This window comes from Hetaerina americana, unplaced genomic scaffold (genome assembly GCF_022747635.1).
Source record: "Hetaerina americana unplaced genomic scaffold, ioHetAmer1.1.p SCAF_6, whole genome shotgun sequence".
Lineage (NCBI taxonomy): Eukaryota > Metazoa > Arthropoda > Insecta > Odonata > Calopterygidae > Hetaerina > Hetaerina americana.
The window spans coordinates 27,672,435-27,816,613 of record NW_027287205.1 but is presented as its reverse complement, the minus strand read 5'-3'; positions in this window follow the sequence as shown (position 1 = coordinate 27,816,613).

Genomic DNA, 144,179 nt, shown 5'->3' with positions numbered 1-144,179 from the left:
TTTCCCCACGTATCTAAGGCCTCCAATCTAGGTTTATCCTCTTACCTGAAAGACCAGGAGTTCTAACCATAGAAAACTTCGCTCAATTTTGAAGTTTTCACTAGTCTTCATGTGCACGGCTTTAAAGAAGGTGTCCGTCATCAACTCTCACCTTTCCGTGAAATTTTCATAACTGATCGCAATATCCTCACTAATTTTCTCATCCTCTAAAGAATTCCCTAAATAGATGGGCTATAGTGCATACACTCATTTTTTTTACTTAACTTTAATGTTTATCTTAATCTTTTTATTTCTTGTGAAACATCATCATCTACGTTTTTTTATTAATTCTCTTCCCAAATCAAGACACAGTATTTAAAATTAAATTTCTAATTTTCAAAGAAATACAGACAAAATACATGACACATGCACACGAATACATGGACACAGACAAAAACACAGAAACACACAAAAAAGAAAAGAAACTGACTAAATTTCGAATTTTCGGTGGTCGCAGGCACCTTCCTCAAAGAAGAGAGGGATAGAACTGTCAGTTCATCATTAATAACTTTCTAATCGAACCATGGAAATAATAAGAATATCAATAAAATCATGAATTTGAAAAAAAATGGAAGGAATCAAATGAGACGATGGGAGAAAGCTGAGAACGTAATCAACAAAAAAATATGAATTCATTTCTCAGAGAGAAGCGTGATGGATGAATATATTAAGCTACATGATTCAATTCCTACGCTTATATAATCAGATGAAATAAATTTTTGTAAATATAAACTAAGCATTTATAAGCTCTTGGATAAACATAAATAGGTGCTTGAGGTACATAATGTTTTGTTTGAATGTTATCTATGGACTCAACTCAAGATGCAACTCACATTATTTAATGCCATTCGAAATGAGACGACGTAAACTCTCAACTTTGATTTTCTCATGGAAAAAGCTGGAAAAATTATTTCAGGGGAGCTTTACCTAAACAAAGGAGCGCTATCCAGACAGCAACGTACTCGAACAAAGCCGTAACGATCCCTTTCAGCACGGGGATTCTTCACAGGGAAGTTATCATCCACAGGCGTTGGAAAACCAGAACACAGATGAGATGAGGGTGCAGGCCTATTGCAGTGCTTCCATCCCTTTATAGCATTCGTCCCAGTTCAGTGAGGGGTCAAAGACCGCATGGATTTGTTAAAGTATAAAATTTCTCCCTTCAATCACACCCCGGAAGTTTGGACGAGAGGAAATAAAAGTTTTCATTTAGAAAGACGACACAAATATTTAGGTGACGTAAATACTTTTTACGGCGGAAATCAAAACAATGCAACATGATACAAAAATGATATAGCTGACCTGTATATACATACATTTAATTCGTCATAAGTACAGTATTTATTTTGATAACATTGCTTTGTTCTGCCCCACTCAACCACCACCTAGAAGTGAAATACGTGGTTCGCCATCTGAGATTCAGCTTTAACATTTAAAAAAGAGCAGTAAAATGAATGCGTTATCAGTATAAATGGAACGTTTATCCCACAAGACGCTCTTTTTGAGACCGTCACCATCTCTGCGTTCAATGAAGAGCAAAAGAACGGCATAATACGAAAGTTTTACGCCTCGAGTTACTTTTTCTCAATTTAATTGTGCAATTTTAAATGACTATTTTTCTATCATCAGAGATAAAGTAAACTTTTCCCTGATCTTGGGATTTGACGGTTTTTTAAGAACCATTCCTCTGTCTGTTAATCCACTAGACGAATTTATCCATTTCTTAACGGATCTTTCAATTAAATTCTCAATTTTCAAAACTCAATAGGCTTCGAATTAGCACTTTTGTGCGTCCACACACCGCTGATAGCGTGTTTCCCATTTCTCGTACGCCTTCTAGAAGGCGGTGCCTGGAATGCTGCTAAGCTCCATCGTCATGGCCTGTTGTAACGTTTCCACCGAGCCGCGGTGACATCCTTTCTACACGAATATGAAGCGGGAGAAGAGGAAAAAATCTAGTTGGGCATTTTCTAAAAAATTTGGATCATCACTCACATGTTTGAGAAGCTCTTGGCAGATCCGCTTGTGAGCTTCCTTTTGTTTGTTCGAGAGAACTCGCGACATAAACTTCGCACTCACCTTTATTATACCCATGTTTTCGCGCACAAATTGATACACTTCAAAAACTTATGGTTTCTAAGTTCATCAAAAACTATGCGAACACTTAACCTGCGATCTCTGCCCAACAAAACCTTCACTCTATCAATATATTTGCCCTTTTTGAGGCCCAAGGGCCTCCGGAAAGTTCGGCGTCTTCAAAATCTCCTCTACCCTCCTGAAACAACTGGTGTCACTCAAAAAAACCCGATCTACCCATAGTGTCCACCATAAGCTACCCCATACCATAATCACCATAAGCTGCATTGAGCATGTCATGATTCTCTTTCCCGGTTTTGACCAGTTTCATGCATAATTAAGTGGCGTAACCGCTATTCAAATATCTGATTTATGACGTAGCGTAATGAGGTCACTTTATAGAGGTTTCGCAAACAAAGATCTGCACTCCAAAAAGGCTGTTAGCCAACTATCCCCGCCCTCCAATCTTTGCTGAGACTTCACTCTCTCGAATCCAGCCAAAGTAACCCCCGTCCGTCCGGTTTATCCGGGAAAAAATAAGTCACACTACTTTTGGGGCAGATTTTTTGTTTTTTTGTACAATGTTGCAAATTCACATGTGCAGTAAAGAGAAATAATTTAATATACATGAAATTACTAGAACTTACGTTTATCAAAACTATTATTTCCTTGAAAAAATACTTAATATTTTAATAATACTATATTTTTCTCAACATTTCATTACTTCGTTAAAGTTAATTTCCTCTTGAGTAAGGCTCTGCGATATAAGTTATGAGTGTTGTGGCATGTCATCAGGAGAATGTCAACCCCTCATCGACATGTCAAATTCGGCGGCATCAAACACAGTTTCAATGTTGAAAATGCCGAGATAGCCAAACATGTCGATGTCGAGTAAAAATATCGCGTCCAAACTGATGGAATTCTGTCTGTTTTCTCGTCTTTTAAATGGCCCCCACTAGGTTTATAGCCATCACAGAAGAATATAACTTCGAATAATAAACTTGTTGGAGCTCATTCCCGCAGCGAAAGACTGGATAGAGAGAGATGCACTTAAAAACATATTAAATTCTATTATATTTTGATATTTCCTTTACCATAGTTGGACTATATTAAAAGCCATTATTGAAGCACGTGGACAGCTTCTATTCTCAAGTAAAATACATAAATGTGTAAAAAATCTGCCTTAGGCCTTCAAAAAGCGCAGAGCCGCTTATTTCTCTCTCGCATTCATAACATGTTTCGTAACAAAATTTTCTTCCTCAAAATAAAATTGTCGTGAGTGTCCTTATTTATGTGCTTTTCTATTATTTTGGCTGACGGCATCTCACTCATGCGTTCGAATTGTTATTCAAATCCGTGTATTCAAAACTGTGAGTAAAAATCATTGATACTTTTTTCTTGATATAGCCATGATACATGATTATAGCTAGAGTTACTTAATTTATAATGCCATACGTAATTGCTCTTTTCAATATCAGGCAAAACAATTTCCTCCTTGATATATATATATATATATATATATATATATATATATATACTATCATTTTTACTCATAGTATATATATATATATACTATGAGTAAAAATGATAGTATTTTTCTTGATATAAAGTTTATTTCCGACATTAAAATGGAGAAAATGTCCTTTGCGCTAGAATTCACTTTTTATGACAAATAAATTAGCAACGGGTGCTTTCTAAATAACAGTTTTTACACATTTTAACTAAATTTATATCATCTACTTTGCACGAAAATGAAATTCTATTACCAAATAATTCGGGGATTTTAGGAAAGAAAATGAATAACTACCCTTGAATATATTTACTTTTATGAGACATTCTAAAATGTATAGGTACGTATATATTTAAAACCTTGGGCTCACTGCTTCCACCAGCTAAGTTCAAACATCAATTACTAGTAAAAATATTCATTCCATCTTGAGAAAATTTGACTGTAATATATTTCTGCCAAAATTCACGAAATGATATTTTCTCAGACATCTCTTTGAGGTTTTCTCATTAAAGAAGAATCCTCTAGAATGACATAGATTTGAATTTCGCGAGGAAAGCAGAGAACACTCGGAAAGCGGTTTTGCTTTGACTTCAAATCCTTTCAGCGACAAATCGAAATATATTTGTCACAGGATTTCATGGCATGTAGTGTTCACTCTGGAAATGTTCAATGGTGATCAAAGTTATTATGTGGAGTCTGTGAATGCATTTATTAAAAAATCAATTTATTTAAACGAAATCTAATGCTATTTTCCTCTTCCTAGATATTGCCTAGTTCTTTTATTGTCCTACTAATGTGGTGTAATGTATATATTTGCCTGCTCGTGATTACAACGTATTTTATTTAATGCTATGCTTACTCTAGTAAACATTTGGGGATGTGAAAATTAAGCACTTTTAATAAGTACCATTAGTAAGATATAATAGTATCTCATGCAGATTAAATAATCTTTTATACTATTTTCCGTTGTTTAAGAGCTAGTAAATTAAAAAATAACGAAAAATTACAAATTATTAATACATAAACTGCTTAAAAAATAAGAAATCATCAAAAACCTCAAAAAACTTATTAGATAGAGGAAATGAAATATAGTGATGAGGATACTAAAATTTTGTACCATAAAAACGGGCAAATGAATGAAAGGTATCAAAAATAATAATTTAACAAACGATTGAATCATAAAATACTTACACTAAAGCAACCAACCAGATGTACCTAGAGTAATTAATTTCGCAAAAATTTTAAAGTTTAATTTGGAGTAATTACCCATAAATAATCAAGTCAATAAAAAATTGAGTGCGTCTGGCAGATAATACCCAAGGATTGAAATACTTTTTAATTTACAAAAATATTAGTTAAAGAAACAAGGAATACTAGTACTCCAATTCTAGATCGCCAATCTATAATATAATTTAAAATTAATATGCGGAGCATTGAGGATCTCATTTCTAAAATTATTTTGAGAACGGGGACAGGTAGATTAACGGGTAGGTAGTACAGGTTGCTTTTTAAACAAATTAGAAAAAATATATGCATAAAAATTCTGAGCTGAAGGCGCAAATAAATATACCAATTAGACCTTCAGCTGTCAAATTTTAACAGTTAAGTTAATGTAATTCGATGATAAAACCTGCTTGTGGCCTATTTGAATAATTAAGCTATTGAATTACTTCATCATTACATTTTACAAAACATTTTAGCAAAAGATCTTGGACAAATATATCAACAATTACTCTATGCATAACAGAAAGTGTGGTATTTCTTTGCGTTTTAGTTATTCTTTTTTTCCCTAAATTAGTCTTACGATGGTGCCAATTTAGGTCATCCATGAATTGAGTTACACGCTTTTTGAATTGCAAGGTTAAAATCGCTTTTCTCAAAGAAAATGGACAATTTTGTTTACTTCTAAATGGATGCCTAAAAACATCAAAAATAGGAAAAGAAGGCATATGATAAAATCTAAGTTAATAAAAATGATTCGAAATGAATTATTACAGCGAAGAAAATTTAATGAATTTAGCAAAACATTAATGGGAAAAAGTAGGGTGAATTTTCCTTTATATTGTTTCTTAAAATAGTATAAATTTATAACCTCTCCATAAACATAAAATACACAATCTCACGTGTATCAGATATGTTTCCTTTGTCCGCATTGCCAAAGCATTCCCTAACTAGCTGAAAATACAGGCGGACAGACATAATAGAGAAATATGCATTTAAACCTACTCCGGGGTGACCTGAACTTCTATTTAAGTAGGACAAAATTTTCATTCATTTTGTTGGATACAATTCTTTTTTCAATACTACATTTGGAGAATGTGTAATAATTATTTACAACCTGATTAGCAACTGATTTAATTAAAATTATGAACTTGTTAATTTATTTCTCCATGCTACGAATTTTGTCTATATATTTTCAAAACTACTCGTAATTGGGGGTATAATGAAAATAAAATAAAATTCCCTTGGATAATTAAAATCACCATAAATCATTTACTTCGGTGAGTATGATCTATATGCCTAACCGTCTGTAATAATACGCACTTATATTATTCAATGGTTTCCAAATACCAGGAACTCCTTATTTATCCTTAATTAACGAGCTTACTTAGTCGTTAACTTTAAATAGACCGAAGCTAATTGTGCGAATAGAATAGATGGTTAGAAATGAAGAATACAAATGGGCAAAAAAGAATAATTCAAAATAAGTTCAGAACTTAAAGTTGAATGGAAATTATTGAGGAGGGAATGTTGTAGGCCTTCGAGGATATTCTGAGCCCCTCCAAAGGAGTCTAAACTAACAAAAGAATCTGAAAGCATGCATCCTTCCTCCACCACAGTAAGACGCGACCTTTCAATTCATATCACCTACTTCCCTGGCGTAGACTCTCTGAGATCTATATTAAAAAACCTTTACCCTATCCTCAAGAGCCATAATTCCACCACCAACCTTTTCCCAAATGTTATTTTCAAAATCCCCGCTAACTTATCGGATCTCTTCGAATCAACAAATCCACTCATTAAATCTCCATCTTACCCAAAGTCACTCCCATGCCCAGTAATAAACGAAGATGTAAAACATGTCCCAAATCTCATCCCTCTCCAACTTACTTTTTAACTCTCCCTCACCGATCCCATACTCCTCTTGCACCTTAAGCAATCTATTTTAGCTCATCAAATGCCTCCATATTTGACAGTGTACTACACCCCAACTATTAGGATTAATGATGACCGTGCCTCTTGAAAGAATTCTTCCCTAATGAAAACTTCATTGCAATTTTCCACAGTTAAAACTTTTAAAGTTTTAAAGTTTTAACTGTGGAAAATTGCAACGAAGTTTTCATTATGTCTCGATTCCACAATATCACGCCTGACTCTTCACTTTTCGAATTCTTCCCTGATTGGGATGCTACAAATTCCAAAGCACGCCTCCCAACATATTACTCCCTTTGATAAATTCTATAGCGTCTCTATTCTAGTATCCCTCCCGCCCTCTGTCCCTTCACTCAAACTCAAGACAATAGAGCAGGCACGCGTCTGCCCTTTCAACTCCTGGAATGAGCCAGTGGTTAATATTAGACATAAATCCCCCCTTCTCTCCCAAAACCTTCCATATTAACCTTACAATTCCAAATTTATTCACCCAAATCATCCACTCTCAAACCTTTCCCCGCCTTCCTCTTCCATCAAGCGCCGTCTTCTCTTTAACACTTCTTCTAATTTCCTTCTTTTCGAAAGGAAGGTATCAGAAGGAAATAAATACCTATCAGTGTCCTTTTTTATTTATTTCTCTATATATCTGTTGACTAATACCATCTTGCTCCTTCGTTGGAATTATTAATCACTTCCGAGTGACTTTCGTGCAAATATGTATAAGCATACAGTATACATTGTAATCAACCCGAAGTTCGGTTTGGTAGTTGTCGGTAGAGTATTCTCACTCACGCATACATGCAGCTTGTAATTCACACGTCAGGGTAGGGGACCAGAGTTTTTCCCTGATATAAACATAAGAGTAATAATTAAATATAACTATGCAAAAGCATAAATATCCGAACTCTCCGTTTTAGGAATAGTTCCTCTTCGGGATTGGCATAAGGACGTAGATTGTATAGCGTGTGGCGTTGGCGAAATTTTAAGGGTTCAATATTACTTCATTTTCTTAAACTTTTTCACGATTGAGACCATCATAATGTGGGCTCAAATCCTCTTCGTGCAGCGAATCTCCTTGGCCATAAGAGAAAGGAAAAATGAAATTAATCCAGGTGTGAATAAAATGAAAATTTTTACGACTTCCGGCTATGCCCATCACACCACCATTATTGTCTAAATCGCTACCGCGTCGTGGTAAATTCTACTTTGATACCACGGGGTGTAAGGCATAGTCTTTTCAGTGTGTGAGAACATTGTACTAAGATCTCAGCTTCCATGGTCTCCCATAAACCAAATCATGCCATGTAAATCATATTTCAATCAACAACGATGTCACGCCACATTGTAGGGATTAGTCAAGAAATAAAAAGAGAGTGGATTACAAAGATACTGAAAAAAGAGTTTTCCACGAAACATTGAGCCTGAAGAAATATTTTATCAGCTAATATATTGTCAGCGGTAAATTAGTTCGAATTAAAATGAATGAGAAATGATTATGAATTCAATAAAGTTCACCACTAATTATATTATAAATTAATTGGGCCTTTCATACAACAAGGGTTACATTCAATTCCTGATATTGACTCATTACAGGTTACCCTAGTTGTATCTTGCTACAGAGTAAATGAATCTGTAACTAGATGTCGAACAAATTTCTCTGCAACGCATAGGTATATTTACACCGATAAAATTCTAAAAGTGAATGTTTCAGGTAGATTACACTTGCGGGGCTTTAGTTTTCGTGAAGACTTGAGAGGTGATTGAGACAGGTCGTATCCTTCCAAAACTGTTGGTTTTACCCCTTTGTGAGCGTTTTGAAGTCGTGACTCTGATTAACCAGCAGAGATGCGGCAACTCTTCATTCCCGGTATGGCCGCGGACAGAACGCACACAGTTTTAAACATATTAGACATCCCATCAGCTCCCTGTGTCATCCAAACTACTAGAGACGGAACTGGCTTTGCCTCCTCTAGTCTCAAAGGTCACTTCTTCTATGGGAATTGAACTGGCTTTGCCTCTCCTGGTCTCAAAGGTCACTTCGCCTATGGGCATTGAAAAGACATGTGCCTTAAAATACTCATACACTCCAGGATACTATCCAGAGTGTAACTTCCCAAAGTTTAATTCGACTATTGCCATGGTAAATTTTACCATAAACGTTTCAATTCCTCAAACACATTTTAATGATTTTGCCATAACAATTACAACTGAATTAAGTTATTGAAGGAGTTAGTTATCTCCTTTATCATGCAGAAATACTTTCATGCCATTAAAAAAAGCAGAATAAAACCAACGACAACATTGGACGAATGCTGCAGAAAAACTATTTTCTTCTTGTCAAAAAAACTGAAATGGGGAATTTCTAGAAGCGAAATTAAAATTTAGCATTATTTTCTTGTCTGATCCGATCTATTTGCACTGAATTTGCGCATCAAAGAAGGCAAATAAATATTTATGCAAACGATTTCTCCGATCTATTGATCCCATAAAAGCACTACTTGAACGTCAACGAGATTCTCAGAACGGAAAAAGCATCAGCGCGAAGCCGAAGTGACAGTATCTCAAGGGGATTGGGTTGAATTGAACCGAGTAACGCAATTGATGGTCGGCTTTAGAACAGGGAATAATGGAAAGAGCTACGTACTCAATTGCTCGATTAACATGCGTGGAATTTCCTGATTGGGTGCCATTCGATACAACCAATTTAAGCTGCGGAGGCTGTGAGGTGTTTACAGTCTGATAAATATAGTATTCGCCTCTTTCCCTATATCTTCGCCTCGTCGCCGTTTGAACATTTCTTCTCCCGTCTCATTCGAAACTCCAACCTATCTCTCGCCCAGGGACGATGTAGGGTACTCCCGTTGAAGGGACGTGTAATGTGGTGGATGATGTAATCCAAACCCCTAAACACATTATACCTAACACTTAGGTTTGACACGCATTTGCGTTACGATCACGGTACTATTACGATACGGTCTCGCTACAGTCGTAATCCACGCCAATTCACACTGACCGTTTAATTTCATGCAAATCACAGTGTGCTAACCGAGTGCTCTTGACTGTACATTACATTGTGCATGTGATATATTTTGTTTTAATTTCACATTTTAATAAAAATCTCTCTGATGGAGAGCGAGGTCCTTTCGCATATCTTTTTTGTGATTCCAGCCGCCTTCAATTTACATTCTCTTCTGATTCATAGCTATCCTTCACTGCAGCACACATAAAACCACCTCCCTGAGCATGGTGAGTCCGAAAGCGTGAACGTTCAACTTATTTGTTCAGCGCTTTAGTTCATATTCATCAAATTTGAACATTAACTTCAACGCACCTCACCCTCTACAAAACTATGATACTTTCTATGGGGTTAAATATACTTCAGGAGGAAAGCTGTTCGACCGTAAAGGTAACGATATCGGACTATACCGCATCATGCTAGGTGGGGTGCTTCGGATCATCTGAATAGCACTAAAGTATACGTATTTTATCGGAACAAAACCGTATCGAGGTCGTAATACAAGAGTATACCAAGCCTTACTGAACTGAATGTCAAATGTACCATAATATCAATTCTTAAATGTTCCTTATCTAACACTTACATATGATCCCGTGTCTTCCTGTACGGGTACAGATAAAGTTTTTACATACCAAAACATGTTTCAGTACATTATTTACCAGAAAAAATTTAAGGTTTTTAAAAGGCCAGTTTTATTAGCATGTACAAGTAATATCTACAGGTATTACTTGTACCTGCATGAATAGAGGAACATTTTATATATTGTTTGTTGTAGTCGACGAAATATTTTCAAATTAAATCCCTCGGAAAATGAAATATCTAGTTCTGCATGATAGTAAAACCGCTTTTTCGTGACTCATCAAATTATGGTACGTACGGTTTGTGGAGTGAAAGGATGTTCCCGGCGAAATATGTATAAACTGACCTCTTCTGGAGGAAGGAGCTGTGGGTTGATAGTGCATTGAATGGCAAGTGGAAGAAGGGCAAGATATGTGGGAGGGATTGCATCTACCAAAAGCTTTCAGTCTATGCGTTAAACGGCGACGGTAAAGAGATATTGGGATCATCCTCTGCACCCTGTCTGGGAAAACATCTCACTCCCACTGATTTAAATAATGTCCAAAGTCCAACGACTCTTGATTATGTACTCGTACTTGGGACGGGCTCTGGAAGACGGGGGATTAGCTGCTCTCTCGTTAAACATCCTCACCTATGCTATTGCTCCCGTCCCTCATACGATACCTAAGCCCTACCCTCTACGCCTCTGCCAATTGACTCTTGGGACCTTCAGGGGTTCTGGGAGGGGGAGTGGGTGCCTGCGTAAACAAAGTTTCCAATGATCTCCTCTCCTGCGGATGATGCTTAACAGGGTTTGACTGTTCCATCATCCGCGACGGCTGACACGCGACCCGCGGCCTCTGCACTTCGGAATCGACGGGGTCGAGACCCGGAGTATTGGGGATGAGTAGGGGGAGGGATTGACGTCATTATATGGCGCATAGGTGACATATTATCCACTGAATAAACAGCCTTTGTAGGATAATTTCCTCCTCTCTTTTATGTGGAATCACTTGTCCTGCCCCTCTCATTTCCTCCCCTCTTTGTGAAGAGGAAAGAGCGGAAAATCAACGGAAAAAGCGTTAAAATGTAACAGTTGCACATATCATAGGCATTTTCAATTTCAATTTTCTCTTAAACTTTTCATATACCAATACCTTAAATGATTCAGTTTCCACAGCTAAGAGCCGTGGCGATATTTTTCAATAATTTAAACAAATTAAAATTTATTTTAGTATTTTTTTAATGCATACATATTATCTACCGGCGGAGACATTGATAACTATCACGACAACGATCACTGATATCCTCAAGACAATCTACCGATTAAAGGTAGGCTGTAAACCTATCAACTATTATTTATCACATGAAGCGAGAACTACCTCTTTTTTGTCTTAAAATATTTATATCTTCAGAGCATCATACTTAACTTTCTACGCTACTTTAGATTATAAAAAGCATAAGTGTCCATTACCTTCTCCGCTTAAACAACATTATCCCTTCTGTTACCAGATGTAACACGCACCCACAGATTACGAGTTCGAAGTAAAGGAAGAGCTTGCCTGTTTCGATTACTCTTATAACTATACTGTAATGGGCAATGATAATCGCTCCTAGTAGTATCACCTATTCCCGGGAGGTTAAAGGGCCAAAAACAGTAGAAAGGTAGTCCATTGAGTATCTCTTTCTCATTGAGGCTAGGGCAAAGGCGCCTGGCCCCAGTGGGATGGCCGTTTAAGCGATGGCGTAGCATTAAAACCATTATTGAGGAGGGCAATGTGAAATAAAATCCGCTATAGCTGTGGGACTCGGTCCAATGGATAGCCGTCAGTCGTGTCCAGTAGCGATGTGGGCGAGGATTCAATAATTGTCTTCACAAATTTCCTGCACACTCAAGCTAAGAGAAGTGGAGAGGAAATTGCGTAAGAGGTTAGGATGTGAGAAGACTTAGAATATTAGAGCGATGAAAAGAAATGGGAAGCCACCAAATATCATAAGATAAACGGAGAAAGAAGGTACAGATGAGTTAGAGTTACGGGAGGTGAAATGGAGAGACTGCAGTGACATCTGGAGGGATGGAGTAATTTATAGCAGGGTTGGGAAAGATTGCCATCCTAGAGCGGCCGCAGTACTGAATAGGAAACTGGGGATATGTGTAGTGGCTATAGAGCAGGTCATTAATAGAAATGTGTTGATAGAAATAGAAGCACACCCGACCAATCTAGTGGTCGTGTCCACTTTCTCGTAGTACGTGCCGATAATTAGCCACAGGAAGGGATGGCTACGTTGTATGAGTGAATAATTATGACGGACAATTGGGAATACGTATGCATGAAAGTAAACATAGAGCGATGAAGGATTGACTCGCGGTGGCAGACAAAAACTAATGGGAGAGAGATAGGAGAGTGCGCTTTAGGAATTATTAATGATCGGGTAGAGAAATCAATCTTTTTTACATGAGAAATCGTTTGATAATAAAAAAAACCTGAAACACGTGCCATCATCTAAGAATACTCGTTATTATGATAAAAAATATCTAAGGGAAATGAATTGCAACATGTGTATGGAAGGGGGAAAAAATAATATCCTCGTAGAATTTCCCAAAATCAGAGAAAAAATTAAAAGATTTTTTTCTAATAAGCAGTATTTATAAGGAAAGAGCTGGCGATAAGTCGTAAGCAATTAAATTTTATTTGCTATCTGGAGCGACATTAAAGGCCAAGTATTTGACAGTTAAGTGTGTGACAATAATTTTAATTTTTTATACAGCAACGGTAGTAATAAGGTTATATAATAGTGCTAACAGCTTGAAGAATTTTGCTACTTTTGAAAGGGGAGAGCAGTAAGTGCAGATGAGAGCAATAATAGAAATGAAAATATAATAAGGATATTTTTGTGAGCATTACTGATTTTGAGTTACTTAGTAGAGAAGAGTGGAAAAGAATGGAAGGAATGTGAAAAACTTTCGTAGACGAATTCCCAACTTTCATATTTAATTGAAGTTATAAGCAAGGGAAGTAGATAAATAAATGAGATGCCAGTAACAGGCAGGATATCAAAATCCTCTGTTAATTACTGCGCGCCCGTTCCTTTCAACTCATATGCGAGAGAATTACTGAAGGTGAATTGGGAAGGTGCTCAGTACTCCATTTCAGAGATCTAAGGACAGATATTTCTTATCCCAAATTTACATAGAGATTGGAATTAAAGATATGTACGCTAATCATAATCGTAAATGAGATATTACTAAATACTAATATGGAGACAAGAGTTGTGCTGTAAGAATTCCAAATCAACTTGTAATACCCGGGAAAAATAAATGCCCCTTTCTTTCAAACGTCAGTTTTAGTGTTAAATTCAGCTTTTTAGGAAAAGGACCCCGAGATAGTATTGAAATTAAAGCATTAAAAAGATAATTAAAATATATTAACCCATTATTATATATTATCTCATTTATAAGAAGGAAATAATTTCTCTTCCTTGCCCAGCATTGAACCATAAGCAGAAACCTGTCTAGCGGCAATAGCTTGGGCAACTTGTACCATCGTATTTCAAAAGAAGACAAAAACTCAAGTAATGCAATTGTCGCTTTGGACTTTCCTAGAATAGCACATTTCAATTCCATGTGAAAAAATTGCTAGCTTGGTCATTATGAAAAAAATCTGGTTACATCAACTTCAACAGCCTTTTTAGTTATAAATGATATTAAATTATTTCAATTATCCCCGATGAAAACTTTGCAAGCTGGGTTTTTTGTTGTTTCAGAATTAGTTTCCATTAGATTTTTAAAAGTTTGAATTCCTTACATGAAATCAGTACGGACATAATGATCTAAACTGACAGTTGACTTTTCTAAATAAAAACTACAGCGGAGTAATCACTCAAAAGTTGCTTCAATATGAATGCATTTAATTGAATCCCTGGTTATAACGAAGTTTTATCACAACAATGCAATTTCCTGCAGAGTAACTTCTACGCTCACATAAAGAGTCCCACAAGAAAGATGACTTCATACACGACATTTAACTTGGAGTTACTGTCCCATATTAAGAGCTTCATTGTTCAAACATTCCATATATATTCACGGTAAGTAGTTTTCCATGGATCCTTAAATATGTTATTGCCCATGAAATCCATTATGCAACGTAATAAACCTAGTAGGTACTGAAAACCACAAACATCTTGCCTGCATTATTTTCTTCTCCGGTATAGTATCAACGCCGACTCCATGCCATCCAAAATGCACTCACAGCCCAACATTCCCTTTCTTCCTTTCTCCCTAGCTAACATTCTCCCTTTATTACGGCCTTAATATCTCAATGCATTTAATATCTTCTTAGTTCACTGCTTTGTATTCCCCCAATTCAACAAATTTCTCTGTCCATTAGTCATACCGAACGCCTCTATATTACCTGCGTTTTTATTCTTTATTTTATATTTATTTATAATCCGGAAACAAATTTTTTGGCCTTTAAATTGGAGTTTTAACAATGATATAATATTTAAGGCAATTGTGAACACCCAAGCCGTAGATGGCGGAAAATCCACCCAGGCCGGAATGGGACCTTTAACCTCTGGGCAGGATGGCGAGAACATTTCCCCGAGCCACCACCACCGGCAAAATAGCCCAACCTACACTGTACTTCTTGTTCCTTTTACCCTACTATTGTCTATCCATAATGGCCAAGCTTCTGAATCAAACGGCGTAGTAATTCACATTAAAGATATTTTCTGATTCCACTGCTGATACAGTGTATATTGTGTAAAGGCTTCTCCACTTCGTCCAGTTATACCTATACCTAGTGTATCTACAAATATCTATCTATAATAATCTAAGCAACAGAGAGTAAGAAGCAGTGCGATTTTGTACGTTATGAGGGAAAGTTTATTTGGATATGAAGAAAAAGTAAAGTGATGGAAATAATATTTGTTGAAAGTTCACTACGCAAGAGATCTCAGCAAAAAAAATAAGCGAAGAGAGAAAAGACCTCGATGAAAGTAACATAGGAGAAACTATACTCATATCGGAATTCGATGCTCCAGTTAAGACCCAAGCAAAGTTTCCAGAAACGATGTTCATTTTCTGTGCACATAAAAACTCTGAAAAAAGAGAGAGAGAGTGAGAGGGGGCCTGGATGACGCAGTAAAAAATCAACTGAAAAATGAAATTAACAGGAAAAAATGTCATTGGACTTCCAGAAGAATGTAACCGTCCCTATTTTAAAAAAAGAACAAGATAGATGGACGCCAAAACTCCGAACTACGAGACTGACTGCACATGCATATGAGACCTTGGGGAAATTCGGATATAGAAGTACGTGGAGCATAATTCAACGTGAATCTGTAGTCTCATTCGCAGACTAACTTGGATTGGAGGACAGTGGAAAAAAAGCGTGGCCATTTTGGCCAATCGGATACTATGAGAGAGGAGAGTGGGAAACAACCAGTTTCATTTCATTTCTGAATCTGGGAAAAAATCTATAATGTCGTCAGAAATACAATGCCTCTCATTCTGAAAGATATTGGTGGTAGATCATAGGAAAATTATTCAAAGACTGAATAAGACCCAGCGTCAGTAATTGAATCTAAACCCAGTAGTGAAGAAGTAAAAATATAGAAAGTTAAACGCATGAAATTAATTTCTCCAACTTTGCGTTCGACATATAAATCGTAACAGCAACACTTGCGCTAAAAATAAATGACTTTAGTGTGATTATTCAAAGATTAAAAAAATAAATTTTATTTTTTCTCACCTCTCAGATGCTGCAGTACAATACACACAGTATGGTGAATAAGTGTGCTATTTAAGGTGATAGAAATATACCACCTGATGGTACACTAAAATTATATTGAGATAATGGATTGAAGGAGAAATTATAAGGCTAAACAGATATTCCAAGAGAAAAGAATCCAAATGATATGAGAAGCCAAAAGGAAATATGCTATGGAATAGTACAGGCAAAGAAGATTGCAAAACAGAAAAAAACCACTCTGACAGGTGGAAAAACAATCTTGGAAGTAAGAAGGCACTTCATTAAACTATATCTGGAGTTTATATATCTATGGAAAAGAACCATGGCCAATAAAAGGCAGATTAAAGTGAATATTGGAATATGTAAGATCTCTGCTTTCTGGGGGTGATATCTGCATTTCTCGCGGGCTTCCGTTGATACCAGGTTTCAAAAACGTCCATGTTAGACTAGGAGAGTCAAACGTTCCGCAGAATTGAAGTCGGCTCCTTGGTTCTCTCAGCTGGACACAGTGGAAAAGATGAGATGAATTTACATAAAAGATTGAAATAACTTGAATTTTGTTCAGGATACAGCTGCTTTGTTCAGATAACTTCCGAAGAGTGTCAAGGGAGAGTTAGAAATAAATGACAGAAGTCTCATCAACAAACTGTAAAGGAGAAGGGACATACTTATCGAGTAATATATCAAGACACGTTCGCTTCATTAAGACAGAGAAAGAGAAGTAACTCAACAGGAACAACTGCAGAGGAAATCCCCGGACGAGCTACATGGCGCAAATAATGACATTATGTTTAAGAGAAGAAATATATAAACATAAAAATGCTAGCCGAGAGAAATGTAGAGCGGAAATCCTTGTCGAAGAAATTAAGGGTTGATGACCCAGGATGGTGATAAAAGAAGTTTTCAGAACATTGACGAATTTACAATTGTTAAATAAAGAAGGTATGGTTCAAAGGATCAAATAGATCCAGCATTCTAACGTTGAATGCGGCTTTACAGCGCAATATATAAGGAGGATATTACATTAATGGTGGCTTTAGGGAGGTAAGTTTGGAGAAGGAAGAAAATATAAGTATGACAGAGAGGAAAACGAAGCGATGAAAACCACTTTAAAAATAGATATTACGGTTCTATGACTTGTAAAGGAGCGATGGACAAATTTAAATAAAATTATCCAAGAAAATATTTAGGCAGTGAAAGTGGAACGATAAACATATACGTGTATCATCGATCGATATTGCACATGTTTGGTATAGTTGTATGAGGAGAAAAAAGAATACGATACAAAATGTCACACTGGGTCACATAAATGCGGTACAGACTCAAAACCTCCTAAATGTCTTCGCCTGTCCTAACAAAATACAACCTGGAAACTTGCACTAAAATAAACTCTTCTTTTCTTCCTTCCTTCCTATAATCCGTCCAACATTCCTATCATATTACTACCCCTTCCTCGCTCGTCATACATTCCCCCTCTATCACAGTCTTCAATCCCTTTTGTTGCCAATAAAAATGCTCCGGATCCCTGTTTCTTGCCTCCTTTGAATGTCTCCTAATAATCCCCTCCCTTTTGCACAATACCTAGCTCTTCCTTATTTGTTTTTATCTCTGTCCATTTTACCTTTTGAATCCTTCCTCACCTCCACACTTCAAAAGCCTCCAATCTACCATTGACTATAGTCTATTGTCTTACTTTACCCACCAAGTTTCCACGCCGCATAAAACCACGCTCAATACCAAAGACTTAATGAACTTTTTCTTAACATACTTACTCAACGTCCCTGTCATCAATTCTCTTCTTTTTGTTAAAGTTTCTTTCCCTCAAACGTAAACTACCAAAAAATAACAATACTTTTTCATTACAGATCATAAAATCATGCCGGCTGCAGGATACTATCACGCGAATCCTATACTGCATACATGGAGGGATACGTTGGAATTCACTGAGCCCTGCTGGTTTTACTGGTATGCAAAAAATACAATACAAATCACGGCTGTAATTGATTATATACATCTTCTAATTTTTATATTTCATGAGAGTAAATCGATCATAGAGAAAACAAAAAATTTCATAACTTTACCGGAGAAACACACGGCCAACGCTTATTTTCTCCATCCACAATCCTCATCCTATATTCCAGTTCATCCCGCATTAACCAAGTTATCTCAATGGCCACAATGATCTATCAGTCATAAGCATTATCCTATGCGAATTATGTATGGAGAAACGCGTAGCATTTATAATCAACGCGTTTTTAATCACACGATTCCCCTATCAGTGAAGTCGTGAGGTATGAGATTCGCAGTATAATAAAATTTGGATTATCATTCATTATTTGTTCTCCGTCGACTTTGGTCCTGAAGAGAATACTTCAACGACGTTGCAAAAGGCGACTCGTCGTGCAAGTTGTGAGTTAAGGTGGAAATACGATTTCCTCCAAAGGACCGCAAAGCTCTCATTCTCAAAAGACACTGAAATTTCGACCTTTCACATCCAGTCAACGGTGGTCCCGGAAACTTCCCAAGAATGAGGTTCGAAATCGAAGGCTTACACTCGCATGGAGGGGTACGAGGACGCCCGCGACGTGGGGGAAGGGATCCAAAGGATCACGGCAGCTGACTCGGACAAAGACAAGACCCCCTTCGTCTCTAACCGTCCTTTTTTTTACGAAACTCTGTGAAGCAGGCCATCTTCCTTCGTGCTGCTGCGGCGGTCCACAGCGGACGAACTCGCAAAACCAGCAGCGTAGTCCCAAACCAGAACCAGTAAATTCCAGAACATGTACGATGAACATCGTTTTATAACAAATTACTGTTGAACTCAAAGAATTCCGAGAACCCAGCACGTTTTCGTTGCGGAATTAATGGAGTATTACCTAAGTTATAATTAGGAGATATTGACCTAGAAATATCTATTACCCCTCGATGCTTAGTTGTAAAGCAAAAACTTTGTTCATCATTCCAGGGAAACTTTATAAGGTAGAGCAAAATTAATTAATTAGATGTCATAATGAGAAGGATTTTTTCTTGAGGAATTGAAGGTGTGTATGTCAAAATCATCTTTATGATATGGTTAACCTGGTTGCATGTTTTATATACTGTTGTGAACATTTTTCGTGAAAATAAGTAAATACATATATATATATATATATATATATATATATATATATATATATATATTCATTTATTGTTATATACGTGTATATATATATACATATATATATATATATATTTACTTGTATTTCTTCCGTTCTTCCAATGAAGACTGAGTTGAATTCGTCGAAATGATCAAGAAATAACGTTTGAGTGGTGTTTTTATGTGTTCTTATATTTTTTGTTGCTGTCAAAGTTTGTTACACACACACATATATATATATATATATATATATATATATATATATATATATATATATATATATATATATATATATATATATATATATATATACGCACACACATGCATGTGTATTCCTTCGGTGTGTCAATGTCCGAAAAGAAGTAGCCATGTCATTTAAAAAAATATAATGTTTTAAAAGCTAACCTACAGTAGCACCCAAGGGACGCCCTCTTCAATTTTTCGTGAATCTGCATAGATATTTACTCAAAATATAACGAGATTAGGCCTAAAGCCACTGACTGGGAAGTTAAAAAAACACAGTAAGATCTGGTGCTTTCCCGGCGTATTTGCTTAATGAAGTTTTCTCGGGTCTTCCACAGGGTCAGGGGTTCCATTTTGGCCGATGTTTCGATGCCCGGCTCGTGCATCGCCCTCAGGGATGATAAAAAAACACAGTCAGTCAGCGGTGGTGGGTTTGGTAACCTGAAGTAGTTGTTTTTGAACTCTTATACTATCTCCAACACCCCATTCCTCAATAATTCTAGCAGGAAAAATAAACAGCATGCAATTTACATAGTACTGTGGAAGATTTATTGAAGGTATGATAGCCCGAAGCTGAAACTGGCTTCTAATATAAATAATAATTTTATTATATAATGAAAGTCTCTAATAATAATTTCCCTTGGATAAGAAAGTCACCCGCATGCTCAAATTGTTTTTTCAATTAATATTTTCGATTCGCGAGAAATAATGACTTGAATGAAAATCTGCCATCCATATATCTTTATACTTAATCTCTGCGATGGATTTTATCAAAGGAAGGAAAAGATACCAAGGGAGAGCTTGGATACAAGGAAACAATAAATTATTGGAGCGTTGCAGTTCTTCGTACTTGTTATTACTCGCGGTGGGAAGTCATATGTTGACGGAGAACTTGATATATTTCAGACGAAATAGAATCGCGACAACGAGGATGCCTGCCACACGGAACGATCAGTCGAAATGAAGCCGTGGCTTGGCCACTTCGGAGAGAACGAGTAAGGCCGTTGGCTCCGAAACTCTAATTGCGGTTAGCGGAAGAGGGAAATGGGAACATCTTAGACCGTGGATTACAAATATTAAGGGCGACATTACTGTTTTTCCCGGCGTGAATATAATTGAAAAATCGAGAGGTACAGAAACAATTGCAAACAATTTCATCTGTATGTGGAACCACAAGACCCAGTGAAATCCAATAGCAACTGGCCGGACGACTACCGTTACTATTTGTTTACAGATATACAACAATTTTACAGATAGACTCGATGTTGAATTGAGGCTATTGCTTTTAATTCCGCACTCTTAGGTGTATTCAGTTTAATTGGTTCCGTTCTACCTCTGCCTTAAAGTTTCTTCTGGCCTCGCGACTTATATACTTAGGCGCTTAATCTATACTTTTTATGCATAACAGAGAGATTTCTTGGAAGAAATCCAATGTGACAAAATAGTAGACGCCAAAGATTTTCATTATCGTTGTGAAGGCTGTGGCAGAGGGGAGAATGTTAGTCAAGTATTGTAAAGGGAGATAGATGTTCGGAATTACTGAAGGTGAACATAATGCGGGAGTATGAAAAAGTAATTGACGGCAGTGGGGGGGGGGGTGTTACTTTGTGTCGTGTAGTGTGAGGATTAGGTCTGTTTTGTCCATTGTAAACATAGCTTATGTGGTAAAATACCCTTAGTAAAAGCAATAGTCTAAAACTTTGCTGGTTCTGGAATTTCGATAAAGAAGAAAATTTTTAAATTCGAATTTTTCATAAATTAGACTGTCGCGATTTTGAACCTAACTAATTTAAGTAGCGTGTACCTCAACTATCACCGTAGCAGGCGTGCATATATTTGGTCTTTGTATTGAGCATGCGCTCACTATTTTATAATTCATAATGAACGACAGACGTTTGGACTAATATTAAGTTTCAATAAATACATGTTCAACATATTTCATAACAACATTTGTCAAGTGCTTAATTGCTCCCATTTCCATTCGATAAGTTTAAAGATGATTAAGTTTCAAGAGAAGGGGTCCATCCAGTTTGAAATAAAAAGACATTACTGGGTTCATTATTATGCATATGATCGTGACAGGAGAGCTGTGTCTGAAGGGTAATCATTACGTAAAGGGAAAGAACCTAGTGACAAAATGATACAACACTCCCATCAAACTTTTTCGACACCAATAGTTTCGCGTTTCATATAAGATGACGTAATAACCTTAAATTAAGACATCCCCCACCACTTAAGGTCCAGAATCACCAAAACTGATAATTGGTAGGAATGGATTGGTATACGTAAATCAGCACTGAGTTACGAGCGCTAAAATATTTACTTACCAGCTATTGATCGGCATACATCCTGGGGACTATTTCAGTGGGACGAATTTTCGAGCTTATAGGATACAGTTATTGCATTAGGGGGGCTTATCACCGATGGAACCTAGTTATTTTAACTGGCTTGAAAAGCGAAAACAGTTACCTATCGCGTGAGCTCTACTCCAGCTCTCATCAGATTTAGCATTTTTTTGCAGGGCCTCGATATAACTGATGGATACGAGAGATCTCCAAATCGTCAACACCCAACGTCAATTGACCCAATGCAATAAAGATGGCGAGAGAAAAACAAAAAAAAAGGATTAGTGAATTTTAGACTTTTATTTAGCACTTGTGACCTGGACGGCGTATAAAATCAATATTAAATAAGAATATAAATACATTCCATATTACTCTGTTCTTTAGTGTGCACCATTGGTTACAACCATTGAACATTGGAAACAATCATTGAACAATTCTGTACGGCATCATAATTAGATAAAATGATTGAAAAATTCGATGGGGTTGGAGAATATCTATAGTGAGAAATACTAGGCACTTTACCCTGCAGACAACTATATGGAGAAGTTCATCATAACTCCTTACCTGAAACCGGAGACTAAAGCCTCCATACTTTAAGGCCTTACTAAATCACGAGAATATCTCTTATGGGGATATTATCTCTTGCTTGCTTGAGCTCCAGAAATGTTGTCCGAAGGAAAACTTCACGAGTCTTTTCCACGGGCAATGACTCGCTATGGGTATTTGCATAAAATGTGAGGTATTTCCTTCCATCCGCCTATACATACTATCTACATTTGCTCAGAGTAAATGTTAGTTTTCTAAGGGTGCGTCAGCATAGAGGTCATTGTGCACCCTACGAAATCATTCCATTACCCATTACCAGTGAGTTACTAAAAATGTCAAATGAATAATTACTTTAAAATAATACTATAAGTAATAAGTATGTACAATTCATAAACTAAGTATTCGTGTTTGAGGCACCCAGAGGATGAAAATCATATTAATTTGATGAGTACCAGTCAGTATTTTTATATAAACTAGCGTCTTAGGTCAATAATAGCAGACATATTGTACGGGCAGCTTCAACATTTTAGAACACAAAATGAAACTCTACCATCTTATAAATTTTTCACTCAGGGAAAGAAGAGATATTATTAGATGCTTAGATTATTCACCGATCACCTATATTCCGCTTACAGGCGCTAAACAGAGAAACTAAACAAGTTTTCAGAAAGCGATATTTCAGATACATAAAATACGTAAAAAGAATGACTGCTTGAATTGAAGGAAATTTCAGAAAGGAATATTTTAAGAGGGGCAGTCAGTAACGCTATTTCCCATTAGAATACATACATATTAAATTCATTATTTAAGTTTCAAGGACTGAGGACGACGTAAGAACAACTGCCAACACCTAAGTACCTTAACTGTATTTAACATACAAAAGGATTCTTCGCTGCTTAACGAAATCATTTGATGAAGCTCTCTCTGAATTTAAACTCACTTCCATGAAATTTCCAAGCTCGTGTCGGCAATAGGAATCGTCTCATTTTTCTAAAAGTAATCCGAATTGCATTGAAAACAAATGTTTCTATTTAATCAGCTCCGTTTAAGCAAAGGAGGTATGGGAGAATAATAGCGTGGTCAATTAAGTACTTGGCCCTACCCTATTACAGAAGAGCGTGTGAAATGACCATTTATTGAAATTTATAATCCCTGTTCGAGCTGATACTGTTGATTCAGAGGGAAATTAAAAGTAAATGACGTACATCATAATATACAAAGAGAAGAGCAGCTAGGGAATTAAATTAATCGTAAACTTCCGAAAATGTTAAGGAAATATTATGCCTTAAGGCAAAATATCGATCATTATGAACCTAAAACTTTCATTAATGTCAAAGGAAACGTATAGCAATGAGTTATCAGTGAGAAGTCGCGAAAATTATTATTTTTAGGGATCTAAAGAAGTATGGAACCACATACGTTAGAGCTGAATGCTATATATTAGAGCTGCGTAAAAGTATGGTATATATTTCATTGATTCTGTTATTCTCTACATACATCCGATAGCAGCCATGGATGCCAGAGAGATCACATAGAACAATAAATCCAAAAAATACAATAGAATACGACTAATGAATGGTGAATACAGAATAAATTTTTCAATATGATGTGTTGGAACCTTTTCATAATAATATCTGCAGTTTTCCACTTAGGAAAATCTAAATGATTGCGAAGACTTCAGGCATGTTTGTTCATGATATGACGATAAGTAATATTCGAGCATGGTTTACCGTAGGTCAATACTCATGGGGATTACACTAAACCAATGCATAGACACGTTACCCCTTGCTTCGATTATGCAGGAATATTACGCGGGACAAACTCAAATTATAGAATTATAAAGCGAGATTATCCAGGGCGCTGGGGCATTGTCGGCGAGTGTTTGTCCTTTCACTAGCGCGACTCCCTGGTCTTTGAATACTCTCCCTTCTCACTCTCTCCTTCTATCTCCCCTCCTGCATGCTCTTCCCGCCAGAAATTTCCCCCCCGCGCCCTCTCGCCCTTTGAATTCCCCTCTTACCCACAATCCCCTTCGTCTTCCGCCACTCTCCCCGATTCATAATGCCTCACGTGCGGTGCCTTTCGAGTCTCGTACGTCGAAGACCGTTATTCTTCATCTCCTAATATACGGCGCGCACACCTTCCCAATGTCCCAACCTCCACCATAACCCCCCTCCTCCATTCCTCGTGCTCTCGCCTACTCACTCACAGCTCGACTACCTTCCCCATCCCCCCTCCTACACCGTAACTTCCTACACACGCTCCCTCCCTCCTCCGCTTCCGTCCAACACCCAGCCATTCAACCACCCCTCTGCTTTCCACAACAATGGACCGAATTCCGTTATATGAGGGGGTCCGAGGCGTTTTATATATATATATATATACATGCACATATAGGTATATAAGGAAGGACAGGAGAGGTTAGGGGGGGGGAGAAGTTGAAAAGATATGGGGGAATGGTGAGGGAAGTTTAGAGGGCTTGTGGGAACTGGAGATTTTGCATTGGCGGAAGAGAGGGGGACGAGTGAGAGAGGAGACCCTCACGGGGAGGAGGGGTGGGGAGAAAGGGGTATCGAACCACCACCACGTTTCCCTATCCGTCTCAGCACCCTTCTCCTCTTTCAGGGTGTGGTACCCATGCCAAATCCGACCCGGCCTCCCCAGGATCCTCCCGGAGCAGGTCTGGTTATATAAGTGTCGCTCCAGAGGAATCACGCACGAGGGGCGGAAGGGGGTAGTAGGAGTGGGGAGGGGAGGAAGATCCCTGAGCCCTTCCCCGTGACATTCCCTCCCGGTTACCCCGTGCGGTTGGGAGCGCGCTTTTAGCACCATCACAAGGGTCGGGGTGACGCGAGTCGGGCCGGGGCGACGGGATGAAAGAAGCAACTTGGTGACGAAAAAGTCCGTTCCCAGACACTCTCACGCACGTAAAAGGTTTTATAAGTTCCCTTTATTTGACTCCTTCGGCGTTTCCTAGTAACGTTCACTTTTTCTATTTTAATCCATAGGAATCCTGACGCGACCCCCAAACTGTCCCTTGGTGTGTGCTTTCGGGGTGGCTGAGTCGATTCGATTGCTTCATCCCTCGTTGATGCTAATTACCCTTCCCTCGGTGTTCACCGTTACCATTAATCGGGGCGGGGTGATGCTCTCGAAATCTTCTTCCCCTTCCGATACATGCGTTCCCCTGAGTACGGCGAGGACGGTTTGAGGGATTCGATGGAGTTGCACCTGGCGAGGAACCCTTAAGCATTACGTAGGAACTCGGAAAAAGGTCATCTTCAGGCTCTTTTCTGACTCTATCTCAACCACCTCTCACCTGTTCGAACTCAAAAGTGGTCGGCATGAGAAAGATTTTTTTATACCTTCTTTAGACCCGCTGAACGATTGGCTCGGCATTACATTCTAGGTGTTGATTGACAAATACATTAGGATCACTCATAATACGTTCCTCTCCACGTATTCCCGGTAATTACTGTGTAAGTACCTCTCCACGTTGTTTTTTTTCCTTGACTACCTAATGAAGGTTCATCGATGTTGTGAGCCGAACGTTAAAAGCAAAATCCCGCATGTATCCTTGACGGATGAATTTATCTTTTCTGATTTGGTGTTTTCACGAAAGTTGGAGGGCAAAATGTAAAAGTTCCTCTCCCGTCAAAATATTGGCAGGTAATTATTTATTTACTGAGGAATTTCCGATTAGGGACTTCTGGTGGTTGAAAAGAAATAAAAATATGGCCGTGATATATTGTCTTACTACGCTAATCCTGAAGTAACTCACAGTTCGAATATCAGTCCATAACGACATTTGATAATTCGCCTCCTGAGATCTGCGGTCAATTTTACTACGACATGGATATTGTAATCTCTTGTTTTTTAATTCAAACACCAGGTTTTTCTTAGTTTAAAAACTTAAGTTAAAAAATATAACAAATTCCTCACGAACGACTTACTTATCACAGATATTAAACATTACTCTCACGATTTGTATCTCACGCATATTAGTACACTGTGAAATAAATGAGTATTAAATTTTGATGAACTACGGGGGATTTGAGGGTTTTGAGTGACTTTTCCTGAACAGAGAAAAGGATTAACTCAAACCTCACGCTATGCAGGAAAAAATCACTTACAGGACGCAACTCGCCCAGTCTATAGGTTTTACTGATCCAAAATAATGTCTGATAAATCACGGATTTACTATAAGCATTGATTACCTTCGCAAGTTCATACATTATCACGGCTTTTTGAAAATAAAAATACTCTGAAATTTCGATTTAAAAGTTATGAAAACCTCTCACCACGTTTTATAGCCAAACGAGGCAGTTCATTTCATCATGAAATAAAAAATGAACAGATACTCACTCCACTATCATTGGATTAACGTCCTATCTAAAACTTCCTATGGGGATTGGGATATAAGAAACGTTTTCCCTATACTAAAATTCAATTGCAGAAATAATAAATTTAGGCAAAAAGTACCCAAATATTTCCATCGGTGTGGAATGTTTTGATAACGACCCCAAATCATTAAAATATTTTAAATTTCCATTTTTTCAAGCAGTCAACCAAATAAACTGTTTTCATTCCACGGTAAAGTTTATGCTAGCCGCGGCTCGGTAAGCCCATATATTTAACTCAAATCCGTGAAGAAATCTCCTGTCATTTGGGGAGCTTTGAGCGCATCCCAGATTAAAATTATGAATGAGTTTCCAAATGCCAAATATTTCGACAGAAGAGTCTCTCTGAGTTTATACTTTTTACATCCAAAATGAGGATGAACTTCGTATTTTATATTATAATAGTTTCGAAAAAAATAATCAACTCTACGATTATTAATTAAACTTACGTAGCCTTCAGTACTAATTTTAATTCTTCTATAAATGATGCCTGAGGAAACTCAATGTACAACCAACCCTAACATTGCCAAAATTTAGTGGCTTCCAGTTAGTTGGTTTCCTTGGAACTCTAAGCTTCAATCGTTTTATTAGAGTCTTCTTAGCCATTGTTTTCATCACACATTTTCTGCCACACTCTCTTAATGGTATCACTTATAAATTTACTTTTGAACCTGCAGCATGTTTCATATAATGACTATATTTCTGCTTATCGTAAAATGGATTACTTCTTATCTAATTATCAAAAGGAATATATCAATTTACGTGTAATTAATTATGAATGATGACTGCTAAATAAAATTTATCAATAGGTAACTGCATAAGGTAGCTAAAAATGAATTTTATTGGGAAGCTTTGATCTAATTTCGAACCGATAGCAAGTTTTATTTTGTCCTCTGTAACACAGCCGTATCACGATTAGACATAAAGTGTACTCCTATATTTTCTTCAGAAGTTAGGTTTGGAAAAATTCGCCAATATTAGCCGTTTAATATTTTGATCTCATTCTTTGAATGGCTTTAGATCATGACCATAGATTACAGTAATTTACCATGCATTTCAAACTTCAAATATTAATTCCTAATACCCCGCCTGATATTGAAAGTATTTTCAAAAATAACAAGGAATAAAAAAATCATAACAAATTGCCCCCAGTAAACTAATAACCGATTTCTTCTTAATAGAGAAGATTTGAACTTATAAATAATACAAACATATGCATCGATCAGAAACAGTGAATGGGGAAAGCAATTTGAAAAAAGTCTTACGATTATCTAATTATTCCCCCAAATCATACATACCATTATTTCACTACACTCTTAACTTAAAAAAACGCAATAGGATAAAATACAAACATTAATAGAGCAGTCTGAGTACATGTAGGGTTACAGGGAAAGACGACATACTGCTCAACAAGAGGAAGTATTGGCAGGAGTAAAATATGCTCAACCTACACCAATCAATGATTACGTTCAAGAATAAAAATGTTAAATGATTTCTAAAAATATTCAGCAAAGGCGAGAAGAATTTGTTTGAGAATTATATTAAAAATAAATTATGGGATAATTTACAAACATTCTTAGAAGGCCACTGAGCAAAAGAGATTAAACAAGATAGATCGAGAGAAATCTTCTGAAAATGATGTAACATAAAGGCATTTAGGGGGCTATCTTCAAGTTTCGAATTTTAGAAATGCTGATATACAAGTCTAATGCAGCCTGTGCATTACCTTTGGTATCCTTTTCAAAACCCCACTGCTAAATAACAAATGATAATAAATTATTAATTGACATGAAAATATCACAATTTATAGGGACTTCTAGCCAAATCAACAAAGTTTTTTTACCTACTGCTCATCTCATACACTAATAACGAGTAAAAACGATATCATCCATCCCTGCCGGATAAGCACCTTTGCATTTTCAGCAATTGCTCCTTCACATTCTCCCATGCCTTTAAATGATAATTAGCCTGTTGAATAAAGGGGCCCCTATGCATGTCTCTTAATGTCCTCACATAGTTACAGGATATGCTTTCATTCTCTTTCAACTCTTAAGCATGCTGAGTGCAACTATCATCATCCTTGCAAATTTAATAATATTTCATAAATTTGTAAAAAAAATGTTAGCTACCATTGACTTTAAAACGAAAACAGATGTGTAATCCTCAACTTTAGACTACATTCCATCATATTTGCTTTGTGAATTTACCAAACAAAAGAGACTTTCATTTACGTGGAAATCTGATAGATCGATTTGAAACTAAATTTAGTCAGTTTCCCGGCTTGTATTAATCATGAAAAATTAATTAACTCTCGTTGATAAGATTAATATGTATTTCATTTGAAGAATCTATTGCACTCGAATATAATCATACAGCCTCAGACACACCTTGGCTGAATCAGTGGAGAGAATGGACAAAATGTTCAAGAGAATAAAAAAAAATTGCATTTCTAGTCGAGACCCGAATCCACTTTTATAATACGAAATAACAAGCAGCCTCCATCATTCCGTATGAAGAGTGTAAGAATAGTTCTGTGACAAGACGCCAGAGTAAATTAGAAAGATATAAAAAGTCGAAAATCAGAATGAAAAACAAATTTTGGACAAAATAGGAGCTGATTGAGCGAAACGGCTTTAAAACACATTTAGGTACGTGTTGTGAGTCTTAATTTCCCGGAAAAATCCCCGGAATATGTTTCATATCATCTTGAGATGGCAGTACTGAAGTTGCTTTGCCTCGTTCTCAGGTCAGGAAACTCCCCGCTCTTCTTTTCAATTCTTATCACGGAAACACTTTAGGTCCGTGGGAATGGAAGGTGTCCGTAGGATGGATACACGGGAGGATTAAGCCTTCTATGGCTTACTATTCGGAGAAATCGGGTTTTTAAGGGATTGCACAAATTCCAAGTACAGGAAGAAAACAGCTGAATGGAGATGTTGGATTTGCACTTGTTACTCTGCGTCAAACAGCTGTATCTTTACACGCTCCGAGGACCGCCCCATGCAATACAGGGTGCCCAACAAAGACCCGAACAAGGGCCTAACCACAAATCCTACGGGATATTTTACGGGCAATAGCTGAATAGGTCGATTTTTCGTCAGTCGAGAATTTCGGTAGAAATGAGAATTTATTGAATCAAATTTGACCAACACTGCGTGTGACCACAACCCTGCAACTTCATGTAGGTATTCATTATGGTTAATGAGAAGATAAAACGTCTTGACCCGGCTCGCGTACCCCAAGTGTACTATAGGTAGCATACTACGAGTATATATACTCGTATATACCTTGAAGGTATAACAAGTCTCACTGCAAGATATTGACACCTGCTAGCTTGGAAAACCTAATGAATACATCAATTTTAATGCATCGATCATTCCTTGATCGTGACCGGGAAAATGATTTTCACACTTTTGAAATTGATGCACTTTACGGATTACGCCAATAAAGCGGAAAATTAGCGGATTACGCCAATAAAGTTAATTTCGCGTCATCACCCGCAGTTCTTTGAAACCTAATGAAGTTAACACCCTTATATTTGCATGGCTACATGCCTGAAAATACAAACCAAAATAAAGGGTTAGAAAATAGGCTTGTTTCCAAATAGCGGTAGAACTAATTTTGAAAATGAATATAATGATACTTTTAGATTACGCACAAGACGTGAAGAAATAAGCCGACAGAAGTTGGTTGAACGTTTATAGTGTAGTCCTGCGTCAAACCAATGTTAGAGTTAAATTTGAGCTTTCAAAGTGATCAAAGGAACAAAACTTATTTTTCCTTTAATATTGTTTGTTATTTTACTAATGTGTACGCAAGTCTCCACTCACCAGTCGAGATAAATCGTCAAATTAGTTAATACAAGATTGCACACTGATAAAATAACACCTCATAATCCCCAGAAATCCTTCTGTAACCTTGTATTAGGGTTTATTTGTCCTTTTCTATGGATTAGAGAAGTGAACGATAGGAGCGGTAGAGAAAAGACGGTTGGAGGCAATGAAAACTTGGTGCTTCTGAAGGGCGCTGACAATAAAATCGATAAACAGAGTGACAAATGACGTAATTCGAAGAACGGATGAAGGAAAAAGGATATGGAAGACATTTGATAAAAAAAGCGGAACTGAATTGATTGCAGACATCCTAAGGCACGTGGGTTCAAGAAGCTATGAGGGGATGAAGAGATTCCAAAGGGAGAGGATACTTCGGAGAGCTGGTACAAAAACCAATTTTTGGATTGATGACCGTGGCGATAGGTTAGATGACAAAAGATGACGGTGAAACAAATACATTCACAGTCTCTCACCAAAGTACTCGTATTTAATCTTATCTTATTTCAAAATATATTTACGTCAAGTTTCATTAAATTCCGTTTCATGAATAACGAATATATTTTCAAAACTTTGGACTCCATTAGAACTGCTGTGGTCTGTTTTCTGTACGGTGAGTCTGAGACATTCTGCAATGGGGAATCTTAGGTCCCAAATTCACAGCGTCTTTGTGAAAAAATCGGAAGGGAATAAACCGAAAAACGTTAAAGAACATAATTACCTGAGATTCAATGGGTGTAATCAATAGTATTCAATGGGTAAGTAATTAGGTATAGGTTTGAATAAGGGCTAAAGAGTCAGAAGTGTTCACACAATGGAGCAATCTTGTTCTGATCTTTAATCAGCGAAATGCTCAACTAAACGATTTGGTCCTGAAATTTACTTAACCTATTTGACACCAAACTGCAAGCTAAAATACGACATAATAACACCATTACGTGTGGCGAAATCCAGAAGAGATAATTCATAAAAATTGCCCTCCTACCAGATGGATCATTAAAGAACCTCCCACACAAACTACAGGGCTAATCGCCTTCATTAAATAATTTATTTAAAGAACCATAAATTAAAATGAAAATCTAAAACCATAAAATTAATCCCAATTATTTTATATCTCAATTAGGAAGCTGAATCTATCCACGAAATTATTCTGCAAGCAAAATTTGGAGAGGAGATGTTAATACAACTATTTAGAATACGAAGCCTGAGGACCTAATATGGAATAATGTTGGTATGTTGAACCTCATACATACCAAAGTATCAACGTACGTGTACTAGTCTGTCCTAATTTCGACATTTGCGTTTTTAACTCAGAGATTATCGAAACTGCGACGCCAAAAGTATGTCCCCGCCGATCCCGGGAAGTCCGAAAATATGAATGAATGTCCGGGTTTCCTCCCTGACTATGACCCCTGCCAAAAAGGTGCATTTTTAATCTCAGGGTAATTTCCAGGACGTCCGGACTATTCCACCAACAAGTGGAACGACACGAGGATCGTTTTCATAATGCTCAAAAATTACGAGGGGGGGAGTCGTAAGTGGAATTCCACCTGGGTTTTCGAATGACACTCGCTCATACGCTAATTCCGGTAGTCGGAATCCAGCCGAAGCGGTTTCCGGTGTCCGCAAGGAGACGAGAGCGATTAATAACGAATTAGCCACGTGATACCCTCATCATCTTATTCCCTTCCAGCGGGAGGCAACCTTTGTGAGGCGGTTCGACGGGTAGCTCGCTCACCCTGCCGGTCCTCGCGTTTGGGCCCGGTGGTGCACCGCTGGTGCGTGCAGTGCCGACGCCCTTGTCACCAGGGAGGGAGCTGCAGGGCGCACCTCCCCTCTCTCCGACTCACGAGAAACACTCAATGCACTCCACCCCCACCCTGCCACCCCTGTTAATTAGCAGGCGCCTTTATTTTGCCCCTGAGACGTCTCAAGCACCCGTAAGGCATTGCGAAGGTGGTACCCTCCATTATTTGCTATTATTACACCGTCCGTCACTTATTGGATTTCTCACGCGGGGGGACGGAGTTCGACGTTCCCTCGACCCACCCCACCTCATCCCCCCTTCCCCTATCTCCCCCATCCCCTGGCCACTTCCACAACTTTTAATTGGATGAACAAGAGGAGGCGGGACGGCATTTTTCTTTTCAGTCCCCCTCGGCTCTCAATCCGTCTCCGTCGTCATTCTCATTCAGTTTAAGTGGCACGAGGGGGAGGGGATGAGGGAGGGGGGGCGGGGTAGGGGTAGATGGGAGACGAGACTTTGAAGCGGGGTTAGAGGGTGTGGGAGGGAGGGGGGTCCAGGGTAGAGGGGTGCATGGTGGTCGGTCTAGAGTGAGAGTCGAGTGTTTGCTTGAAGCAAAGCCAAGAGTCCATTAGCCCCGGTAAATGGAAAAGCACGCTTCTTTATGCATGTACTAGAGAGAGAATTTTGCTGCAAAACGGGATTTTTTGACAAAACGGTTGCAGAAGGAATTTAGGATTCAGATACCGAATTTAGCAATGATGTCCACTGATGCAGATGATGACAAATATTTGCTTAAACGTTTCAATAGTAGTGTAAGACGCACGTATTTAGTCTCGGATATGAGCTGAATGGGCCATTGTGTCTGTACATCGAAATTATTGACATACCAAATGGTTTATTTCTGCAATACAGATGCATTATATTGATCGCAGAGCATATTTTTCTATATGAATAAAAACTCAGTAATCAGTGAAGAAACATTGGTTGGGTAATGAACTCTATTTAAGCTAAACATAATTTACTTGATCTTCACAAAACGATTTCCTCGGAAATCCCCCTGTGCTTTTAACAGCGAGCAACCTTTTTGGTGATTGATGCAACAAATCGCTTTATTGGTGGATTTTTCCAGGTTACTGTTCAAATTGTGTATTTTTCACTAAGCGCATCATACCGATTACCGTCCCTAACGACCACATCAATTTTTTTTGCAAGAACTTCCTTTTTTGCCCTTCGCTATTTCTTTCTTCAATTATTCATAAATTTTGTCTGCCCTCATACTGTCTAAACTGTCCATTAGATTATTATCTGCCATAATTTAAAATAACATTATCAAATCACGTAAATGTTCAATAGTAATAGATAATGGCGATACGGGGTAGTTCCGATATATTTCAGCAATTAGGACTTCCAAGCATGGACTTATCACCTTGGTTATCACAAAAACTTCGGATTGAGAGATTTTAATTACCCACCGCGTTTATAGTACCACCTAATTATGCGAAAGTTTACCACTTGGAATGGCTCTATTCTTATTTCTTCGAGATATAGCGGTATCAGCGCGCTGGTAATATTGATGGAACTCGAAATACAGCGAAATTCTCTATTCAAGACATTCATAGTATGAGGGAAATACTTTATTTAAATATGTATCGCTTTCTGGGCATATCGGGAATCTGAAAAATATAGTTTTATCGCCATATCGCATGACGGTATAGGATACCTCAGTACTAAAATAAAATTTTCTCATTCATTGATGCCGTGATGACAAGACGACCAAAGGAAAAGGCGATCCTCATGATGCTGTAAAAAAATAAACACCGTGATGTAAAAAGACATGTATTAGCAAGGTCCTCCAAAATTGATTGACCTGATCGTTTAAGTAAATGTATTTTCTCTTTCTGATTCAAGTTTCCTTCAGCGAAGTGGTCGACCTTTGTTAACCAAAGCCTTGAACATGACCAAGAATCAATTGAACTTGTATATTAAAGTAATTAGTAAAAAGCAATTTATAACTTTTTATTAAGCAATTTTGAAGGCATTCTTAAAATTTGATCGTGTTCTGCGGGTGACAACAGAATTACTACGACAAAAATGAGCACGGTGTACAAAAAGACTACATTTAATATACATGCGTCCCGCAAAAGGAAGCTCAAGGGAAAAAAAATCACATCCACTACTTTTGGCTCGGATTTTGAGCACACTTAAGACAAACAACTTGCATGATCAGTGGGTGAATGAAGTGTTTCTTGAATTTCTTAACTTTCCTATAAGCTCATGCTCACATTTAATAGTCAGATCATTATAAACTGCCTCTAATCCACAAAAATACCGCCAATAAAACGTGTGCGTTGGCTAACGTGGGCATTGGCCGTGAGAAGCAAGGGAGACCTAAAGTCCACCGCTGGATACCCAGTGATTTCATTAAATTTAAATGAACTCTGTTTTATTCTGTTGACTCGACCATTCAAACTTACAGACGAGCACATACAAGTACTAACGGAAAATCATATCCCTGAGGAGGAACAAGGGAATAGGGGTAGGTACATCATTAATGAGAAAACATCTTGACTCTGCAGTTCCGTAAAAAATTCAACCTTCCTTCGCACAGGGAGGTTTAACAAGTCCAAGACCTATGGCCTAGGATCTAACACATAACATGCAAATATTTTCAGGGGGTAAATATGTCCTAATAGCGTACCATACGGGGAAGAAGAGGAGTACTTCAGTACTCAGTCCTCTGAAAATTAAGCAGATTTGTACTTCTTGGTAACATAATAATGGCAACGAGATGTGACTTCTACCCGCATTTGGTATACGTTAGAAAATTCCAGATATTATTTTTACGTTCCAGTTACTAACGGCGATATTGAACTTGATCGTCAGTCAGTTTTCCTTGGTCCTCTTCCATCTAATAACATTTTAGCAGCTGCTGAACTAATTTATTTTATTAAGTCAAATGTCAAACCAACGGAAAATGAGAGAAAATTTAGTCTTCTTAAGCGACTTATCCGACAGATCATGAGAGAAAGCAGGTAGCACACAAAAATGTCACATGAAACTACTTAACATAGTTTATGTGAACGATCTCTCTCATCTATTATTGTTTTTGTGTATTTGAGGGTGTATTGAGTGCATTTAGATAGTAGACGATCTCGACAAACTAATTATGTTGTATTTGAGTATGAATTACTGCTAAAATAGAAAAAACCATTAATACATGTAAAGTGCACTTTAAATTATTCCATTTTCTTTTGCTAAAGTTTTCACTGTGCTTTGTACCTTCAAAAACAAATATTCTTGACCATAATCGAAACTATATATTATCCTCCAGATCACAACCCACAACATCACACAACCTAGTTTACCGATTTAGCTACCGATTTTATCTTTTAAAAAAGAGGTAAAAGATGATGTTTGGGGCAATGCATACATTTTTAAGGAAAAGTGAGGTCAAAACTTTGGATGGAATGTTACACTGCTTAGCTGAGGAACCCATTCATCAATATAAGGGTAAATAGGTAGGCTGAAGGGAATAATGATGTTGGTGTGGAGGAGAATGGATTAGGTAAAATGGACGGATAGAAAAAAAATAAATATTACGAATGGTGGGGGCGGAAAGGGACTCGTTGGGAGAATTCCAAAGGAGGCAGGAAAGAGGAATTCAGTGAGTTATTTTAATAGGCGATGGACTATTGAAGACTACGATAGAGGGGTGAATGATAAGTAGTCTTATGTTCCGCATGCATTCTTCTATCCATCATCATTCCGTTCAACATATCTATTCTATTTCTTACTCTTCCTCGGCGATCCACCATTATTCCATCTATCACAGTCTTCAGCAACTCAGTGCCAATTCAAATGCTCTGCATCCATCTTTCTGCCTCTTTTGGATTGCTCCAAACAATCCTACCTCCTCCCCCACCATGCCTAATACTTCTTTTGTTTCCCTTTCCGCCTATTTTAGCTCCTCAGTCCTTCCTCGTATTCACATCTCAAAACTCCCCAATCTACGTTCATCGTCTTGCTTCAAAGCCCAAGATTTCTTACCGTACAAAACCACGCTCCTAATCAAAGTTTTTAATGATCTTTTCTTAAGTTTCTTACTCTATAACCCTAGTATCAACTCTGTTCTCCTTGCGCAGCGTTCTTAGCCTTAAAAAATTCTAATTCCTATGTTCCTACCACTTTGACCATCATGGTCCAAAAAAGGTCCTATTAAGGTAAACTCTACTACCGGATCTAGATTTGTCCTCCAATTCTAACATTTCACTTAGTATTTATCCTCCACGAAAAACTCATTGTCTTTGTCGATAAACATTTAAACTGCGATGGTTAAAATTATGCTGAATAGGAAATAAAATATCTTTTTCCAACAGAACGATGAATTTTAATCAATTTTTACCAAAATTAATTGTCAGAAATGTCTGAAATAAATGTTTTTCCCATTTCCAATGATTCCCAGAAATTAGTGTAAGATCAAAATTAAACCCAGATCAAGGAATGAAGACTAAATACATTATTTTCCGTTAACAATGAGCAGTAAAAATATAATATACCACAGATTTTATGCAAAATTATAATTAATAACTACCCTAGGACATTCAACTTTTTTACACATACTTTCTTACAAATAAAGAAGATGATGAGAAAAATAGTATTCGTGTATTGAAATTATAGCTTTCATTCTACTTAAACTAAGAGTTAATAAGCGGAAGTACTTAAGAGCAATGTTTTCCCATCTCATCTCAGTATTGTGAAGTTAGCGGGATATAAATCTAGACAACCTGATACCAACTGCACCTGATGTGCACAAGATTAAGCCCACGAAACCCTTCACTCACAAATGATGAGGCATTCGTTTCCCACTCAGGTAATTAATGAACAATTAGTATTCGTTTCAAAGCGATCAAACTGGGATGAAGTGCTTCTGACATTGTATTTCCCTCGCCATACAAAATCGAAACAACGCCCTCAGTGGAGGGTCTAGCGTCGGTGCGGAAAATTCCAGATAACCCAACTGCACTTAATCACGTGAAACTAACGTGTTTTTGATATCACGTGAGGTAAACTCAACGAAAAAAATTCCTTCCATTTTCGAGGGTGGAATACGCGAGTGCAAAAAAATGAAATCGCAATGTGCGATTGAATTAGGGATGCAATGGGGTAACTCGTCACGCGCCGGGCACCGATGATCCTTAGCCAATTTCGGTCCACGGCAGAGGATCAATGCCAATTAGTATAGCCACGATAGAAGTTTCTGTCAGCATACAGTTTGACGAGCTTAGCTATCAGACATGATGAACTTTCTTCTCTAAAATCCCACCTCTTTCTCCCCTCTGGTGCAACAGCTCTGTGCCCTCGTCACTTAAACCCACTTTTAGTCTGCCATACGTCCACATCCATGACTGTTATGGATGGAATCCTTTAGGTGAGTGTCTTCTTTATGGAGGAATAATGGGATTAAAAGAAATTATTACTTCCTGACGCAAATATGAAATCATTTTCTATCATGCAAGAACAAGTTAATGCAAAAAGAAATTTACACAGATGTTCCAAAAGCTTTTCATTTTACTATTGCTAAATTCAATTATGTCATAAATTTCAATGATATCGCATGGAAGGAGCATGTATTGCGTAAGCAATCGGCAATCGACTCCTATTGAAGTAAACACTGGAAGCTATAAAGATTGACAATTCTAACTACTAGCTGAATTCGCCAAAGTCAATCGTAATTTCAGTAAAACGAAATTTAAACTCTTTAGATTGTTATTTTTACCACAAAACTACTCAACAATATCTTACTCTATCAGAACTTGCACAGCGTTTTGCCTCGTGTATTTAATGAACCGTAAATATTTGGTTCGCGGAGATTTTACATCAAAAGATAACGAACGCAATCAATTATAGGACAGAGTGAATAAATGTACAATAAAAAAGAAAATTGAAGATCAACTAATTAAGTTTTTTTAGGGTGAACAGGGGTGTTAAAAATGTTTATTCGTTTTATTCATTGCAGGGAAACACGTAAACGATTTTAATACGCAGTATTGACGTGGGGGTTTCGCTTTTGCGCAATTATTACAAAAAACGACCGATGCATCTTAATAAAATTTATTCTCTAAATTAGTTGATACTTATGCAGATAGTATTGTAAATTACAGCTATTGGTTTTGATTTACTTTGTTTCCGGGAGCCATATATTGAAGCAACTCGCAGTATGGAGAGGCTCGCAGTGTGATGAAGTCCCTTAATTTCAAAGGTTACAGTGTTCCGCAAATTCATGATGAAATGACGGTTGTCTATGAAAATGATAGCCGTAATATTACCCTGTTGTGAGGTGGAAAAGGAATTTTCAAACTGGCCATATGTCCTTCATAGACGGTCCAAGAAATGGAAGACCATCACTCACGGGCGATGCTGCCACAGTGAAGAAAGTGGAGGACTTTATCCTATCAGACCGAAGAGCAACCACCCAAATGATTGTGAATGAGACTGATCTTAGTTACGGTAGCGTGCGAAAAATTATTCACGAAGAACTGCACACATCAAATATGTCGGCATGCTATGCTTCACGACCACAGACTTCTTTTCAACAGTAAACACGGTGCGACCGACAATCAAAATGATGTGGCTATGAACTTTTGCCACATCCGCCCTATTCTCTCGACCTCACCCCAAGTGACATTTTCATATTCCCAGAACTAAAAGAAACGATTCCAGGGTTGGAGATTTGACAACACAAACGACGTCATTCAATAGGTGCTTAGTTCTACGATGACGGCTTTGAAAGGTCAAGAAATGTTGGGAGAAATGTATAACTCTGGGCGGTGACTATATAGAGAAGTCTTGAGAATAAGAATTAAAAATTAAGTTTCCAAGACTCAATTTTTTTTCATTAATAATAAAAATGTTTCGATATGCGGAGAACTTGGCTGGAGTTGGACCCGAATGTACGCGCCTTAATACGGAAGCTGCGGTACTTCAAAAGCGTCCTCAACTGGATGAACACTCAACGAATCGGGAAAACCCGGAAAACTCGGTATTTGTATAGTGAATGGCGCTGAATGAAAGATGAATACCTGATGAAACCTGGAAATCCACAAATAATGCGATTTGTGTCATTAATCACCTAGCAGGTTGCTCGCCGCTAAAAAGGCAGAGAAGTTTCTGAGGAAATCTTTTGGTGAAGAAGAGACGTAAAGATATGTTTAACTTGAACAGAGTTCATTAACTAATCAATGCTTCGGCACTGATTACCGAGGGGACCGAGATGGTGCGGGGGCTAACGTACTGGCTTCCCACCCTGAGGGCGCGGGTTCAAATCCCGGCGGTGATGAATATTTTTCAGAGGTATCTCGATCCCTACTTGAGGTGCTTTGTGGAGGGCACTTTGAGTGAGTACGCCGTCCGTCGGATGGGACGTTAAACTGTGGACCCCTTGGCGCCTTTCGTAAAGAGTAGGCTAATGCCGACGCCGGGTTTCTCTCCACCCTTCATCCTTTCCTGTCCTTCCCCTATGGCGCAAATGACCTTAGCTGTCGGTCGCCTCCCCTCAAAACTACTACTACTGATTACCGAGTTTTTATTTTATAGAAACATATGCTCTATGGTCAAGAAAATGCACCAGTTTCGCAGAAATTACTGGTAAATCTACTGCTGGGTTAGATTGGATCAATCCACTAAAATCAATCAATGTAAAAACATCAAAACTAAATTTCATAATTTAAATATATGTGGTTATCCTATTGCCTTACCTACACTGATAACATATTACCAATGGCATATGATGTAACAGAACGCTAGCATGAAAAATCACCTCTTCCGCGGCCAGCCAAAAGGCCGTATCTAATCAGTGGCAGGGACTATTCGTTGATTGCACATGTTTGATGAGTTCCTAACAAACGAAATAACCAGAACCGCTTAAATGAATAAAGCCAATGCTACTGATAATAAGTAGAATAGTGAATCGGTGGATAGGATGCTTGTACTCCACACAGTAGCCTTGAGTTCAAACCCTTAAAGGGTCGAAGGCAGAAAACCAGCAAAGTTAAAGTCCTTGGCAGAAAAATGTTGAGTTGATAATGAGGGACGCAGGATAGCAATCTGTCCTTCATGTCATGACTATCAAACTCAAATTTGTTTTACGCTAAATTTAAAACTTCTTCTGTATCTTACTAATTTTCTGGGATAGTTGGTGGCGGCGGCGTAACGTCCTCGAACCCAGAGGTCGCGGGTTCGATTCCCTCCTGGGTGGCTTTTGTTCCAACAAGGGCTAAGGTGCATATAATTCTCAATTTGCTATATCAATGCTCATTGTTCAATTTTAAAGGTCAAAGTGCTGTCTTCGGACTACAGCAAATAAATGAAAGACTTTTTTTTGCTTAGATCCCTTGACAAAACCCTTGAACTTTAGGGTAAAATTAACCCACATAAACAATTTTGCACTCGCTCATCGGGTACTTTGTTAGAATGAGTTGAGATCCAATCAGCTTACTGTCATTACAGATCATTAAATCCACTTGAACCCATTCCCCTGAACCAAAGGTAAATCTAAGTAAAATGACTAAATGAGCTGAAGCACCTTTTAAATGCCCGATAAGCATAGTCATGTCCGTAGGAACACTAAATCTCAAGGTACACTACTGAAAGATAGTATTGAGACTGGAATTTCAACGATTTTTCAAATGAAGATAAATAAATGTTATATTTTTTAAAGAGCTCACGATTGAAGTGTTATTTAAGGAACACCGCAGAGTAATTTTCCCATCCCCCCCCCCCCAAGTTTTGAGAATTCTGCTCAAGCCGTTTGCATGTTTTCCATATGAATAACGGAAAAATATGTGCAAACTAGGACAAGAACTGAAATATATGCGTGAAAACTGGAAATATAGAGAAAATGATCAATGTCCGACTTTCAGAGTAGGTGGTAGTGTGGTGAGTGTATCCTCTACTAGGTCTTTCACAAAAATCTTGAGAACCACTCCAAGAAAAACTGAAATGAATACCTTACTTCAATATTTTAGGTTTTAGCTAAGATAAAATAAGTTACAATGAATTTCCACTGGATATTAACAGACCTAACGGGGACTAAATCGCTTCATTCAATGCAATGAGCAGAACGATCAAACTAACTACGTGAACAAAACACCTTGAATAAAGGGAGGGTGGGAATGAGAAGTAAAATGGCATCTATTCTCGTTTGTAAGAGGAATGAAATCGTCTCCTACACTATAAGGAAAACACTCAGATAACAACGAAGTCTTCTTCTCTCGGTAGGAAACGAGCACCCTGAGAGGACGACGCGACTTGGGATAGGATTGGAATTCCGCGAGAATGAACTCACGCCAATGGAGATGAAAAACCGGATTGGAGTTTGTCTCCGCGAATAGACACTTTTTTGGCTGCATTACCTCGAACGAAAGTAATCGGAAGGACGTAATAATAGGGATATCTGAATGAAAAATTTAAACTGAATGTCTAATTAGTGCTCGCCCTTTGATGGACCTTGTTTTGTGAAGGTACCCATAGAAATAGAACTGGTTTATCAAACTTAATTGTATTTTTATGAGTCTATAATTTTGGTCGCTAGGATAAATGATTTTTCATTAATATGTCTTCACTTTTTAATTAAATCAAACAGAAATAAGGGCGTGTTCCAATCGCCCTGTTATTGGTTTGTTTAATTAGCCACGGTTGCATAAAAACTAAATAATCACTTGTAGGCAGGCGATTTAAATTTATAAGCATGATGAAAACGAAATAGGGGAAATAATATCTACGAATAAGTTTGTCAATTCAATGGTATTAGAAAAAACGTGAAATCCTATCTTAATGATTGAGAAAAACTTGGTGGGTTTCACGAAACTTCATTGTGGTATGGCCTGTTGTATCAAACATGTGACACCTTAAGGAACCATTGAAATTGTTTCTGAAGATGTTACATACAATACTTCTAGTTTATGGAACCGATCCTGTGGCAAAAAACGTCGTCAAAATCTACAATTTCTTTCTAAATCCTCGCCAAAATTTCTTATTTCATTCATTTCACAAAGATATCCCTCACGTAACTTATTTAATTGAACGTTGATTTTTATCTATGCCATTTACAACAAATGGTCGAGCCAAAAATAAAACGAAATAATTGAACTGTAAACACTAGCGTGTAGCTGCTGAAAAAACTATGTCGACGCTCAAGGGTTGTACTTTGATGAATTTTGAAGGATTTTACAATATCTGAAAAATATCTATTTTTCCTGATACTTTTTATACAAACCACGGATAAGTTATTTCTAGTTGTAAACTTCATTTAGCCCCAAATCAATTTGAAATCTTATTCCAACGCTAAAATAAAAATAAAAACTTCCTATTCCATTTTCTTCGACCGTATTTTGTTATTGATCGGTAAGTATGAATTCATTATGAGCATATTGAAGCAAATTATGACGATTCACGTCAGCGTAAGGATATTACCGTCCGTCCCCTTCAATAATTACTACGAAATTGCAACCAAATTATCAAACTCGTTATGAAAAGTTGATAGAGAGAAATCGAAGGGGAAATAAGCTGAAGAATGACTTGAAGCTGACACGAAGTCAGGAGATATATAGACAATATTATGCCTTTCTTACTTGGAATGGAGACCTCAGAATCATGAATTCGGACGTTTGTCTTTCGTCGTAGCATGCAGTCTCTAATCGACAATGATTTTTACGCAGTTGGCCAAAGTGTTTAAGTACAGTGTTAGAACTTCCGGCTCTTTCGATACCTCTATGGGGAGATAATGACTTCCTAGACTAACATACTAGTAGAGGCCTGTATTAATTTTAGTGGGGCCAAATTTACTTTTTTTCGTAGTTCACCGTTTTTATATGTATGAATGCAAATGGAGGTGATCTTACAAGTAATCGTATGAACGTGGGTCGTCCACTTATTTGGAAAGGAACTGAAGCTCAATTATCACAGTAATATCATCGAATAATATTGCAGGGAATCATTAACCGTTTACATATTGCTCTTGAAAATTTATATAATAACTTGGAATATGGAAAGTGTCCTGGAAAGTTACGGCGAAAAATTTCACGACCGACAGATGCTCCGGATTCTATGAGAGTAATTACTTCATCAGCAATAATTTTAACTTAGTAGTAAAACTGTTACCGATACAACGGCGATCAATAGCGCTTACTGAATCAAATTCTTATTTTCGTCCGAAAAGTGTTTTCCAATATACAAACACCTTAATTGTTTCAAAGGAATATAAAATATGAAATTATAACTTGGGATATTTTTTTAATTCCTCATGATACTCCATAGTTAGGTCATTGTTATGCTAACTTAGGTAGGTCTCTAACTGTCGGATATGATTTCACTGTAAATGAATTTATTTTAAAATCTACATGAATCCATGCGGAAATATCAAACAAATAAATTGCAACATTGTTACTCTAAAAGCAGCAATATTAAAGAAAACTAAACTATTTTTATACCATGTATCCATTATAGCAACCATGCTTTCTCGACTTAAAACAATCATTAAAGAGAACTAATTTTATTTTTAATTTCACCTTTTGAGTTACTCATACTTAAATGCATTTTATCAGCTCAAATATAAGGGATTTGTTAATTAAAATTTACGGGACTTTATTTGAAAATTTCCAGACTTAAACGTGCCATTATTATATCCACTCGATTTATTATAATTTATATAAATAAACGCACCAGCCCAGTATTTATCTGGCCATTCTAATTTAACCGTCCACTTTATGTGAATTTTCAAGTAACACAAAAACCCAGCATGGAACACAGTCTGTGTGATGAGGCATAAAAACTCCTGGTGACACACAAATGTTGGTCGATCGTGACGCAAACACAATGCTTCCCGGAGATAATTTTCGAACAATGCTCAGTCTCATGCCTCTCCGATAGACGACAGGTTTTCGAAGCATCTTCCGTCCATCGTTTAAGCGAGCTTCGTTTTACTTTTTAAAGCAAGTGCGAGTTGAGATAGATGATTACTATTTTTTTCTTATTTAAACCAACAAAAATTTGCCACAAAAACAAAAACTCCAGTTAGCCACGTAACAAAAGCGAATCTCGTGCAGTCTGAGAGTCCTCTGACTGTCTGTGTGGGCTCCTTTAAAAACTGTCACGACCATACGAACGCTCGCAAAACCACGCGCGTAAATACGAAAACACACGTTCACCGGCTTGGGTCGCTCTAATCTCAACCTCAAAAACATGTCTGGGGCAGGTTATAAGGGGCTTTAAGTCACGCCAGTCGTAAGCTGTCGCTATCTCGACCCTTGCCCACCTTACCGCTCGCCTTACACCTCACGCTCCCATTACCGGTCAACTCCTACACGCTCGGAAAAGAGCACTCGAAAATCTCTTGCACCGCTTAACGCGCATTCATCATTCTCCTTCACTCAGCCCTCAGTTCCAATACTCCACATATTTTCCGCTCTAAATTTCAAAATGCGCTCTGCTCCTTTGAGCAAATCAATACGGGTGGAGGAACCGCGCTCGAAACGACCAGCATGAGAAGTTTACCCAATTCCTCTATAGCACCTACGCTCGCTTATGCTTATGCACTTACAATGCTAGCTGAAATATTAGTAGGGTAAAAAAATTACAAAAGTGAAAAAAAACAAAAAATGTGACTTTCCCATTACCAGTTAGGATGTTTTTGTGAAGTGCTTATTAATAAAGGTGTTCAGAAAGCGGATATCTTTTGTAGAACAACGGAAACAATATTTAGATGAGATTTTTTTTTCGGAGATAATGATCCACCGCCCGAGAAAAACTTAAAATATTAATTTTAAAGTAGGCTATTTTCAGCATCAAATTACCATACCATATGTGTGTCTGTTAGCAAAACTTCAGCAACAAAAAAAATTACGCAAAATCTCTTAGGAGAGAAACATTTTGATAGATATAATGTCCGAGTGACGTAAAAGATAAATCCGAGTTATATAAAAATGGATTCTCTATGTATTATAATATATATATATATATATATGTAAGGTAATAGTTGACGCAGGAAAGATCCAAGAGAGATGGAAAGAATATATAGAAGAACTGTATAGTAAAGAGCTTAGACCAAAAAAGTTAGACATAGAAAAGGAACATGACGTAGAGGAGGATAGCTTGGGTCCAGGCATGATAGACAATGGGATAGAAGGGGCATTGGGGGAGATGAAACTAAATAAGACCGTGGGGGTGGAAGACATTCCCGCGGAACTTTTAAAATGCTTAGGAAAATGTGGGAGGAAGAGGCTATATGAGCTGATCCGTAGTATTTATGAGGAGGGAAGCTGGCCGGAAGACTTTTTGAGATCAGTTTCGTTCCTATTCTGAAAAAGGTAAAGGCTACATCATGTGAGGACCACAGGACGATAAGTTTGATATCCAACGCAGCTAAGGTCGTGCTCAGGATCATAAACAAAATGATAGAGAGTAGGACAAATGTTTACTTAGGCGATGATCAGTTTGGGTTTAGGAAGGGGAGAGGTACGCGTGATGCCATCGCAGTATTGAGATTATTAATCGAGAGGAATATAGAACACAACCAGGAGGTATTTCCCTGTTTCGTAGATTTCGAAAAAGCGTTTGATAGAGTGAATTGGGAAAAGGTAAGGAGTATATTGCAGAAAATAGGAAAAGATTGGAGGGAAAAGAGGCTAATCCGCAACCTGTACATGTCTCAGACTGCTCAGGTGCGAGTGGGGAACGGGGAGTCCGGTTGGGCATTGTTAGGAAGAGGTGTAAGGCAGGGTTGCCCATTATCACCGTTGCTTTTCAACCTGTATTCAGAGGAAATGATTAAAGAGGCATGGGAAGAACTGGAGGTAGGAAAGAAAGTGGGCTGGGAATTCGTAAAATCAGTTAGGTCTGCTAATGACCAAGCTTTAGTTTGTCAGTCAGCCAAGGGGCTGCAAGCAGTGCTTAGTGGCAAACGAGGAAAAGGAAGGAACAGGATAGGGATGTTGGACGGGATGAAGGGAGGAAGAAAGTACTCAGAACTGAAGAGGGACCTGATATAAAGTAGGATGTTGTGTTTTTCTAGGGGTCACAAATTATTTAATTAGTAATTATGTCCATCCAAAAACCTACCTTAACGGGTAGATTACCTAATAAATAAATTAAAAAAATAAAAATATATATATATGTTTATATATATATATATAAACATAAATATATTTTTTAAAGTTTTTAAAGTTTTAAAATTAAAACTATATATATATATATATGTTTATATATATATAAACATATATATATATATGTTTATATATATATATATAAACATATATATATATATATGTTTATATATATATAAACATATATAAATTTTTTTTAAATTTATTTATTAGGTAATCTACCCGTTAAGGTAGGTTTTTGGATGGACATAATTACTAATTAAATAATTTGTTTTATATATATATATATATATATATATATATATATATATATATATATATATATATATATATATATATACACACACAGTAGAAGGAAATAATGAAAATGCTAGCACTGAGGGTCGATGGAAAGGAATGAAGAATATAACTGCCAAACCTGCAGATGAGCTACTTGTGGGTTGGATAACAGCTTAAATAAGGGGCCTCGTAGACGAAAGAAGAAAATACAAGAATCCAAGGAATGAAAGTGGGTGTGAGAAAGTAAGAAGGTGTGGGAACTCATACAAAGTATAAACACAGGAGAGGTCTGGAAGACGGAATCTAGTAGAAAACAAACGCAAAAACACTTGCTTGACCGGGACTTGAACCACGGATTATTTGACTTGCCGGGCCGATGCTATAACCACTTGAGCTATCGAGGCTAGCACTGAAATCTTCGATTCCTATTTCAAACCCGAACTTGCGTACTTCTAGGTAGTCAGGTAAATTACGACTAATAATCACTACTTTCACGCGTTATGAATTAAATACGCGCAAAAAATTAGATTCGCTCAATATTACAGGGCTAGTGTCAGATTATCTTCCTGTGATTCAGTACGACCTTACCAGAGAAAAGGATTTTCTTCCACTTATATACATGTACGTATAAATTCTGGCTCAAAAATTAGCTAAAAATAAAGATAGAAAGCGAAACACAAAGAAAAGACATGCACGAATATGTTTGGCGATGCTACGGTTAAGCCGTCATCCTAAGAATTAGAATCCGAGGAATGTCAAAAATATTCATGAGTGATCTTTTTTGCTTTTCTATATTTGATATTCTATATTCTTAATTTTTTTAACTAGAATTAATACACATATACAATGGTGTCGTCGCTCAACAACGTTTTCGTAAATGTGTGCATATAATATATTTATACATATCTACAGGGTCGCTCCCAAAAGTGGTAGGACTGATTTTTTTACAAGACCTTTATTGACGATATACTTACAACGACTTAATAATCTTCAAAGTATGCTCCTTGAGCTGCTACACACTTAGTATAACGTTGCTCCCATTCCCCATACGCCCGCTGGAAATTTTCTTTGGGATGCCGTTGATGACCCTCGTCGAAGACTTTTGAACGGCCTTTATCGCGTCAAAACGTCGTCCCTTGAGCTGTCTTTTCATCAGAGGGAAGAAGAAGAAGTCCGGTGGTGCCAGATCGGGAGAATAGGGCGGGTGTGGCAACGTGGCAACGCCGTATTTGGCCAGGAGCTGTCTGACGACGAGCGCGCCATGGCAGAATTTTCGGCACCATCTTGGCGCACACCTTGCGCATGGCCAAATCCTGTGAAATAATGCGTTGGTCGTTGGATGCAGACAGACCCAACTGGTCTGCAATTTCTTCACTGGTTAAGCGTCGGTCTGTGTTCAGCAGTGTCCTCACTCTGTCCACATTCGTGTCGGTTCTTGCCGTCGAAGGCCGTCCGGAGCGATGGTCGTCTTCAACGAGCTCCCTACCCTCTTTAAACAACTTGTGCCACTCAAATACTGTGGAAAGGCTTAAGGCAGTGTCCCCATAAGCCTGCTTGATCATATCGAGGGTCTCAGTTGCCGTCTTCCCGAGTTTCGCACAAAACTTCACGGAACAACGTTGCTCTAAATCCAGATTCATTTTGTCTTTCGACGCGGACAAAAAACTTGCTTCACTAAAAACGGTGTCCCCACTCAACGACAGCCCGCAAGCAACTGAGGTTGGTGTTGGTCTGTTGCTAAGAGCCTTCTCCACCTTACACTGCCAAGCAGACCCCCCTCCAACGCTCCGTTCGCGCCAGAGAAAATCAGTCCTACCACTTTTGGGTGCGATCCTGTATATGTATGGGTGTATATATATATATATATATATATATATATATATATATATATATATATATATATATATATATATATATATACATACATTTAAATCCGAACAATTCTCCATATGATGAACAAATATTCATTCACATGGATACAGACATAAGGAAAATGGGTAGGAACGCGTCGAAATGACAAAAACAGGAGAGTTGGGGAAGGCGGAATCGAGCATATCACAAGTACAAAAATAATTCCTTGACCGGGGCTTGAACCACGAAGCCTTTGACTTGCTGGTTCGATGTCATAACCACTTGAGCTATTTATGCTAGCACTGAAACCTTCGGGGGCTTTATGCAACCAAGTATCCAGATTTTTTGGCCAGGAGATGGTGTTTGGGAGCTGTTTCACGCACCAAAGGAGAAATTGACGACGCAAGAGGAAAGGATGGTTGGTAAAGCAGCCATACAACATCATAAAGGATAGGAAGAGTGCATTTCGAGGCATGCATAGCCAGAAGAAGGAGATGAGCTGCATTGGCTAAATGCACATTCAAACACGAAAAACCCGCCATATGGCGAATAAATATTTATTTGCCTATAATTCGTGAAATATTAATGTTGAAAAAATTGTCTGAACCAGGATGCTTCGATCCTAGATCTCTCGATTTCTGGTCGAGTGCTTAAGCCAGTAAATTTCTAGCTATGAATTTTATAAATTGGGTAAATAAAAAATGTACATAAAATGAAGCAGGAAACCTCTGTAGCTTTGCTGGCAAAAGCCGTCGTCCGGAAATTGAGGCATCCAGGCTCGAGTACCCGTACAGGCGACTGAGTTTTCCACCATGAAAATTTCTCGTATTTTTACACTCATCATCTACGGTGAATTCGCTGAAGTTATTCCTGCCACACTCTTCTCAGCTTCTTTGAAATTATGTACTACGCCACACGTCATATGATATATATATATGTATGATGGATAAAGAAGGAAACCTCATGTAATGTGTAAGTATATCACATAATAACTATCACATTTTGTACCGAAGAAAATTTGGAGGAAAACTATCATTAAATTAGAGATTATTATACCAAAGAATATAAATTATAAGGTACGAGATACACCAGACTTTATGATGCCAAACAGAAAGGCAAGCATCTAATGATCCAGAAATTTTGTTGGCCAAATTGGATAGGAAAATTATTAACCTGCACTCGTTTACTAATAATGGAAATAAGAGAACATCGCCTTTACGAAATCTTGTGTGAATAATGCAATAAGGTTAGTATTTATATATAATTTCAGTCACAATTAGGTATCCTGTTAAACATAGTCTGACCCGTGAGTGGCTCATCTATGGATTGACATTTATTAGTTATTTATCATGCTTAAATTTACCAGTAACATTTTGTTATAAGAACTTTAAATTTTCGACTTGAACCTTGTAAGTACAAGGAAATTAACACCCACGATGACAGACGTCGATTTACTGGGAATCCTCCCATTACATTTTCGGTCATAGTTATATATCATCCATACACATTATTGTTTTATTGTAGTCCTTTACAAAAGCACTCTAATAAATGAATAATGGCACGGAATTCCATGCTTTTTAGCATCTTTGTCCTCGTCCATGATGATGCTAAAACACGAATTTAGGCAAAATAAAATTACTTTGAAAATCAAATGCCTTTAAAAGTAGATATAATTTTATTCGTGAATTATTTATTGAGAAGTGAAATTGTATTTGCTTATGCAAATATAATTCAGTCTATGCGTCCACAGATTTAACAGCATATTATCATTTAATGGGGTTTTTACAGAGGAACTGCTGCTGCAATAGGAAAACCAATTAAATATCTAAATTCAGGTATTGTCGCATCATGATACCTATAATCTTAACTTACTGCTTTGAATAAAATAATAATTTCATTTCACATGGTAGCATCACTAATTCTGTGGAATTTTTAAAATTTCTAAAGTGATTAGAAAAAAAAGATTGCCATAATTTTCAGACTTCAGAAGCAGGATTGGTAATTTTATTGCCATAATTTTCAGACTTCAGAAACAGGATTGGTAATTTTATATCATGTATCCGAGCAACTGCAAATTAGATTATTACGTCCATAGTTCTCTAAACGAAAGCTTAAATGCACTGAAATCTGTCTCAATTTTATTGGTTTTGTAATAGGTTGCATGAAAACATAATTTGCAATGTAAATTCCATGAAAATAATATGCTAGTGAACAAAAAGTTTCTTGCACTTCGTAAATTAACTGAACTACTTTCAAAACAAGTGAATAAATATTTGCGCATATAGTTTAGAAGAGCAAATTGACATATCCTAGTGCCTTGTACTTGCTCAACTCAGACAAGAAGAAAAAAAAATTGTCAGTAACAAACCTGCAATCCATTCAGGCTGAATGTATATTTATGATACGAGACGGATACCACAAATAAGTTCTGCTATTTTAGGTTGTTGGCAATTTGCTTTTGTGAGACGTATGCGGGCTCTGAGGGCAAAACCCATCCCATCTCTCATATTTGTGTCTTGTTTTGACTGAAACATACATTTACACCCCGACCTTCATGTTCCTGGAGACGAAGATAAGGGAGCTAGCTCCCAGAAGGGACAGGCATTTGCGCCCTCCAAGGACGGGAAGGTTTACTGGAACGAGAAGGTTCAAGTCTGAATGGGAAGAGGGTTGCCAACAAACATCTCCCCTCGAAAATGTATCCTAAACTCTGAGGGTATGCTCCTTATGCTACGCTTCGGAACAAAAAATATATAACTTTAGGCACTGACGCTTCGTGGTACATCCGAAACCTCCAAAAGGATCGACATCCAGCTAAAACCTTAGCAATAACGTCAGCATAATTAAAGCAATATTTTTAAACTTCATGGTGTTACACTACACTTCGTGGAAGTGGCACATAGCCTAGAAAGGAGTAATTTATTTTCCACACAATTAATTAATTAAATCTGTGGAAAGTTACACTGTTGTTTCTCATGTTATGCAATCTGTTTTTTTTCGGATGACATAACGAAAAGTAAAAATTTTCTTTAGTCTCTGTTAGCACTAAAAATAAACATTCTTCTCCCGAGGGCATCGGAAAACCACAAAAATACACATTATCGTATTTCATGGCTTAATGGTACGAAAAACTCATCAAATAGAGGCTGGCGACCGTCTCTAGAACCTGGGAGAAAAAATCGACGTTCAAACGCTCCGCTAATAAATATTCAGTCAAAGAAAAGTATTAACGGTTTAGAATTAGTCCACAGATGTATCCACAACGTCGTAGATACAACAACGTGGGTTCGACAAGAAATATTCAAGAAATTCTCAATTCAGATAAACTATAAATGATTTTTCGTACTATCAGGAATAGCATTAGGACTATGTATTCTAAAATCCTGGATGGTGTCCTTCCATCGCTCCTCCAGACAAAAAAATTAAAATCTCAAAAAAACTGAGCATATTTCAAATAATTTTTTAACATTTTCTTAAAGATAATCTCTAAATCCATACAACGAACGCCTAACTTTTGTTCGCAAGGGTACGTAGCATCTTTAACTCGTTAGGGTAAAAAGTACATTACATCTCGAAATCGTTATCAAACCGAAGTAACAAATTTGCCAATACTTTCGAAATGAAATATTGAAAATATTCGAAATGGCAGGTAATCACACTGTATTCCATAAACACGAAATTACTCCTATTGCTCCTATGCCCCTATTTTACGCAATTTATTCTCTATGATTTGTATTTATATACAATCATCGATTGTTACATTAAAATTAATTCCTCTCTAACTCTGAAATTCCATCCAGTCAAAAATTCAGGACGCGTATTATTAGTGAATAAATGAGAAATAAAGTAAAATAAAAACAATAAATGGCTTTACAGGAAGGTATAATGCAATATCTAGATTCTTTACTGAGAAGGAAAATTTTGTTTCCTTAAAAGAAAACATATCTAGCTCGGCCCAAGCCATGCGCCACATTACAAGTCGTAAACGCATTTTTGCTGGGAATTAGAGGTTTAAAGGAAAATTGTAGCGTAAAGAGTGCACCTATAATAGTTTATTGATAAAACTAAATAATTTATAACAACATTTTACTGCTCGCAAAACAGTAACATTCAAATTCAACTCGGTATCATGACAAAAATTGTGAAATTTAGGAATATTTCTAGGGAGCTGAGGGAAATATATGCCTATTTTTCAGGCTCTGAGGAATGGTAACCTTATATCTTGTAACAAAACAAATTCTAATCAGATTGATATGACCACAATTCTCTAGACTCTAGAATTTGTTTTTCTTTCTAGGCCTTAATTGAAACATTACACCGCAAATTTTCAGAGAATATGCTAACGGGCCTAGTTTCTTCTTTTATTAGGGTTCACACATACTAGAAAAGGGCATCGGCGGACAGATTGGAAACATTACTAATGCAAATAGAATCTTTTGTTACATTATTGCGTTCCAGTCATTCCTTCTCCCTCGACCTTACTATGTTATGACATGGTTATGCTGTTTCATTTGATGCACGTTTTTTGCTTCCAAAAACCCATGGTATCACCGTGAAGAGAAAATAAACTTATGTTAATGTATATTTAAATAGCATAAATTCATGCATATCTTCATCACCTCTCATCACTTACCTTCCTTCATGTCTATTTCTCATATCTTACCGAGATGTCTTCCAATTAGTTGAACCGATGAAATCTCTTCTCATGTGCCTAGAGAAAAAGAGGAGGAAATAATGAGTCTAACTACTCCGATGGCGTAAGCGTTAAAGAGTGAATGATTAACTGAAATAATAGAACGCCAATCGATATGAAATACATTATATACCATAATCCTTGGAATAAGTTAGTTGAAAATGAAAAATTTCCCCTAAATAAGCATTTTTTTCAAAAACTAAGACTTTTGTGTGAATTCTTCAGTCGTACCAAAAAATTTAATAATCTAAAAGTTAGAATTTTCAATATAATTAAACCTGAGATAAATACCCATGAATATTTCATTACCATAATTTACTATTTAACATATTTTATCAAACTTATAAGAGTTAAATAATTTTCTATACGTGAACATTTTCCTTCTGTTCAAAATAATCTGGAAAACATTTTTGGAATTTATTATGAATTCAGGTAGAGTTATGGAATAAATCCAAGTTGTTCTGCATATTGATCAAAATAATATCATGGCAATTAAATAAAGGGATTAATATTAATCTAAAGCTTTAAAATTGCGACTACCATTTCATAAATGTTAGGCTTAAAGTTTCACAAACACGACAAAAGAGAGACAATGGCATTCGTACCTAAATGCTAATTGCATACAAATTTTACGAGCATTCGTGTGACAACATTCCATTGAGATAACAAGATGCTTCACCGATATAAACACACAAAATGTTATATGTCGTCAGTAATTCCTCATATTTGAGGAATTAGCTTAGCTAGCTTCCTTTCCATTTGCTATCTGTTTAATTACTTCCTAAATTCTCTGCTCGAATAGAATTGCACTTCATTGAAAGGACCTCATCTGATTATACGCTGATCAATAATATCTACACAACCTTTTATTCATCGTCGAACTTCTTCTATGATAAAAGTTCCTCTCAAATCATTTAAAAATCTATTCATTGGAATCCGCATACAGTACGACCTAATTACTCCCATGAATGGAAACGTCTGCTTAATTAATTAAGCAATAATAAAACTTCTGGGGATGCTGTAATTAACTGTTATTCCTTTTCTTCCCAATCAAATAAATTAACCAAATAAAGAGGTACTTCACGTGACAACTTCCTAGCGCATACGTAGGTTTTATTGAGTCTAAATATATTACTTGGTGTTATTTCAAAATATATTTTTTACATCTGTACCAAAAGTATTTCGTACAATTTTTTAATGATTCAAAATTTTGAAATGCCTGCCATTTGAAATCAAAAGGATATTTATCATTTTTTAACAAAGTCATAATTTTTTTATAAGGGACGCACACTAAAAGCACATTTTACCCTACAAGCACCCACGATAGCGGCGGGTGGTAGGGAGTGTTAGGTCAACAGGCATTACAGTTAATGGTGATAAATAATATTCGTTCCGTTTTAATTGTTGCACGCTATGCTTCCTAATTTTGAGCCCACGAATTGTTCGAGGAGAAATGATTACTTGCATCGATTGGTTCGAAAATCGTATTCCGTTAATTTCTCGTTGTGGCTACAAAAGTAATTAAATGTGGGGGTTCAAATTACGTATTCCTTTTGTGAGTGGGTTAAACATAAATGATTTATCCCCCAATTTAAGTCGTGGATTCAATCTTCGTGATCGCTGTGACTCCAAACACAGGTCATCCAAATAATAATATTACGCTTTGTGATCGTTCACAACAATTATTAATCGAACTGACAGCTTTGCACTATATCCCCCTTTTTATTTTGAAATCAGGTCCTTTTGGGTTGTTTCCCTATCGTTCAAAAGCTTGCTCATGGTAAGCATTTCCAATGCGAAATAACACCTTCTCTCCTTAGCCCTTTCACTTCAATAGCTCCCTATTATTCGTTTGATTAACCCTAGTTTACTTTATGCTGTTCCGTTCCAAACGGTCACATAATTGGTCCCATGGTTGTGTGATTCCCGGTATTATACTTGCTACTTCATTCTCTTGAGACTCTGGTTATGTGTATTTATTTTCTCAGGAGTATACTATAATTCCTTCCTATGTTTCGGATTTAACTGGAGAACTCTGCTGACACCAAACATAAATACTTTATATATGAAATCTAAGAGTGACCTGATGTAGAGTAGGACGTTGCGTTTTGCTAGGGGTGACAAATTGTTGAATTAGTAATTTTTTCCATCCAAAAAGCTACCTTAACCGGTAGATTACCTAATAATAATAATATGAAATATAATATTTTTGACTAACATCCTGTTTTATTTATTCCATCTTGCTTTATAACCGAATCACAGACTAATTATCCAATGTTGATGGTGATTTTTAGAATTGATACCACCGATGCAAAGAGGGCAATGAGGGAAACGAAGTCACTTCATCGAGGAATTGCATAGACTATTTCAACAAAATGCGAAATTACAATATCATTCAAGCATTAATGTTCCTTTACACTCTGTAAGAAAATACTGAACACACAGTAGTACCCCTTCGTCCTTAATTCAACATAATGGTAGCATCAATGCCAGCGTGCAGATGAGGTGCTTGACCGGGGAGATTTCTGTGGCTACTTCATTTACAGGTATTTACTCTTCACATGATAGGACTTCATGAAAGTTTAATTTCATTACATTTACACCAACCAAGCCCCTAATGGTGTATGTGAAAGTGTTTACTAAGAAAAAGATGACGTTCCACACCATTCATCTCAACAATAAATGGTAAACAAGGCATACATTATATTATTATTATTATTAAAAATCCACATGTGCTGATAGACATTGTCAGGTGGCACACAAGTCCCAAATAATCGCAAAAGATAATACATAAAACCAGACTTCAAAACACAAATCTCTTTAACAAAACTAGTGAATCCCCATCCCATTTACAACCATTAATCAGCAAGAAAAAAAAAAGATAAATTAAAAAAAGATATTACATATAATACAATACACCACACATCAATCAAATTATTAAATATATGCCTTACATATATTATACGTATGTAAGGCATATATTTACCTAAGAATAGATGTCTTAAAAGTATACACTCTGTTAGGAAAGGGCTCGAATATTTTTGCAGGTAAGGTGTTCCACTCAACATTTGTTCTATTTAGAAAAGAAATTTTTTTTATTTGTTCTCTGTGCCCGGCATTTTACCTTAAATTTGTGATAATTTCTGCCTATAAAATTTGGGTTCCCCGCCTCTTTCCTAAGATCTGCCCAAACTTTCTCCCCCTTCAGATAGGTGATATGACACGTAGGTGGGATTGAAGTGTGCTATTTGAAGTCTTGTAGAACTTTACCTTCCGATTAGAAAATACCTAGTTTTTAAACATAATGTCTAGACATTTTGCACTAATAATAGCACTGTTTGAAGTAAGAAAATTTTCACAAAATGGATTTCACACACATTGATTATTTCTTTCAAAAACATAAATATCGTATTACCTTTTAATTCATGTAATTATATTTTTTCATTGATGTGGATGTTACCATATTGCTCACCAATAAAATTTAATACTGCATACTGTTTTTTAACAATTTTATTAAAAAAGCGTTTCAGCATGAAAAATCAACTCAGTATAATCGGAAAAATTCCTTTTCATCGTTCTTCCTAATTAGAGTTCATACATTTATTGCAAGCATGCATTTATATATAAACGCATACTACCTTGATCAAAAAGTTCCCGGAATAACCACCGTGTGGCGCCCCCATCGTTCCGATTTGAGTTCTGTTTTTTTTTGTTAAATTGGTACATCTGTTGTTGATATTCCCTTTAAATCTTAGTGTCATAACTTGACATTTGCAAAAGTTACGTAGCCAAGAGTACATCTATCTCTGTGTGTGTTGGCGATTTTTTACAATTGCAGAAATGGATTTAAATTTGCAACAACGAACTTGTATTAAATTTTTCGTAAAAAACGGATTTAGTGGCGCACGGACGTTGGAAATGTTGGAAAAGTGTTTCGGCAACGATTCTCTAAAAAAACGGTCGTTTACCAGTGGCACGAGCGGTTCAGAAGTGGTCGTGAGTCAATCGAAGATGATGAACGCAGTGGCAGACCATCGACATCGAAAGTCGGTGAAAAAATTGATAAAGTAAAAGAAATGTTGGTCAATAACCGCAAATTAACCATCAGAGAAATAGCGGAGGACTTGAACATTGCCTATGGATCCGCCCAAGACATTGTGGTTAATGATTTGGGTTTCCGTCGTGTAGCAGCAAAGTTGGTGCCAAAAGACCTCAATTTCATGCAAAAAAGAGACCGTGTTGACGTCGCAAAAGACATGATTTGCGAGGCTGAATCCGATCCCACATTCATCAAAAGGATCATTACTGGAGACGAGACGTGGGTTTATGAGTACGACACGCAATCCAGACATCAGGCAAGTGAATGGCGTTCACCAAATGAGCCGAGACCAAAAAAACCACGTCGTTTTCAGTCAAAAAAGAAGGCAATGCTGACGGTTTTCATGGATTACAACGGTGTAGTGCATCATGAATTTTTGCCAGAAGGCCAGACAGTAAACAAAGAGTATTATTTGGGCGTTATGAGACGTTTGCGTGAAGCAATTCGCCGAAAGAGACCAGAAATGTGGGCAGAAAACTCGTGGATTTTGCACCATGATAACGCACCGTCGCACAGTGCTATCATTATTCGTAATTTTTTGACGAAAAATGCAACAAATACCATCCAACAGCCACCGAATTCACCTGATTTGGCTCCCTGTGACTTCTTTCTGTTCAATCGAGTTAAAAAACCATTACGGGGAACGCGTTTTAGCAGCCGAGAGGAAGTAATGGAAAAATCGCAGGAAGCACTGATGGACATACCGAAAACCGAATATAAAAAATGTTTCGAGGATTGGATCAAGCGCTGGCATAAGTGTGTTGCAGTCGATGGGGATTACTTTGAAGGGGACAATATAGATTTAGATGAATAAACTTGTATTTTTAATTTTCTGAATAAATTCCGGGAAATTTTTGATCAAGGTAGTATGTATACAAATGTTATATGATATCTATATCTTTTAGAAAGAAGTAAATGTGTTGTTGCACTATTGTTTATGGTGAGTCCAACCAAAACCTACCTTACCGGTAGAAAACTTATAAAAATAATATATCTTCATATATAACCTAGCGGTTACGGTAGGGTTTGTATGGACACAATATTCAAATATTCCCCTTGTCTCTTCTAATCCTATTCTTCACCAAAATCCCTCTTCAACTCCGTGTACTTTCTTCCTCCCTCATTCCTTCCAACATTCCTATCCCATACCTACCCCTTCCTCATTTGCTTAACATTCTCCCCTCTATCACAGCCTTCAATAACTCATTATCTATCAATATGCATTGAATCCATTTTTTATATCCCCTTAGAGTTTCTCCCAAACACCTCCTCTCCTCCCTTACCATAACTAGCACTTCCTCATTTGATTTTTTCGTGCCCACTTCATCTTCTCCATTCTTCTCCACACCAGAATTTCAAAAGTCGCCAATCTATGCCTATCATCTTGCTTCAATGGCCATGTTTCCACGCCTTACATAACTACGCTCCATATCAAAGTCTTAACGAGCTTTACCCTACCATCCTTAGTCCGCGTCTCTGTTATCAATTCCCTCATCTTTGTGAAAGTTTCTTTTCTCAACGCAATTCTTCTCCTTATACCCCTACTACTTTGACCGTTATTGTCCAAAGCACTTGCGATATGCATAGAAAATTCTAGCAGTTCTAGTTTTTGCCCTCCTATTTTAACGTTTAACTTAGCTTTGCTCTTTTGGGAAAACCGCTTAACCTTTATTATAGCTACCTTTATTCTCATAGTTTAAATAATATATGTAGTTATATAAAAACCATTAACATGGTTATTAATCTGAAGGTTGGTTTGATAGGAGTCGGTCGGTAGAGTTCAACCAATACCAAGCCCAATGGCTTATTAAATTCTCACATCAGAGTAGGGGAGCCAGTTTCTTTCCCTGTGCCACCTTTATTTTCCCTGGATGCTCTGGTACCCGAAAAATCACACAACTTGGGTGGAGTTGAGGGTGCCCAGAGGCGTGTCCGGGAATTGAATCCAGGCCCTCCCTTTAGTTGTTCAACTCTTAACCCTATTCTAGGACGTCAAACTCACGTCAAGCTTCTCTCTGTTATTGCCATAATGAATTCTTCGTGCTTTCAGTACCACCATAAATATTTTTAGAATAATCAAAAACGGCAACTTTTCGAATTCTAACTTTCATATACGAGCTCAGTAGCAAACTAGAAGAAACTAATTTGTATTTCCTTACTTGTATCTTAGTTATCATTGATTAAGAATGAAGTCTACACTCTGGTTATCTTGTAAAATATCGCCAAATCCAGAACATCATGCCAAATGCCCAAGACATCACACCCCATTCGTGTCATATCAATAAGACTATCTAACAGTCTCATAAGGTCTCATAGCCTTTTCATACATGATGTCATATTCCTTTTCAGGAAACTCACTCTCTATTTCCAGGTAATATTAGTTAATTTAATATCACCATGCCCGATTCATGACCATTCAGTCTTAACCAACCTAGGTCGCACATAGTCAATCACACTCGAATTTCATGCTTAATGAAAGAAAGGGTGAGAAGATTTGTCATGTTGGTGTTATCTGTGCCACTCGCAGTATAGCATGCCTACAGTAATACCAAACTATAAATTAGTATTGAACACCTTTACCATCATGTCACACTTTAAGCCGTAGTTGAATAATTTTAAATAAGACCCGTTATTAACTATTACAAAAAACTCACGCTAAAAAATGGAAGTATATTTTTTACTGGGTGCATATACGTACAGGGACTTATGTTTATTCATTCAAGCTAATCTACTTACTGAAGGTAGGTTTTTTGACGGTCCCTAGCGAATATTATGCACAACAAATTGCGGGAATTTCGTGTATCTGTCCTACTTCATTTCCTTCTTAATATTTCCGTCATTCCAATAGTTGTAACTACTTGATATTTTACCGTTTAAGGTGGGTTTAGGATAGCCACATTTTGAATAACGATAAATTTCTTTGCCTCTTCAAACAAAACATAACCTGACACCCGGTACTAAAATATACCCTTCTTTATTTCCGCATTCTTATCCTTCAGTCCAACTTACCTATACTTTTCCTCCCGCTTCCTCGTTTATCTAACGTTCTCTCCTCTTATCACAGTCTCACATTACCCTTCGTCAATCAAACTATTCTGCATCCATTTTTCGAGCCTACTTTGGATTTCTCCCAATAATCCTTTCTCCTCCCCCACCACGACCAGAAGTTTATCAATTATATTTTCCATCCGTTTTACTTATTCTCCACGCTCGCATCTCAAAAACCTCCGACCTGCGCCTATCGAGTTGCTTAACATTGTAAAATGTGAACTTCTCGAATAACAGTTTTCTTTACGAATAATCCTCACGCTCGATACCACACCAGTGTCTGGAATCACCACCATTTCATTATCCCACGGGGACAGTGTGTGGCACGTGAATGCAGTCATTTATAGCGCGCGCAAATATCACCCACCGGATGGAACGGCCGGGTAATCCAAACACACGGCCACGCCCAAAAACATCTCCCCCCTCAACCTCCTATCTCCCACAAGCGCCCCAGCCCCCGAGCCCCCCGCGCATAATAGGCACGGCCGGTGGGAACTCCGGGAGGAGGGGAGGGGAAGAGCTCCCCCTCTCCGTCGAATCCTCACTTGCCCCTCCCCTGTTTTTTGCGACAATGAGAACGATAGGACGGGAGGGAAGGGATGATGGGGAGGGGAAAAAGAGGCAGAGGTAAAGAGGAGAGGGAAAGAGAGAGAGAAAGAGAGGTGTGGAGATGTTTTAAACGGCGCGTGGAGACGTATTTTACATACGTTTACGCTTAACAAGAGGCATGGCCATTCAACTTACGAGCCGCGCAGGGTCTCTGCCAACTAGGGCGAAGTGATGCTGGAATTTTGACCGTCTCGATGCAAATTTGGTGTCGCAAAAGTGTCGAAACACCCACTGTGAGATCGAAAAAGATTGACGTGGTAACCCATAGATCACGGCGCTTATCGCATTCACATTTGCCCAGGACGACAAAAATAAATTTTTATGGTATGTCGCCTGCCCTTCCCCTTTTTTTCTGTGTGTTTAAAGCACGATTTTTTCAAAAATACCCTTTTAACATTCCCATCATCTCGATATATTTTAACGCGGGTGTGTGCACGTGCGTGTTTATACAAGTATAATGCATATGTATATATATATATATATATATATATATATATATATATATATATATATATATATATATATATATATATGTAAACCCTCTGTGTGTATATATACACACACACTAATGCTCACCGTATGTATGTATATATATATATATATATATATATATATATATATATATATATATATTAACCCTCTGTGTATATATATATACACACACACACCAATGCTCACCGTATTTTGTAGACATTGGTACTAATGCAGTTATTCCCAAGTTTGAATAACTGCAAAGCCTGCTATCATATAGTGATCACATGCAGTTGACATAGCCGTACAGGTGCTTTTTCTAAAATGCGCAATAAAGTAAGACTAGTAAAGTAAGTCTTAAGTAAGAAAGTAATGCTGCTGTGGTTAAAACCTTGGCGACATCTGAGGGGATATTAACTCTTCAAAATGTGATGCTGGCTTTCCTTAATCTCAGAACTTAATTTATCCCACCTTTTCCTAGAACTAAATTATCATCTACGTCAAAATCCCTGACTACTACTGCTAATAATAAGGTGGCCTGTTGTCTCATGTTATTCTTCCATCTTGTCTAGCCACCTTTCCTAAATCTCTTCGGTGCCAACAACAAAGTTTTTTCAGACCTCTTAAAGCGGATAGATTGTTTTTTTTACAACCTGGCTGCCATTTCCCTTACATAGATAGTATAAATTTTCAATCCTTAGAAATTTATCCCTCATTTTGAATTCTCTTTCCAAAACGTTTACTTTCTTCGTCCTGTAGATTTTTTCGTCATAGCTAATCAAGGTGAGAGTTGATGCAGTATTTCTTAATGGAGAATATTGAGGCCAAATAGTGGAAAAATTTGTGTTAAAGGTAAAATTTGTGGGTGATGACAGAGGTCTAGCGAGAAACTCTTTGTCTGGCATTAATCCACCCTTGGCAAGGTTTGACTTTTTCGGAAATGTTCCCTGAAGTACTGAGTGACGCGAATTAGTATTCAAGGGCGACTGTACTACGTCTACATCATGGTAAACCGAATGCATATGTCATTAAAAATCTGTGGCTCATGAGTTGCTTTTGGGCCACGCCCATTGCATTAGGGAACGTTGCTCGTGTTTAGGGGTAAGAGAAGCGAGAATGGGAGCGAGGGGTTGAGGCAGAGATTGAGCAGTTCAGCTCAAAGGCGAACGGAAGTAAATCTACCCCTTTTACCACGCCCTCCTCTCTCTAGCATGCACTTGCTCTCCGGACTAACCACTCAGCTTGGTTCTACGAACTCAGTCAATCTGATGCATAAACAAGCTCGCGACAAGAAAGACGGGGGCGAGAGTGGGAGAGTCGGGCCCGCGTGAAGTGATGACTGAGTGACTGGGGAGCCCACCACCACCGCACTCGGAGGACATACTCGTGAAGTTAAAAAAAAGCAATTAAAATTTTTCCACGCACCCAAGCCCTTAAATTGTGTAGTCACCATCAAAAAGAGAGAATTCACCGAACGCCGTGACAACCCGATCACTGCAAAAAGTCTTATCGTACCCCATTGCTGATCGCTTACAAAATATTGAGCAATATACTCGGACTAATTCTGACAGAAGAGCGAGTAAGTAAACTCCATAATATGGTTGTCGATACAAAGAACATTAACCGAGACCAAAATGTGACGAAATAGACGATCGAAGCGACATTCTCTGTTTATTTCAGCTTTTTATTTTTACTATGTTTTTTTCGGTTGGTCTATCGTTTAAGGCATTTTTTGGATGGACGCAAGCGGAATATTGCTTCATTTCTTAGCTTCGCATAACAAAGCCACACCCTGATATCCAAAAACCACATTAAACTGCCCCTAAATTCCGCATACTTGCCTCCTCCCTACATAATATCCAACACAAAACCTTTTCCTCTCTCTTCCTCGTTTGTCCAACGTTCTCCCCTCTGTCATTGTATTCAAGATTCCATCCCATTTCAAAATGCTTTGCGTACATCCACTTTGCCTGCCTTTTTATATTTCTCCCAACAATTATTTCTCTCATCAAGGCTAGCATTTCTTTGTTTGTCTTACATTGTTTGCCCTCGAAAAAGTTCTACAGTCAAGCAAGACGCACAATTTCAGGATTTTTTTATTTCTAGAAATGTGAAGGTGCTCATACTATTGACCCTTGTAAGGTACCCCATTGTTTATCCTTCTGATGCCCTGACGAGCTTCTCAATCCACGATATGTTGAATATTCGATAACGATTCCGATAATCTACCTTAAATATTTAAATCATTCGATGTTAAGACATTTAAGTAAGTATTCGTCAAAATAGGCTCTCGACTCTTTTTTAATATCATTTGGATGTTTTGATACAGATATTAAACTAATGTAATATCATCTAAATGCGCAGTATATTTACGAATGTCATCCAGAATCTACCTAAACTGGTAGATTACCAATAATATTAATAATTTATGAATGCACGGAGTGCAAAATAACTTCTATCCAATGGAAAGGAAAATTATCATCATGTCGTCCGTTGACCGATTTAACCACTTTCTTTTGCAAAGAAAAATTTGCGTAGGTGACAGAAGCTGCTATCAACACGGAATCCGCAAATACAAGTAGATAGCCCTTGGTCTCATATATATCTTAAAATCATCAATTTAAATCGCAAGTTCACCGTCGAACTGCTCTTCCATCAATAGTTAGACTAATCATTCGGTTACATCTCTTTTAATTCCCTTCAAATTACGACGAGAATAATCTAATCCACAAACAGCAACGGAAATTTATGAAGGAAAAATTCTCACCAAAGATTTTTTGCTTCCAATATTTCATTCGACGCATGGGGTAGTAGTTTTTCCATTTCTTAAAGTATAACTTACAAATAATATTTTATTTGTACCTGATAAGAATAACTTAGAAATGTCAATAAGAAATTACTTGAGAAATTGAAAGTCAAATAAAAAATCAGGTTTTATAATTGACCAAGCAGACTGCACGGTGTTTCGTATAAGCAATTTGTGAAATAGCAGGTTTTAATTCACAACTTCAACAATGAAATCCCAATGAACCAAACATCCGTGCAAAAAATACACACGTGATAACAAAATATAGGCCAAAGGTGGAATTCAAAACAGTCGTTTGCAGTTAATCGCTAACGCTTAGGCAGCACAGACACTGAGCAGCATCATTTATGATTTGCAATGCATTTCGCATACTTTTATCTAAATTAATATAGATAATTCTTTGCTCCTTTCACGATAATTAATTAAAGCATCACAATTAGACGACCTTCATTTTAGAATCAGCGAAGCATAAACAGCTCCATCATCACATTTGTTCACCGTTATCCCATCTGACCGAAGAAGATGTAGATGAGGTTGGTGGGAGAGATGAGGAGAAGGGTAGTTAGCAGCAAAGAAGACCCGATAGCTTTCTGGAGCTCTCGGTGAGACCCTGAAATTTCTTCCTCTAACACGAGAAATTCTTGCTTTAATCATTTCTCTCCTCCTAGGGATTCCCAAAGGAGTCCACACTCGAATTTATTTGCCGGGCCGACGTCGTTTGAGGGAAGCGAATGCGATTGCGGCGCAATGTAGTCAGTGAAGGGCGAACGGAGAGAAGATAGAGGGAGAGACGGGAAGAGTTTTTGATCCGGGATGCGGGGAGGGAAGCGGTTGGAGGGAAGGGAGGAGGGCCGAGTACAGAACCCTGTGGCACACGTGTGAGCTGCAAGCGCTCGAACGTACTAGCATACGCACTCCCCCGTGGCAGCCTCATATCGATTAAGCGGCACGGGTGAGGGGGCTTGGCTGGGTTGAGGGGGTGGTGTGAGAGAGTGTGGGGCTTAGGGATTGGGAGGAAGGAGGCTGTCGGGTCGGTGATCATACTGCTGGGGTGAGCGCGATGGAACGAAGAGGGAAGTCGCTGAAAGAACGCTTTTGGTAAACGAACGCTTTTGAAGACGCGCCCTCGTCAAAGGGAGCATCCCCTATGTGAGGTATCTTAGTCTCCCAAGCGCAAAATTGGCTACTGAGACAGAGATCGAGAGGAGAAAACGGTGAACACGTGGGTGAGGAGATAAGGAAGAAACACGATATCGAAATTTTAACCCATCAAACAGCCATCGGAGTTTCCAGTGAATTAATTCACAGCCAGAGTACCTGTTTAAGTTGCCCAAGAATGTCTTCCGTGTGAAATACTGGAAAATGCAAGTTTTGACCTCAGATTTTAAAATACATTATTGAGACAAAAAAAGAGCACTTACCCAGAGATTTTATTTATCTATGAAGTAGAGAGTTCTTGTTCCTAATCCGGTAACAATTTCCGTTATACTGGGTATATTAATGTGAGCCAGAAGATTACAGAGTTCGATATTTTCAGAAAAAAAGTCAAACTTAGAACATTCTACTTGATCGCTATTTCACGTTCAAAACAAAAATATTAATTAATAAATCATTGAATGAAATTTCATAATTTGTCACCCATTATAATGAAATCGTGTACCCAAGATGCTAACGTAAAAATATTCGTCGAAAAAATGGCATAATATCGCAACAAGTAAACAATAATTAAGAGTGTATACGTGGTAGAACACAAGTGTGTAGCACAACAACCGTGCATAAATCAACAAATAAAACAACGAATAATCACAAAAAGACAGCAGAGAACTACCGTAGCCGTAACCTGTTGTGATACACCTGTATTAAGGGAGGCCATCATAAACCATCAACATTCAGCACTGGTTTCCGGGCACGTAAAATATATAATATAGGTGAAGCTCATACCTGTATAAAAATGAACTATTGGCATGATCTAAAACTTAATGAAAACCATCAGTGCTTTTATAGCTCGAGTTACTTATGCGCATGCTAACTTACATCTCAAATTATAAATGAGCCTCTATGTTGATTTAGCTTAATAACTACATAATTTGAACGCGTTAAAATGCTTGAGTTAAATTGAAAATTTCTAACCCACTTCTTGTAAAAAGCCAATATTTACAGGAATACATATGTAATAACCGAATTAAGAAATCAACGCCACACAAAGTCCCCAAAACTGGTTCGTTCATCTTATCGGTTTATTTCTTTTTGGAATTAAAAAAAGCATGTCATCATACCATATGATCAGCCTGGGTCAATGAGTAGTTTATTTTTCAAACAGAAAAGATGGTTTTATATTATCCAAATTACTTAACCCTCCGTTCCTAATATCATAACGTCTTCGTATGAGAGCACAGATCATAGACATGGGTTCCCGATTGTATTTTTCAGATCTGCACACAAACACACAATCTCCAGAAGACGTCAATATGGGTCGAAAGAATCGTATTTAATAAAAAAATACAAAATATTACCTTAGTTGGGCTTAAAAACTTTTCAATTAACTCCATAAATATTTAAATAAATTTAATTCTATAAATTGAGGCAAAAATAGAATAAACATGCGATTATTAGATGTGAAGGAGATATGGGGAAAATATTATTTGTTTGACATAAAATTAATTATGCAACTGGTAAAATCATGTAGTATTATTTGTATCATTGTTCATATGACACCCGCTGTCAAGCCAGCAGTTGATTGGCTTCTCATGACCATATGGAGTCATCATCAATTTTGTATTTCGAGCCAAACGTACCCTGACTGGTATACTGCCTAATATTAATAATATACTATACTATTGCAATATGGAAAACAGAGTAACTGTGTTTGGAGTATTTCATTTATTTTATTTCTTATAAAAATGTTATTACCTCTGAATAAATAAATAATTTAGTATAAATTATAAAAAAAAGCGAATCACAGTGATGACTGAAGAGAGAGGTCAGGGAAATACCTTCAGCGTGGTAAAATATGAATGGCACGAATTAATGAAAATGGGGAAACATTTTATTATTGTGCAGAAAAATAAGACTGCAGTGATTAAAAGATCCTGAGTTTAAAGAATCAACCGTGCAGATGATTAATTGAATTCTTCACCATCCACTTAAATTACATTTTGTAGATTCTTCAGTGCGTCAAATTGGCTTGTGCAAGGATGACTAGCTAGCTGTATTTACGTCTGGGTCTTGTATTTGTTTAATAGTTGGACTGGAAGGAAATTAAAAAGAGTAGAGGTATTTATTCACCTCTATATAATCTATTCTCTATTCACCAAAATTTTACGTTCCGAGAAGTCATGTTGAAGGCACAATGGAATTCTCTTGTTTCACTTTCGTTAGCCTCCGTCATTCTTTAGAACACAGTTCTTTCTTTACTCCTTACGTCTTCTCATTGCGACCATCATCCTTAGCCTTTTACATTAAGATTCTCGGAGATTCATGTAGCCCTTCTGTAAAGCTTCTTGTAGCCCTTATTATCTGTTTTCGCATTTTTTCATCAATGATTTTAACTCTTTTATGTTTATCATTCATAGTAATTCTAATTTACTTTTAACAATATTTTCAAGTAAAAAGACTCGATTTTGTAAAAGCTTTTGCTTTCCAACGGTCAATCTTTCTTAATACACACACCACTCACTTAGGTTTCGACTTCTTTACAAATTGCTAATTATGTAAGTCTGGATGACAGGAAGCTTCACGCAAAAAACAAATCGTACCTTTTTTACAAATGTAATGAACAAAAAGTATGCGACGTAAGAGTACTACTCTGAGAAATAACTTATAAAAAACCCGCAATTGCCCTCACTTACAAAAAGCTGCTTTCCGCATATTAGAGTACCATAATTAGCAATAATTCTGAAACTGGTAATTACAACCTTCCATTCATCTCTATTGCAAAATTATTCCTTTACCCCCGAATATCTTCCCTTTCTCAGGGCCCTTCTCAAGTAATCCTACTTTGGCTTTCTTTCTATAGCCATTGCATCAGTTTATCCATCCGTTTTTCCCCTCACGGATGAATTTTGCAAAAGCATCCAATCCACTGCTTCTTTTTAATTAGCCTATATTCTATAATGCTTCTTTTCTTCCAATGTTTCTTACAAGATGTTCACGTATGTGCTACCCCTACGGGTACGTATATGCACCTCCTCCATGTATACATTTGATTCTTCTAATTGCACAGCATTCGATTCCATCGTTCTATTCCGATTAAAAGGGATCTCATAAGAAATAAAGCCGCGCTGATGAGAAATATGATTAATTTAAAAAGCGACAACCACTTATTGTCGTTGACGCTATTTTTAATACACAGGTCCTGTATTACTTCCACGAGGAGCGTAACTGCAAAATAGTTTCCGGAGGAGTTTTCAGGATAAACTCGTGACGCATTTAAATCGCCAGTATCGACACTTTTTTTTATAACTGAGCGTTAGAAGGCTCACATTTATCGCTGCAATTCTACGCACATGCCGGACACCGTGGGAACTACCGACCCATTCAATCACACACACAGCGTTCCCATGCATGCAACGGAGGAAGAAAATCCGGTAGGGAAACGAGTATTAAATTTTTCAGAATGGACAAATGACCTGGTTTCTAAGCACGTAAGGCTACACGGAACAGTTTTAAATATATTCTCAATACGTCTCTCGAATAAATAAGTCAAATTACGCTGGATGAAGCACAGGGTAAGAATTTCACCCAGTGATCCGAGTGCATGATTCCCTCAGAGGTATTAATCCATTATTTCATCAATAACATGCTTTTCTTCCCCTCTTGCGAAAGATTTAACAGACCACTTGCAATAAGAAGTTTTAACGTATTTTCAGACTACTTCCTCTCTTCATTTCCTTAGAGAAAATTTCCCGTTCGTAATTTCGAAAAAAAAGGATTCAAACTAAGAGACAAATTAGGAGACAATTGGATGTTTTTAAGAATGTGCCGGAAGGGGAAATGTTTGATAACGATGGGAAGGGAGCAAAAAATTACTTTTTCGGGGCGTATTGAGGATAAAACAGATTTAGTCTCCAAATTTATGGAGTTCGTAAATTTTTCGCAAATTATTTACAACTTACAAGTAAGTATCTGCTCTAAAAGAATCACAGAGGGAAATTCAAAAAGTTCCTTAATTTTTGTATGCTATGCTATGGGTAAAAAAAAGCTTGGAAATTTACCAAAATTATTTTTTAACCATCCAATCGGTTGGGACACGTTCATTGAGTATCTAATGTACTTTGATAAAATCGACGAGGGGTAAAACAATGCCACGGGCAGGGGCCAGGGAATCTTATTAAAGGTATATAAATACAAATGCACCATCGTATCAAAATTCACCAAAGCTGGGATTTACGTTTGTACAATCTAAATATTTAACGACCAAGTTTTGGCCACCCACAACCAACGAGCCTGATTTATCTCTCTCAAAAGGATCAACATTTCAATTTCCCCGTGTTCCTTTTACTGATATTCTAATGCATAGACTCGCAACACATAAGCAAGTTCCAGCCACTATATAATAAAGGAATAATATATTTCTATGTCTTGTGAGGGATATATAATACCAAGAAAATGTAGCGATGATTAATGTTAAAATCCTCGCGCTTTGACCATGTGATCAAGGTTATGTTTTAATCTGGGAAAGAAAAGACAGTTAATATTGACGCTATGTCTATCCCATTTCCTTCATTTTTTTATTAAAATGGCCCATGTATAGTAGGGATATGTTCCTAGACCAAAATGCCGACAACCTTGACCTCCAAGTAATTCTTTGCCCGGCGTCAGTGGAGATGGTATCATTTTGACAGTATTTTAAGTAGGCTGGGTCCTCTACGTGCCCTTTTTGGATGTTTCGTCCCTTCCCCGACAGAGGTCTTCCATTCACCCATAGCAAGAGGGAGAAGGGTATGGCTAGAGGATGAATGGCTAGGGGAACGGACGAGACCTTCTAAGAGCCGGGAGAAGGGCAAAAGGGGACGGAAACTCTGGCCGGAGGAGGGAAGGAAGGATCGATGGGGAAGCGAGAGGTGGTGGGAGTGGGAAAAATATATTTGAATTCCTTCGTGCGGCGTCATTAAATTCGGGAGGGAAAGAAGAGGAAAGAATTGCATGCCGGCATGTTATTGCTTTTTGAATGCCTTCCATCTTCACGGGCTCTCCCTCACTCTTTGTGCAATGACTCAAAATACTTTTGAGTACCTCTCGCCACTCAAACTTTTTTTTCAATCCGGCACATGTTTACGATGTCATCAACGAACATTTTTAACCACCAAGTTTCAATGATTTTCTCACTAAACTTTTTCCTTAAATATTTACGGCCCCCAGATTTTTTTTTACCAGCCACCGACGAGGATTGCACCTCTTTCTTTTCATTGGCCTTTTACAGGGAGCTTTAAGTGCCTATTCCAAGGGTTAATGTTGCTATTCCTTGGTTACTGCGTCAAGAATCTTGTCTCGTCACGGTGCTAGCATAAAAGTCATATCTCTGTTGTTACTACAAGTAGTCTACTTTGCGGTGATAGGTTATGTGCTACCCATTAAATCATTGCACTCAAATTTGGATCGAAATCGTCCCGAAAATATAAATTCATTCTCCTCTGCATTGCTACCATGTGCGAATCCTCATACTTTCCATTTGCTTTTATGACGTGCAAAGTCACATCTTTTCCAATAATTCATTCCCGACATCACAATATCTCACAAGCCGTAGATATCGTACGTATGGTGAACGTTCTTCAGCGAATGGAAAAGAGAGTCAAACGTTAATTAAATACGTAGAAGTATTTATCCAATGTTATTGCTTCTCTGTAGCTAAATCCCAATTGACATAAATTGGAGCATATTTTCACAATAGTTTCCTAAGAGGACAAGATAACGAAATGTAATAGCATATTCTGTATTTAGCCTAGGGTAGTAATATCAGTTATAATAGAAAATAAAGTTATCGATATATTAAAATTCGAATCAAAGCCCAGAGAATACTCATTTGAACTCCATAATTTCACTAGTTGCATAGATTTTTAGCTAGATTGGTATTGATTGCTACTGATATTGTGCCTTCTTACACGAGGGCTCTGCCGCATATATTTAGGTACATTTATGCTTTAGGAAAATAAAAAAGACAAACTCAGTAATAAACCCTGAAGGTTGGTTTGATAGGTGATGGCAGAGTTCACCCAATACAAGTCCTAAATCACTCATCTGGGCAGAGGAGTCAGAACCTTTCACTGTGTTGCCCATTGCTTCTCAGTAGGTTCTGGTTTCCCAAAAAATCACACACAGCTTGGGCGAAGCTGTTGTTGACCGGAGGCGTGCCGAAGAATCGAACCCGGACTCTTCGGCCATTAGTTCAACGCTCTACGTTGGACTACCACATCCCCTCGTAGGAAAATATAAAGTAAAATGTACTAAGTTTATGAATGTACAATAATTTAGTCAACTAACGCTTATATGAAAGGATTAACAATTTTAAAAATGTATGCTTTATGATTACGATATTTTTCCTCTTTCAATTTCAATGCATCATTACTGCGATTTGAATAATCAGAAAAGGCGACAACTGGTCACAGTTTTGTGTAAGCAGCAAATCAACTTTGGGACGGAGTTGTAGGTGCATAATTCTTGAAAATCAGGTGTAATTTGTGAAAAATCAGGACTCGATAAAAAGTTCACTGGTCGTTCTCGTTGAAACATTACACGTCTCACAAAAATAATAAGATGTAAATTAACGAGTTTGGCATGTTTGAACTGATACAATAACCGCTTGCCTCTCCATCATCAAAACGGCATTGACTTATCCCGCGGCAAAGAGAAGACTGCGGTGAAATCAAGAGACATTTGAGGTTTATCTCGAACCTCCGCTCGAAAATCAATGAATGGACTTAAGTAACGATAGCTGTGTGTGCAACCCGGCAATGGAGAACTTGTCACGCAGCTTAATACTAATAAGTGCCAGTACCTTTGCATTCACTCTCCCACCAACGTATTTACGCGAATTTGGATTACCACCGTGGATGACAAATTTTAATTAACTCTTGCTATTGGCCAAATCAGCGCATAGCATCGTTTCACTGATGACGACATTCTAGTTCAATGATTTCATTTGTGGTGCAAATATGCATCTCGTGGTGCTTAGAACGAGAATCAGCCGAGTCCGATTAATGTGCGGAATTGATTATCTCAGAGAGAGGCACCAAGCGATAAGGCTCAGATTCAATTAGGGGTTGTCAAACTTAACCGCGAATATAGTTTCCTGGCTGTTATTCATTCAGAAGGTCAATAATAAAGCTGCACCCGACGCACTCCGTAGGCAAAATGGTGTAAAATTAAGTAAGTGCATGAAATATATTAAAAAATCCTTAGCGTGTTAATCATTCGACTTAAGCAAACACAGCCAGCAAGTATTGTTTCCGAACAATCACGCTATTTCCTCTACATCAACATGGTGTCCTGCAAGCCAATGCTTGGGCGTCCGACTAATATTCATTCAGCACCAGGTTTGAAACAACAAAAATTAATATTTTCTCAATTGCTAGTTGTAAAATAAAATTGTAAAATAATTCCAAAAATGTGGATCACGATAACTACAGGTACATGTGCAACGGTATCCAAGCGTGTAATACGTACTTACTCTGCACATGCGAGACGAGCTGCTAGTAACAAGAAGTACTACGACAACTTAAATCTATCCGTTATACATTTCATCTCAGTAATCTTATTAAAATAATCTCTCGTGTCGTGGGACGATGGGGCTAATGCTATGTTTTCAGCGTCGTTGCTAAAGAAATCTGCTTTCAATTTATGCAAGACAGCAATTTCAGAAAATTTACTCACATTTAATTCAGCATTTAAGCTTACCTTGACATTCCCAAGATTTGCTTTCGCTCAACAATGTGGGCGGTCGCACATAGACACACAGACAAACATGCCTGTTTTAGATACTCCACATGTTAAGAACAACTACCTTTTTGCTGACATTCGAACGCTTTCTAATCTCTCCATCTATTTTATCATCTTTCGGAAAAAAGTTTTGCAAAATAGTCCACCTGATCAATGAGTCCAACTTGTAGGCTAAAAAATAGTAATCAACCTAAAGGTTGGTACGATAGGTGAGGATAGAGCTCACCTAATACTAATCCCAACGCCGTGTGAAATTCTTTCATCCGGGTAATAAGCAGGTGGGAAGTACGTTCCTTTCCCTGTAAGATCTGATACCCGAAAAATCACACTGCTTGGGTGTAGCTGAGATTGCCCAGAGGCGTCACTCGGAACTTTTTAACTCGGGACCTTCTGATCTCTATCTAAGCTCTCTAATTACTGGACTACTACGTCCATTGTGTGGACTTAGTCAACAGTAATTCTTCGCTTTATCTTAACAAACATAAATAATTTTATTCCTTGGAAGGTCTTTCAATAGTCAGTAAAATAAATAATAATTGCACCCATCATTTGGCCCAAATTGGAGGTTCTTTTAATTCGTGACCTATTTCGTTTTAAAAAGGCCAAATTCATCTCCAAACCAGTGTAACCTACGCGGCTTTCAAAAGCAAAGGGTAAGTGGCTATCCCCTTCTACGTTTCGTCATGTTCCATTCGGTCTAATGCCGACGACGTCAGATTTCACTAAAAGATTGTTCCAATACTTTCCCATTTGCCGAACCAGCACATTATCAGTTCTTTAATTGATGACTTTAATACAGCAAAGGCATATTGAGGACTTTAATACAGAATTAATCACTGAGTATGAGTTAAAAATCAGTATTAAAATGTGACTTTTCGGTTAAATTGATTGTAATTGGCATTTTCTGTCTCTGTTTTGGTATCACAAAACGTTTTTCCGCCTATCTTAAATCTAAAACCCACATTACTAATATAATAATTAAAAATAGACAAATCTTTTCATTTAAACGATTTTTACAGAATTTAAATATTGTAATAATAGTTTTAATGAATAGCGTAACTCGTTATAGCAATAAAATAATTTGTTTCGAAGGCCATAAGAAAATTTGGCAGCAAAATTAGCAATCATATCATACGAGTATATAGTTTTTTAATTTTACGAAAAATAATAAAAAAATGTTGTTTAGTACTGCATTTTCCATTAAATGTTTAATTATTGTCCTTTCAAAAACTTGATTTTTAATTTAAGAGCATTGAATCGCTTTGCCTCAGGATAATAACCGCCTCTTGATCAAGGGAGGAGACAACAGAAATTAATTTATAATTGAATTCCATGAGGCAATGCCCAATGCGGGAATTAATCTCGGGCCGTACAGCATGTAAATAGAAGATGCTCAGCTAAAATGTAGGGCTGGTCTATTGCACACAACTGGAAAACACAATGTTACTCTGTTATATCGAATTAGATTGGCGGAAAAGAAGAATAATTACATAAAATAATTAGACGTCGGTAGCGCTATTATCCAAGTCGTCGTCTTAGTTTCCGTTGATATGAGTGCCTGTGACACTCATATCAACGTTTATACGCCACCATCCTTGGTCGATCACTCAGAATTACTCGAAATTAAGTTCTCCCAACATAGCTGACAACTATCTCTGTAAATTAAAACATGATTTGCTTAACGGCCGATTTAATTCATTATTTTCTGTATGATCCAGCCTGCTGAATTCTTTCATCTTCAATAACGAATATACTAGGAGTAGTTATTAGGGCACACGACCGACAATTCAGGTCGTTTGCACTTTTAGGGATAGGTGGGTTATATGTTAGAGGCTGAAAGCTCAGGAAATTAAGGCAAGGTGGAGAGAAATCCCGCGTCGGCATTTGCATGCTCTTACTGAAAGGCGCGCCAAGGGACCCAAAGTTTAACGTCTCACCTGACGCACAGCGTACGCTTGGAGTACTATAACCATTGAACCGTTAGAAGGGACCGGAATACCACTGATAATTCCCTCCTCCTATGGGATTTAAACCCAAGCCCTATGGGTTAAGAGCCAATATATTAGCCACCGCACCAACCAGATCCCTGTAAAGTAATGTTAGATAATATCCAAATGCTAATAAATAATATCCAAAGCACTGCGGTTGCCCCCCTAATGATAACAGATAATGCTAATTTACAAAACACTCAGACTACAGCTGAAAAAATGTACCTAAGTTGAACTCAATTGCTTAAAATTTCAAAATTTAATTTATCTTAATGACTTAATCATATCATATTCCTCCTGATTCCAGGGGTTAGCAACTTAAAAGATAGATACTGAAAGTAACACGCTGTCATCCGCATGCTGTGACATGAATAAGCTTTCATATTTCCATGGAAACTTCCTCAAGGGTGCTTGGCAGGGGATGTATGGTCACCAGCCATTAGACTAATTGGCAATGGAGTTAATTATGCATATTTTTATTTTCGGAAAATTCAAACTGCCGCGATGTTTCCCAATGTTGCCATTGCGAGATGTAAGAAGGAAGTACTGTAATCGGTCTTTTCGGCAGTCAATTTCTCGCTGTGGTTTACTCTACCCGTGAATTCAAAGCGACGCTAAAATAAATCCTTCTGTATCGGGTTAAACTCGACTCATTTATATTTATTTTATAGTTCAAGTCGTGCATTTAAGTTTCGTGCTTCCAATGGCTCCTAATCTAACGAACACTCATAAGTGGGCGTCAATGCTTTCCTATTAAAGCGCAATAACAATTTTAAACCGGTTAGCTTAATTAAAAGATTTGTCAGTCTGATTGGATGGAAACGACGCAAAGGAATTAAATTTACTAGCCTAATTCCATGTTCCGACTCAATGACGTAAGCTTTAGCGTACTTAATCCCATTTCTTCCTTTGATCTCGAATCAAGTCAGCCAAAAACGAATCGTGAGACTCGGCTGTTTGAAGCATTAGGAATTTGGAGGGTCTCCACCGTTGAAATTTCCGACGTCGCCGTCACCTCGACATTTTCTCGCCCGCGCGAGCACACGAGTACAGAGGCCAAGCACTTCATATTTTAAATATCTTCCGACTGGAACAAAAGACAAAAAGGGTTATTTCATTAGTTTCAGCCGGTTATTTCGTAGCCCGCCCTCTCCTCTCTTGAGTAATCTTCGCGTTTTGTTTATTTTCGACCGGCAATGAGTGCACCGGAAGTCTCCCGTCACTTTGGAACACACTTTGTTCCCTACAAATTCCTGCTCTGCCCTCTCGAGTCAAAATGGATCTTCTTAATTTACGAGGAAATGAAACTCTCTAAAGGTCTCCCAGAAAGAGCCGCGCTAGTTCCCTTGGGAATCGAGTAAATGATGTGTAATTGAAAAAATTGAAAGGGCACTTCCTTTCGCCCGACACCATCTCAACTTTGGCCCGAATAATCCGAAGGAATTCCGCAAATTCCACCCTCTTAACGCCTTATCTATTGATTTCATTAAATCTTAATTCAACAACGTTCGCTCTTCCTCTTCTACCAGCATGGAAACAGAGTGGTAGGAGCAAGGAAGACTGAAACTTGTACGTCGGTTGAATTTGTTCAAGAAAACGTTGAAATATTTATACGCATTCCGAACGGAGGAATTCGCACTGACCGAGCCAAGCAGCTAAACAGCACCTATACGTAGCCACTTCTGACCCAATTGAGGACATACAGGTAGGTTTGTACGACATCGTCTGTTTGATGTCACGATCCGATATCGGTGCAATATCGACTTCATTTGGATATGTCCAAGACCATTTCGATGCTGCAAATTTCGACGGGGTCGCAGTCGACATCGATTTCGCGTTGAATGTCAAATCTTTCGCACTGTCGTGCAGTCTGTTAAATCAACCTACTACAATCCATCACAGAAAAATTTAGCTTTGAACAAGTTTAAATGGTGTGGGTGTCGGAACTTATAATGAAATGATTCTCAAAGGGTGAGATTGGATAAGGAAAAGTACCGAATCCTTATATGTATACTATATTTTTTAAAAGATTAGCTTCGCCTTGACCAAGTTTGAAAGAGAATAGGATCTAAATCTACATCTACATCAATACCTTGGGAGCCACCAAAAAGGTGTGTGGCGGGGGGGTTACTATAGGAGGCGCATATGGAATACCTTCCTTCCTAGACGTAATGCATGAATGTGTATCGAATGTGCGATATACAGTAACATCAAAGTAACCTGTAACATCAAAACATAGAGATCCGTGTATTTATTTCTCGTATTTATGAAATATTTCGTTTCAAAATATCTGCCTTCGCCCACCTTGTATACCACATCAATTGTAACCTCGACATTTACATAATTTCCGATTTTATATCGGCCACGATAAGTCGACAACAACTTAAATTAATGTCGACAGGTCAGCATAAAAGTTAATATCAAAGCTCACTCGACATATCGAAGCTCATCCCGACACATACGTTTGCTATCAGTCCGCGATTATTTCAGTAGTTCTCTATCCAAGCCCAATAAGTCGGATGCTCATCTACTTAGGGTATCACACCTACCTCATACATGTCAAGTGGTGACCTAATTAAGTGAAAAAAGGAAAAACAATAAGTAAATAACAGAAAACATAATTAATTAACGTACTACAGGATACACAGCACCGTACAAAGAATGCTAGGTAAAGGCGGCGAAAAAGTGGAGGACCAATGTTTTCTTGCCCTAGTCAGTCAGCCCACCTAGAGTATGCTGCCAGTATATGGGATCCTCAAGAGATAAATTTGACTTCGGAATTAGATCGAATTCAGCAGAGGGGGGTTAGATTTTTCAAACATTTTTATGACCAACGCAGTAGCGTAACTACTTTGCTACAAAATTTAGGCTGGGATTCTCTTACACAGTGGCATTTAAAATATACGAGGGTCATCCGGAAAGTAGTACCCGTTCGTGAAATAAAGACACAAAAGTAAATATTAACAAACATAAAAAATTTTATTTGATAGAGGATACTTTAAACTACTTCTCAACATAATCTCCAAGCAAATTAAGGCATTTGTCATAACGTGTGACAAGTTTCTGTATTCCTGCTGCATAGTCCTTCGCCGCCAGCTCATTGAGATACGCGAGGGACCCATCTTGCACAAATTTTTGCATAATGCAGATGGTGTTTAACAATTTCATGAACAATTGTTCGAGAAACATTGGGAAAATGCTCACAGATGTCATCAATTGTGACGCGCCGATCGTTCCTCACGAATTCGTCAACTGAGCTCACCAGTTGGTCTGTAATGACAGACGGTCTCTCCGAACGCTCATCGTCGTGTGTGTTCCCCCTCCCCATGTTGAAGTTGCGACACCACCGCCGAACAGACGACTCGTCCATTACATTGTCTCCATACACCTCCTTTAATTGGCGATGAATATCACATGGGCGAACGTTTCTTGCATTGAGGAATTTAATCACTGCCCTCACTTCACAACTGGCGGCGTTCTCAATTTTTTTAAACATTGTAAACAATCACAGAAACAACACAGGCAATGCTAGCGTCACGCAACTTGGCTCAGAGAAGGCAGACAAGCCACTGAAGCTATCTGACCTCGTCCAGCGGCTACTCGCGTCGTCAGCACTTCATGCGGCACGAACGGGTACTACTTTCCGGATGACCCTCGTAGATTAAACTTATTAAAAACATTTAAAGATGGGTCCTTTTCCGATGACATCAAGAAAATAATACGAACCCCAACGTATTACGGGTGGAGGGATCACGAATATAAGATTAAAGAGATAGACTGCAAGACTGACACGCTTAAATGGTCATTTTTTCCAAGAACAATAAGAGACCAGAATGCTTGTAACCGAAATCCCCCACTAGTCGGCTCGACATATTAAGTATTAACCTACAAGGTAGCGACTGCGCATGGTTATACGAGAATATTTATGTATTTTTTTACAGGTTCCCCCTACCTTTCCCCATCCATTTGAAATGCCTTAACACCCTCATCCCTTACCCTTTCCTCCTGGTGTTGCACCCCCTGCCACACACCTTTTTGGTTGTTCGCAAGGTATTGATGTAGATATAGATGTACCATACGCCGCAGGTATAAATCAATATCTTCGCGTAAACTCTCTCTCCCTCCCATACCAGACTTCATTCCATCACCAATCTAAATTCTCCGCATCCTCTTTTCTTGCCTCCTTTGGATTTCTCACAATAACCCACTCTCTTCCCCTACAAAGCATAATACTTGTTTATTTGCTTGCTTTTATGCCTACATCTAAGTCTATATAATACCCCGCAAGCCGCTGCAATGGCGTGTGGCGGGGGGTGTTAGGTCACCACCCGTAAAAGGGAACAAAACCACATTCAAATACACATATATCCAAACAATACCTCGCAAACCTCCGTAAGGATGTTTGGCGGGGGATACTAGGTCACCATTCATGCATGCATACGAGTAAATATTAGTCCTTACACGTATTTGAATGTACTTGACCATCCGTCCATTTTACTTGTGCAATCCTTATCCAATCCTTATCACAAAACCCTCCAATTTACTATGCCTTCACCTTGTCTCGGCCAACAAATTGCCGCGCTGCACTAAACTACGCCCCATATCAAAGCTTTGAGTATTCGTTTCTCGATACCCTTGCCGAACGTTCCTGTCATCAATTTCCTTCTCCTTTTGAAAGTTTCTTCGCCTAAGGCAATTATCCTTCTTATTTCCCTGCTACTGAGATAATCTTGGTACAAAGCACTTGGTAAGTAGGTAAACTGTGCCACCCTCTTTAGCCAAAACGCATTTTTTTACTTTTGACTTCCTTTGACCGTCGAGTTCGTGGTGACTTTTTAATGCAGACCACTTAACTCCACGTCTTTCACTTAAAGCGTTAGTAACATGACAATGTGACTAAAACCATGGATGCCGAATTCCTATGATTGACTTACAGAAACTCGATATGCAGGTTAAAAGGAGATTAGATAATGTATATTAATTTTTTTCCTCGGGGGAAAAACAGATTTTCGAGAATATAATTTTTTTAAAGTTGTTTAGTACTATTATTTACGTTGCTCACGACATGCATTCGTACTCCTTCCCTTAAATTACTCATGATATTGAATCTCTTGCACCCTTAAAGCAATAAGTTATTGGTTATTGGTAACTGGCGTCATCAAATTAGTGCAGTTATTACGTCCATTTCTCGCTAAAATCATGCGAATATTTCAGTGATGGTTCAAGAATAGAATTCAAGGTCTAAATGCCTGTGTGAGGGATCATTTCGTGAGGCAAATGTTTAATGCATTATCGTAGGGTCTTTTGGCAGTAAGTTAATCAGATAATTTTTATGGACTTCACGCGAAGTTATGGCGCGAAAGAGGCGAATATGCATTGAAATAAGATCCAAATAGTTCGAAAAAGCTTGCATAGTGAGAATACTGGATTTCCAAAAAAGTATTTGGCTATGAAAAGTCAAAATTTGTTCAAATAGATGGAAAAAATAAGTAAAATGCAGACTATGACGGGATACAAAGGAACCAAACCTGAGCTAAATGATTAATGTTTTGGTAATTACTACACAGTTGAGCAAATTAAACGCTTGAATTGTAAACATGGCATGATTGTCTAGTGGTCTATTGTTTCTGTATGGTGAGAAATTTAGGTAAACGGGAATATTAAAGCGAGAAGAGAAAAACCAACCTCTACGAAAAAGCCACTATGCATATAAAAGGGAAAGAGGAAAGCATATTACAAGAAACAAAGGTAATTATTGCTTTGTTAATAAGGACATAGCAGAGTGAAACTCATTACCAGGAAAATGCTAAAATCCCATGCCCATCAGGGAAAAAGGGCTTAAAAATAAAATATGGAGGTAAAATAATAGGAGTTTAAATGTATTTTAAATTGAATTTCAAAATTGAAATCAGGGTGTAAGACTATTTACAGATATTTCAGAATAAATACAATTCCGCGAAGCATGCTCAATGAAATTACTAACGCTAGATTTGCACTTATCGGTCTAATTCTTATTATTGTTGAGATGATTACAATTAGTGAGGTTTAATCCCTGAAGAGCATGAAACTTGCCCCCCATTATTTTGGTTAGTTAGACCTTATAGATAACATAAGGGAAACAGAGTCCAAAACAGATTGAAATATTTGTTATTTTCTCGGGCAATCAGGAATGATAACAATAAAAAATCAAAGTCACAGAAGTAAAAGTTTTTAAAAAAATTGAATTACCACTAAGGGCAAGATTAAACGCTGCGTATACATTCAGTGCATTCGTAGGTTCATATGCTTGCGTATATTGCTTGCATATACGAGGGTCATCCGGAAAGTAGTACCCGTTCGTGCCGCATGAAGTGCTGACGACGCGAGTAGCCGCTGGACGAGGTCAGATAGCTTCAGTGGCTTGTCTGCCTTCTCTGAGCCAAGTTGCGTGACGCTAGCATTGCCTGTGTTGTTTCTGTGATTGTTTACAATGTTTAAAAAAATTGAGAACGCCGCCAGTTGTGAAGTGAGGGCAGTGATTAAATTCCTCAATGCAAGAAACGTTCGCCCATGTGATATTCATCGCCAATTAAAGGAGGTGTATGGAGACAATGTAATGGACGAGTCGTCTGTTCGGCGGTGGTGTCGCAACTTCAACATGGGGAGGGGGAACACACACGACGATGAGCGTTCGGAGAGACCGTCTGTCATTACAGACCAACTGGTGAGCTCAGTTGACGAATTCGTGAGGAACGATCGGCGCGTCACAATTGATGACATCTGTGAGCATTTTCCCAATGTTTCTCGAACAATTGTTCATGAAATTGTTAAACACCATCTGCATTATGCAAAAATTTGTGCAAGATGGGTCCCTCGCGTATCTCAATGAGCTGGCGGCGAAGGACTATGCAGCAGGAATACAGAAACTTGTCACACGTTATGACAAATGCCTTAATTTGCTTGGAGATTATGTTGAGAAGTAGTTTAAAGTATCCTCTTTCAAATAAAATTTTTTATGTTTGTTAATATTTACTTTTGTGTCTTTATTTCACGAACGGGTACTACTTTCCGGATGACCCTCGTATATTTACATGCGTTTCCAATTTGAATCCACAGTTTCAGTCATGATTTTCCACATACATCGCAGAGCGCATTTAACATTAAATATAGTGATAAATGGGAAATAGCAACTTTCTCATAAATTTTCATAAATCATTTGATGAAGGATAGTTTTACTACCCAAACCTCTGCAGATATCTCGAATTTGATATTCCCTTCTTTGAAAGTATGCTAAATTTTCATCTAGGAATTTTATTTACCTACCTTACAACTACCCCTAGGATTATTATTAGGACTATTATTATTAGGATTATTGTTAATAGGACTATTACGTGCAAATAGAGGAATTGTTTCTCTAAAATTGCAACATGATTTATGTAGAATCGAGGCACACGCTCGGCAATTGCGCAAAAAATGTATTCAGGGACAGCCCTGTTTTCGACGCAAAATATCATTATCAGGTGAAATGGCCAGGCAAAAATTTCTCAACGTTTCACGCCAGAACCTCTATCACCACAGAATAAATTTTGTCTGGAATGAACAACTGTTCCTATGCCAATTCATTATGAATAGTTTTCACCAAGTTATGCTTAAAGAAAACGGAACTACAATGAACAAAAGCAAAGTTTAATTTTCATTATTTTTGTGACGACCATGCACATGGGGATATAAAAACAGGGATGCTTTCCCAAGAAACATGGACGTGGTGTTTCTGCCCTTGAAACTAGGTTCTTCCCTTCTGCCCTTGAATCTGGCCTCGAATGAGGACGAGGGCATGACGACCCCCCCCCCTTTATTACCCTTATCTTATCGACGAAAGCTTAGGGCTCTGCTAATGATGAAACCAACGGGAAACAAACGTAAGAATCAGAGGCCGGAACAGGAGAACAGAAATTCCATCTTACTTAGGATTAGTCTTCGGGGTCCTGTTGGTTGCTTAGCGACCGCTCACATTTGCCCGAAACCGAAAATAGGAACTAGAGTGTGTTTCCATCTTCAAAGGGCCGTCGCTCTCCCTTTTTCCCCAACTCCCTTGTTCGACATGTTTTCCACGCCCTTCCAGAACCCTTCTCTCCCCTTCCCTCCTCCTCAACCCCCCAAATACCCCCTAAAATCCTCACCCCGACTCTCTCCCTTCCTTAAGAACCAAAGGCATCGGCAAAAACAACCTTTCTCGCCCGGGGAAAAAGATCCGTTACTCGGCCCTTGACGGAAAAAGATTCGGGGGCCCCTCAGGCCTTCGCTGACGATGCCCTGCCCTCCTTTTCCCCACTCCGGGGCCCTCAGTCGTCCTTCGAAGGAGCGACCCCAGAGGTTCCCTCCACAGAAAACCCCTGTTGTTCCCGAAGAAGACTTCGAAGAGAGCTCCCACCCCTATTATATGAGTCCACGGCCATAACCAGCCATCCACCGGAGCATTCCCACATCTCTAGTTCTCGAGAACCTCTTTCCGACCCTCCCGTTCAACAAACCCCCTCCACTATTTGTGACTTTCCGGAGAGAAAGCGTTTCTGTTGCCTCACGCAGAGGCCCAGGGTGTCGAACGTTGGTAGCTGTTTCATCGGAAGCACAGCACGTACACTTCGACTAAAGTCGAGAACGTTCGCGGTCTTATTCCGCACGTGGTGACTCTTAGTTGGCTTCTCTTCGAGTCAGTGACCACGTGCTGGCGTGAGTAGCATGCTGCTTAGGGCGGCCGATAAGCACTTTGATGAACATGCCGCCTTGGAAATATTATTCACGAATTCACTTAAAACGCCCTATCAACACTTCCGCACCACCTGTTTTGTTGGTTGCTTCTACACTTCTTTTCTCTCGTGTTATTCCTCAAAAATTTTCGAATTTAACGGCAAACGCTCGCGTACTCTCTGACTGAAATTTTGAAAAGCTTCGGAGGCAATACAGAACGGAGGCGGAGAGTTGGACATTAATTGAACCAATGACACATGAACCCAATTGCCGAACTCTTTCTCCTTCGAATCACCCCGCAAAATTAAATTTAAAAATTACCGACATGATGAATAAATTTTTCCACTTAAACTTTATCACGCGTTACTTTCTCAGAAAATAGACTTGAATTATAGCTGTTTCGAATGACATCGCACTTGCTTAAGGGGATCCAACGTATTACACTTGGACCCTGGAGAAACCAGCAACTGTCAACGAAATAGCTTGATTGAAAACTAAGTGTAGAAACGTATATCTCTTACATACATACAGAGACACGGTACCCTGCAAGCCACCGTGAGGGTATATGGCAGAGGGTGAGGGCAGAAAGCTGACCCAACAGACAAAATTTGAACCGAAATACTTTCTCTACCTAGTGCGATTGGGCAACATTATTCGGATAATTTATTGGTTCGTGAGGACATTGATATATGGAATGTTCTGCACTTAACCTTTATTTCAATGATCTCGCCTATCTTAGTTTAATGGGGGTAATAAAACATCTTTAATGTCATTGCCAAAGAGACGTATTTCCGATTTTTGCAAGAGATTTAATCTGTAACTTAACTTTCGCTCCATGAGTTATTTCCAGCCTATTTCCTCCAATACGATACTAATTTTATCATTACAATGTTTAAAAAATCTATGTCCTCTGCACTGCAGGCGATCTAATTCGGCAATCAATCCAACTTCATGAGGATCCCATAAGTGTAGAATCAACATATAGTTAATGAGGTCTAACAAGCGAAAGATAACATTTTTCTTTAACCTTTTCGTCACATTTTCGTAATACTCTTCTAACGATTCCTATTTTTCTTCAAGCTTTTCCACATTCTCCGTATGCTTCACCCAGGAGAAGTCGTGAGTGAGGGTAACGTCTAAGCAATAAATCGATTCTCCGCAAAATTTTATCACTACGCACTCTTTTCAGTAGCATTCCAATGATAGATTGTACATTGAGTATTTTGTGAGCATTCATTTCCCCTATGAGAAACTTCAGTTTCAAGAACTAATAAAAACTGATGAAAAAGCTGCCTGACCCATAATAAAATTGTTTTACCCCTTAATAATTTGATAATCGGGCCTGTGTCAACCCCACAAATATTTGCTAAGCTAAATTTATAGTATGTTTGCGAATGTGCTTGCAAAGTGAGTGGTATAATCTTAATTATAGTTAACTTCGGCCGGGCAATGGCCATAGGATACGAACGGGCTCATTGATTTGTATTTTTTTCTTCGCACAACCTTCATGCGACAAAAATGATGTCAAAAGTGCAAGAATTTTACCATAAAGCAATCATTCCACTAGAATGCTATATGGCTGACCATTTTGCCGAGAAATTTTCGAATATGTGTGCAAATCCAGTGGACCTCGCTGCTAAATTTACTGTTTCGTCATCTACCGCATTTCCCTGGAAATGGCGTCCCACTGTGATTAATTCAAGAGCTCGCCATGAGACGAATGGCTTCATCAGGAAGTCGTCCTCTAGGGTAGATCATACGTAACTTTTGTCCACCAATGGCCGCAATTTCCATGTCATTCGTTACGGCTAATACATAGCAATTCCGTGCAACCCCAAGCACCCGCTCTAGTCCATTCCGGTGGGAGAAGTTTCCATTGGAATTTATATCCCCTCTCTAGACTCGACGAGTGCAGATGATATCGTCGATGGGGGTACCGGAATACTGCTTAATCAACCTCTCAGACGCGAATCTCTTGTTTTTCCCCAGTTGCTAACGTTAAAGCATGCCGCGGTGAATAAGAAGGGATATTCTGAATGATACATTTCTCAACAAAATATTATTTAAATTCCAATCGTAAGATATTTGGTTAACTTAAAAAGCAATGGATTTTCCATTTATCTCCGTAGCCGTCAATATTTTATGAAGTGGTTCCTTTTGTCAAACACTGATAATATCAGAATAAACTTTGTTTAAAAATCGTTCTTAACAAATATTTTATTTTTTCGTGTTTCGTGAAATTTGACCTGATTGAAAGCATATTATTTATTTTGCCCCTAATAGTAAGTTCGTGGATTAATGGTCACATATTATTCTTTGGAATAACCTAAAATTCAGGCATTCATTTCTTCAATAAGGTCTTCCATTTTATGTAAGCAATAAACTCATCGTTACCGATTTTCTTCCCCGTACTCTATATATACTACATGAGGGTGTGGCAGGATAACTGGAAGGAATCCATGGAAAGAAGAGGAAAATATGTAATATTGAAATTATTTCGCAGGTTGTGCACAAATTTTGAGAACATTTGAAAAAAAACGGTTGATATAGGACAACCGACTTAATTACGGGAAGTTCCTATTAAGTTAGGGTTTTGAGAAACGGAAATTTTTCTTTGTACCAATGTTTGTGCTGTGGCTGTGTATTTTGTGGGGAGATAAAGATACCTAGAATCCACTCATTATGAGGTAAAGAAAACTTATTCTTATTGAGCCTCAATTTCCATGGAAAATACTGATTGTGTAAATTAAAATGCTAAAATTTTAGTGAGTAAAAATCATTCACTTTCACCGGGATACAAACCCGGATCCCTCGATGTCTGACCGAGTTCTTTAGCTATCGAAGCGTCCTCTGAAACTCTTAAATCCCAGTCAAGGTGAATGATTTTTACACTCTGAAATTGTTGCATTGTAATAAACACTTCGCGGATGACCCCGTTAAAAGTTACTCCAGCGGCATCTCCCGCAGTTTCTTGGAATTTGATCGTGTAAAAATATGTCAAGGCTATAATGATAAGGTTATAATATAATGACAAGGCTATAATAGATAACACGAGGAACAAACAAAGGATTCAATCTGGGAACCCTACGGTTATGCACATCGGCTATTACTGCTGAGAGAGAATCAATACCCATTCTACATAGCAATAAAGGATATCATAAATGTGGAGTGTTGACAATATCTTTAATAAATTAATTATGCCTCACATTATACGCCATTTATCAGGCCTTTGCATATCAGTCATTCATACTCCTCATATTAAGCGAGTTTACATCGGCTTTATAAATATTATCGGTTTACTCTTTCAACCCACTAAATACCACGGACGGATAAACATACATACGTACTGTTAGGTGTGAACAATCACTGGGTTTGATGATTTGGCTAAGGCATTTACTTATGAAGGTCCCAGATGAAAGTTTTATTGTTAATGGATCCCATAACTCGGTATTTAGAGAAGACGGTTTTAATAGCAGACTGCACCTACCCCGTCTACCGTTCGAGGCATACTGAGTTTAACATCTCTTTAAGAGTAAACTAATTAAGACGCATGTTTCCCTCCACTCCTTTAAGTCCCAATTAAACCAAAATTACCCATCTCTCCTAAATGGCGCAAATCACCTGAGATTTAGACAAAAGCGGATCTTTTAATAGGTGCGTCGGGTGAACTATGGGTGGCTGCCTATGATCAAGGGACGACAACGTTACCACGCACCCAAATTACATGCGTATTTGTATTTACGTACAGTGCACAGTTTGTAGTGTACAAAAATGGAGTACGGCCTAACAACGTTCCCCCCTCACGCATACAAACCCCGTGTGAATGTATATACGCTTATTTTCATTTGTCAAGACGAGATAATCGCAAAGTGTTGAATTCTTTTTCTGTTAATTAATTTGTTTAGGTTTCAGCTCCATAAAACTTCAGAAAAATTTTCGAACACCACACAGAGTTGTAGTGCTTGAAAACTTAACTCATGCAGTTGATAACTTCCTTCTAATAAACAATAAATATTAGACTCGAATTTAAGTAGTATCGGCATGTTCTAATTTTTGGAAATTAAGTATATTTTATTCATTATAAGCAATCTACCCGTTAAGGTAGGTTGTGTATGGACACAACTACCAAATCCTATCTTGTATTTCCTAACAAAACACGACCCAGCAATCTACCTCACAACAAACCCCTCTTAATCTCCGTATACTTCCTCCCTTCAGTCCGTCCAACATCCCTATCCTAGTCCTGCAACTTCCACGTTTTCCCAACATTCTTCCCTCTATCTCAGTCTTCAACATTCCATTGCTAATTAATATGTTTGATGCCATTTTTTCTACCTCCTTAGGATTGCATAATAATAATTATTAATATTGGTAGCTTGCCGATTAACTTAAATTTTCAATGGACAGAGACTGATCACCTCTGGGTTTCTTAGTTTTTTCTGATTAGACTAATGCTAACACACCACGTAATAATAAACTGTTTGACACGCCACTTCATAAAAAAACTGTTCTTCTATTCCGCATACATTTTCCTTCCCTTCATTCTGGCATTGAGGTGGTAAAGCACAGACGTGACGCGAAATAAGGTGATATGAAAAATAGTTGCGAAATAATGAAATTATTATTTTCCTTGGAGATTTATTGCGACAAACGCATTTTAATATCAATGCATAATTAACCGGTGCCCAATAATAAATGGAATAGTGTTCGTATTAACTTGCTAATGAAGATTTATTGGCGTTGAAACGCGTACGATAAAATAAATCGGTGTGGAAAATTACAATTACATTACTTCGCAATATTCCCTCGAAAAAAGAATGTTTAATGTAAAGGAGAAGAGTTTATTACAGTGTGGGTTGATAGACAGCGTTTTTTTAAGCCAGATTGAAATTAAACTGTTGCAAAATCTTGAGTACCATCCAAAAACTGACCTTTGGAATTCTTTATAGCTATGAGTACCGTCATTCTTTCTAATTGTAATGATATTTGTATTTTACGCTGCAAGTAAGATTAAACCAAATGGAATAATTTTGTTTGCTCTTCCGTTTATCAATTGATAAAACAAAGCTATGATGCTTAAAAACAATGTCCGAATCATATAAATATAGGATAGAAAGTGGAAACGAAAAAATCATGGGTCGCATTATTCCCAAATGGTGATGCCCCAAAACAGGGCAGTCGCCATCATCCCGAGGGAAGGGAGACTCAGGCCATCACCACCCAACAAGCAGATACACATCAGTGTGAGTGAGCGGAAAGAAGGAATAAAACTGAGATTCAAGAGAGGAAAAGGAGGAAAAAGAGCACCCAGACGCAAGATAAGGGCTGACAGGAAACGGAGCCAACCCAGAAATGCGCCTTTTCAGGGCGATAGAAGTGGAGACTGGGTGGAGAGGTTTGGGGAGGAAGGGGCTCATCCCATGGAGGGCGCTCAAATGGGTCCGATGCCCAGAGGTGGGGAGTTGGAGAGATGGGTGAACTTGGAGACACCCCGCCCGGCCGACCCTGTGTCACCGGATCCCGTGGGGTATGCCAACAGATCCGCCCGCGAAACTCATCGTGGGAAAAATATCACCACAGAGATTTGGAAAAGAAAATGTCCACACCACAGTGGAAACGAAGAAATAGGCTTGACTGAACTTCGCAATAGATCCCTAGTGGAGCTTGCTAGATCGAAAGTGTGGGCTTTATGAGTAAGATTAGATGTTTTAAAAAAATTTATGTGACATGAATCGGATAAAAGGGACAGAGGAAATATCCCGTTGAAGAGCAATGTAGTCTAACGCTTAATGTAGGTGTAGATGAAAAAAGAAACAGACTAATCGCACCTAAAATTCTAAACTTCGCCTAACAAGACACAACTCCACTCCCTACACATCAATAAACCCTTCTTCAATCCCGAATATACCCGCTATCTGCTTTAATCCCGTTCAACATGTCTATTCTTTTCCTCCACCGAACTCTCCTGCCTAACGTTCTCCCTTCTATCTACGTTCTTCCATTTCCAATTCATCACAGTCCGACGATGATCAAAACGCTTTGCGCTGACTTTTCCTGCCTCCTATGTATTTTTCCCAACCTTCCTCTCTCTCAGCCCCTTTTTCTCATGCCTATCACTTCCTCTTTAGTTTTCCTTTCGGTGCATTTTACCTTATCCATCCTTTTCCACAACCATATCTCAAAGGACTCCAACATCCACCGATCACCCTGCCTTAAGTATAACGTTTATGTACCGTACAAAACCACTCTGTACTTCATCTTTTTCCTTTCCATTTTATATGAAACTTATCTTGACGTATTGAACCACAGTTCTTGTCATCGATTCCCTATTCTGTGTGAGAACGTCTCTGTCTAACGTATTTCCTCTCCTTATGTACGCATAACTTAAATCATATTAGTCCAAAGTACTTCCAAATTTGGCAAACTGTTCCAATTACTTTTGCTTATCCTCTAATTATGTACCTTTGCCATACCTGTAGGATTTGTATTGTCTGCCTACCTGTTTGTGAAATTCTTTCATTTAAGCTTTTCTCCTAAAATTGATTGTTAAATTACTCCTTAATCTTAAGCCTTTATCTAGTCGAATAAACATCCTTGTGCTATTTTTGCCCATGTGATCACATACAAATTAAAACAGAAAGGATAATGTTAATGCCAAGTTTTTAACCTATATTCCCAAGTTTCTTTAATTTCCACCGATTCAGATTTTCCCCAAAATCACCATGAATCAATTAATTTAATGAATCATCCCAATCCTTCTCTTGGTTGCCAATTTCTGTTCATGCACAGTTCTTTTCACAGTTCCCCTTTGGTATACTTACTTTATTAATCCTCAGTTAGTGTCCCTTGGTTATTATTTGCACAGTTTATTCCGACTTTATAATTCATCAAACTATTGTGCCTCGGGACCAATTCGATTAGTTCTCTTTCTCTCATCAATATTATTCGTAGATTGTTGCATTATTTTCAACATTGTAGTTCAATTATATGATATTTCGTAAATGTGCCAATTCTGTGGAAAATTAAATACTTAAGCCATATTTCTAATTTTATACATACGGGCTTTAAAACCCGTTTCCTGAGGCCCAAGCCAATTTTTCTTTTCCTTAATAGACTTTCTTCAGATGGAAAGCCTCTTTCCCATTCCCTTGATACCCTTAATATCTCTTTTTTGTTTTTCCATTGCCAACTGATTATCTCGCTTGCAAAATATAACCAATTATATTATCTTAATTTCCTTTATTTATTAAATATAGTTTTGCTTCGGATGAAGCCGTCACCTGTGTTTTGGATTCTTTTAATCCTAGATTTTACATTTTCATTCCCTCGCTATTCTAGGAATATTTTCGTTTAAATCTTCCTTATATTCAAATATAATCATGCTGTTCGCAAACCGCAGAATTCCAATCCTTCCCTTTTGCCTCGTTTACAATGTCTTTTTCCTTTCCCTTCACATAATTATACGAACTTAATTGAGTTCATATTAAAGATAAAGGGCGATGAAAAGGGTGCCTTTATTTTTCCCCTCCTTATTTTAGCTCAGCATCTTATTATTTCCTTCGGCTACCTATACAGGGAATGAAAGAAGGGACCACTACGTCTCAATTTCACCTCAAATTTCCACCTGTATCTATATATAGGACATTCATCAGTATTTCTTTTTGTTCTTAAGTACACTTTGGTTCAGAGCACGAGCCATTACGTTCCAATCCATTCGGTTTCTTCTAATACATGAAGTTTAGTGACATGTTTCGTATATTCTAACAGAAAGAATACTTTCTCTTGTTCCACTGTTTTCTTTTACTTTCTAATTACTTACATTTTAATCGATTAATTTCAATCGGAATTAGAATACCAGAATCCGCCACTTCACAATTTTATCTCAAAATCCTACAAACTAATAAAACCTCAAGATATTGATTGATTTCCCAAGGAACCTAACACGGGTACATACAGAATATCCAGACGCCACCAGAATATCTCTGATGATCGATTCTAGCCATCTTGGCAAAAAATAATAACAGATGACTGCAGTCATTTAACACGTAAATGGCAGGAGAAATATTTTTGGTAACGCGAGGACCAAGGGTTAGAATTTCATCTCGATCGTCCATTTTTATGCTTTATAGAGCTTTTATGTTTCCCTACATTTAGGAAAATTGCCTCTACTTCCGATCACTTGGAACTCAATTTAATCTACTTTGACGTGTGTTAATCATTGCTGTGTTTAGAGCACGATAGGTTCATGATGGGAGGGATTCGAATCCAAATCCTTGCAGCGTCTCTGGTCATATCTAGCAGATCCACAGCGTGTGGTCTTCTCTGTGCCAGCACGCTCCGCTGAGAAACAGCGGATTCCCCTGCTCTGAATGCGTAATTTCACGGTCAACATCAATATACTGATAACGTATCTTGTAACAAGTTGAATTCTCTGTGCATGGTTATTTTTTTGTGTTTTTATGCTCTCAAACCTTCTTAGAGAGGCACCTAATGGACACTTTACCGTGAACAATCCTCAACACGTGTTGGGAGTAAAATTTTGCTCTCTAATTTCACGCACGAAAGATGAATTTGAAATTGCAAACGTCGATAGGCCTGCATGGTAGCCTAATGGAGCTTGAGCCTAGCAATTTTGAGGTATTTTTGTTTTCTGTTGCATGTTTAAATACAGTTGATTAAATAGTATGTTATAAGGACCACTCGCGTGATATACATAGAATATTGTCATTATTATCTGTTTTTGAAAACTCCAACCCATTGTCAGTTGCTTGCATAGCAAGTGCTACAGTCTATAATATTTCCTACCGCAACATATAAGAGCAGCCGTTCATAAAATATCTGGCCCGAGTATAGGTTTGTCAAATGTTCCAAACGAAAAGCCTTCTCATGATTAATAACGTGCTTTTAATGGGAGACTCATTTTTTTGACTCAATTATATTCTATCCTGATCGCCTCTTAGCTCCGCTTTTCATTGTAATGAGGGGTTATATAGTTTTCTTATTCCTCCATACCAAGATCTGGAATCTATCGCGAATAAACGAACGAAGTGTCCATTGAGTAAAATTCTGGAAGGATATAATGAGGATCCGAGTTATGAAAGCGCTGGCCCTAATTGGAATTTTCAAAACACACCACCTCCATTTTTGACAGCAATCTAAAAAAAAACAAATATTAAGTTTTGCCAGCATCAAAAAATTGACGAACTATTCAATTATTGATAGAATCGATCCCTGAAGATAGAGCTCATTAAGGAATGGTCCCGTAAATTATTTTAGCACTGCAAGAACATTGAACAAAAGAGCTTTTTCACAAGAGGTTAAGATTGAAATGGATTTGTGAGTACTGAGACGGGTCGGAGCACTGTCATTCACAACTTGATCATCTACATGACTTGAATAATGTATATTTTTCTTTACTGCCATAGTAACGGTGGGTGCAAACCATTACATTAAACTGACAGCTGTTTTGTTGTCTATTTTTTATTCTAATTTTTGGTATTCAGATCATTTGGTACGTTTCAGTAAAAGCGGTCTCGTCGGGATACCTATTCATGCGCTCGGTAAGGAAGAGCAAAATTAAACAACTATAAGGCAATAAAAAATTACACCCTATTGTGTTTTTTGAATGACCTAATGTTCAAATTTAAAGCCATTAAATGGACGAATAGATGGGCGATCATTTCAATGGTCGAGAGCCAATGAAAGATCGGTTGTGCAGATGAATTATATATTTTTTTTTAAGGTAATCTACCGGTTAAGGTAGGTTTTTGGATGGACACAACTACCAAACAAATATTTTACTACTCCTAACAAAACACAAAATCCATCATCCTACTCTATATCAGGTCCCTCTTCATCTCTGAGTACTTTCTTCCTCCCTTCATCCCGTCCAACATCCCTATCCTGTTCCTTCCCTTTCCTCTTTTGCCCAACATTCTACCCTCTATCACAGTCTCCAACATCCCACTGCCGGTCAACACCCCCTTCATCCACTTTTCCTGCCTCCACAGGATTTCTCCCAACAAACCCCTCTCTTCGCCCACCATACCAAGTACTTCCTCATTTGTTTTCTTCTCTGTCCATTTCACCTTCTCCATTCTTCTCCACACCCACATTTCAAAAGCCTCCAATCTACGTCTATCCTCCTGCTTCAATGACCACGTTTCCGCACCGTACATAGCTACGCTCCATATCAAAGTTTTTACGAGTCTTTTCTTAACATCCTTACTCAGAGTCCCCGTCATCAACTCCCTCCTCCTTGTGAAAGCCTCTTTGCCTAGCGCAATTCTTCTCCTTACGTCCCTACTACTTTGACCGTGTTGGTCCAAAACACTACCGAGATACGTAAACTGCTCTACCTGCTCTAGTTTTTGCCCTCCTATTTTAATGTTAAGCTTGGCCTTTTTCTTTCTAGAAAATCGCATAACCTTTGTTTTCTTAATATTGATTCTCATCCCATACCTGTCGCACTGAATTTCCAATTCACTCAGCAATGCTTGCAGCCTCTTGGCTGACTGACAAACTAAAGCTTGGTCATCAGCAAACCTAACTGATTTTACGAATTCCCCGCCCACTTTCATTCCTACCTCCAATTCTTCCCATGCCTCTTTAATCATTTCCTCTGCATACAGGTTGAACAGCAACGGTGATAATGGGCAACCCTGCCTTACACCCCTTCCTAACACTGCCCATCCGGACTCCCCGTTTCCCACCTGCACCTGAGCAGTCTGAGACATGTACAGGTTGCGGATTAGCCTCCTTTCCCTCCAATCTATTCCTATTTTCTGCAATATACTCATTAGTTTTTCCCAATTCACCCTATCAAACGCTTTTTCGAAATCTACGAAACAGGCAAATACCTCTTGGTTGTGTTCTATATTCCTCTCGATTAATAATCTCATTACTGCAATGGCATCACGCGTACCTCTCCCCTTCCTAAACCCAAACTGATCATCCCCTAAGTAATCATTTGCCCTACTCTCTATCCTTTTGTTTATGATCCTGAGAACAACTTTAGCTGCGTGGGATATCAAACTAATTGTCCTATAGTCCTCACATGACGTGGCCTTTACCTTTTTCGGAATAGGAACTAAAACTGATCTCAAAAAGTCTTCCGGCCAGGTTCCCTCCTCATAAATACTACGGATTAGCCCATACAGCCTCTTCCTCCCACATTTTCCTAAGCATTTTAAAAGTTCCGCGGGAATGTTATCTACCCCCACGGCCTTATTTAGTTTCATCTCCCTTAATGCCCTTTCTATCTCATGGTCTAGTATGCCTGGACCTAAGCTGTCCTCCTCTACGTCATTTTCTTTTTCAATGTCTAACTGTGTTGGTCTGAGCTCTTTACCATACAGTTCTTCTATATACTCCTTCCATCTCTCTTGGATCTTTCCTGCGTCAACTATTACCTTACCCGCCTTATCTCTAACTGTTAGCATAGCTCTTCCTTTCTTACTTCCCGATAACGATTTAACTTTGCTGTACAGCGCACCGATTTCACCCTTCCTCTGCAGACTTTCCATATCCTCGCACTGCGTCTTCCACCATGCTTCTTTTGCTTTATTTGTTGCCCGCCTCAATTTATTGTTCAATTCTTTGTACTTCATTTTAGATGAACTATATTAAATAATATTGTCTTACAATTATATTTAATATAGTCAGTCTTAAAAAGGCCGTAAGAAGCTTAATTTATCCTTCCCTGTAGGTTGTGCAGTTCTTTAGCCGATTAACAATCACCTAGCACTTCTAAAGAATCGATGCGTACAATTAGCACCTTTTCCAACGCTATTAATAAGATCAGATCCTAAAGGATCCTTCCCAAGGATGAAACAGTCGCGTACAAGGAAAGACTAGCGCGTTAAAATGATCCCTGTTATTAGCCCCCACTAACGGGACCAATGATAATTGCCTCTTTTAAAGGTCACCCTTGCTAGAAAAGCCGAAGAACATGTTCCACATGATAGGTGATTCAGCCTGCAACTAGATAAGGCCACTGTAAAAGCTTGCCTCATTATATATATATATATATATATATATATATATATATATATATATATATATATATATATATAACGATTGAAAGGAAAAACTCACACGAGCGGCACAATAATGGGCTGACACAATATAACACAAATAGAAAAGAATAGCAGCATTTAAAAGAACACTCACACGGTAAATTGTTCGAGCTTTCGGCCCTCTCAGAGGCCTTCTTCATTTGAGACTGAAAATATCAGATATTTTCAGTCTCACTTGAAGAAGGCCTCTGAGTGGGCCGAAAACTCGAACAATTTACCGTGTGAGTGTTCTTTTAAATGTTGCTATTCTTTTCTATTTGTGTTATATTGGCTCAGCCCATTATATATATATATATATACTGGTACATATAAACAAATTATAACTTTTTTGAAAGTCTCTCGGACATGAATAATAATAATAATAATAATAAGAGTTAGCTCTAGTGGACACAGACAGAAACGCAGAAAAACACAAAAAATGAAAAGAAACTCACTAGGTTTCCAATTTTCGGTGGTCCAAGCCACCTTTCTCAAGGAAGTGAAGGACAGAACTCTGTCTTGAGTTCGAAACCGAGAAAATTCGAAACCTAGTCAGTTTTTTTTCTTTTTTTGTGTGTTTGTGTATTTTTGTCTGTGCCCACTAGTGCTAACTTTTAAACGTTACATACATATGAAGGTCTATATACCTGTATATATATTTATTTATTTATGAAAAGGACTAGGAAACCATGGGTCCCGAATGAGATGGTTAGAAAGGCAGATGAGAGAAGGAAATGTTCGTGACATATTCGCTAGTCAAGAAAAAAGCAGAGCCTAAGTTCCATCAATATAGATTTTAAATCTAAGTAACATATATCAGAGACTTTCTACGGTTTCTCATTAATAATTTTGAATTAAACTCGCCAGTTAGACTGTTTCTATATGAAGTGATGAATAAGCAGGAATAATTGACCCCTTCTAGGTGATTACGTGAACTGCTACAGGCATGAAGCTTTTCAAGGAGTAGAAGGGCGTTTAAATACTGTCCCAGGCCTTCACCTAAATTCAAAATTTTGAACAATATTTTTGTATCGCACCATATCGCCAAACATATTAACCTACTTAATATACATGATACATTTCGAGTAGATTGCGTATTAAATACCCCGTGACACCCTTTGCCGTGACTCTCATTTGAATTCAAACAGAGGGATCCACACACACACATACGCACACGTTATCTCGAGTGCAATCAGTTACTCCCTGTGACTCATTTTGTCTAAACGAATCAAGCTGTAGAAATTTTTACGTCATACTTATGACAAATAATTATTCATGAATCATTGCACTTCTCGTTCTCCTCCCGTACAAGCGAGCCACTGTACTTTTTTTTCGAAAACTTACTCATTTGGTCTTAGTGATAAGAAGCCATTTGGCACGCAATTGCCTGCACGCCCTGACTAAAAGACCGACCGGCCACTTTGCTTGTTTATCGACTCTACAACAATATATTAATTAGACACACCTCAAATGACGATAATAATGGGTGAGGGGAATGATTACTGACAATTGTTTTTAAACATAAAATATATATATTCCATTCAAATTCATACAAACTATACTAAGTGAATGATTTCGAAGTTTTATGTAAAAATGTGAGTATGTGACATACACATGAACGGAAAAGCGTTCCTATAACATATCCTTTTTATATGCCATTAAAATAAGCCCGAAATGCGCATATAAGAAAAAAAACTTGCTTAAATATCTGGGGAGAGGGTTTAAAGATTTCGATTTCAACAAATTGAGCAACAAGGAACGTTCGAATGAAAAATATGTGGAGATGTTCTATTTTGTGACATCTAAACCTCATTTGTACACCTCCAACAAGTGGACAAAATATGTATTTGAATTAATTCAGGCATGAAAAAACGGTAGAATTGAAATAAACAGTAAAGAGTCGTGTTACTCTGCAGAAAAACTAATATGGGAAATATTCTATACACGAGATTATATGCAAGGCCACCGTACGAGAAACTTGCTGGACAAATACAAATCGAATGACCTTGACGGTGACACAAAGGAAAAAACTGTAACTACGTACTTTGTTGGTACATGGGACAACAATGAAAAATTAATTTAATTAAATAATCGAAGCAAGCAAAATATTTTCCCTAAACCGTATAGAGGAATTGTTTCTTCAATTGTTTCTTCAAGTTTCAAAATAACATTACGATTTTCCCTCAATTTCTGATGTCTTCACTCAATCATATATAATTAAATAGCGCGTCCTAAACTACATTAGGCCATTTACAGCTTTTCTTAACCCTACGACTGCCTCTCATTTTAAGGATCCATTAGATATGTAATTCTTCACTCCTTCCCTGGATTGCTAATTATCGGCGCTATCATTCATTAATGCGAGGGTAATCCCAGAGTTAAGGTGCCCAATTTCTTTCAAGAAATAGAAATAAATGTGTAATATCAATAATTGAAACATAATTTTAAAACTTGAACATTTCTTCATTATTTTACATTATCGTAATTTTGATCGATGCTATTTCGCGGATGGCAAGCTGGAATGATATGAGTATACAAAAACTACCACGCCTCCTACAAAAATGAATAGATTGAGATTAAAATTATGTAAAATAACAAAAGATTGTATGCGCTTTAAAATAATAATCAAGCATTACTGATAAATATTTTTTTTTATTTTCAAAAAATGAAAGACCTTACGTTTAGTATTATCCTCGTAGGGACATCAAAAGAGGATATTCAATTCATTTAATTTTGAAGAAATCGTATTTCATCTCGATTTTTTACTGATCACTTCAATAAAATATTATTATTATAAAATTAAGCAGGAAAAGGTACACTGCCATCAACGACTTGTTTTGTTTTTTAACTTTTGTGGTATCAGAATAAATGCGCCAAATTTGAAAAAAATACTTCTAAACACTTATATTAAACAGTTTTTAAAATTATAAATTGACAGTTTCATACTTACGTTGTGGACTTACGTCAGATTCCTGTTTAATCCCTGCCTCTCCCCCCCCCCCCCGATAAATCGCCGCAAATAATCGCAATGAAATGGTACAACCCCTCTCCCTCCAAAAGTCTTATTTAATTTAAGGGCAGTACCTTATGATCTACATCTACATCTACTCAATACCCCGCAAGCCGCCGCAAGGGCGTGTGGCGGGGGGTGTTAAGACACCACCCGTAATTTAGAAAAGAAAAAGAGAAAAAAAAACCGCATGCAACCACAAAATCATATATCGACAAAAAAAAAATACATGGCATACATTCATGCATGAACACTTATACCCCACTCACATGCAAACACTCAATCTACATCTTACATATACATGCACCTGAAAGTATACCTAACAGCTTTGCAGTGTTTAACTTTGCTCCGACTTGTAAATTCAATGTTTTCAATATTTCTAAAGTGACTTCAATGACTAAAGTGACTTCATGATGACTCTTAGGGTAGGATGCAAATATAAGAAATGCTTTTTTCTTCGCCAACTCCATTCAGGTGCCAGGAGGGCCACAAATGGGGTAAAATTTTAATGTCTTGGGTGTCGTGGATAGTTACGAGCCAACATTATCTCCCGAATGTATATACTTATGAGTATTCCACACATTATTTTACCCCAAAAAAAGTGGAGTTGACCGCAAGACACTCGGCAGTAGCCTTATTTAGTTCAATGGCACCAGAGAATGGACGGTAATTAGGGCAGTGTTGTATTTTTCACGTCCTTTTCCGGATCTAATCTTTAAGAAGAATATTCCGTGCCTTTAAAATATTTAAAAAACTTTTAGGTTAAAAAATTCAGAAAAATAAAACGTTAAAAACCTATTTCAATTCACTCCAGCCCGTAGGTCGCAAGTTGGCAAAGGAGAATACAAGGATCTGGGTGATAAAATATTCAAATGACAATGGAGAGAGAGAAAAGGCCTACGGAAGCCTTATATTGAATTCGAGACAAAGGAAATTGAAGGAACCGCCAAAAATATCCGCGGTTCACACCTTGGGACTTTCAATTCTTTTCTTCTTTAGTTCATTTCATTGCCTCTCTCTATTTCCTCGCGGTCAACTTGATAGAAAAATCATGAGCTTATTCTTCCCACTCCGGTTTGAAAGCTTCCGAAAATAAGACGCTGTAAGGTTACCGCTTCAACTACCTCTCCTGATCCCCGTGGGCCGTTGCACATTCCCGTTCAGTGGCCCAAGCTGACGGAAGACACACGGAAGCGTCGCTTCCTTTCACACCAGAAGCGCGGTGGTGAAACGATCTTGTTTCCGAGGCGTGCTAGTCGTCACGTGTGTGGAGCGTCGCTGTAACTGCCAGCGGAAGTCAGGCTCTGCTACATGATTCAAAAAGGACATCTTCAAAACGCCATCAATGAATACTGAACGTTACATCCAATAAAAACCAATTCCCGCAAGTACAGTTGAAAGATCTGTATCTCAATAAAACTTCAATCTCCGCCCATAATTATTGTTGAATCCACATCTGTCTTATCCCAAGCTGCTACGAAGGGGGTTGTGACGGGCAGAGCTAGGACGCCAGTTATTAGAGTAGTTATTAGCTTAATTGTTAATTTTCGTGCCGCAAATCCCATTTGTCTCATTGTTAGAAACAAATGATTCCTCATAGCGGTCGGTTCTGCAGGGAATTTTTTTTAACTTAGGCCTCAATGTAGTACCGTCTACCAAAGTTATGCGGCACTGTAATAATTCCATATGATGCCACACAGAGAGACGTAACAATGGTAGTTAAGGGTGTACCGTAAAAATAAATACATTTTTGTAAGTGCAGTGTTTTTGTAGCCTCTAATGTGGGAAAAATTCACCAAGTGTTGGCTAAAATAGTTTCATACACTAAATGGTGCATGTGATCTTTGTGTTTCCAACCAAGGACTCTCAATGACAATGCGAGGTTTTAGGTATGCTCATGAAATTTCTTCACGAAACAGGCAGCTTGTATTTGTATCCTGTTCCATTTCAAAATTAGTGATTTCTGCGAAGTGTCAAAAACTCTAGGGGTAATAAAAGGGAGGTCTAACCAACGCGAAATAATACGTCTTAAATTTTTAACTCAAATATTTCCCCCCCTTAGATGGACTCTAGTTTGTGTAATGGTGCTCCACGGATGTTCCTAATATGTTTAAATCATGTTATGTCTGATAATAGTGAGATTTCTAGGGAATTGCTAGTCCACCATTCATATTTCAACCCATACGAGTCTGTAGAATAAATGATGTAAAGATTTTTTTCTCAGAATACCAATGCAGTTCTTAGTTTTTGTTCATCATTACTTATAACTGATGCCATGCTATTTGAGGTAGCTTTTAGATGGGAATGCAGACTACGAACTACAAAATTTCTAAGCCTCACCTAACATGACACAAAATGATACCCCACTCTACAATAAACTCTTCTTCAATTCCGCGCACTTCCTTCCTCCCTTCATTCCGTCCTATGTACTCTCCCCCTAACTCGTTTACCCAACATAATTTAATCACAGTCTTCAATATCGCCAATCAAAACTCTCCGCAGCCTTGCCAACTTTGAATTTCTACCCACAACTTTCTCTCCTGCCCCACTACGCCTATTGCTTCCTCGTTTGTTTTTATTTGCATCCTCATTACTTCTCTATTCTTCTCATCATCCTCACATCAAAAAGCCTGACTTCCTAAAAAGAACCAGAAATATTCTAATAGCTAGAAAGGAATGACTATCAAAAACAATCTCAACTATCACTCGACTGCGACCCAATTCACTTTTAGCTGAATTATCCAGCACATATCGCTTACCGCTCAATGCCATACATCGCTATAATCTACATTTACATGAGATAGGTAATGCAAACTATGGAAATAAGATGGAAGCATATGAATAAATATGTCCATAGGAAGTCTAGTGGAGAGCCAGATCAGCTAACCTATCTTTTGAATAATGATTACTGAAAATGATTTTAGGTGCGAAAGTCTAACTAGGAGTGGTTACCTGTAAAACTAAGATGTTTTCTTAATCCCTATACGTTAACTCATAATCAACTTTACAATAACATCAGTTGTTTATCTTCAAAGAATCGTTGCCCTCTCTATAAAATGGTTAAAATGACTGCTCTTTTAAAGCCTTAGTGGTTTAATAAAGTCAATTTTAAAAAATTAGCATATTTTTCCTATATGTAAGCATGGAAAGAAGAGAGACAGTCACTTTTTATGAACCCTGTCAGAAAAAATTTATGTATCCTATAATTATGAGTTATTTCAATAAGTTAGGAAAATATAACCTGAGGTGATCATATCATTCAGAGCGTTTGAGTATAACAACTGAAGTTTCATCTCTTATGAATTGCACGTTCTAATTTATTGGAGTTAGTGTTCCCCAGGTAATTTCATATCGGAACAAGAAACCAATGAGTTGTTCCACTTTGGCATTTCTGATGCTGTAAAGTCATGGAAAACTTTGCATACGTAGTCATAAAGGTCCTGTTCTAAGAACTTCGGACCATTTTAAAATATTCATTGCTTCACCACGTATTCTTCGAGTGTTTCACAATTTCACTGAGGCCAAGCGAAGACCCAGTTAGTCCGGTACCAACTCATACAATCGACAGATGCAAGACATTTGCGAGTGTCAAGCTCGTTTCGGGCACCCACGTAGTACGTTGTGGCAATGATCTTTCTTGACTGCGTGCCAACGACGTGAAATAACCTCCTCCTTAAGAGAGTTGGAAACCCAATCATCACTTCCGCGGTAAATTCCTTTAGTGACGCGTCAAAAGGCAAATCCTTGACACAATTACATAGGGTATACCCGAGGGGCGTGAACCGTGTACCAAACAAATTACCGTTCGTGACACCAGCCTATCCAAGCACCGGAAAGTGATACTTGTTCCCGCTTTGTATCCGTGTGAATATCGAGCAGTTATCTCGCAAACCAGACGGGAGTAAGTCCTGGTAACAGGTTTCGAGGGATGAGATGATGTAGGGAGAGATGTATTGACTACCATAAGCGAAGGAACAGTCCCGAGAGTGTTCAATTATTCGAAATACTCTCCCTACGCTCTTTCCCCAACCATGTCCTCAACCGTACTCCCCTCTCCCACACACCATCTGACCCCTCCCCCTCTTATTCCACGCCAGACCCCTCCGAGAGACCGCTACCCAGGAGCGCAAGTTCCTATACATTCGAATTGACTCGCAGTTGCGTTCAAAAACGCTCCCCCTTACTCACCCACGGACCGGTGACGCAGTTTTTTGAACTTCAGTCGGTTAAACGGACTTCCTAAAGGGCAGGTGGTCCTTATGACAAGAGAGAGGACGAACTGTTGGCGAAGGAAGAGGGGCCAAGGGGGCGATGGGAAAGTCGCTGGGTAGTGAGGAGGAGAAGGGAGTTGGGGAGAGAGAGACAAGAGAAGGGAGCGAGGTAGTTTGTTTAGTTTTTTTTTTACCCCCCCGACGTAACCGCCAGTTCATTGATGACGCCGGAATTGCTTCAAATGAAACACAAAATCTCTTGCCCGAAAAATATGCCTATAACGACTTTCTGATCCATTATTCCTAAACTATGCCTGCAGACTGCCATTGAGTGAGGAACTGGTCTATGATGCAACCCTTTATTCTTTAATCCCTGGTGCCAATAGGAAGTGTAAGTGCGTTTTAATGAGCCTCCATATTCAAAATGTATATAAGGAAAATTTTAAAAATCGGAAAGATATATTATTAAACAAAATAAACTACTCATTTTCGATTTTATTCCCTAATCAAAGGGAGGATAAATACACCTCTCGTTTTTATTTTCATCAAAAGTACTCTACCGGATTAGAATAGCATTCCGATGTGCCGCGTCACTACACACTACGAAGCTCCTAAACCCTGACTAGCACGACACAAAATATTCTTAAAAACCATTTCCTCCTCAATTAGCCTAGCGTAGCCTTTGGTATTCCATTGCCATTAAATATGCGCTGTTTCGACTTGTCCAGTCTTATTCAAATTTTTACCGACAATCTTTCCTCTGTCATTTCCTCCACTAGTCTCGACACCCAGATCTCAAAAGTCTACATTCTACACAACTCCTCTTGCCTCAACAACCAAGTTTCTGAGCCATGCTTAACTACAGGTACGCTCCGTATCAAAGTTTTCACGAGTTTTTCTTTACATCTTTCCTTTACAAGTTCCTTGTCATTATCGTTCTCCTCTTTGCCAAGGTTAACTCTCCCTTAAGTAAACAATAAACTTTCCTGATTTTATATAACTTGTCAAACCAAATAAAATTTTCGCTTTCATGTGGTAACTACGTCCTGAAGTATCAGCCATTGAATCGTTTTCTAAGATATAATGCCATTTATAAGAACAATTCTTGCCCATAGCCATTTTTGTTCCAGAGATTTAATTTCTCCTTTTGACCCATCGCGATATCCACGGTAGCTCTTTTTCCAACACCTTGAATTTCATTGTAAATAGACGGTATTGCAGCTTAGCGTGTGTTGTAGCTAAATATATACAGTAAAAATATTAGATTTTTTAAGTGAGAGCAGTGAATGGTGGTTTATTTCATAGTATACAGTAAAAAGGAAATAAATTGGAAGAAGTTACGAAAGAAATAACAAAGAAAAGTTTCCTTTCCTGGTTTCAAAGCCACTTCCTAATATTCTTACGAATTTCACTTCTAGGACAACTTTAAAAACTCATTTAATTCCCCAACAAGGTTTTTCACAAAATTACCGTAATACAGCTCCTTTAATCGCAATGCGATGAGCTGTGGGCAATATGGCTCCTGACATGTAACTTATGTAACGTGTTTCCCATTATGTGCAGCCTTATGACGGCCTGTCCTGCATCTGTTCATAAAATTATTGAACGCTAGAGAATTGCTTTTATTTTGCGAAAATATGCTTTCACTTCCTCTCTTTAGATCGAAATCAGAGACTCACTTTAAGAATGAACCATGAGGTCAAAGTGTATTAATTGCTTTTGCCATAGCTTTCATTTCATGAAGCTTCGTGACCAAACACGTTTATAATGAACCACGAAACGGCCGAAGTGCCATCAAAGTAAAACGTTATAAATCCACATGAAAAATGAGAATTTACATTAAAATAATCCACTTTTCATGTGGATTTACAAAGTTTTATTGAGAAATTATTCATCATGGAATAATCCCACAAAGTTGCGCCTGAAACGATTAATTAGAGTGAAGCACCGTTCCAACTCATTAATTTCTATGATAAATGAACTCTAATTCTTGCCTTAGTTAAATTTAGACATCTCCAATCAACTATTATAAAAACCCTATTCAACCCATCCTTGAAAATGCGTATTGCACCGTGGAAATGTTTAATATCACTCGGCAGTTATCATAATCACTCCACAGAGATACCCAAAATAATATTTCGGCTAAATTCATTTAGAGGAGATGGCAGGGCTAATCGCAATAGTATAATTTTGCAATCTTTAATTTCTTCTATCGTTAGTGTCAGAACTGAATCCTTTCTGTAACCAGGTATGCTAATTCACTGAAAGCCTTTTAATGGGTGAGCTCACTTCCCCACCGACCGCAGCTCCGGCCATATTATTTATAATTCTATACGCTTATGTCTCTATACTTTATTCTCTCACCATTTTTTCTACCATTCTCCCTCCTTTATTCGTAAAAAAAATCGTTCGCTGTTTTTTTAATTTTAATAAGGAAGGCTTATTAGTTAAATCCTAACGAGAATCATATGTGCGACTCAATAGAGTGATGGTGACGAATGACGTTGGTAATAAAGCATAATGCTGAAGGAAACGCATATCTGTAAAATTATTCTTATAGTCAGTTGTCGTACCAATGTAAGATGAAGTTTTTTGATGTACCCAGGGAATAAGCAATACTAGTCCTCTATTGACCTTCCTAACGCGTGGAAAAATACAGTAAAACCAAATATTACAAATAACTATTTTTTTACTCTTCCGGTACACGTGCTGGTACACTAGCCTACATCATCTAGGGACTATTTTGTCTCAATCTCACCCCAATAAAGACGATCTATTATTATTATTACTGTTATTATCATTTGAACTTCTCTCAACAACCTTCTCACTTCCCCTTCTTTACTTTTCCGTCCCGTACATTTCGCTTTTCTATCCTTCACACGCATATCTAAAAGGTTTCCAAGTGACGGTTGCCCACTAATCTCATAGACCAATTTTCAAAGCTATATAAAACAGCATTAATCGCTGCAGTTTCAACTAATATTTTCTTTACATATTCACAAATCTCCTTTTCGTCATTTCCCTCCTTTTTTTAAAAGCCCCTCTACAATTCTTATTTCAATGCCTGCATTATTTTTGTCTATTTTCATTGAAAACAATTATTTAAATAAGTGATTTCTTCTCCCTGCTCTAATTCATGCCATCCGAATTTTATGTTCAGCTCTGCCTTTCCATTTTATGAGGACCTCATTATATTTGTGTAATCATTATTGATTATCATCTCATACAGAGCAAAATGGTTCTGTTTCCGGAAGTTTCGTGCGTTAAATATGGAAATTAAGCATTGAATATAAAACATAAGTCGATAAATTGCTGCAATTCGATACATATCTCTGATATGTGCATCCTCCCTTCGTACTCGGTACATAACTTAATTTTTTTACGAACTTTTCATTTTCAAGAAATTCATCAGGCTTTGTATCTCGCAAATATATTGCATGTCGGCGCTAAGACATAAGAAATGAAAACTCCCTTGCTTTCCTCTCCTTTCAAGGATGTAAACTCTTAGTCAGCCCTTCACGCTCAGACGAGAAAAGACTGTTCCTTGTTGCGTGATACGGACTGATGGATGAAGGGAAGACGATGGCTCTGCCGCGTATGGAACCCGAAAACCAATCGTTGTTAAATGATGGGCGATTTCTCGCCAGCTAAAACGATCTTATCCCCAGAAGCTCGGTAGGCAACAACGCAGAGGACTTAATCGCTGACAATCCATGGCGATAACATCGCGAGCGACAGGCAATACATTCATCCGTCCGCGGTGGGACAATGCAATCGATCGCTCGTCTTCGGCGACTGTCGAGGGGATACTTTGATTTAACTCCCATTGCAGTCGGAGACGATACTTCCTAATACAATTTGACTTTTCAACGAGGGGTTTCACTCACGACGCCCACTCCACGGTGAGCGGATAGGTCACCGCCGGGACTTGGGCCAGCCTTGGAGCGATTTCCGCTTCAAACATCACAGAAAATATTCGTCATACGTCTTTGGATACATACCAACCGCAACTCGGTCGCTCATCACCTGTGCAAGGGTGACAGCTCCCTGCCCACAGTAATACAACTACTAATTGCCAAAGGAATCGTATAGGAGGTTTGATTCTCATTGTTCTGTTGATATCAATATTTTGTGCCCAGGACTAATTTGTCCCATGACTGCTTGGTGAGAGGGACTACGGTGAGAAGTCAAGGTCAAATTGAGCCCCCGTCTCAAATATCTTAGTGATCCTTTTTCTCCCATCCAAAATTCTTGATTCCACCACTAGATATTGACCTTCAAACTACTGAAAAATACGGCGTTTTCTGCCTACAGTGTGTATGTTGCTAAAATCAATGTGTATAATAATTGCAATTCGTATAACCGCCAACCGTTACTAATACGTAAACAATGAGAAATGGGGGGATCGGGATATTGCGGTGACTATCTTGCTGGCTTCCCATCCAGAGCGTCCTGGTTCGACTCCAGGAAGCAAGGTTTTTTCAGTGGTATCCCGATTCCTATTTGAGCTGCTTTGTGGAGAACAGTGAGTGAGTACGCTGTCCGTCGGATGTGACGTTAAACTGTGGACCCCTTGGAGCCTTTGGTAAAGAGTAGGCTACTACCATCGCCGGGTTTCTCGCCAGCCTTCCTCCATTCTCATCCATCCCTAATGTCGCTAATGACCTCAGCTGCCGGTTGCCTCCCCTAAATCTACTGTTAGTATGCAAAATGGTGGCGTTACTAACAGTCTTCACAGTTCATCTCTAGCCTGCCCAAAAAAATGTTGTAATCCTAGATAAACTATTATTTTTATACACCATCACCTTTATGAAAAATTATGTAATCTGCAATCACTTCTAGTCCTAGTCGTTTCCTATTCTATTAAGTATTTTTATTTCCAAAATCCCGTATAGGATCCAATTTCTTTAGTACCGGGCCGGGATAAAAAATTAGCGAGGAAATTAACGAAAGTTTACTTAAATAATGCACGTCCTTGACTAACTGCGAGGTAGCTTACTTAGCGAACTAATTACTGTAGCTCGCTATTTAATTGGGCTGTCGTTTTCTGAATATTTCTCGGCATCAACTCGTCTTATTGAAAAATAGCCCATTCAATCCCATTTGTTACGTACCCTGTATGGAGGGATGATCTCATTTAATTCTATCTTTATTTGTGTTTATATTTTCAGTTTGATGAAGCTAAATCTGTTTTAATTATAAACAGATCTGCTAAAGCACTACACTGAGATTCTGTTTCCATAATAGCGGAAACGTGAGAGTGAAATAGAAAAGCACAGATCTGTGTAATAAATATTTCATATTCTTGTCAGCAAAGAATAGCCCCGCTGTTCTGCAACCGATACATTTCCGATAAATTTAAGCATTCGGGAAAAATATTTGAAGTAGAACTAATTGATACCGACCATCGTTTTACGTCGTTCGGGTCAACAAGGGTTGTTGACCCGAACGACGTAAAGCGATGGTGACCAGATTAAAAATTTGCTTTTGAGGTTCCATGGATGTATGTTGGGCTAGTAGACTTGGGATAGTCGCACTACAAATAAAGACACTAGGCAATCATATAAGGCTATCATATTTTGTATAGTTGTAGATTTTGACAATAGTCAAGTGCATGGAATATGCCCTCGCGTAAATGCATATGACATATATTTATATTCATTTTTGGTTTCCTTTGTATTCTTAATCTACTGAAATAATGTTTATTTTCACTGTGAATTTTCAATTCTTACCCAAAGTTTCCTAGTTCATATAAACGTCTTTAGTTTATTGTGGAGTAATTTCTGATACATTAGACAGCTAAGTCAATCCACACTACTCGAGGTAAAGGCCAAATTTATTCATTTAGTATGATAAACCGAAAAAAAAATAATTTTTATGTTGTAAACACTCAAAATGGGAATTATTTTCGTTATCACTTTTTAAAAAAATGTGAAATGCTTGGTTTTAGGTGTGATATGGAGGAATTGGAACGTAATCACCAAATAATAGCATTTTTCCACAGGATTAAAATAAATTACCGACCATGTTTTTACGTGCTACATAAAAATTAAGGTACGGATTGAGTATAAGTGCCGTCTTATATGCGTCTTAACCGGGAGGAAAGGGAGTGAAAGAGAAGGGAAAAGGATGTACGTCCTCCAAAAATATCTCCCCTTCCCTTTTCCCTTCTCTTCTCCTCTCCTGGTGCTCCCTTTCCTCCGGGTTAAAACTTAACTAAGACGGCACTTGTGCTCAATCTATACCTGAAGATAATGCACGAGGGTATGCCAGTAAATAAGTCGCAAACTTCAGCAAGGTATACGCAGGAGCTGATGTAAACGTTCATTGGAAACACTTGGAACGTCCACCGTAGAGTCCCGACTTAGCTCCTAGTGGTATTTATTTGTTCAGGCCCCTAAAAAATCATTTGGGTGGTCAACGTTTTGAATATGATTTACCATAGGCCGCAGAAGTTACTAGTTGACTTCGACATCAAACAAAAGACTTCTTTGCTGCCGGCTATCGAGGACTTGGAGAGAGATGGGGTAAGTATCTGATTGTACACGGTAAATATGTAGAAAAGTATAATACGTTTCAGCACTATAATTTGAATGTTGTTGCCTCTGTACAGTTTTACAAGTAAGTTATTGACTTATCCTCGTAGTATATCGACCCCTGGTTAGTAATTAATTTTTATCTCGAGGAAAGGAATTATTTATTGTTCATTATTGAAAAATGGCATTTTATAATTTTAATTCAGAAACTACATAATATCCTGGAGCACCTCTCACCAGCATAATGCTGACTGATACTGTTAATGTGTGTCGAGAGTTAAGAATTTTGCTATTTCCCCGTCAACGTAGCTTGCTAACTCGATCCAGATTCAGATCGGCTCCGTGGCTTGAATAAATGAAGGTGATTCTTAAATAACATTCGGGCAGGAAGAACATCATTCTTTCAACTCCGTGTCGTAATATACTAAAGGAAATCACCAATTATTATTAATAGGAATCTACCGGTCAAGGTGGGATCCTTATGGATTGATTAAATAAGCATTACTGAACCTCTAAGCCCAGCCACCCACGACAGTGTATAAGCACTCGCTCTAAAACCCTGCATTAAAATTTGCCATTCTTCAACATCACATACTTCCTGCTTCCCATCACATTTCCCATGTCAGCTCTTTTTCTGCCTCTACCTCCCTTATACAACACTTTCCCTCAATGTCGATATTCAATCTTTCGCTCACCAATCAACATGGCATGCATCCACTTTTCTTAACCCCTTTGAATTTTACCCAACAGATTCAGACGAATTCAAGTGGTCCAGCACGGTTTTTGATTGGCCATTTTTTTCACTAACGTTTTGCGCTGTTATCCTCCATTTTATGTGCATGCAGCTCAAAACAACGACTACTTTATTTTTATCTTCTGCCGTTTTTGAGTGGTGGCCGTTATTTTTCCTCGAGGCTCAAATATTTTGGAATTTGCAGGATTTTGTTCATGTTAACATTTAAGATTTGGTTTGTTCAAATTCCTCTCAAAAATATTGTATTGCTTTTTTTATATTTTTTCCTACAATCCTCATCAATACATCATTTTTCTAATTTTCTTCCTACTGTGAGAACTTTCGATTCAATTTCAACTTGATGATTGAAAAAAATTAATATTTTACGGTAACAATCTACAGAGATGGGTGGCGGAATGATCAAGCTACATATGTACCTGTATTACGTAAACACATTACATATTATCGTTTATTTAATGAAATAATAATACTACCTTCTTCTCATCATTCTATCCAACATTCCCAATCAATAACTACCCCTTCCTCGCTTTCCCTACATTCTCCTCTCTGACATGGCATTCAGCGTTCCAATGGTAATCAGACTGCTCTTAATCAAAATTTCCTATCTCCTTTGGATTTCTCCAAACGATTTCCTCTCCACCTGCAATAAGCCAAGCATTTCCTTGATTGTTTTCATTTCTGTCGATTTTAGTTTTTCCATCCTTCTAAACACCCATATCCCTAAACCCTCCAATCTATGCCTACCATCCTCCCTCAATGGCCATATTTCCGCACCGTACAAAACTACGCTTCATATCAAAGTTTTGCAAGCCGTTTTGTAACATTCTTTCTCAATTCCCACTTCCTTGTAAACGCTTCTTTGCCTTTTGCAATTCTTCGTCTTATAGTTCCCCTTACTTCGATCATTTCGGTCCAGAACACTTCCTATTCAGGAAACCTGTTCCACCATCTCAAGTGTATCTAGTACCTATTCAAATATTTAACGTAGCATTTCTCTTTCTCGGAAACCGAATTACTTTGGATTTGTTTAGATATATCCTCATCCAATGCCTAGCGAACTGACTTTCCAAAGTATTCATCAATGTTTGCAGCCCCTTGGCCTACCAGCAAATCAAAGCATGATTATCAGCCAATCCTACTGATTCAAAGCATTCCCCATCAAGTTTCATGCCTATATCCCATTTTTCCCGTGCCTTTTCAATCGTTTCCTCCACATATACCTTTAAGAGCGTAGGCTTAAAGGCCACCTGCCTTAGTTGATTTTTGCGTGAGTGCGTGCGCCGCTGTGGGTGTAGTTTTCCATGTTGTTGTTTTTTCATGTGGTATTGTTCCTTTTTACGGGTGGTGACCTAGCACCCCCCGCCACACGCCCTTATGGCGGCTTGCGGGGTATTATGTAGATGTAGTCCTCTTCCTGACACTGGTCTGCGGAATCATTTGCCCTTCTCTCCGTCTTCTCATCGATAACCCTATGATCCTCTTTAGCTGCGTGCGCAATCAACATATGGTTGTCTTTCCCTTTTTTCGAATGAGAACTAACTCTTACAAAATTAATTGATAAAATTACTCAATAATCTTACTTAGCATTAAATGAAATTACTTAATAATCGTGCAAAATCTTCCGGCTAAATACCTCCCTCGTAATGCTACGAATTAGTCAATAAAAACTCTTCCCCGCCAACGTTCTCTTAGACCTTAAACTAGTTCCGCGGAAATGTTGTCTACCCCCACGGTCTTATTCGATTTCAACTCCCTTAATGCACTTCCTACTCGTATATCGTCATCGAGTTCGCCTGGAACTAAGCTCTCCTCAATCTCAGTCATATTCTCTCTCTGTACCTAATCTCTCTGGTCTAATTCATTAAACATACAGCTCCTCTGCACATCCCTTCCTCTTCTCTATGATATTTTTTGGCTCAACTAATATATTTCCTGACTTATTTCTGATTTTTTTGCGACAATTTTTCCTTCTCACTTCCTAGCAGAGTTTTAACCTTCTTGTGTATTGCAAAAATATCACCAATCCTCTGTAGACTTGTCATATCCCTGCGCTCTCTTTTCCACCAGACTTCTTTTGCTCAATTAGTTACAATCCATGGTTTCCTAGTCCTTTACCTATTTACTCTTCCTATAGTATTGTTTTCGGCTTTCGATACCCATTTTAGTCATAATTTTCTTATTCTGCTATTGTAATCCATCCATCTCCCTTTCTTCATTCATGATTTTCTCTATAGCCTAGTGATACTCCTTTTATTCGCTCAGGTCAATGCTTCCACATTCTATTTACTCAATAGTCCTCCATTGTATATACCTCACGCATTCAAGAATACTCATATTTCGCCAAATTATTTTTTATAAGAATCATTTCTGACTTCTCTAATGAATGCTTACAAAAAAAAGAGTTCTATATTAAACTTTTCCTATTCTTGTTCATTGCAAAAATTGTCATGGAACCTAATTTATCATTATTAGTTATTACAAGAGCGGTATTAGCTTATAAGACCATAAACATGATCACGCTGCCGGAAACAGCTCGGGAAAATTGACTGACACTCATCAAATTTAAGATAAAAAGTATTCAAAACTGTCTGCATGATAGCTAAAATACCACAACTCTATATTCGACGCCTACCATAACATAAATCACAATGAAGTATCAAATGATGAATGACAAATTAATGTATTATTTGTTTTTTTGCGTCAAATCTATTCCTCCTTGTTTGTTGTTACCAAGCCGAACACTTCCAATTTTATATCACCGATTTCTTAACGAAATGGCAACTGAATGCATCACTAAATCCTTTATTACTGCTCATCGCATTCCTTTACATGCAAATAAGGTAATATTTAAGTTTATGGACGATGGGATTATTTTTTTTACGAATCGACAATTATGAGACCAAGAAAAAAATACCACTCGGGGAACAAGACGGAACGTTCTTCTGTAGGGGGATGGGGGAGCGGTCTGAGGGTACGGGATTGGGTGGGAAGGTTCTCAGGGACACAAGGAGGGGTCAGATAGGGTCAGAAGGTTCCAGAATGTGGATGGAGGGAGAGGAGAAAGGAACAGAAAAAAAAACAGGGAGGCTTTTAATCAGAGCTCGTTCACTAATGATGCTACCCAAGGAGTCAACAGTTACTTTTAACGTATTCCATCGGTAAGGGGGTGAGTTTGCGAAGAATTCCTCGCTTGTTCGCTCGCTAATTTGATGGATTCCCATGGAAACACGATGAGAAGGGACGACGGGGAAGGCTTAAGAGGGTTCGGGTGACCGACGGCAGAGACAGGTGATGAAAGGGGAGCGATGGGAAAATGAAGGAGAAAAGGCGGGGTGGACAAAAATTCAACGAGCCAATTCCAACCGACTCATGACCTTTTTAATGGCGTCAAGGCGCACGAGGAAAACTCTCAAAGTCACCACGTTTGTGGATAAAACATCCACATTCCAAGAGAATTTCAGACGGAGAAAGAGGAATAGCATGAGTAAAAAAGGCTTTTTAGGCCCCTGCAATCGGACGTAGAGCTTCAAGATTAAGTCTGATTATTTTTTTTATCCTTTTAATAATGTCTGGAACCAACTGGTTCAGTCATTTGTAAAAAAAGTACTAGAAAATATAGATTAGGATAATTTTCAGGTTTATAAACAATACATTTAGGCATTCACACAGATGAGGTAATTGATACAATACTAAATCGAGTTGCGTTCGGCTAGATAACTCACTTCCCAAATTGATACACGTATACAACTACGCATTTCAAGAACACCAGTAAACGCGTGGATTCTGAGGGAAAAAATTAACGTTCCAGCATAATGACCACAAGAGTTTCTCACATGAGATAGAAAATAGGGAATGTGAAAGAAGTCGGTATCGACACGATATAATGAATAAGATCTGTTTATTGAAGGAACTCAGTTCAAGTTTCAACTTTTACTCATTCGAATACCGAGAAACCAACCAGCTTACATATAGCAACAACCACTGAAAAGACTTAAGTTAGGATATCAAAGGAAAAACTAGGATAATCTGAATGCAGGGTACCACACAGTTATCACAACAATGTTAACCTTAATCATTGGGAATTTCAGTTTGCAGTGCCGAGTGAAACTCAGGAGGAAACATACCATCAACAAAATTTGGATTGATTCAGATTCGAATCAGGATGTTCGATTTCAGGCTAAGTGTAATATCCAGTTACACTGCCAAACTAACGAATGATACATCTGACTGGCAAAAGGGAGATCTGAGTTCAAATCCCGATCAAGCCATATTATTTTCTCATGCGAAAGCCGACTAACTTTTTTTTCATTAACTCACTCGCACCCATGCGTGTCCAAATGTAGAACGTTCTTGAAAGTACTCACGTCTTTCCCTAAGAAATCTTATTCAGACGAAATATCTGATTCGTAACTCTTTAACTGTGAATTACTTACTCCACCCTTACTTACTTCTTACTTACTTACATCTTTAAAGAGAAGAGAGAGAAATATTCTCAACCACAAACTCAATTTTACTAATAAACCTTTTTCTGGGCATAGAGCGGAGTTTCAAGGGTGGGTTTTGGCCCATTGTATAAGACTACCGACTTATGATCGATGAAAATAATTTACCGGCACATTATTAATTTTCATGAAATCTGAAAATCGCTTTAAGCCATCATTAATGGACAGAAATTCAGCAGTTTCGTATACAGAAAGCGAAAAAAACAGAAATAAAAAACTAATTACCGAAAAAGTGGTAAATAAAGAAATTATTTCTCCCAAGCCCTCTATGTACATTCTTATTAGTCATAGCGTGAGGTAGTAAGAACCACATTAAAAAGAGTAAGTATTATTCTAATAGACGCTCACGATCAGTGCTGAGTGCGACTTTAGTCAACTGACCGTAGATTCCTTGGTTCAAATCCCTCTTGAAAACTAAGAAAAATGACAAAATTGTGATTTTACCAAGCTTTTTATTTCATTAAACGTGTTTCAATACTTATGCATCATTATTGGGTACAATTATTAATATTATTACTGATAATATACCGGGTCAAGTAGGCTTTAGATGGACACAAGCTACCAACGGTAAAGCGACAATTCCTTGTCTCTCATAAGAGGACATAATCTGACACCGACACTACGATAGAACCTTCTGCAAGTCAGCATAAAAGGTTTGCATAAAAAGTATCGGTAACTTTGTTCCCGACGTGTGCGTGAGGTGCTGAATTCAGACTGTGTCCATTACATGTGAATATCGTATTGGCATTGATAGGATCAAAGTGCACTTAATTATCACTGAAACTTTGCCGATGCGGAGGATTTGCGTTTAACTCTCCCCGAAGGTCTTGGCGGACGACCAAGAGCAGAGTCTCACTGAGTCAGAGACCGCCTGCTTTCGAAGACCTTCTGCAACGACATCGCGACGATTCCCCAACCCCCTTACAGTCCCGACTTGGCACCAGCAGGTTATTCGCTGTTCCCAAAAGTGAAATCCTCCCTCAAAGGACACCACCATGTGACCCTAACATTCGTCATAGATGCTTACGCTAGGACCTTCCGGAATCCACCTATCAGGGAGCCTTTGAGTCGGGGAAAAGCCGCTTGCAAGTGTGTCGACGCTCAAGGAATGTACTTAGAAGACATTAGAGGCATTGTAGCAATGTCTGAAATAACTCTATTTTTCTTAAACTTTTACCGAAATTTGTATACAAACCATGTACTTACTTCCCACTACATTCCGTCCGGCGTGTCTACCCTATTCCTACCCCTTTCTTGTTCGCCTAATGAGGATTAAGTACTGCTACACACAGTAAAAGATCATATACTGCAACATTCTGGATTTAAATCAACCCTACTTCACTCCCGATTTCCTTTTATTCCGCCCAACATGTCCATTCTTTTCCTCCCTCTATCACATCTTCTTAACGTTCTCCCCTCTATTGCAGTCTTTAACCTCCCATCTCCAATCAAAATGCTCTGCATCCACCTTTCCTGCCTCTTTTGGACTCCTCTAAACACTCCTCTCAGGTACAATACAAGTCCGAAATAGGATTTTTACACTGAAAAATCGAGCAGGACAGGACTCGGCAGAGTGAGTTTAGGGAGCTGGGGGGTTTAGGTTTTATTATTCCATAACTATAAAAAAGAACTTTTTCGAAATACTAATTGACAAAGTGGACGATTACAAGGAAAGTGGTGAAGGCCGTTTAAAATTGTGACACCTTCGGTGTGTTGTTATATAAAGGTCAGACGGGAAGAAACTATAATATCAGGGTCGAAGTAAATGCAAGAGAAGTTAGAATGGATTTATCTTCACCACTTTTAATAAGACATCGAATGAATCTAAAGGCCGAGGGCTCAATTAATGGGACCATTGAAAGTCAGTCGTGCAGCAGAATGAGGCAAGGAAAATTTGAAATGACTTAGCTTTTATAAACCATTCACCCTACCCACATCATACCTGCCCACTCCTGATTTTTACCGTCTTTATTACGTCACTCTGAACTTTTTGAAATTGATATTGTACCCGAGGATGATGCATAATATTGCGATGCGTTGAACTAATCAATTGCTGTGGAAAATTGCAATTTTTTTCGTTTTGTTTCCCGGTTACTTTCTGGTAATAGAGCCTGCCACTATTATATGAACAACGAAGAATTACGGGAGATAACGTGACAGTAACTTAAATGGAGTAATTCGCTAATGCGCATTGAAATTACGTCATTATGCGAACATCTCGACAACCAATATTTAAGCTGATTTTGTGTGATTTCCTGGATCCCCTGGGAAAGCAAAGGAGGTGGAGGAGAGGTGATTCCCCCCTCTTGCTGTGATTCAAATTCTGTTCTTATTTATATGTGAGATACACCCTCATCTATAATACGAACCTTGGTGGTTTGATTCCTCAATTGGCATTTCATAGTGAATACAATTGTAGTTACAGCAAAAACCTTCCCGTACTTTGTGTGTGTGCATAAAAGGCGTTCACGAAGGACAGAAATCAACTATACCGAATGGAAAACCTGAAAAAAACAGCATGAAAGCAAATTTCAAGAAACTGCGGGAGATGCCCCTACAGTCAACTTTTAATGGATTCATCCGCTAATGTGTCTTGCAGTATATCAATTTCAAATTGCTAAAATAATTCACCTTGACCGGGATTCGAACCCGGATCCAGGTCAAGGATTTTTATACTTTGAAATGTTTGCGCAGTGTGAAAGCAGTTTAAAACATGTGAAACGATTTTACTTTGAAATTTTCATTTTAACCACAAACCGGATTTACATTTTAGGTTTATCTCAAGGTATAAACGTATAAAATATTCTGTAGTGAAAGATAAAATATGCAAAACGAATGGTGTTCTGCAGGAGAGAATTTATTATTAATTCGTAGTCGACCGATTAAGGTAGGTTTTGGACTAGCATACTACACCACCACATTTCTAAGCCCTATTTCTAGGTGCTACCACGAAACAACCTGACACCCTACACTATAATAAACCCTTCAGTTCCGCATAATTTCTCCCCACTTTCATGCCATGCCGTCCGACATGACTTCTCTCTTCCTCCTACTATTTCAACACCCCAATATCCCCCCACTTTAACTGTTTTCTGGAGTGGAGAGGGTAGGGATGAAAGGAACTAATGAATGTGCTATTTTTCCACGATAAGGGTTTTAGATTCAATTCTTGGGGGTGGAGGAATCCTCAGTGGTTTCAATCCGATCCCTAATTGGACGTCATGTGGAGAACAATTCCAATTCTCTATTCCATCATTCGGGTTGGACGTTCTAACGCTAGCCTCCCGATGCCTCTCTTTAAGAATCGCCCAATCCCACACAGAATTCATCTCCACTATTCCCCCATACCCTAGAAATTCCACCCACTAACGATTTATCCACCTAATTACCTAATGGCGAAAATGTTCTCCGCTGCCCGTGGACGTTCCTATCAACAACGACGGAATCGTGTTTTATTTTCTTTGAAGTTCGTCTTACACGATGCTCACATCAGTTACTGAAGTCAGAACGTTCAATATTGGACGCAAACTAGGTACTAGGTCTCGGATGGAAATCTCATTTTACGCTATTCAAATCTCCTATCGACGTATCGACTCATGAGCATGCGCATATGCTTTTGTTTTGTGTTTTCGTCGGAACCATTTGTTGATTGAAAAATAATGTTAATTCCGCCGCATCAGTTACAAGTCTCTTGAAACCTATCTTCTTATCTGTGATTGGTAGTTGTATTCTAGAATCGAATAGAAAATATTTATCGATGTCATTTCTCTTTTTAGTGCTGAAAATCGAATTCAACTAATTTATCGAACGCGATTACCTCTTTTAAACGATACGTTTTTTCAATATCCTGAATTCAGAGCTAACTTCAGTACTGAGGTATGAATAGTGCAAATCGGCCGTAAGAAATATGCTCATAGTAGTGTGTACACTATCAACCTTTCCCCGGTAAACAACACGGCCGTAAAACGGCAATTTAGGGCTTGAAATGCCTAATGCATTCAAATCAACGATAACGTATTCTACCCCTGTTATGATTAGTTTTTCTCTGTACACTATCGAAGAAAACCTGCCTGGTGTGGGTTCCGCTCAGGTGTACGTCCGAAGAACTATTTTTTAGTGCGTAGCAACGTGACCTGCCGAGGGTATTGTGTTCAGGAGACATTCATAAACTCTCACCACGCTCGGTGGTCACCTAAATATGCATGGTATTCGTGTAAATACGTAAGCGGTGAACAAAATAGCACCACTTACCAATAAAAATGTGTTATTCAACGTGTTTTCCTGAATTAAACATATACGCGGATGCTTTTCGATCGACTCAAGAGCGAACGTGAATGGAGAAATCACTGCTCCGGAGGATAAAATACTCTCCGTCGAGACCTTGACCCAAAAACCGGCAATCTTCATCCCTCCCCCTTCTCTTCGAGACTTCTTTGATTCCCCCAATTTCCACACAAGTTGCCGGATAGTCGCACACGCTGCTGCAGGCGAGGGAGGGGGATGAGATATGACCGGAGAAGTGCAGGGTGGCTTTCACGGACGGAACACGGGCGATAATTCAATTCTGGAAAACCAACCGGCCGCGATACGGACACAAAAGACGTGAGGGGCGTATCTGATGCTGATTGATGACTGGCCGGCCCTGAGCGGGCAACGAGGAGCTTGAAAGCCGCAAAGCGACCGGTCTCGAGGGTGGTCGGAGCACACTCGGATGACGACGGGTAAGCGTAACTGTGATGCTATGTTGCTTATAATACGGGTTATAGATGGGGAGGGGGGGAAATTTAACCTTCGCAAGTAAATAGATGTGATATAAACTCTCTGAATATGCAATATATTGATAACATTTCATTACATGTACTAATTACCGCTGACTTTAAAAATAAAGGTTGAACTCAATTTTTAAAAATGAAAATTTTATATTTTCCACTGCGATTTATTATATATGGTGCGTGTCCATGGCAATGAATAGTCATATAAATAATATTTAATAATTAATTCTCACGACGTGAGAATTAATGACAGGGATATTTAGTAAGGATGTTAAGAAACGGCTTGCAAAACTCATTTGAGGGTTTTCAGATATAGCTGTTGTATAGAATGTTGTATAGAATGAAAATGATAAAATGGGGAGAAAGGAAAACACAAGAGGAAATTCTTGGCATGGTGGGGGATAAGAGGAGATTGTTGTGAGAAATCAAAAGGAGGTAGGAAAGATGGATACTGAGTATTTTGAATGGCAATGGGATGCTAAAGACTGATTGAGGGTAGAACGTTGGGCAAGGGAGGAAGGGGTACGAATGGGATTAGCTTGTTAGACGGAGTGAAGGGAGGAAGGAAGTAAGCGGAATAGAGGAACAGCTTATTGCTGAGTCGAATATCTAGCAGTGTTTAGTTGGGAGGGGCAGAGAAATGAATCTTTATATTCTTAGCCTACCTTTTACGGTTGAATGCCAATAATAGTTACTCTTCTCAGGAGAAAAATCAAACAAGAAATGTACCATTTAAGATGTTTTTGCGTATTACCTTTTCATGACTTTCCTCCTCAGAATTTGTATTGATACAAACCATTTTGATACCGTGGCATTTTTGACGTTACTTTTTTTTCATTTGTTCCTTTCGCTCGTTATTATGCCATTTCTCCAAGGTCGCGCACTAAGTAAAGCTGAATTTTACATGTTAACCTAGGTCTGTCAAGTTAATCTGTTGTCAACCTGTTAACCCATTCTGTAAAATCATGATTTAGAAAAACGTCAGAGAAAATCCGCCTTATGTGCGTAAAATTGTCACAAAGAGAGAGTAAGTGACGGTGATAGTTAATAAAATAGGTTGGGAGCCTCTTGAAACACGAAGACTATGACTTTCAGAAAGGTACTGGAGCCCTGCATTTTCTTGCTACACCAAGAGAACCATTATTGCACCAAATTAATTTCGATTCAACCACCAGGATGAAATAAGAGAGATAGAAACAGTCGCTGGCAGATTCAATAGAATTGGGTCCCGTCCCTCTCCCACCCACTTTTCAACTCTCTCCCACCAATTATCTACTTCACTCGCACTTCTAGCAATTTAATTTATCTACTTAAGTGCCAACTATGCCTTGCCTTCTATATTGGTCAGGGTGCCGTACTCCTAAATATTAAGATTAATATCTACTATGCGTCTTGCAAGAATTCTTCCCTGTCCGGGATTCTCCCAATTTCAAAGCACGCCTTCGAACATAACGCTCCCTCTGATAAATGCTGTATTGTCTTTGATCTATTATCCCTCCCACCCTCCGATCCGCCACCAAACCTTAAGACAATAGAACAGGCATTCATCTGGCTCCTCGACTTCTGGAATGAACCAGAGGTTAATATAAAACATTAATTATTCCACCCTCCAGATATTTTCATTCCCCCTCTCCTCCCAAAACCCCTTCATTTCAATCCCACGCTTCCAAATCTTCAGCTCCCAAACCTTTCCCTGCCTTCTCCTGCGTCCACTCCTCTTGCTTCCTTTTCCCCAGTTCCTTCTGTTGGTAGAAAATTTCGGAATCCGTGTGTGTCCTCTTTTATGTGGTTTTTATGATTTTGTTGACCAACGCCTTCTCGCTCATATTATTCACATCCAGCTTATTATTCACATCCGTGAGACTTTCGTACAATGTATGTATATTGCTATTCAGCGGCGACACAAAAAAATAGAAAAATTTTGATTAAAACCTTAAGCGCAAAGAAAGGACACTCACATATTTAGTTTCGACATTTTGACGGCACGGCCGTCCTCGAGGAAAGAGCGGAGAAGATACGTGTAAGAGGGTGAGGAGAGGAGAGGTAAGGGAATGAATAAGGGGTGAGAAGGGGTGTATAGGCGGCTATTGGATGGATTCAGGGGGTTGAGTTCAGACCGGGTGGTTTAAACGACTTGAGTACCCAGATATATGCCATCACGCGGTTTCTAACTAAATTTAGTAAGATGTAAGATTTAGTTGAGTATCGGTGGTTATTTATGTGAAGGGAAAGGGTGGTGGAGTAATTATTCACGCAGACGGCAAGACAGATGTTACAGGAGACTTGGCATATAATGTTTTTTACAGTGCAGGTGGCCAGGGAATATATATATATATATAATATATATATATATATATATATATATATATATATATATATATACATACATATATATATATATATACATATATATATATATATATATATATATATATATATATATATACATACATATATATATATATATACATATATATATATATATATATATATATATATATATATATATATATATATATGTACTCATGTATATAATAGATAACACGTAAATGGACACTCACATTTCAGAAAGTTTAAGCTTACGGCCTTCTCTGGGGCCTCCTTCAGGTCAGACTCAGAGAATGCCGAAAGCATAAACTTTCTGAGAGGTGGGAGTCCTTTCACGTGTTTTATATCAATATTTTTGTTTTATTTTGCCGTCCAAATGTTACATTTCTCTCGTTAGTGCTCCTACATAATCGATATATAGAGTTTAGATAAGAAGGACTCGATAAAAATGGAAGATTTTCATATAATAAGGATTGAATTGAAAGTGAGAGGGAGGAAAATTTGAGGACTCAGTAAATAGATGGAAAATTAATGGCAGACAAACACCAAATATGTATAACAATTGAGTTATTTTTCATATTCCAAAATTGGATCTTAAAGATCTTAGAGAAAGTCAACAAAAATATGATGGATACGTAATTTCTTAAATAATTTCGATAATTTTAGTCTAATTTTTTGTTTTATTTTGCCGTCCAAATGTTACATTTCTCTCGTTAGTGCTCCTACATAATCGATATATAGAGTTTAGATAAGAAGGACTCGATAAAAATGGAAGATTTTCATATAATAAGGATTGAATTGAAAGTGAGAGGCAGGAAAATTTGAGGACTCAGTAAATAGATGGAAAATTAATGGCAGACAAACACCAAATATGTATAACAATTGAGTTATTTTTCATATTCCAAAATTGGATCTTAAAGATCTTAGAGAAAGTCAACAAAAATATGATGGATACGTAATTTCTTAAATAATTTCGATAATTTTAGTCTAAGGAGTCTTAACCGAAATAAATGACCACAAAAAGGTCAGCCAAGTCGTCTTTACGAATTTGCCGCCAAATAGTTTGTAATGAATGGATTTGTAGGTACAAATGTGTTCAAAGAATGAAAGAAATATTGAGGACTACAGAGACATACTCAATATTTAATGCTTAAAATGAAAGCCTATGATACTTATAGCCCAGAATCAATTGGTAAATCCAGCCTAATGAATATTTTGATCACTAAATCAGTAGGGTTACCTGAAATTTTGAATCTTTAACCCGAAGGAGGCCAAAGGACTCGAAGTTCCCCAGGAGTAGGAACATTCATTAAAGTTTCAAGACCACTCAGTTCCGATAGAAGCTCATTAAGAGTGGAAAATGCCTGGATTCCATTCACTGTGTGGAATTTATTTCACCGGAGTTTCAGTCAGATAAGAATACCTTCTTTATTTTTAACTTACTCCTCTCACGTCCTACAGACGGAGGAAAAAATTGCCATTTATTTAACACCGGCTTAAAATTAATGTTCTTAATTTGCCCCCAAAAGCTTTTAATATTCCATAGATTAGTAAATAACTCTTGCAATCAGACGTGAGGGCTAGAAAACTATTGGTTTGGGGATTATAAATAAAAAATTGACCGTCGCGGTGAGGGAATCTAATTTTTTTCGGACAATCGGCAGTTGATCAATTAGTTCAAGGACCAAAAATCTATTATACGGTAAAAGACTCGCATGTGTTAGTTGAAACGTTTTTTGCACTGATATAGTTTGGTAGTGGGTCGCGGTAGTCCAGGGGGTATAGCGCTGGACTGCTGACCGGGGGGCCGGGGTTCGATTCCAGGGCAAGGCACTCTGGGCACCTGCAGCTCCACCCAAACTAAATGATTTTTCGGGTACTAGATCTTCCTAGAAAACCATAACCGGCACAGGGAAAGGAACTGTCCCCCCTACCCTGATGTGTGAATTTCACACGCCGTCGGGCTTAATACTGGGTGAGCTCTACCATCGTGTGTATGTGTATATATATGAACTGTAAAAAAATATTTATACACATAAACACAGAGGAAGGACACTTACATATCTGGTTGACGTTTCGACGCCACGGCTGTATATCATCATTCAAACTCTCGCGAGTATTAATTTTCATAGTGTTGATCGGTTAATTTTATAGAATGTTTTCAAAGTGTATTTTTCATAATGATCCGGATACGCATTTTACAACACGATAAATGATTTTCTAGAAAAAATGAAAATATAGCAATAATACTTTTTAAACATCCAAGATATCTTGTACGATACAGGATGGCAAGGAATTGACGCGAACAAAAATATTCTCACGTGATAGGTTTTCCCATTCGCCACAATAGTAGTCACAGCCCAAATGTCGATTTCATAAGTATTGGAAAATCACCAAATAATACTAAAGCGTGTGAAATTTACAGCTTAACGTACGTGGCCGGTTCTTCCTCATGAACTGCCGGTGGTTTCCCCGGGATCTGGCGAAAGAAAAGTCGCACAGGTTGGATGAAGCTGAGGGCTCCCAGAGGCGTCACCCAGAATCGAACCCGAGCCTTTCGTGTAGCTCTCATATCTGTACAATTATTACGCCCTCATTCGCCACTCTAATTTTTTAAATGTCCTCGCTTCTATTGCGTTCGGCTCTATTTCATTCATGAAGTTCGACACACACTCCTGGGGACGAACTTTAGAGATAAGGCCAACGAAATCTGCGTTTTATTTTTCAGTCGCCGAAATGGCATGGTCTAACTATGGCCTTGTTTTCAAACGGAATACGCAACAGTAAGACCTCGGAGGTGACGGTTTCCGCTCTGAATGGATTCAGGAACTTTCGCCTAAGAGTCCACACCCCTTCCTCATCCTCGATCTAATTCGGATCCACAATGGGATGATGCCATAGCAGCGGGCAATAACGCGCGATGCTAATCGGATACCGACGTCCGGCGATGAAAATAATGAGAGGAGAGGAGTGTTGTGGGAAGGGAGTCGGGAGGGAAAGAGAGAGCGATTGGAGTGCGCCTAATGAATGCGGATGACAACAGAGCCACGTTTTATTCCGCAGGGTCCTTCGTCACTGAATAGATTACGTTCGTCCGACCGCTCAACGGCCGCATCGGTCCCAAAACACAACCGATCGACGCACACGGAACGCCTTCACGCCCGAGAGGGCGATTAATTAGCCGGCGAGGGGGAGGAAGCATAAACACGCGCGGCGGACGGGACGGAGAGTGCGGCGGGATGGGAATGGGGGATGGAGAGATTGAGGAACGTGTGCGGCGAGGGAAGAGCGAGAGAGACAAAAGATTCGGTGAAACGCACTTTTGGCGGACGAGAAACAATCGACAGGCGAAAGGAAGGACGCCTAAAGAGGAGACGGGTTGCGCCAGCGTCGGGGGCGGCGGGAACGATTGCAAGTAACGATGGCTCTGATATGGAAGGGCAGATGCGACAGCGGGAATATTCGCGAATGTACGGTTTTACTTCAAGCTGAGTAACTGTCAATTAAAGTAGCTCTTCTTTTTAATACCATGAACCGGGTGTCAACCGAGCAAAATGAATGAATGAATTGAATGAAACAATAGCATAAGAATGGGGAAAGAAAACTCCAATGGCCGTAAAAATTAGTTGCAAATCTCTCGTCAGACCAATTGTTGTGTTGGTTTAACGGGAACCACGTCAGGGACCAACCACAACCTCTCGACCAGAATACCCTCTGTGGTGGTTTACGGGATATTAATCCGCGTCAGGGACCAACACACAGCCACACGCACACTATCCTCACTGAAATCCTTGACGAGGCTGTGAGACCCTATTAAAGAATTTCAAATGGAGATTGAATCCTTCACGAGGCTGTAGAGTAGATCACGTTAAAGATTCCAGGATATTCTCAAGCACACACTTTGTGACTGGTACAGACCAATCACACACACAAGCACTCAAGAAACACACACTCTCAAAAGAGCCCAACTTCTGGGAGAATCTGGACACAGGTAAAGAGCAACCAGGAAATGCGTCCAACACGCGTGTTTCGGGCACAAAGTGGCCCTCTTCAGCGAACCGAAGGGAAAACACCTCCAACACAAGGTTGAAAGTTAAGTTTTCTTTCGTACTTTCTTTCTTCGAAGACTTTCAACCTTTTACTTTTTTAAATCTTTGTCAGATGAATCATTCTTCAGTTGAAAATTACTTTTATTCCATACGGCATAATCTACCTTATCACGCCTCATCCCACGTAACGAGTATAATACGAATTTCAGCCACACGAACATTTTTTAACTGAGTCAAATCAATCCCATGCCACAGCTTTACTCAAATAATAGCTGTGCAATCAGGAAGAGAAGGGTGGCCTTTCTCCGTATAAAAGATGGTGATAGAGGATCGGGTTCCTGCAGTGGCTATTGTATTGACTTATTGCCCCAAAGGTCCGGGTTTGAATCCCGGGAGTGGAAAGAGTTTTTAGCGTTATACCGATCCTCAGTCGTTGTGCTCTGTGGAGAGCACTTCAAATGAAGCACGCCATCCGCTGGCTGGGACGTTAAACTGTGGAATCCCTAGGTGCCCATCTTTAAGAGAAGTTAACTACCGACGCCAGGTTTCTCTCCAATCCATCCTCCATTTCCTGAACTTCCAACCCCCACCATATAACCCACCTGTCCCCAGTGACGAAAATGATTTCAAATGAGGGTCGCCTCCCTTAATAGGTCATAACTAAGACGCCGATGGAAAAATTATGCTAGCAACGAATCATTATACGAGACACTGAAGTACTTTGAGGAGGCCTTAAACAATGTCGAGTAGAACATGTTTATATTGCTGGAAATGCTATCAATCAAAACAGCTTAAGAATAATCCACCCACTGCATGAGAAGCAAGTCACCACAATACGAATGAGAGGCGGTAGGAATAAGAAGGGAAATTAAACCGTGGCCCTGGAAGTAATAGCAATCGTACTACCAAAAACATATTTTAAATAGAAATTAAGTAGACAGAGGAAATTGTTTCAATTTTTACTTTTTTGAATTTATTCATCGCGGAAGAAATAATACAGATTTGGATAATTCCATTGGATTTTTATTCTTACGATCTAGGTTTCAATTCTAAGTGTCATTTTCAGGTAGATCTCAGGATGGCACCAAGTGCCGACTTATATCGTGAAAATGAAACTCCAGTGGCATTATTCACAGCTATGTAAATTCTTTCGAAAATAATCAGATTTAGGAATCAAAGTGAATCAATTGAAAAGAAATGTACAGTCACTTTTCCTCAAATGATATCGCTGTACTAAACAAGGATCCAAAAGGAGTGTAAGCGTCATTGATAACAATTGACGAAGCACTTTACGGATGTATTATAAATGAAAATGCAAAGATAACTAAGACAATATGTTGAAAGGAGACGGTGCAGGCCAACGTTGCGTTCAGGAACGAGTGAGAATAGAATAAGAGGAATGAGTCACCTACCTCATGAGTATCAAACCGTAGGATGGAGGGAACACGGAGGATCCAGTAGAGAAAGCGCAACCTAAAAAGGCGCTGATCACGAGGCGGTCAATTAATATGCTCAAAGAAGATAAGCTTAGAAACAAGGAAGTTATTGGTGTGGAGAGTGGCACCCTACGGACCAGATATCAATGACCAACGGAAAAACCGACCAGATAAGAATGAAAGCCTTGTGCTGAAAGGGAATGCTGGACAATATCAAATGAAATGATAAGACGAAATGGACTGATAAAATGACTTATGGAAAAGTGAACAGACGGGCAGAGGAGGAAAGGGCAACACTGAGCACAGCCCAATGAGCAAAAAAAATCTAGTTGACTCGGACACAACTTGAGATGATATGAATTCATCAGGACCGAAATAGAAAGCGGTGGGAAGAAGACTAAGGAACACAAATACAGAGACCAAGTAAAGAGAAATGCTTGAAGAAAGACCCACGCAAGGGAGTTGGCACTAGAAAAGAAAGCGATGAGGGCTCCAGTCTACCAACATTCGGAATGAAATACTGATGGCGAAATAATGAAACGATCGTTCACTGAGTTGGTTATTGTTACTCGAGATTTACCCTAATTTATAAACATAAAGGATGGCTTACAAACAGTGTAGAAGATAGAGTCATCCCTCAGACCAAAAATTGTTCTTTTTTCCAATTCAAACCGTAGGGCTCACGTGGGAAATAGATTGTAATCAAAGTTCAAATCTCTCGTCATCAAGAGGATCTCGCCGAAGCGCGTACAGCAGAACTCAATGGTGTCAGAGCCCATAATGAATTGCGATTACCGGATAACGCCCGAAGTCCAGGAAGAAATTTAGCAAACCAATATCACCGCTTTTTGTCTCTTCAGTAAAAAAACATATCATTGTGGGAAGAGTTCGATGAGAGAGAGAGAGAGAGTTAGATGCTAATAAAGTCACTAAAGGTACTAAAACTAAAGTTTAGAAAGAGTATATGAAAAATTTCCTAAATTCGTTTTTAGGTCTCAAACGGTAACGGTAAGTCATATATGTATATTTTTTTATGAATAAAGGAAAATCTTTTCTGCAAGGAAACATTCACGATTCCTTCCCAAAATTACATATGATTTATAGTTTTGAGGAATTTTATGACGGATTATCGGTCATTCATTCCCTCCTATCTTTAATCATTAATTCCCAGTATCCTTTTCTAGGAGAAACCCCAAGTTACCACGGTAAAATGAATCAATCCATTCCCCCACCTATTCATCTTGTACGGTCCTTGAGATTAGCAAGGATAGAGACATGAAACGTATTCTGAATGAAGCATGGACGGAAAGTTCTTATTGTGACTTAGTAGAGAAAAACAAAAGGTGGGAATGACGGACGCGACAACAGAAAGCACGCATTATCATTTTGTTTGGATCTCTCGGAGTACGAAACCGGAAGCTTCGGGGGCGCCCATCCCCTCCCCTATCGCGCCGAATATCAAATGGAGAAGAGGGTTGGTGGGTGTTTTAGGACTGGGGAGACTCGCGGATTGGTGTATCGGAGGAGGCGTGCGGAGAAGAGAAATGATTTCACAATCGCCCAAGCGGCGTCCTTGAATCGGCAAGCGAAATGAATCGGGCGAAACGGGAGAAGAAGAAGCGGTGAAGAATGACCGACGGAAATTATGGACTCTCCCTTCCTCATGTGAAATCCAAAGGTTACGCATCCATTATATGACCGTCCCATTGTTGTTTTTCGGGCCTTTCTTTCAAGTGGCCATTCGCGTCGGTATTACGCCGCGCATTTGTTTCGTCCTTTGCTGTCCTTCCGCCCATCCCCATTTGTGACTAAAAAATGACCAAATTCTCGACAACATTCATCCTCACAATCCATAAAATCAAGTCACGATTCACCAAACCGGAAGTTTAGATTGAGATTATGATTACTCGACGCAAGTGATGAAGAGTTAAGTGTCGGCTGAGCTGTTTACGCGTCCAAGTCCTTCCTTGATGAATTTAACTTCTATTTGCCCTTGCGTTAATCGTTAGCAATTGGAGCACTTTCCACGTGGTCAATTCATTCATTTCCCCTGTGGAATTTCCGTAAATATTTGACGCTTCCTTGCCGTATCCCTTTACCAGTGCAAATTAACCTGGCAAATCCCACGACGACGAATTACTGAAAATGTCATTCACACTTTGCGTGGGTGCTCATACTGCAACCGCCTGCATCTTGCCGCTGACAACGGGAAGGACACAATGCAGCTATTCGGATTATGAAACAGTTTAGTTAGCTGAAGCACTTTAACTCTTCGATCACTCCCAATCCAGTTCCTAGTTGCCGAAATCCTAATAGGAACACAGCTTATGATGGGCGAGGGGAAATGGAAGAAATTTAGGCGTAAACACAGCTTCAATAATCATAAAATAAAACTGAATACAATTAATGCTTACATTTTGTTTCCTGAAATAAAGAATTCTCAATATTTCTTAAGATAACGACTGTCTTAAAGGTATGATTAAAATGCCGATAGCGCAAGCATTTATATATTTCATAGCCATTCGATATATGTAGTTTATTATAAATGAAGTGTTTTGATGCAAAACTAAATTAAAAAAATTAATTCCTCTAAACGGTATCGCATTTTGGTACAGGCAACTTCATTCAACTTTTCCATTGCTTAAATGCATCAAACCAGTGTCATGAAATGTCATCAAAACAGCTAAAATACATTACGAAAAAAAAAGAATCAATTCATCTAAACAATCCGAAAGGTATGGTGGTAATCCATATATTTTTACAGGGTATTTGTTGAAATTTCGTACTTTACACAAAATAGATTGTTCCGTTACAATGGGGATGCAACACGACTTTTGGAATTTCAGGATAGATGGCGAATAATGAATAAGGTGAGAAGAAAACATGTTCACCTCCAAACACTAAAATCAAAACATAGGAGGCACCCCGTGACGTCCCATTCACCCAGCCGAATAAGTGTTTGACTTTGATGAAGCTTGCCAACGATCACTATTCCGACAGTACTCCTTCCCTACTCAATACCCAAATCAACTGTTCATTCCTAGACCTCTTCTCACCATGCAATACCTCCAACCTCCTCCTTAAATGCCACCTCGACCAGTAAGTGTCTTGGATGTTACGTCTCATCATTCATGTTATTTTTTTTATTCCATCATAGTTTTCTTGTTGCCATTAGTAAGACCACCTAATGTACAAGTGCTTTCCTCCTCTTATTTTATTTATCTTTCGAAGTATTCCCCCTGAGCTGTAATGCACTTCTCCATTCACCTTTTCCAGCCTTCAAAGCACTCGTGAAAATGTTCCTTTGCTACCCCTGATAGCGCCTTCGACGACTTATAATGGTCCCCAAGACCTGAAAATGGGGCCCTTTCCATTCTTCTTTAACTTTTGGAAATTTGGATATCACGGGGGACCAAATGTAATGAGTAGGGGAGGGGATGTTCCAGAACCTTGGTGATCGTTTTGGTAAACGGTTCTAGTTTAGGGAAAAGTTGTTCATGTTAAGTCCATGGCAATATGTAATATTTTGCGGGGACCATAACAAAATATCTTCAAAACAGGAGTTGCGTTTGTAACTGCGGTCGATTAAAACCAAAGTAAACGATTCCAAACAAATTGGCACATATGTCAAGCAATACGTTCCAAACCCGTGGCCAGAGCGAGTTCATCGTTTAATTTTTGCATAATTTAGCTCTTTAACAAATTTTTTCATCGTTTGCTCTGCCCAAGGTCGTTTAAGTGTCTAGTATTAAAGATTGTCTGCTGTTTTGCCTGATAATGTGCAGAATATCCCACAAGCTGACGTAGAAATGTTTGGCAGAGGGTTCTAAGATATCATCCTAGAAAATCCAGAGGAGAAGGTCGGTAAAATTGACTATTAGAAGTAGATTATCGATAAGATAGATTTACGATGGGTCTTGGCAGTACACACGAGGAAACATTTCCTTAAACCGAGTAAAAATTTAGCTTTACATACTTTCTATATCTCTTAATTACATCATAAATGCCTATTCTTTGTTTCCCTCCATCCCGCTTTCCCAGAATTTTCCCTTCTATTATCACCTTCAGCTACAGTATCTCTTGCACTTCCTTTATCTACCTTCTTCGGATTTCTCCCAATGAGAGTTTCTCTTCGCCATTCCTTTATACATACATACGTTTGTTTTCCTTTCCATTAGTTTATTTTGTCAATTCTAACTCACAACGAGATCTAAAAATCCCCTCTCTACACTTTCCCTCAAGTTTTCAAACCATATAAAGCTACATTTCATATTAAAGTTTTCACTAGTAGTTCCTTTACATAATCACTTGAGTTGCCTGTCATCAGAGCGAAAGGGTTATATGAATACATTTGCTAGTTCTTCCCTCTCTTTATATCGTTATCTTGCAATTCCCGTAGAAAATGAATCTTTAACTTTAGTCCTTTTGGCATGTTATCTTTATAAATTAGTCAAAATTGTCGAGTCAGTGTGGTACTAGATTAAATGCAGCCATTCCTTAAACATATTCACACGTAATGAAATATGTAACGCTCTCCTACCTTTCTAAATTATTTTTTCCCGAACAGGTCGAATTTTCTTCATGTTTTGTTTCAATTCTATTGAATTAATTTTCTTAGCTGAATCCGAATGCGTTCTTGGTGTCCATCTAATGATTGGCCTCATATTATCATAATGCAATATCTAATATTTTGATATTTGAAGAAGTTTGATGAGTAAATTCAAAATCGACTACATTATCCCACAGTAGGCGATTTGATGAACTTGAACTTAAGTAAATCGTTTCTCAGTAGTGTTATTGTAATTTTGCACTTAGTATTCTAACAACGACTACACAAGAACAAAAGGGAAAACACCCTTAATCCAGGGAAGCATTACTCTCCATTTCTTTTCGGGTGAACGAACAAGTTCACCTGATTTATGCATGAATAAGTTGACTCGTCAAATCCAGTGTGAAATACACTGTCAAACTAATTAAAAAGCAACTGTTTTAATGCTCTTAACCGGATTTGATGAGAGAGAATTCAAAATGGAAAAAGCTTTTATGAGCATAATCGGCTAATTCGTGCGGCAAGGAAGTAGCATTAGTGACAATTACGCTGCGGTTTCAAGCGACGGAAGGAGTAGGAGAAATAAGAAAGGTTTTATGGAAATTAGAGCGAGGAGTAATTTTTTTCAATAAAAGGTTTGTCCGTTACGTGGAGGGATGTATACACTCTCGCCAAGTAATTTTTTTCAATAAAAGGTTTGTCCGTTACGTGGAGGGATGTATACACTCTCGCCAGGTGAAGGGTACGCGTGCGTGTTATATGGAATTATGGCGCAAGGAAGGCGTAAAGGACAGCACCCTTCTGGAGCGACTTGCCTCTTTATACATGCATTCAAATCTGGTTAGCCAGCTACTTACGTTTCCCCGTAATCCCGACTTGGAACTTGGTATGTTCTTGGCCGGAATTCTCCCCTCCTCAATCCCTTAAACATCCGTTTTCCCAGGCCACCCGTAACTTCGCCAGCAAGCTTTTGATAAGCCTGCTTTCTATGCTCCATCCCTTGTTACTTTCCAACTCGATCGCGGTCTGTCTTGACCACAGGTTTCCTTTCATAAGTAGCTGAGGACGCTTATATGTACAATGCATTCTTAAATATTCACGCAAAATGCCTATGGTGACATTTTAGTTAAGGAAAAATTAGTTGCAACGTTTTTCCACTTGAAGGAAATGCAGAAAGTTTTATATGCCATACTTATTTCTTTGTAGATATTAACCGTCCAAAGGATGACAATTTTCCCTTCAATAAACTCTTGAAAAAATACATAAAACTGGACAATTGGAAGGTAATTAAAACATATATAACCCCTATGAGGCAATCAGTAAGGAATAAATTTCATTATTGTACACTTTATTACGTCTTGAAGTGCCTATTGGAGGTCCATTTTAAATTATTGTAATTTTCCACACACTAAATAACAAACTCATTTAAAAAGGACATCAGACAATTCCACGAAGTCAAGCCTGAAAGTGTAAAGTACAAATGCTCATTAGAGGTTTCTATTTTTCTCCGATCTCTAAACCGCATTTCTCGTCCTACTGCGTGGGTGCTTACCTATTTGCACAAATGATCTCTGCTTTACGTCGCCTCCCGTTATGCAACGTGTACGTACTAAAAAAAAACAAATGTTTGTTCCCATCATTCGCTGAGTGGTAAAGAGCTGCTAATGACTAGGCTGTAATTAACAATGAGGAAATCAGTATTTATTCATGTTTTTTGGTGATGTGATGAAAGGTAACAGTTAATTAAAACGGTATATGATATTTTTTATCACGGGAGCCCTCCATTTTTCATTGTCGGTCTGGTTTTTACTCCCCTTTATTCACATGTAGGTGCATGTTTGTGTGAGCATATGTATATACGATATGACTTCAAGTCTTATGTCCTCTGATATTTTATGATGAACTACATTTATCAGAAAGCTGAACACCTGTTATTTTTCATTTTGTTCTCCCTGTAGAAGTACACCTTTTTCGCAAATTTCGACGGCATAACTGAATGACTGCATAAGAAATCTTTAGTGGGTGTCTCTTTTGCCCGCTGGCGAAAGCGGCTGGTCGGTGACCATATCCATAATTGGGTTATTCCTTAATCCTTTTTGAGTTCGTTATCACATGAAGTTTGGCATTTTGTGAACTGCTGCACCCGTGAACGTAACTTTAACATGCATAATACCTTAACAGCATGTCACAATTAATTGAAGATGAACTACGATGGCTGCTAAACCATGCAAGTGGATAAAACGGATGGTTACGCTGTTCTTGTCCACTTAACGAAACTACATTTAAGTACTGAAAAACCATCTCAACATAGCAGAAGCTATACAAATTCTATGCATTACATAATACAATTATCTATGAATTGTATTCATAAAGTCCCCTCGGATTTTAAGATAAATCATATCTTTCTGTATACTTTCGGAACCAAAACAATTGATAACCTTGGAACTTGAAAAAACCTTGTATTGCTTAACACTCCATGACATGCCGCCCGAACAATTCTATTAACTCCTTTAAAAATCCCATAAATCCTCTGATCCAAACTTCAGTGGCTGTGCGTGCATGGCTGGTGGCCTAACACCCCCCGCCAAACACCCTTGCGGTGACTTGCAAGGTGTGTTTAGATACAGATAATCAGCGAACAACGCTCACTGTTGTAACCCTTCATCACTAGACCTATTATTTTCTATCTTGCCTCTCCCTAATCCGATGATTAGGCTGTCAAAATAAAAATAATTTAACGGTACTTGTTACATTGACCGTAGAGTAGTCGATGGTCTACCTATTAAGTCACGCTTTCTGTGGCCTTCCATGGTCATACTCTGGAAACCTTTGTGCAACGCGTAACACCTACGAGGGTGGCGTTATGAAGAGCCCGAGAGATTTCTCGGCAAACAATTTTAAGAAGGTGACATCAAACATCCTATCAAAAGACTTTCTGAGGTCACACATGCGAGTACTCATGATATCCTATCTACGGAAAATCACTCGAAGGTTGGTTTGATAGGTCACGGTAGAGTTTAGCTCGTAACTATCAATCCCTCTGCGGCGTGTGAATTAATGCAAATATGTATTTAGGATAGATTACTCTCCCCGTTCGGTTTCTGGGGAAGAAAATAATCAAATAGCTCGGTTGAATATAAGGATGCTGAGAGAAGGCACCCGGAATAGTATCACGGCTCAACCCCGCACCAACTGGACTACCATGTCCGTACTCCATGATGCGACGAAAGAAAAATCAGATTACCATGGGTCATTCACATCTTTCTCAAAGACCTACTTACAGATTGGTCCAAAATACTGTGTGTGTATATATGTATAAACACAGAGAATACCCATATATATCACGTTATGTGTGTCTGTATGTGAATAAATACATATATGTGTGTGTGTGTGTGTGTATATATATATATATATATATATATATATATATATATATATATATATATATAATATATATTTTTATTAGGTAATCTACCGGTTAAGGTAGGTTTTTGGATGGAAATAAGTCCTCATTAAATAATTTATGACCCCTAGCAAAACACAACATCCTACTTTACATCAGGTCTCTCTTCAGCTCGGAGTACTTTCTTCCTCCCTTCATCCCGTCCAACATCCCTATCCTGTTCCTTCCCTTTCCTCGTTTGCCTAACATTACAGTACATCCTCTCTATTACAGTTTTCAGCATCCCACTGCCGATCAATACGCCCTTCATCCACTTTACCTGCCTCCATAGGATTGCTTCTAACAAACCCCTCTCTTCGCCCACCATACCAAGTACTTCCTCGTTTGTTTTCTTCTCTGTCCATTTCACCTTCTCCATTCTTCTCCACACCCACATTTCTAAAGCCTCAAGTCTACTTCTACCCTCCTGCGTCAATGACCACGTTTCCGCGCCGCACATAGCTACGCTCCATATCAAAGTTTTTACGAGTCTTTTCTTAATATCCTTACTCAATGTCCCCGTCATCAACTCCCTCCTCCTTGTGAAAGCCTCTTTGCCTAGCGCAATTCTTCTCCTTACGTCCCTACTACTTTGATCGTGTTGGTCCAAAACACTACCGAGATACGTAAACTGTTCTACCTACTCTAGTTTTTGCCCTCCTATTTTAATGTTAAGCTTAGCCTTTTTCTTCTAGAAAATAGAATAACCTTTGTTTTATTAATATTGATTCTCACCCCTTACCTTTCACACTGAATTTCCAATTCACTCAGCAATGCTTGCAGCCTCTTGGCTGACTGACAAACTAAAGCTTGGTCATCAGCAAACCTAACTGATTTTACGAATTCCCCGCCCGTTTTCATTCCGACTTCCAGTTCTTCCCATGCCTCTTTAACCATTTCCTGTGCGTACAGGTTGAACAGCAACGGTGATAATGGGCAACCCTGCCTTACACCTCTTCCTAACACTGCCCAACCGGACTCCCCGTTCCCCACTCGCACCTGAGCAGTCTGAGACATGTACATGTTGCGGATTAGCCTCCTTTCCCTCCAATCTATTCCTATTTTCTGCAATATACTCATTAGTTTTTCTTAATTCACTCTATCAAACGCTTTTTCGAAATCTACGAAACAGGCGAATACCTCCTGGTTGGGTTTTATATTCCTCTCGATTAATAATCTCATTACTGCAATGGCATCACGCGTACCTCTCCCCTTCCTAAACCCAAACTGATCATCCCCTAAGTAATCAGTTGCCCTACTCTCTATCCTTTCGTTTATGATCCTGAGAACAACTTTAGCTGCGTGGGATATCAAACTTATCGTCCTGTAGTCCTCACATGATGAAGCCTTTACCTTTTTCGGAATAGGAACTAAAACGGATCTCACAAAGTCTTCCGGCCAGATTCCTTCCTCATAAATACTACGAATCAGCCCATATAGCCTCTTCCTCTCACATTTTCCTAAGGATTTTAAAAGTTCCGCGGGAATGTTATCCGCCCCCACGGCCTTATTTAGTTCCATCTCCCTTAATACCATTTCTATCTCATTGCTTAGTATGCCTGGACCTAAGCTGTCTCCCTCTACGTCCTATTCCTTTTCTATGTCTAACTTTGTGGGTCTAAGCTCTTTACTATACAGTTCTTCTATATATTCCTTCCATCTCTCTTGGATCTTCCCTGCGTCAACTATTACCTTACCCGCTTTATCTCTAACTGCTATCGTTGATCTTCCTTTCTTACTTCTCGATAAAGATTTAACTTTGTTGTACAGCGCACCGATTTCATCCTTCCTCTGCAAACTTTCCATATCCTCGCACTGCGTCTTCCACCATGCTTCTTTTGCTTTATTTGTTGCCCGCCTCAATTTATTGTTGAATTCTTTGTACTTCATTTTGCCTAACTCTGTATTGACATTCTTCCATTTTTGCCGCTCATCCATTTTTGTTATCATCTCATCCGTGATCCATGGTTTCCTTGTCCTTTTAGCGTTAACGGTTCAAATAGTGTCTTCTGCGGCTTTGACAACCCTTTCTTGAAACTTTCCCAGTTTTCTTCGATTGTACTTTTAAAAAGTTCTTTACCGGCCTCCATGATTTCTTCTACCACCTGTTGGTATTCCTTCCTTTTCAAACCATTTCAGGCTTCTACATTCCATTTTCTAACTCGCTGCCCCTGCCTTATCTTTTTGAAACGGACGCTACATTTCATTACAACTAAATTGTAGTCAGAGTCCGTGTGCGAATTTATCACACTATTCCTAAACCTGTAGTCCCCGACCTCGTCATCATCTCTCCCTTCGCCTAACGTCGCATTCCAATCCCCCATCAATATCAAATGTTTCCCTGCAGGAACACACGCGATTATGTCCTCTAACTGGTCGTATATCCTATCGACCTCTTCTTCCTTATGGTTGCTCGGTGGCATGCATACCTGAATAATAACTAAGTTCGTCGGTTATGCTTTTATCTCTGCTGGTAGTATTCTATCCGTTACCTGCTCTATGTTGACTACGCTTCTTCCTACCTCTTTATTCAATAGTATGGCAACCCCTCGTTGGCTCTCGTCCCCGCCGCTGTATATTATTCCATAATTATCACTACACTAATCCCCGCTATCTTTCCAGCTCACCTCGCATTGACCTAAAATTTCCCCTTTCCATTTCTCGCTTAACATTCTCCAATTTCCCTGTCCTCATCATTGTACTAACATTCCACGTTCCTATTCTAACTAATGTAGTCTTCGTCTCCTGCGTCTTCTGTCCTGCTGCTGCCGGTTTTCCCTTGCAAGGGTTTCGTGGGATGACGACCGCGGAGGCCTTGCCTCCCCCGCTGCCGGGCACGACACACGGCCGATTGGGCCGAGCCCCGTAGTTTCCAGGACTCAAAATATCTTCTCATAGGATAGAGTAGAGTGGGAGGCAATGAATAGGAATTTGGGATGAAATTAAAAGAAGCATACAGTGTGTAGATCAAATGAAAGAGTCATTGTTTCTTCAAGTATGGGGTGTAAAGGTGTTTTTTGTTATGTTAGTCTGAGCTTAGGAGCTCATCAAGAGTAGTGTTAGCATCCATCGAAAAACCATCTGGGACAATCCAGTGGACTACGTCTGATAACAAAAGTTATGAATACTCTAGAAGCCCGACTGCGATATATGCACACTTGTACGAGAAGGAGCCAGAGATCACTCCGAGAGAGGACATAATGATATAGAGAAATGTGAAGTCACCGAGCTAAATGATCTACTCCAAATCTCTATTTAATATCTCGACAATTTTCACCCCAAGAATTTCCTAAAAACTTCCCAATTCTTCGTAAATTCGTATTTTTCACGCCATGAACATTCCTTAAATCAATAAGGCATCCAATTAATTTTATTTCTATTATATGCTGTCCCAACTGTGAAGCAAAAATAAGAGGCCAATGGATTAATGTCTGAAACATTGGGAGCAAGCTCACTAATTCAAGACTTTTAATAATATCTAGTGCCATAACTTCTTTCTTCCAAGAATTTCCCCTTAATATTCCATCAAAACGTTCTGTGAGAATACATTATGAATGCCTGAAACGTACGTCTCCAGAATTAATGGCGAACACCAAATGAACACGTGGAGTGGTTAATGAAGAAGATCTAAGGGGAAGACTACACAAAGGTTAAGTTTCCTACAAAAGACGCTATTGACAAGTGGGAAGGAGGAAACTAATTGGATTAAATCTGAGGCAGAGCAGTTGACTTAATGCCTCTATTTAAGGTTCTATGAAAAGAAGGTATTCACAAAGGAAGGCGAAACGCGAAAGAAGTGGTAAAAATCACGGAAGGCATTCATGTGAAAAAACATTAAGAATCATCTTCAAAATGAGAAATCATAGAACAACTAAGAAGGCCAGAGAGTACGTACGGTGCGGAGAGGAGTATGAAGATATATTTCAGAGACAGAGAGATTCAGCAGCTCTCTACGAGATGCTAGGAGAGTTACTAGGACGTAGCAATAGAAACGTTATGCAGACCATACGAGGTAACTACAGGGAAGATATTATTGATTCTGTGATTCTCAGGGAAGATAAGAAGAATAGGCAGAGGAGCTTCTAGGTAAAGTGCCGGCTGGATAATAGAAAGGGAATGGGAAGAAGACGAGGATAGCTTGGTTCAAGGAATACTTTATCGCGCATTAGAATAATTAAGCCGTACTAGGAATAGATAATACCACCACGGAATGACAAAGGTTTGTGGAAAACAGGGAGGAATAGATTTCATGATAACTCTTTACATTTGAGGGCCCTCGTACATACTCGTATGATATAGGAACTCATAAAGGCCAGGCGATACTGGATATCGACAAAAGAGCAGATTGGCAATTTTTAATGTAGTCGGAGTAGTTCGGAATGTAGGGGTCGGAGTCCTAGGTGAGCTCATCTCGAGAAGAATACTAAACTCTTGGAGTTCACCTAAGCCTGGATGATATCCCTTTGTTTTACGATGCCCTCGTTCCTGGTGCGATAGAGGATTTTCTCTAGGATTTCGCCACTTAGCCGGCTAGAATTTGGAGATTGATTACTGAGAGACTTGAGGCGGGAATCTACCATTTTCCTGTGAGTTTCCCAACTTTGAATCGATATCAACTCAATTAACACTAACGCTGCAAGACTCGAAAACTAATAAGCTTGGGTAAAACAACCAGGAAACCAAGTTAAGGTCGATAATGACTAAAGGATGAGGAATAGAATGAGAAGTAATGACAAGAGAAAATTAAAGAGGCGGCATCGCCAGCATTAATTTTACAGGCATATACGACAGAGCATGCAAGATTGTATCATAAATACATATGTCGTAATTAGAAAATGGGAGTGGGCATTCATAAAAATGTAAGCCTAATGTTCATAAGTATCCAGAAGTTCTACACATCTTTGTCACTGTACCTAATGTACCTATCTAGAACTTTTGATGGATAAGGAATACAAAAGAATCAAGGCATCAACTATATAATATTTACGACATTTCTCTAACAATTCCGCATTTTTTTAAGCTGAAATAATTAAAATAATCTATAAAAATAAAGACTTCATTCTTTTCATAACGTGAAGACGAAAATTTTATTCTTACCGCTGATGAGAAACTACGATTCCCCTCATCCTCTCAGTCATGGATGAATGGTTTATGAATAGCTCCATCTCTCTAATCCTTTCAACGGGTGCGCAGAGATCCAAGGCAACTCCCTGAAACAAATTAAATATGCACGAGATAATAAAAGCCGTACATTAGATAATAAAAGCTCTAATCATAAATGCAAGATTTAAGAAAAAATGTGTGCAAGCTTTTTAACACCAAAAATATTAAACTAGAATATTTCAAGAAAGAATTAACTCTGTTGGGATCAAAGCTTTGTAATAAACATTGCACACACAATATTGGTGATTCAAAGTACAAATTTTTAGGCAGAACAAAATCACGTCCATTTTCTCTTAAGGGTAATATATACCATTTATTTTCAGTGGAGCTACTATTCTAGAAAAATTATGCACATTAAGGAAAACCCTATGTTTAATACTGCACTACAAACATATTTATCGACATCGACATAAGTAAATACCCCGAGATCCACCGAAAAAGTGGGAAGGGTGAGTGATAAGCAAGGATAGGGGAGAGGAAGGGAAAAGGGAAACATTTTCGTTTAAAACTATCAAATAACATGCAAATTTGTATATGACCATGCTGGAGGAAGACCTCATTCAAAACAATAGCTATTCCCCTATAAGAGTATAGCCCTTTATCACTTAACGATTAACAAGTAAAAATGATTCAAATTATATGCTTAATTGCCTCACTTCTATCTATTTATTCTATAGCTTAACAGTTTGAACTATAAAAATTTTTCTGGGTGTTATTTATTGTACTTTGCTCGTCATTTTTAAAACAATCCATATTCAAGCCTTTTCAAGATTTAGCATGTCAATTACGAGTTTTACGATTACATATTTAATACCCTTTCCTCTACTACTTTTAAATTATATAATGCATAGGGCTCCGAGATTAAATTTTAGAAAAATATCTCCGTAAAATTCTGTTAAATGAAGGAAATGTAGACATAATTTTCATTATTAATGATAACACACCTAAATACTCGGGTACTTGCATTAAAATGAACTGCGAATTCATTATTTTTCCCACCAAAATTGGACGCCGAGCATGGTTTCAACAGATATCATTTATCATGCCTAAAAACGGTGGAGATAAATTATCTGCAATAATCAAAATCACAGTCGTCGTATCTCCCGAAATTCTTTGAATATGTTGAATTTATGATCAGTGAATGGTATATTTCGAGTTCATTTTAGATTTCCAAATTCGCGAAGAAAAAATCCATTGCTGAAAACTACGTGCCTATGCGTATAACATTCAATAATGAGCATGTATTCAATTTCAATTTACACCTTAAACTTCAGTTCAGCCTACATAAGTGATGCAGTCAAGCTTACAATTTAAACGAAGGTGATTTCACCGACATTGGCTCATCAAATCCGTTAACATCGTTAGCGGTTCGCGAGATATGCACGCTTGGCTGAACTTATGGCAAGGATTCCGGGACTCCCTTGCTTCAGGGCAAGAGAGCGACTCTTAATGACAACGAAGGAAGAGTTACTGTTTTTATTTTCATTGAAAAAAAAGAGCCAAGTCGCTCTTCAAGAGAAACTTTCGGATCGACGAGGAGTACCCATTTATTTGTAAAAAGGAGTCGTAGACGTAATTCATGAGCGACCCAGACTTCGGAATCCCTTGGCTGTCTGGATTGAGAGCACTTGCATCGAGATAAAGGAGACTACGTCTGCGAAAATCCAATGCTGAAATTTTCAAGACTAACAAAACCATCAAGGCTTCCTCTCCCGATGCGCGCGCTGGATTTATTGATCACTCTTGAGGCTGGAGGATGCATCCGATGCTATTGCATTTCGGCGCATTCCAACCGCCCGATTCTTGGGCGGAGTCACCACAGACTCAGAATAATGGTTTTTTAGGACTCTCGCGTGTAACGTGCGTGGGAAAAAAACCAGAGCTGTCGTTTCTGAATGGGGAAATAATTTACGACACGACGAAGTATTCGATTGCCTAATTGAAAAATCGCAAACGGATATTTTTACTATATTGGGCTTCCCCTAGCTGCATTCCTTTCTAAGCGCCGTTTCAGTTCCATTTCCCCTAATCCAAAGGGATACGTAATAAATGGCACTTATATATATATATATATATATATATATATATATATATATATATATATATATATATATATATATACTATAATATTATTATTACATTAAATATTAATATAATGTATAAATATTAATAATATAATATATATAAACAATACAGCAATAGAAGTGTGATGTAAGACCCAGGGCGCAGACATGGCAAGTTTGCAAAGGAGCGGTGAAATTGGAAAAATTTTCGAAAACCTTTCTCTGCATATCTTGCGTTATTCCTGCGATGACATCTGTAATTGCCTCATTAAGAGCTTCCAAGGTCCTTGGTCGAACTATGTGAACATCAGCTTTGAGATATCCCCAGAGTAAAAAATCACATGGGCTCAAATCCTGGGAGCGAGAGGGGTATGGAACATCCTCTCGTAAGGAGATCAGGCGGCCGCGTAATTGTTCTTGTAGGATTTGGCGTGAACGACGAGCGGTATGCGCCGTGGAACCATCCTGTTGATACCAAAAGGCTTCTGTGTCATATTTCTCACCATACACTTCATTTCTGGGGGGTAAAAGATTTTCCAACACCTCACAATGGCGCACAGAGTTCACAGTTACAGTTGAACCTCAAGGTTCAAAAATGGAGGGCCCAATAATGCCTATGGGGGGCACAGCGCACCAAACTGTCACTTTGGGGCTATGAAGAGGCCTTGTGTGAAGTACGCGAGGGTTTTCAGTCGCCCAGTTACGAACATTTAGCTTATTTACTGAGTCGGAGAGGTGAAAATGTGCATCATCACTAGACCACAGCGCCCTCTGCGTCGCCATCAAACTATCATTGTTCTTAAAGAACGTTTCTACGACAAATCCTCGATGTTCACCAGACCACCGCATGGTAATTCCTAAAAATGGCGTTTTTCCCCCAGATAACGCGGGAAAAAATACTTTGCTCTTTAACATACATTTTAATATGCATTGTATACAAATTATTCTACATCACAGGAAGAAAAGAGCGATGAAATTGAAAAATCGTAAACAATACAAGTATAAATACACTAAATATGTTGACGCTGACGTATATAAAAATTCACTGTTGACGTCGATAGTCGTCCACTTCTCGGCTCTTTATCGGTCGACGTTTGTCCAGACTGGAAGCAGTGGTACCAACAAAAAAACTATATCCGATTCGTAGATCCATTACCGAATGCCTCTTTAATTATTGAATAAATATCAGTTGCACTTTTACCGAGGTTAAAACAAAATTCAATCCACACGCGCTGCTTCTCTAACACCTTCATTCTCACCGACACAAGAATTCGTAGAGCAAGAGTGTGCAAGCT